Genomic DNA, 144179 nt, shown 5'->3' with positions numbered 1-144179 from the left:
AGTGTCCTTGGCCCTATCATCATCAGCTGCTTCATCAAGACCTTCCTTCCATCATAAGGTCAGAAGTGGGGATGTTCGCTGATGATTGCACATTGTTCAGCACCATTCATGACTCCTCAGATACTGAAGTAATCCATGTCCAAATGCAGCATGACCTGGACTATATCCGGGCTTAGGCAAGTAACATTCGCGCCACACAAATTCCAGGCAATGACCATCTACAACAAGAGAGAATCCAAACCTTCACCCCTTGACATTCAATGGCATTATCATCACTGAATCCCACACTATCAACATCCTGGGGGTTGCCATTGACCAGAAACTGAACTGAACCAGCCATATAAATACTGTGGCTCAAGTGAAGGTCAAAGGGTAGGAATCCTACGGCAAGTAACTCAGCTCCTGACTCCCCAAAGCCTGTCCACCATCTACAAGGCACAAGTCAGGAGTGTGATGGAATACTCCCTATTTCCCTGGATGTGTGCAGCTCCAGCAACACTCAAGAAACTTGACACTGTCCCCTTGATTGACACCCCATCCACAAACATTCACTCCCTCCACCACCAACGCAGAGTGGCAGCAGTGTGTACCATCTACAAGATGCACTGCAGGAATTCACTAAGGCTCCTTAGACAACACCTTCCAAACCCATGATCTCTACCATCTAGAAGGACAAGGGCAGCAGACTCATGGGAACACGACTACCTGGAAGTTCCCCTCCAAGCCTCTCACCATCCTGACTTGGAAATATATCAGCGTTCCTTCATGGTCACTGGGTCACCATCCATGTACTCCCTCCCCAACAGCACTGTGGGTGTACCTACACCACATGGACTGCAGCGGTTCAAGAAGGCAGCTCAGCACCACCTTCTCAGGGACAATAAGGGATGGGCAATAAACAACCAGCAATGCCCACATCCCATAAATGGATAAAATATATATATACGCACAACTATAGAAGCTGTTCCTTCACAGCAATCAGTTGGTCAGGGCGAAGGGGTCTTACCCTTTACTGAGTAAAGAACTACCATCAAGCGCAGAGGTCCATGGGTCTCCAACAACAGCAATGGAACAACAATCCACTTGATTGGCACCCTATCCACAAACATCCACTCCCTCCACCACTGACGCACAATGGCAGCAGTCTGTACCATCTACAAGATGCACTGAAGGAACTCCACCGGGCTCCTTAGACAGCACCTTCCAGTGCCACAGAACGACATTCTCTGGACAAGGAACATCCAACCCAGATGAACAGCCAATGACAAAACATACGCATACCATTAAGAGATTTGTACAATTTAAAGACAATGGGCGGAATTGTCCCAGATTTGCACTAAGTGCGGTAGTCGGCCACAGTGACGGGTTTTCACGCTGTATCATCCCAAACCCACTGCATTAGTTATGCATTCCTGGGAAACACGCCATTTCAATGACGGGCGGGCTCTCATTCGCTGGCTACGCCATCACCGCACCAATTCATCACGCTGGGTACCATATTTAAATTCCAGACATGTGCGTACACATCAGTGCTTCCAGTCCAGGACAACTGCGGAGAAGATGTCCACAAAAGACAAAAAAACTACAGCCCCCAGATTTAGTGGTGCATCACTGGAACGCCGTTTGGACGCCTTGGAGGCCTGCCATGATGCGCTCTACCTCCGTTCTGGCCACAGGATGGGCAGCGATGTGACCAGCCAGGCTTGGGAGGCGGTGGCAGTGGTGATCAGTGCCAATGCTGCACAGATGAGGTTGGCCATCCAATGCGGATAGAGGATGATTGATCTCACCCATGCAGCCAGGGTATGACAACCATCTCATCGCTCTAAACTCACACATTCACAAGCCCATCACACATTCACTGCCATCTCACTCACTGTCAACTCAGTGACATCACCACCCATTCTCACACACATACCCTCACATGTCCATCTGGCCTCATCTCCTCTGGAGACTGCCTCCTCAGCCCTCACCATCTTGAGGAAACTTGTACAGATCAACATGTGGCCCCACACACGCCCTGGGTTACCCTCCTTCACCAGTACAGCCCTCATCCTGCAGCCTCTTCCCTTGCCTGAGACCACTTCCCCCGCTTAGGCAAGCAAGCCCTAGCCCCGCATTCATTGAAAAGCCACCCACACATGGCTGATCTGGTAGGTAGAGACCTGCCGTAAGCCCCCCTAAAAGTGGTATGGTGCTGTCTGCAAAGTCTGATGTTGATGACTGCGAGTGCTGCCCGAAGCAAGGTAGGCAAACAAACCTTGAAGTCTCAAGTGAAGTGCAGCCCACCAGGTGCTCATCGCTTATGTGTTGTTGTGAAATACTTTGGCACGTTTTCCTGCCAACGTGGCCAGACGATCCAGCGGGGGCAGATGGGGGACAATTCCAGCGAGCTGGCCTAATAGTGATATTACAATGAGGTTCTCGATGTCCAATGGCGGAAAACGTGGCCCGCCATCGGTGGGCTGAGCAGATGATCGCAAACTGGTTTCACACCATCGTGAAACCGATTGCACCATATTGTCCACTCACACCATCAAACACGTCCGATGCTGGTGGGCACAAAAAAATTCCAGTCTATGTGTGGAATGCAGAGACTGACTAGTAGAACAAACAATTGTTAATGCATGAGAACAGTGGTTGTATAGTGGTTAACTTGGGTAACTCACAGTAACACATGATCATGCATGCAAGTGTGTCTTCTGCTTGTTAGGAAAAGGGGGATGTTTGGATCTTCTGTTCATTATGAAAAGGGGGATGTTTGGGTTTTGAAATGCAACAGTCTACATGTCTTATCTGGCTTGCTGTAGTCATGTGATCTCTGCCATGAGGGAAGCTCTGTAAGCTGCCATCTTACAATCAGTTCAAAAAAGACTCTCAGTGAGAAAGCAGTACTGTCTTTGAACTCGAAACAAAGACATGGACTGCAGTGGTTTGAGAAGGCAGCTCACCATCACCTTCTCAAGGGCAACTAGGGATGGACTATAAATGCTGGCCCAGCCAGCGAAACCCACATCTCATGAATGAATAAGTAAAACAAACAAAATACTTGTTAATAAGTCTCTGCCCTTTCCTTGTTTCCCATTAATAATTCCCCAGTCACATCCTCTAAGCGGCCAATGGTCACTTCAGCTACTCTCTTCCTTTTTATATACTTGTAGAAGCTCTGAGGTTTACTCTCATATTCTAATCTCTCCCTCTTTATATTTTTTAAGTCATCCTTTGCTGGTTTCTAAAATTCTGGTCTACCACTAATCTTCCCAGTGTTGTATCCCTTTTCATTCAAGATGATACTATCCTTAACCTCCTTAGTTAGCCACAGATGGTGCATCCTTCTAATAGAATCTTTCTTACTCAATGGATGTACCCAAATATTACATAGAATTTACAGCAGAGAAACATGCCAACTTATCCATGCCAGCGTTTATGCTGCATATGAGTTTCCTCTAACCTTTCTAATTCTAACCCTACCAGCATATTATTCTAGATTAATTGAATTCTGGGATTCAATCCTGTAAATTATTTATATGTCAAAAACATAATTCATTCACCTGCCAGGACTCTGGTATCACTTAATTTTGTTTTTACTGTTTCCTAATAGCTGTAACATGACAGAGTTAAACAAGCCAATCACAAATAAAACTTGAATTCTGATTGTTGGCTTTGTGTTAGAGCAGTGTTGCCCAACATCTGACACACAAGCTAAATCAGGCCCACTCAATCATCTCATCTGGCCCTTGATGCTCTTTCCAGTTATTGAGGAAAGCCAGCCCCGAGGCCAAGATACAGATGTAAAGTTCTACCAGATGTGATCCACAGCAAACTGACGTGGCAAGTGCTCACTCTCAGAAAACCGCATAGGTTTCCATGTTTAGGAAGTTACTAGTTGGTGCACGGAATGTTTATCTCCTTCTATTAAACGAAGCACTCAATATAACACCCTGAGGTATGACCGCTTTAGAAGGTAAGTTTCAAAGAATTTGATGGTAAGTCAATTAAAGACAGAAAATTTGACCAATTGCCAATCTACTCTGCTTAGTTACAAGTTTTGGTTGGTCCAGGTTGTTTGAGGTGAACCACCTCAGCTTCCAGGAAAAAAATGAAAAGCAAAAGAAACAAAGTTGGGGAAAATCTGGATATCTCTTCCTACATTGTATAACCTCACTTCATGTAATTCCACTCATCTTCCCCCTCAATGTCTTTCCTATGAACATTTCCACAATGTTTTAACATCCAAACAACATGCAGCAAGATTAAATGGACACATAGCAGCGTGCATTTATATATAGTTGCTTTAACATACTATAATAGTCCAAATTGCATTACAGGAGCATAATCAGAAGCAAACTGACAAAAAGGAGACATTAGAACAGGTGACCAAGAACTTGGACAATAAGGGAGGCTTTGAGGAGCATATTAAATGAGGGTAAAGAGAGATGCAGAGGTGGAGAGGAATTCCAGAGCTTAAGGGCTAGATAGCTGGAGGCACGGCTGTTTATTGAGGTTTGAAGAAAGTAAGGGATTGGCAAGAGACTAGAATCGGAAGAACACAAAGTTCTTGGAGGGCTGTAGGACTGCTTGAGTCTGGTTGTAGCACTGTTACAGAGATAGGGAAGGGTGAGGCTATGGAGGGATGTGAGCACGAGAATGAGAATATTAAAATTGAGGCATGGGTCAGCTGGGTGCTAACGTGACTGAATGAGCACAGCCATGATTGGTAAGCGGGACTTCGTACAAGTTAAGATATGGGTAGCCGAGTTTTAGATTACCTTAAGTTTGTGGAAGATGGGGTGGTTGGCCAGGGGAGTGTTGGAATAGTCAAGCCTGGAGGTATCAAAAGCATGGATGAGGATTTCAGCAGTGGTTGGGCTTAGACAGGGATGAAGATGAGTTGCATTTCAGAAGTTGAATTAGGTAGCGGTGGTGATGGAGAGGATATGGGGTCAGAAACTCAGCTCGGGGTCAAAGAGGAAGCAGAAGTTGTGATCAGTCTGAGAAAGTGGACAGAGGCAGAGATGGAATTGATGGCAAGGAACAGTGTTTATGGCGGGGGCCGAAGACAATGGCTTTGATCTTTTCAACCAGGGGTGTAGTGCTGCCAGAGCGCTGCTCCAGTACCTCCTCTTGACGAGCAAGCGACCGATGATTTGTGAGCCCCGGGCTGAGCTTTGACAGCCAAGTGCCGGCTTGTGCCAAGGAACATATCGGCATTGCCAGGGAATTGCTGCAGCCATCAAAGAACTTGGGTTAGTGGTTTGCTGATCAACTCAAGACATGAAGCCAGGCTCGGAGGCCAGGAACTATATTTCCTGGCAGGCTGCGGCTGCTCTTGGGTCTTTAATGCACGTGCCAGTGAGGCACTGGCCGGCACATGCACAGTTTGCGTTTTATCGTTCTTTGGGCCGGGGAGTGGCCCAGTCCACATGCACAGACGAAAAGGGCTTAAAGAGCCCAAACAGCAAAAAAGTACAGGCCAGGTGACCTGAGCAGGAGGAGATACCCATGGAGCAGGACACAGCAAGGGGGACAAGAGAAAGCTCCCAGAAGTGAAGTTCCAGTTAAGGGACAAAGATAAGGATTAGAGGTAAATTCCATTAAGCCAACATAAATGACAGGAGCAGAGAAAAATGCCCCAAGTTAAAGAAAGAGCTGTGGGGAGCAGACTTAAAGCAAAGTGGGCTTGAAAGAAGCCATGAAGATCCAAGAAGGCAGCCAAAGGTTTGTGACTCCTTACTTGGGCCTTTGGAGCTGCTTGACACTGCCGAAGATCTGAAAATGTGCTTGGAAGGTGAAGCTTGAGTGTACGTGGAGATCGAGAGGAATTGTAGAAAGTGAGATTGAAACCCTGGAGGTGAACAGTGCGCTAAAACTACTTTTCGTTTCCGGCTATATTGCGTGCCAGTCATCGTTTGTTTTGTGTCTACGTGTTTTCTCTTTTTTCCCCGACACCTGGCTCTTGATGTCTTGAAGTTGCAGCTTAACAGCTTATAAAATAAAACAGGCTGAAAGCCACTGGCCTACTCAGTATTCACTGCCAACCTGAAGGGAGAAAGTCGTCACTCGGAATTGCTGACAGCTGCCCACAGGAAACAGGACACTATCTAAAATCTCCAAGCCCAAGAACCTGCTATACGTGTAATTAGGGGAAAAAACAGTCAAACATTTAAAACTGCCTGATAGCGATACAATGACCGCGAAACAAAAGGGCGTAACCTCCTTCTTTTGTAGAGAAAGTGAAAAAAGTAAAGAACATTCAAGTACTGTCACACTGAATGATGATGGGGGGGAGAGCTCCAGTGTTGCAGAGCCAGAGTCAAAAGTAACCACACAGTGTACATCTGAAACTGAGCCTGATACAGTGGCAGGTCTGTACCCCTATGTGGATGCGTGGACAGGAAATGTGGAAGAGGGAAAAAGGGACATATCCTTGGTTAGACTATAAGGATGAAAAACTTGGGTGTAATGTGTGTGCAGATATTAGTAGCTTATCAATTTTCACGTCCAAGGGATTGAGACTTTCAAATGAATCGCATTTGTACCAAGTGATATTCAATGGATCCAGCCCGAATGCACGTTTAAAATCTCTCAGAAAAAGAATTGTAGAAGACAAACTCTTGAAAGCTCACATCACGGTGCAACATGTCGCTGTAAAAGCAAATGAAGACACTCTTGGGAAAATTTGTGACAACCTGGACACATCTCGTCTGATGGCGACTTGTACAGTTTTTCACTCTACATACTACCTGGCTCAAAACAACAGACCTTACTCTGGCCACTTTGGCTTGCTGGAACTTACAAGTGCAAATGGTATTGACATGGGAATTGGGTTGCATTCCCGCTACAGTGCTGCAGAAATTATTGACCACATGGCTACTGAGATGAAGAAGACAATTTGCCAGCATATCAAAGTAATCAAGGGTAAAATTTAAATTCTTATTGATGAATCTACAAGCCTCAGTACCAAAACTGCTCCAGCAGCTTAAACAAAAACAGAAAATGCTGGAGAATGCTGGAAAATGCTTGAAAATGCTCTAGTAGTTTACTTGAATTGTGAGGATGATAAGAAGGATGATCCACACTTCATGTTTTTAAATCTGATTGAATTTCCAGATCAAAAAATTGGTACAATAGTTGAGTATCTTCTTGAATGTCTCACGAAACATGGTTTTGATGACTTCTACCTGAAGCAGCATCTTGTAGCGTTTGCTAGTGATGGAGTGAGTGTTATGCTGGGCACCAAATCAGGTGTAGCTCACAGACTTATGGAGCAATACCCAGATATTATTATTTGGCATTGCCTGAACCATAGACTAGAACTTGCAGTGGGCGATTCGGTGACAGATGTTAGTGGGGTGAATCATTTCCATTCATTTATGGACAAATTATACTCTGTGTATAACAGTTCACCTCTCAGGCAGAGGCAACTGGCAGAATGCGCTGCTGAATTAGAACAACAAATTTCCAAAATAGGCCGCATTTTAAGCACCAGATGGGCAGCAAGTTCATTTCGAAAAATGTCGGCTGTGTGGTGCAACTGTGAAGCATTAGGGTTATTTATTTTGCACTGGCCATGAAAAATGAAACAAGGTCTGCGTCTGACAGAAAAACCTGTGGAGGTTTGTTAAAGAGAGAATTTCTTTGAAACACTTTATCTTAGACTTAGCTCTGATATATGTCATGTCACATGAACTTGGCAGAAATGCAGTACAATGAATGTATATACAGACAATCTGATCCTTTGCAGAATACACGTTTTGCATGACACAAAAACTCTTGAGGCCAAGGCTGCAGTCACACTGGAAAAGTTTGGAACAGTCTTGTTCGGGAACAACAGTAAGATAATCAGCATTAACTATCAGCAGTTTCTTACCAGCCTTGTTAATAAATTAGAAAATTGAATGTTCACAACCATGTCATTGAAAGGCTCTCATTCAACCTCTGCAGCCCAATCCGGTTGTGCATCTCTGATCGACCAATTGCGCATTCTTGACAAAGACCGTTGACCAGCTGAAATGTCACCAGGTTATGGGGAATTGGCAAAAGCTTCTCTCTGCAAGCAGTTTAAATTGTTATCTCCTTCTGTAATCAATACATTCAGAAATTATGTGAAGGAAGCTAGGCAATGCATTCTCCAGGATTTATGACTGTTTACTAAATTGCACACAAGTAATTCCAAGCAGCACTTCAGAATGTGAGCGAGGATTCAATCAAATGAATTTAATTATCACACCAACGCACTCAAGAATTCTCATAAGTCAGGTATCAGGCAACCCTCATGTTTGTCAGACTATACGGACCACCCCCCTCTACATCTGACGCACTAGGTCGAATGCCATATGTCACAACCTGGCTGTGATGTCACCCAACAGCAGACGACTCAAGGACAAGGACCAGCCTCTCCCTCTCGCACAAAGTGTGGAACCAGACCCATTGTGGAAATTATTGTGAAGTGTTGTTGCAGAAATTCAAGAAGCGTCATGGTGTCAGGTCTTGGAAAGTTTGATAAGATTACAGATAAAGCATTTGCAGACCATGGCACCGGCACTGAAAAATCTATTGATGAGTTTGCTAAGCTAATTTCGGATGAAAACTTTTCACCTGAACAAATTTACGATGCTGACGAAACGAGTCTGTTCCGGCATTATGCCCTAGGTTAGAGCTGGGGCAGAAAAGCACATTTGGCCTGGTGTGCTAAGGGAAGAGAGGAATGTTGCAAAGACAGCTGAACAGATGGTTTCAGTCTTAGTGATAAATAAGTCCATGAGCTCTTTGCATTATTATTGGAGGTGTAGTGAACAAGGTAGAGGGGTTAAAGGAGACAGTTTGTTGTGGAGAAAATAAGCAGGGGGGGGTTAGCTTTGCATTCCAAGATAATCTAGGAGTGGTGAACAGTTTTAGCAGAGGAGAGCAGGGCCTGATAGTGCTTAATGTAATGCGTCAGATCTGGCAATGAGCGGCTAAACCAGTCGTGTGCCATAAATATTCAAATCTGCATTCCTTGAATTTAAGGAAGTGAAGATGGTGTTGCACTGAGGAGAATAACCAGGGTGATGGGCAATGAGTAATGGTTTTACCGGGGAATTGTGTATACTTATGTATGGTTCTAGACTACTTGTACATGAAATCTAATCAACTAATGTTATTACAAGTTATAACCATTCATTCTGAATTGGATTTAAATTATCTATCTGCTTTGTATAACTATTTTAAAAGTAAAATCTCAGTTAATAATTGTTAATAGCTTAGAAAATATAGATCAATATAGAACATGACTAACCACTTGAAACCATCGTCACTTGAAAACTATTGGTTGCTCAAGGACGGAGTTCAGGGATTAAGAGAAAATACGAGAGATAATAATCAGTGGTGTATCTAAATTTGGGTTAATCCCTTTTAAGAACACTGAACAGGTGTTTTTATTGTATTCACAGCCACTTTCAACAGTTTCAACACAATACAACAGCAATGCCCAAGAGAATTACAAACTATTAATTTTCCCTTTTCTTTTTCTACAGTGTTTATACTTGTGTGCAAATTGAATGCCTCCATTATGTTACAATGGCCCCTCCACATTGGTCCCTATAGGAGGTGGATTAGGTATGAGAAGTCTCATACCTTGGGTTTGCAAATATCCAAACAAGCAAGTAGTTTAATGATTGAGTAAAACTATCCCTAGTCTTGTTTAACAACACAATGGCTCAGAGTGCAGTGTCCATTAAATTATACTAAAAACATAGGATTATGTAGCACAGTAGATTAACATGAATTTGGTTTGTGAAATAGCCTTTTCTCATTCTCCTGATTATAATGAAGTCCATTCACTCCAGGATCTTGGATTTCAATTCCTTCCCTAACAGCTGTCAAAAGTTCTAAAATAAACGAGGTCAGACAAATCTAATTCAGAGTTGATTAAATGCACATCCACAATACAAAATGGTCCATAATACTGCATTAATTGAACTATTTAATTCAATGAGCCCAAAAAATGCATGGAGAAGATAGAGAGATGATACACTGGAGAGGTAGGGAGATCTTTTCTACAGCAAGGGTCAAGGCACATTTTTAAAGCACTTTAGAGAAGCTCCAAACTCTATACTTCATTAAAAGCACAAAAAAGAACAAGTTGATTCTGATATTGAATTAGAGGGAGAGAAATACTGTATTACATTGATATTCACATCCAGGCTCAGGCATACAGAAATTATCAAAATAGTTTAAGTGGGAATGAAGGGAAAAGAAAGTACAGGTTTTACTGAAAAAGCAAACATTCTTTACTACTGGCTTTTTGATGTTTGTAATTAATTAGAGGTAATTATTTTCTTTTTAAGAGCATTAGTAGATGATTGACAGTCTGCCTTTTAGCCGTCTATGTCTGAGGGGAATCTGTCAATCATTTAAGACCACTGAGCCGTTTGAGCCTTTTATCATTCTGAGCCTCTAGACGGAGTATCTATCTACGGTGGTCTTTTACATAATAATCTCACACCTCCTGGAACTGATCTACTCTGATTGGACTTGGCAGCAGTTGAACTTCATGACCTAAAGCAACATTTTAGTGTCCCAGAGACCAGCTTTGTGTTGGTAAATAACTGCTGCCAGGAAGCAACAGGTTTCAAAAATACAAGAAATAGTTTTTTTTCAGCAAGGACAAATTAGAACAACTACGAGAACCTTCTACACGTTTCCTCATTTTTGAGGGTATCTCTGCACTGATAAAGAATCACATCAAATAGTATAAGTCTAACATTCAACTGTCACACCACATCTACCTGGAGTTCCCAACACTAAAAAAATTCCTTTCATTCTCTGAAAAAAATGTTTTTCCATTATTTAAACCAGAGAGCACAGTAGGCAGACCCCTGTACATAAAATCTCTGCTTTTATTAATTCTCCAGCACCAAATTTCTACTCATGATCGGGAAGAAATTCGACCAGACACTATAAAACTACCTTTTCTGTAGTTACTACACTTCAAAAGAACTTCATCGGCTGTAAAACACTTTGGGAAATCCTAAGGTCATGAAATGCACAATATAAATGCAAGTCATAGAGTCACTTATGGCACAGAGGAAGCCATTGGGTTCATCGAGTCAATGCTGACTCCCGCACACCAATCCTGTCAGTCCCATTCTCCTACTTGATCCCCGTACCCCTGCAAGTCATGCATCCAACCAATTTACTCTCAAAACCATTGATTGTTTCCGCTTCCACCACCCTTGGTGGGCAGCGAGTTCCAGGTCATTACCACTCGCTGCTTAAACATGTTCTTCCTCACATTTTCCCTGCATCTCTTGCCCCAAATCTTAAATCTATGTCCCCTTGACCTTGTACCATCAGCTAATGGGAAGATGTTTTCCATGCCTACCTTACCTAAACCTGTCATATTCTTGTACACCTCTATCCAATCTCCCCTCAATCTCTTTTGCTCCAAGGAAAACAAACCCAGCCTTTCCAACTTAACCTTGAAACTAAGACTCCCCTCATCCCTGGAACCATTCTAATAAGTGGGCGTACCTATATCACATGGACTGTAGTGGTTCAAGAAGGTAGCTCACCACATCTTCTCAAGGGCAATTAGGGACGGACAATAAATGCTAGCCTAGCCAGTGATGCCCACATCCCATGAACGAATAAAAAAAAAGCCACCTCTACATCGTCACGAGGACCTTCAGCTTTTCTAAGGTGTGGCCACAATATTCTAGTTGGGGCCTAACCAAAACGTTAAAGGTTCAGCATAACTTCCCTGTTTTTCCAATCAATGGGCAGAATTTTCCGTTTGTCGGGCGGGCGGGCCTGACCCAATCGCGGACAGGCGCAGAGCCAATCGCCGCCAGCGATTGGGGCCCCACCGCCATTTTACGTGGCCGGGCCAATTAAGGCCTGCCCAGCGTGATGACCACCGGGAAGCGCTATGCGTTCCCTGTGCAGGCGGGGGGGAGCCCCTAAAATCGAGAGTGCACTCTTTCGTGCATATGCACGAAAGAGTGCACTCATCTTCCTGAGACTAAGTGTAGCCTCAGGGATATTGCCTCGACTTTTAAAAATAGAGAAAAGAAAAATCCCTTGCATGTCTTCTCATGTGATGTCACATGAGTTGGGGCATGTTCATAATTTCCATAACAACTTTATTACAATTTTAAAAACCCTACATGAAACCTCATCCTGCCGCTGGATGAGGTTTCATGTTTTTTCTAGTTGCCGCCGGGGCTCCTGGCCGACTCGCCAACCTTAAGGTTGGATGGGCAGGTCCTTTAATTGCTTAATTGATCCTGTCAATGGCCTCAAGTGGCCATTGACAGGTCGGCAGGCCCGCAGCTGATGCTCCGCCCCCGCCTTCCTGAAAATTTAAATGGGGCGGGGTGACGTCGGGGGTACCATCTGATGTCATCTCGCGTCATTTTACACATCGGCGAGCGGGCCCTGTACCCCGCTCGCTGACGGTAAAATTCTGCCCAATGTCTCTATTTATCAAGCCCAAGATCCCATAAGCTTTGCTAACCACTCTCCCAATATGGCCTGTTGATATTTTCCTTGATTATGGATTCTGAAACCTTACCACCATAATGTTAAACGAACTTGGCCTGTAGTTGCTAGGTCTGTCCTTACTCCTTACACCCTTTCTTGAATATGGGTGTCACACTTGCAACTCTCCAATCGTCTGGCACGTCCAATGTATCTAGGGGAGATTGAAAGATTAAGGCAAGCCCTTCCACTATCTCCATCCCAACTTCCTTTAGCAACCTGGGATACAAGCCATCCTGACCAGGTGACTAATCTATCCTAAGAATGGCCAGCCTTTCCAGTACCTCCCTCCCTTTCAATTTTCACATTATCCATTGCCTCACTTTCTCCGCTTGTATTGATATTTTATCAGATTCCTGTTCCTTAGCAAACACCAGTCAAAGAACTCGTTAAATATTCTAGCCTTGCCCTGTGCCTCTAAGGATATATCACCCTCTTTGTCCCTAATAGAACCCACTCTATCTCTTACTACCTGCTTACTATTTACATGCTGGCAGATGATTTTTGGATTCCCTTTTATGTTAACTGCCATTCTACTCTATACTCTTTCTTTGCTAATCTTACTTTCCTCTTCACCTCCTTTCTCAACCTATTGTATTTGATCTGGTTCTCACTTGAAGAGATTGCCTGACACACATCACAGACGCTCCCTATTTGTTTCATCATAATCTAAATCTTTGTCATCCAAGGAACCCTTTTTTTGATTCCCTTACCTTTCGTCCTTGTTGGAATGTACCTGCCTAAACATCTCTTCCTTAAAGATCAACCATTGTTCTGTTATAGTTTTTCCTGTCAGTCTCTGGTTCCATTTTACCCTGGCTAGATCCCTCTCATCCCATATTGGAAACATTAGTTGATCTTATCACCTTTGCATCTTTAAAAATAATGTGGAAAACATTTACAACTTGGGGATCTTACTCATTGGAATTCAGAAGGTCAAAGGTGATCAAATAACATTGTTCAGAATTGGGAAGATATTTAAAAGGATAAACAATAAACGATTGTAATCCTAGTAGTGAGGACACAGGCCAACGATGATTACTGAAAGATAAAGGGGGTATGTTAAAAGAAACATTTTCACCCTATAGCACATGAAATGCTTTATAAAACATGGCTATTGAGGCAGACATTTTACCAACATTCCAAAGGGAATTGACTAAGTGTTGAAAAAGGAAATGTAAAGGGACACAAGGAAAGGGAAGGAAATGAAATTAGAATGAATACCTAAAACCTAGCAATGGTACAAGCACAATAAGCTAAATAGCCTTGTCCTTTTCTGACTTTACTGTATCTTAATACAAGAATACTCACCTAGTGTGAAGAAAATGGCACCAACCACCAATCCACCTGACAATATATATTCAGTTCTGTGCTGCAGGGTTTGTTTGTTGATTACACATAGCTGATCAGTTATTGGATGTGTCCAGATATTAGCTAGAGGTAAGGCTCCAACAAAGACCATGAACTGAACCATATCGTGCATACTTTGGACCTTCCATTTTGGCTGAACATATTGGGCAGAATTTTTCAGCTTGTTGGCATCAGGCGTCAGGGCAGATGTGAGTGGACAATATGGCGGGAAGGCCAAAAATTAGTTTCATACCATCGTTAAACCAGTTTGCTCCACCCGTCAATGGTGAGCTGCGTTTCCCGCCGCCAGATGTCAGGAACTTCATTTTCATACATCTGCATCAGCCCGCCAGAATCCCCATATGCTGGATCATCGGGGCACATTGGCATGCTGTTTCACAACTGTACATAAGCGACGTGCACCTGGCGAGCTGCACTTCACTCAGGACTTCGAGGTTTGCTTGCTTACCTTGCTTCAGGCAGTACTCGCAGTCATCAGAGCCATGAATTGCAAGCAGCACCAAATCACTTTTAAGGGGGGTGCTCGTGGGCAGGTCTTTACCTACCAGGCCAGCCATAAGGCGGAGGAATGGCTTTTCAATGGCTGCAGGGCTAGGGCTTGTTTGAGGAAGGGGAAGAAAAGGCCTCAGGCAAGGGAAGAGGCTGCAGGGCGAGAGCTGTACTGGGGAAGGGGGGTATCCCAGGGTGTATGTGGGGGCACATGTTGATCTGTGCAAGTGGCGGGCTGAGGAGGCAGAATCGAGAGGAGATGGAGATGTGAGGGTATGTGTGTGAGAGAGTGAGTAGCGATGTCCCTTGAGCTGGCATTGAGTGAGCTGCCAGTGAATGCGTGATGGTCTTGGAGTGTGTGAATTTAGAGTGCTGAGATGGTTGCCTTACCCTGGAGGCATGGATGAGATCAGTTATCCTCTTTCTGCACTGGATGGCCAACCTCTTCTGTGCATTGGCACTGATCACCACTGCCACTGCCTACCAAGCTGGAGTGGTAAGATTGCTGAGCCGCCTGTGGGCAGAGCGGGGGTGGAGGACATCACAGTGGGCCTCCAAAAGGTATTCCAGTGACGGGTTACTAAACTATTCTTAGCTTTCAGGGCCATGTCTTCACTGGAACAGTCCTGGGCTGCAAGCATTGAGAACTGTGTGTGCGGCTGCAGTTTAGATATTGCACTTGGAGTGAAGAAACGATGTTGTAACGACATGATGGGTGATTCAGAGGCTGCCCACCAGTGAGATGGAGTGTTTCCTGTGGCTGCATAATTAATGAGGCAGGAAGCAGACGATATTGTGTGTAAAGCTGCCATTGCGGCCAACGGGTAAAATGTCCTTTTTCCCTCTCTGTACCGCACTTAGTGCAAATCTGGGATGATTCAGCCCATAGATTCCACATAGAAGTCCAATATTACACAGATGTCAGTTCCAAATGGCATGACAAGAGAAGACCAGGATTCTATTTCACTCTATTGCACAAAAATAAAATATCTAATAAAGTTACATTTCTTTATTTAAGTTACTATAATAAGTCAGTGTTATAGTAATTTTCACTATAAATTTCAACAGTACAATGCAACATAGAACTCATAGGTTGAATAATCACCACTTAAAATTAGCCCTCATCCAATTTAGAAGTTCTATATTAGATTGTTCCATGCTGTTCTCCACTACTAATCTAAACCTTATGAGAGGATGATAGTTCTTACCTAAATGTTCCCCCACAGACACTTGGCCTTCTTGGCCCACTTCATTTCCCAGCGCCAGATCCAGCAATGCTTCCTTTCTAGTTGGACCGTGAATATACTGATCAAAGTTCTCCTGAACACATTTCAGAAATTCCTCCCTTCCTTACCCTTTACTCTAACAATGTTCCAATCGATATTTGGGTAATTAACATCCCCAGTATCTCCACTCTATAGTTCTTGTACATCTCTGTGATTTCTGTGCAGATTTGTTCATCTATCTCTCTCTCCCTATTTGGAGGCCTATAGGATATCCCAAAGTAGCAAGATCATACTTTTTTTGTTTCTCAACTCTAACCAAATGGATTATGTCCTTGCTCCTTCAAGATATCCCCTCTTTCCAACACTACAATGTCTTTCGTTTTTCCTTCACTCTCTTTTCTGTTTTAAAGTTCTTTCTCAAGCTTTACTCTGGTCATTAAGCTTCTAGTTGCAGCATTCTTTTGTACAATGGCTTGACAGCAGGACATATTTACACATTTAAGTGATAGTTGTGGATACCTTGGATACAGTAATGCTTAGTTCCATTCAGTAGTGCACTTTTGGCACTTTAATGCATATGTTATACACCAAGTCAAAATAACTTTGACTTCAATATTTTGAAATTGCACCACTGATTTTTCTCATCTAAGTTTCTTCAGTAAAATTATTTAACATAACTAAAGTGAGAAAAAGTATGTTCATTTTCCAAATTGGCTAGATATATTACATAGATTTTCAAATCTGAAATTCTTGTCATATTGTATGATATTGAAAATAGGCCAATAGTAAATTAACTCAACGTTATTCCTCAGTAATTCAGAACAAGGGGCTCTTTAAATGTTATTTTCTTTGCTTCCCTTCTGCTTCTGAAGAACACTGATCATCATTAACTTCCACCCCCACCAGTGGCAAAGCCTTTACTGTTCAGAAACAATCTGTGAATAATTCACTGTGGGCTGTTTTACAACCTGCCCCAAATGAAAACAGTTCTGATTTTATAACAGCCCTTGAGCCACTCACAGGAGATTTAATGGAAAATCTGAACTGAGTAAGTCAGTGGGAACATTTTGGGAAAGAGTCAGACACTATTATTTATGTGTTTTTTTATTACAGGTAAAACCCTAACTGTATCAACAAGCATTATACGTATTGAAAATTGCTTTTACAAATTATGGTTTGTTAAAGCAAGGACTAAAGAGTATTTTGCTTGTTTATGATGCCATTTGTTGTAAAAGATGACATTGTTGGCAAAATTTTATATGTGCTCTTGGCAGTGACTTTAATGGAAATTTATGGTTATAGCTGGAATACTCTGCTGTTAAAACCCAGCTTAATTTGACAGTGGTTTGCACAGGCAACTAAATATTTATAGTCTGATTTCACTATCATCTTAGTGTGCTTCTGGAGTGCACCTGATACTGGAGATGGACTGCTGTACTCCGTGCATGAAATGGCTTGACAACTATATCCAAAAATGTTCATACAAACAGATGTCTCATGAATTTGAGCCTGTTGATTGCTGGATGCGCAGGGTAATGTGGTGAAGTGTCCAAGCGATTTTGTATTCTCCTGATCCATGTTGCAGAAATCCTGATTCATCGAGTGGCAGCTAATGGTGCATGTAACCCTTCACAAACTGAACCTTTTCCTATTAACAGTGATCAAAATGGTCAGCCACCCCACCTTCATCCCATACCCCCTCCCCACCAACTGCATTATGCTTTCACGCAGAACAAAAATTGCTTTTAAAGTATACTCGCTGTTGTTATCCAAGTGAAGGTGCCTGCTATTTGAACACAACAAAGTCTCATAAACAGAAAATTAAGTGGTAAACGTTAAAATAAACATTGAAAATTTTTCATAGAAGGCGGTCTTTCAGCCATCCCATTGTGGGCTGGATGTAACGTGCCCATGCCAGGTGTATTTATGGCAGGGCAGCACGTAAAATAGGGCAAAATCCCACACCAGCACCTTCCCGCCCACCCCCAAGCTTATCCCCATCACGGTAAATGGGTGGGTGCCGAAATCGGCAGCCAGCCCACCATACTTGAATAAATAATCAAGGGTCAATTGAGCTTTTTAACAAGCCAACTGACCCCGATAATACACTGGCCGTGCCATAGTACAGGTGGCATGAGCAGTCGGCTGGGAGTGAGCAGACCATTTTTATTAAAAAGTTTTTAAAAGGGCGTGAAGGGGGGTATACTATCTTTGGGAGGTGTTCTTTGCGCATCGGGGTCAGCCCCCTCAGGATAGTGCCCCTTCCCCATCTTCCTACCCGCCTGCTCTCCAAATTTCACCACCTCCACCCCCTTGCCCCCCCCTCCCTAATCTGCCCAATACCCCAGACACCCTCCCCAATACTCCTGGATCCATTGGGACTTTTTTTTTGGTCTGGTTGCTATCCTGGCAGCGCCCAGTGAGATCTTGGCACTGCCAGGACAGCTGGAGCTGCCGGTCATTCTGATTGGCTGGCAGCTCCCAACGTGGGACTTGCTCCCCCGTGAGGTACAGAAGTCCCACTGTCTGGCAATTTAGCCCGCCCGCAGTGCATTATGGCTGTCGGTGGGCTGGCTTGGAGCGAGCTGGCTTCACGCTGACTTTCCTTCCTGGGGAGGGGGTCGCCACCCTGTAATATGCAACCCTGTGTCTGTGCCTACCGACCAAGAGCCATCCAGCTTAATCCCACTCTCCAGCTGCTAATCCATAGACCTGCACCTCATGTACATACCCAAGTATTTTTCAAATGCAATGAGAGTTTCTGAGCCTACCACCCTTTCAGGCAATGAAGTCCAGGCCCCCACCATGAAAAAAATCTTCTCAACTCCCCGCTAATCCTTCTGCCAATTACTTTAAATCTATGCCCTTTGGTTATTGACCTCTCTGCTAAGGGAAATAGATCCTTCCTATCCATTCTGTCTAGACACCTCATAATTTTATACACCTCAATTAAATATTCCCTCAGCTTCCTTTGTTCTAAAGAAAGCAACTACAGCCTATCCAATTCTTCTTATCAGCTAAAAATTCACCATTCTGGCAACATCCTCTTTAATCTCCATTGTATCCTCTCTAGTGCGATCACTTCCTTTGTGTAATGCAGTAACCGGAGTGTAGGCAGTGCTCTAGCTGTGGCCTAACTAATGCTTTGTACAGTTCTATAGTAATCTCTAACTTGCTGGAATTTTTTGAAGAGGTAACAGAGAAAGTTGATGAGGGCAATGCTGTTGATGTGGTGTGCATGGATTCCTGAAAGGCTTTTGATACAGCGCTGCACAACAGACTTATGAGGAAAGTTATAGTTTATGAAATCAAAGGAACAATAGCAACAGGGATACAAAATTGGCTGAGTGACAGGAAACAGGAAGTAGTGGTTAATGGATGTTTTTCAGGCTGGAGGAAGGTTTGTAGTGGAGTTCCCCAAGGACTCTTGCTCTTCCTGATATATATTAATGACCTAGACCTTGGTGTACAGGGCACAATTTCAGAATTGTGGATGATATGAAACTTGGAAGCATTTGTGAACTGTGAGGAGGATAGTATAGAACTTGAAAGGGACATAGGCAAATTTGTGGAAAGGGCGGACTGGTGGCAGATGAAATTCAATGCAGAGAAGTGTGAAGTGATTAATTTTGGTAGGAAGAATGAAAGTGATAATATAAAATAAAAGGTCCAACTCTAAAAGGGGTGCAGGAGCAGCGGGACCTGAGTGTATCTGTGCACAAATCATTGAAGGTAGGGCAGGTTGAGAGCATGGCTAATAAAGCATACAATATCCTATGTTTTATTAATAGGGGCATAAAGTACAAGAGCAAGGAGCTTATGTTAAGCTTGTATAACACATTCAACTGGAGTGTTGCATCCAGTTCTGGGTGCCACCTTTTAGAAAGGATGTGGAGGCATTAGAAAGAGTCCAGAAAAGATTCACTAGAATGGTTTCGGGGATGAAGAACTCCAATTACCTAGATAGATTGAGAAGTTTATCTTTGGACTAGTATTCCAGAGGCCCAGGCTAATGCTTTGGGGGCATGGGTTCAAAGCCCACCACAGCAGCTGGTGGAATTTAAATACAATTAATAAAAATTAATGGGCAACAAATGATGGACTTACCAGTGACATCCACTTCCCATGAATAAAAAATATATATTTCCCATCACTAATCAGTAAATGAACAATTACTCTGTTTCCCTCTTCACAGATGCTGCCTGAATACTGAATATTTTCAGCATTTTCTCTTTTAATTTATGATTAATTAACTGTCCCTGCCTGGAAAATGTTAATATTTGCTTAATGTATATTTTACTTCAGTTGCTCCAGAGGTACATTTCACTGCTACAGGCACCCCAGATTTGCAGTAGCAATTTTTCATATGAACATATGAATTAGGAGCAGGAGTAGGCCATTTGGCCCCTCTGCTATTTGATAAGATCATGGCTGATCTGCTTGTGGCCTCAACTCTACTTACCTGTCTACCCACTATCACCTGTGACTCCTTTGTCAATCAAGAATCTATCTAACTCAGCCTTGAAAATATTCAATGACCCTGCCTCCACTGCTCTCTGGGGAAGAGAATTCCATGGACTAACAACCCCTGGAGAGAGAAAAATTCTCCCCATCTCTAGCTTAAATGGGTGATCCCTTATTTTTAAATTGCGTCCCCTACTTCTAGTCTCTCCCATAAGGGCAAACATCTTCTCAGCCTCCACCCCGTCAAGTTCCCTCAGGGTCTTATATGTTTCAATAAGATCACCTCTCAATCTTTTAAACTCCATTGAATACAGGTCCAATCTGTCCAACCTTTCCTCATAAGATAACCCTTTCATCCCAGGAATCAGTCGTGTGAGCCTTCTCTGAACTGCTTCTAATGCAATTATATCCTTTTCTATTTGCCCTGAGGTGGTGTTCCCTGGGGCAGAGAGGAATTTTGAAATGAAGCTGACTCCAGAAAATGGGATCAGCAGCAGGACATTTGAGTGCATAGAGTCTCCATTGACTTTGCTTCCAGTTTTGGCCAAAGGAGAAATCCCAGTTTCACAATTCATTTAAATAAGTAAATATCAGCACACCAGATTTTCACATAAAAAGATAGACACTTCACATTGAAGGGAGTGTCAGTGAATTCAATTATATGATTAAGGAAATTGGGATATCGGGGCTTGTTTAATTTAGAATTGACTTTCTCTGTATTTGAATTCAAAATAAGCAAGCATCACTGGAAATTTTTTCCTGATTAGAATTTTTCTTCACCATAGCTATTAATATTCAGACTGTGTGCTCATATTATGGCTGACCTTTTCGTGCAAGCAGGAGAATAAGGAATGTTGCTGGATTGGGTCCCACGGCCTCTTGTCATTTTATCTATTTCATTTGAGTGAGCCCATATCAGATCTTGGTCAACCCACTTGATGGAGTTTGGTATAGAATCAAGGTGCTACACCTTGGGTGGAGAAGAGGAAAAAAGATTAACACCCTACACAATATATGACACAATTTTCCATCTGGCATATTTAACTTCTGTTGTGCCTACTCCAAGCAATATACTGGAGAACTTAATTAAAGGGGATAGCCTAAGCATTGCCCTTGGCAATATTCATGGATGAACATATAATGCTTTCTGACATTCTTTTGCATCCTGGTAGGCCACTTAAACAAATGGATTGCAAAATGCCCTGTGAATATGTTAAGTATTAGTCTGCTTATTTTGCCATTACCAATTTCTATGTTCATTTCTATTTAATTCCTCCAACCAAGTTTCTTCTCTTGTCACAGTACCGAAACAGCTCTTAGCAAAGTGCCCATATGACTGTGGCACAGGTAAATATGTTCTTCTCAGCCCATCTGCAGCCCTTGACACGCTTGACCACAGTCTTCCCCCAACCATCATCTAGCTGGATGGGACCACATTCACATGGCTCCACTTTAACCAATCATAGCCAGAGAATCACCTGCAATGGCTTCTCTTCCAGCCCCCATATGGTTACCTCTGGTATCCCCAAGGATCTAGCCTTGGATCCATCCTATTACTCATCTATCTGCTGCCCCTCTGCAACATTATCCAAAAACATGTCAGTTTCCCATGCACGCTGACAATATCCAACTCTACCTTACCACCACCTCTCTCTGCTCCTCCACTGTCTCTAAATTGTCAGACTGCTTGTCCGCTACGCAGTCTGTTATCATCGTTATGGGTCTGAAATGAGGTTGTCCTTAGTCAGGATTAATAGATACTAATGAATGCAAGGTTGTTGGTAAACTTTACCTTTTATTGAATGTTTTACTAATTATGTACAGTACAAGGCTTAGCAAAAGGCTCTACATAGATCTATCTCTCAGCATATTGTCATGTGATCTCATGTCACTGATGATGTAGATCATATATTTACAAATTTAGCATTAAGCTTTTACACTACATCTCTCCTCCAAGTCTCTGACCCTATTAAATACATTATTTACATTATCCTACATCTCCCCTGAAGTCTCTGCCTTTATCCCAGGCTCACAGAGATAAGCATTGTGGTAGTTTCACCAACCTCCCTGATCTTGTTCTTAGTTCTCTCAGAGGATGTATAGGATTCAAGTTCTTCATGTTTTCTCTTGAACTCTGTAGAGTAATATGTGAATCATCAGAGAATATTGGCTCTCTATTCATGTTGTCTTCCTGATTGTCTGGGTAGTTGGTCCATTCCATTGATGGTCTTCTTCTTGAAGATACAAGTGCATTTCTTTTTTTCCTCAATATTCCATTTCCAGTTGCTACAAGATAAGATTACCAATGCAATTATTTTTCCCCAAAACTTGGACTTCGCAATTCTGGTCACAAATCCATACTGATTCGCCTGGCTGGAGTTCTGGTAAATCCTGCACTCGATGGTGTTGGCTGTAGTTTCTGGTTTGATTTACACGATAATCATCCTCCTTCTCCCTTACTCTCTCGATATCTGCTGCTTTGAGAGAGATGTGGCATAAGCATGTGTGGAAGAGCAGGAAGTTGAGTCCGCAGTCATCTTCCCATTAGAAGCTCACATAGGGCCAGATCATGGAGTACTGTGGAGCGGTAGCTCAACAGTATCAAGTGGATATCATCACTTTTTCTCAATAAAGACTTTACCATCACTGCCCATCTTTCAGCCTCTCCATTAGCTTGTGGGTATCTGGGTGAACTAGTCATGTGGACAAACCCTTAGGCTTCTGTGAACAGCTTAAACCATTCATTCGCAAACTGTGGGCAATTGTCTGAAATGACTAGATCTGGAATGTCATATATGGCAAAAAATTTCTTTTAGTAATTTAATGAAAGCATCCAAGGTGGGACCATAAAGGCATTTAACCTCAATCCATGTGGAGTAACAGTCAATAACTATGAGGAATGTCTTCCCCTTGAGTTCAAAAAGATCCATTCTAAGACCATGGTCTGGATGGAAATGAGGATACCACCAGTGGTTCCCTTTGCTACTGGCAATGGATTGCCAGGTGATGCAGCTTGAAATAATTTCTTCTAATGATTTTGAGATCCCCGGCCACCAAACGGAATTTTGCACTCCAGCATGACGCTTTGCCCAGATGTCCCTGGTGTATCCTCACCAATGATCTCGAGTCTGAGGACTCCAGGTATGACCAATCTCTCAGAATAAATTAGAAAGTCATCCCTGATACTGTGATGTCTTCATTGCTCGAAGAATTGCTTCATGAGATTATTTGGAGCATATTCTAGCCAACCTCTGATGCAGTATTCCTGAATTTGAGCACATTCTTCATCTGCTTTTTGTGCCTTTTGAATTTTGTTTAGCTTCTGTGTTGTTGCTGGTAGAAATTTTGTGGTCAAAGAGGTGTAGGGCTCCAAGTCTTTGGCAAAAATTTATGCCCTCCTGTTAAGGCTTTTCAACAGGAATGCGTGACAAAGCATCCATAGTTGTTTGCTGTTTTCCCTGTTCATATTCGGTTGAGGCATCGAATCTCTGAGTCTCAACCAAAATCTCTGGGCTCTTCGTGGCACCTTTGCTAATTCTTTAGCGTTTAGTAAGGTAACCAATGGTTTGTGGTTTGTCTCAATGGTAAACTTTAGGCCTAAGACGTAGTTGGCAAACTTCTCATAGGCCCATAGAGCTGCTAATGCATCTTTTTTGATTGCAGCGTATCTTTGCTGTCACTGACCGAAGTGTATAGTACACTGGTCTGCATTTACTATCTATCTAGGTTTGAAAAGTACTGCTCCTAGTCCAGTCGATGATGCATCTGCAGCAACTATTGTAGGCAGATCTGGATCATAGTGTACCAATATGTCTGGTAAAATGAACATCTCTTTTATCTTTTGGAATGAAATTTGTTGGTTTTTCTTTCCAACACCATGCTCGGTCTTGCCTAAGCAATTATTACAATGGCTCGTTTACATGTGCCAGATTAGGTACGAATATTTGATTGACCATTCCCATGAAGCAGTGAAGCTCTGGGACATTGTGAGGTGGTGGAAAATATTGTTTGCCTTTTAAGGATCTGCCCTGATGCCTGATGCGTGAATGATGTGTCCCAGATATTGAATAGTTGGTTGTGAAATCTCACCTTTATGATGAAGAGTTAGTCCCCCTTCTTGCAAGCATTGTAACACAGCTCTCACTCTTGCATCATGCTCTGGTGTAGTGGACCCGTGGATCAGGGTGTCATCAATGTGGCAGATCACCCCTTCTAATCTTTCTAAAATTCTCTGTCATCACCCTCTGAAAACTCCCTGGTGCTGATGTAATACCAATGTAATACCGATTGAAGCAATATCTCCCAAACAGTGTGATCAGTGTAGTGAGTAGTTTGGATTCCTCGTCCAAATGTAATTGCCAAAAAATACTGGGCCGTAACTTCCAATGGAATGGCAATTGAGTCGGATTGCCACTCTGCTCAAAAGTTCTTACTTGAAAATCCAGCTGGTCCTATCTCGCCCAACCTTCCAACTCAGGCCGGACAACATCTGGCCAGTGCAGAGCATCCCCAGGGCCTAGCGTTAAAGGCTGCAGAGTTTAAGGTAAGTAAACTACGCCCCTTTTTTACAGCACTAGCTTAGTTTAAAGTTAATTAAGTTTAAAGGTCTAGCCAGGTTTAAAACTCTTTGACAAAGTAAGTGTATAAGGTAAGTGGGTGGGATTTGGGGTTGGGGGGGAGTCGGATAGGATTTGTTGGAGGGGGAGTCAGATTGAGCCTTGGTGGGGGTCGGGTCGCGCCAGGCCTTGAGGGGGCGGGAGGTGGTTGGATCGGGTCGGGCCTTGGGGCCGAGGTGGTGGGTCAGGTTGGGCCTTGGGGGTGTTAGGTCAAATCAGGCATTGGAGGGGCAGTGGGGATCCAGCTGGGTCAAGTCAGGCCTTGGTGGTGTGCAGGGTCCGGTCGGGTCAGCTCGGGCCTTGGGGGTTGGGAGGGTGGGCATCCAGTCGTGTCGGGCCAGGCCTTAGGGGCAGTCGGGGGTTTGGGGAAGTCCCGTAGGGATGGGTGGGTGGTGAAGTCCCATGGCGGGGGGTGGGGAGTCCTGTGGAAGGGTGTTGGGGGAGTCCCATGGGGGTGTTGGGGGGGGGGGTGGGGCGGAGTAGTAGTTTGGGGGGGACTCGGGGACACTCTTGGGGGGAAGGTAGCTGGGGGTGTGGGGGGAGACCCCTGGGGGTTTGGGGAGTGTGAGGGGAGACCCATGGTGGGGGTGGTTATACATCTGTACAATAGTTGTCCAAAAGCTAGAAGTGGTTTCAATTCTAACTTTTCCTGGGTAACTCTTGATGTAACACAATTGGAACCATCCAAAATTTGCGATTTAAATCACAATTTTCAGACAGTTCCCAGTGCAGGGCAATTTCCATGAGAAGTTTGAACTTCCCAAGCAATTGCTGTGCAATGTTTACCTGGGAACCTTCGGGGGTTGGGGCAGGTGCGGTGGTTGTTTCTCCAGCACATCTTTGGAGTAACACCCAGATACAACACCCTGGAGCTCGGAAGTTATGGCCCACTGTTTGCATCCAGTTTTGTAAAATTGTGCACTCTGCCAGCTTTGTCAGACTCTCATCCACAGACGGCATTCCACAGCTTTGTTTAACTGTGTGAGGCCAACACAGATTCCCAGTGAGCCATTTGGTTTCAGTACTGGAAACGTAGCTGAACGCCAAGTAGCTTTGTTTACGGATGAGATGACTCTCTGATGCAGCATTGTCTCAATTCCTTGTTTCACTTTCTGTAAAAGTGGATGGGGAGCTTTCCTTGGGGTGAACAAGCGAGTTTGTCATTGGGTCTCAATGTGATGTGATAGACTGGTTTCAGCTTGCCCAGACCTCTAAATAAGTTTGGAAGTTCTGTCCTGAAATCCTTTTGATTTTTCTTGGCTTCGCAATTCAACTACTTTATTGATGAGTTGTAGATCTGTGCAAGCTTTTCGGGCTTAACAGTGAATGTGATATAAAGAGTTAACAGATGGGATATGCTAATGTATCACATAAATGATAATGTATCACTGACATCAGTCAGTCATGTGTTAGACTCGAGAGAGAGAGAGAGAGAGAGGTGTTGGAACACCATGCCTAGGAGTAACATGCCTACTCTGTAACCTGTTTAGATGTATTACTAATAAACAAATATTAAGCAGATGCCAGAGTATGACTACAGTCTGTCTACTAACCAAGTACCATGTCTAGAGTCCACAGACAAGAACATCTCAGAACATGGTGGCAGCAGTGCAGATATCGATGTAAAAAATGCATTGATGTTATCAAGGAACTATAGAGTGAAGAAAAACTTGATAGTAGCTCATACTTAGAACTCAACGGAAGGAGAAGACACACTACAGGAAGATAACAATGATGGTACCTAGTGAGCGGCGCCTACTCCTACCTCAAGGGCCCACAGAGAGACCAGCAGCAGGAGAGTTGTGGAAACACTATTTTCTCCAGTAGCGAGCAGCACCACATTTTCACTCTAAAGAGCAGAAGCGTCTAGCCAGTTCCTTTTTTAATGCGGTAGGTGAGTAGCAGGTGACGTTCTCCTGAGGCAGGGAGTGGAGGAGTCCATCTTGGACTTTGAGACTGTTCTCAAAACCTCTGACACCTATTTTAACCTGAAGTCAGATTTAGTTATTGAATGAGTATGTTTTAACCAGAGGTTTCAATGACCTGGGGAATGGATTGAATTATTTCTAACTGACCTATAACACCTAGCTTTTCCTTGCGGATACTGGGCTCTGAAGGATGAGCTAATCTGCGATTGGATAGTCATGGGCATCCGAGATAAAAAAAAAACTCTGACTTTCTGCAGACCAAAGGAGATCTTACTTTAGATCAAGCAGCCCAGTTTGCGAGGCAGGCCAAACTTAGAGAATTTAACCGGGCTATAATTCAGCGCGATTCCGAGGCTTTACATGACTCCGTTGACTGGGTAGGCCCATGGGCAGTGGTCCCACCCATAAGAAAGCCCACCAAGCCAGACAAAAGGGCAGGAAACTCCCCACTGGCAGCCATTTTGAGATGTTTGCGTTGTGGCACGAAAAACCAACATAGATACCAGGACCACCCAGCAGGGGGCGCAGTATGCTTCCAGTGCAGCAAAACTAGATATTTCAAGTGTTTTGAAAATCCAATAACTCTAATAGAGGTGGGAGATAAGAAAGTACTTATGAAACACACTCCAACCAAGAACTGGGAATCCAAGATAAAGATGAAATTACAGAGTTCCTAGGGGAAGTTAATAGTCTTAGTCCAGGCTACTGTTACAGTGCAAATTAAAGGTTTCAATACCACCTTTAAAATTGATATCTGAGCTACTGTTAATGTGCTGGCAAATGATCTCAACTGGCTTCAGACAATGACCCTTCACCCATCAGACACCAAAGGACAAGGCCCAGGCGGCACAGACCTTCCAATTAAAGGCAGTATTATTGCTCCTCTTCGCTACAAGGGGTGACAGATTCCTGATTCTCCCGATGTTCTTCACAATTGATGCACATCCTTATTGAGTGGCAATGTTGGCATACTTCTAGGAATCCTAGAAAAAACAGATTATGCCCAGCATTTGAACGACTCACTGTCTTTCATGGAACAATCTTCAACCTTTTATTCAGAAGCAGTGGAAATTCAGCCTTCAGCAGTTGAGGAAGATTATGCAATCAGCAGCAAGTTCCTTTCTTTCACAGAGACACCATCCACTAGAAACCAGGTGGAGATTGAAGTCATGAATCTCAGTTTTTCATGAAGTAAGGCCTGAGGTGGCAGATATCGAAAACATTGCATCAGAAAGTGATCATACGCATGAAGACCTGCTGGACCTGAATTGGGTTTTCCTAGAAGAAAGCGATGAGGAAGAAGCCCTTGCAGCAATGAGTGATCTTTTAGAGGTTGAGGTCCTAGAGGATGATTCATCTTGCCAGTTGACAGACGCACCATATGAATCCCTGTTGTCTCTTTTGAGGAGTCAACTGTGTTTCTAGTGGCTGAGCAGCATTCAGATCTTTGTTCCACTGGACCTACCAATGCATTACTTTGTTTGTCTCTCGTTGCCCATGAAGAGTCATCTAGAGAGGACCATACTGCCACAGAGCTGATATGTTCCAGGGTGAAAGTCAATTGACACCCATACTTCAGTCCCAACTGAAAGTCTTCTTCCCTCCAGAGCTGGAGGTCAGCACAGAAGCTGCGGCAGAATCTTTAGGGCTTCTGAAGCCGCAGAATCCTGTACAGCAATCTTGAATCTGAGATATTCATCTCCAGGAAATTTGTCTCATTACCTAAGATGATGCTGTCTTGTCCCCATACCCTCAGTAATTCTTCCCATTGCCCATAGTGGAGCAGCCTCACACAGGGAGAAGTGTGGCTCTCTTATCACTGCCTACCAAAAGTAGACAGTCCTACCAATATATCATTGGGAAATCTCTTCTTCTTTTCCTGAAAGGCTTACAGGAATTTTGGCACTTTTTTTCTTTCATTGTCTAAGTTCATTAAAGTCTCGGATCTTCAATACCTTTACAGTCTTTGATGCAGCAATGAATGATACGGCTGTGACAGTCTTCCCTAGAGTTGAAGATCAGTTGTCTTCTGAAGGTTTTTCGAGGGAGCTTCAAGTTCCTCAGAATGTCCTGAGTTCTTCTCTTCTAGTCCCAGAGAATCCAAAGCTCAATGCTCTTCAATCTTCTCTCTTAGATCAGTCTTTCATTGAAAAGTCCTTGTTGTCCTTGCAGTTCAGTCATCCTGAAACCTACACTCTGCTTCCCAGCTATGCTGATAGCAATGCTGCTAAATTGCTGCCCTATTCTGCAGATGATGATGTCCTACCAGATACAGAGGAAAACCCTCATGTCTCCAAGACGTCTTCCCTAAGGACCGAGAATACTGATGGAGAGTTAATCCCTCAGGACTGTGACTTGGGGAGGGGAAGAGTAGGAGTTGGAGTTGGGCAGAATCTGTACTTGTAAAAAAGGGAGTTACAGAAACGTAATGTAAATAGTTAAAAACATAGTTTCATGTTGTTGAAAATTAGATAGTATACTTGTGGTGGGGGTGCAGTATAAGGTGTTAACAGATGGGATATGCTGATGTATGACATAGATGATGATGTATCACTGACATCAGTCAGCCATGTATTAGCCTCTTGAGAGAGAGATTAGAACACCGTATCTAGGAGCAACATGCCCACTCTGTAACCTGTTTAGATGTAGTAGTAATAAACAAGTATCAAGCAGATACCAGAGTATGACTACAGTCTGCCTTTAACCAAGTACCACGCCTAGAGTCCACAAATAGAAGGACCATCTCAGAACAGTGAACACTCTTGGTTTTGAATCACATATAATGCATTTGTCATTTCTCTTCCTTTGTACTGAAGTTTAGCAGTCAAGGGCAGAATATCGAGCTCGGCGGGCAGGTGCCGGCGTAGTGCCGGGCAGGCGTAAAATGACGCGCGATGACGTCGGGCAAGCGTCCCAACGTCCCAACGTCATCAAGTAGTTCCATGATATTTTGTTCGGCGGGCGCACCGCTGGAGCCAGCAGCTAAAGGTCTACAACCAAACAACTAAAAGGCCTATTAAGGCCATTAAACAGGTAATTAATTTCAAATTTACGCTGCCATTCCAACCTTACGGTTGACAGGCAGGCGAAAACACCAAGCGGCCTTTGCACTTTTGAGGAAACCTCATCCACAGGTGGGAAGAGGTTTCCCAAAGCAAATAAAAATAAAATAAAAATTTCACACTTGAATTAAAAACATGTCCCTGCTCATGTGACAGAGTCACATGAGGGGACATGTTTTATGACATTTTTATTCTCTCCATTGTTTTTTTTAAACAGTGCTTCATCTTCCTGAGGCAGCTCCATGCCTCAGGGAGATTGAAGCGCTCTTTCGCGCACATGCACAAAGTTCACACTAGGCCAACTCGCCCTCCTCCCCCCGCCCGCCCTCCTCCCCCCGCCCGCACAGGCAGTGCTGAGCGCTGCCGCTCACATTCCACGCTAGGCGGGCCTTAATTGGCCCACCCGCGCAAAATCATGGTGCGATGCCGATCGCGGGCGGCGGTCGGCTTCCCAACCGCCTCTGCCTGCCCCCACCAAGCACCCCAGCCAAGGGTAAAATTCTGCCTCGACAGTTCCTTGGCCTTCAGTTGAATACCACCTGAACCATGGAGTCATATGGTTGATGGCTAGAAGAAGCCTTGCTTTAGCCACTCTTCTGTGCCTGAAAGAACTAAAATTCTTGCTCCAGTGTCTAATTTGAAGTTTTTTTTATGTCCATTGACCACAATGCCTGCGCTCCTATAGTTCCCATTAGATCCTGTAATTTCTCTCAAAAATGGTGCTTCATTGTCTTTATCAACTTCCATTTCTTGAATGCTACTTGCTTTAATTGGTTTCTCCTTAAATTTCTGTGTTAGGAGCTATTTGCTTTGGCATACAGCTTTAAAATGTCCTCTCTCTTGCAGAAATGGCCCTCCACATTTTTGGTGGGACACTCTTTGCACCAGTGCAGCGTTTTCCTGCCACAACGAGAACACTGTGTACTGGCGAGTACTGCGCCCTCTTCACTCTTTCCCTGTTTTTGAGTTGGTGCACTGCTACTTCTATGTCCTATAAACTGCACTGTGTCAGTCGTATCTCTCCAGAAAACTCCTTGTCGTCTCGAATAAACATCCAATTTTGATTTCTCACTTCTGGCTGCCTTGTTAACTACACAGCCTTCGACAAGGTTAAATCCTCCCTTAACTGTAGAAAATCTGATAACATCTCCTCTAAGACTCCTACAACAACACAATCCCAAATTAATTCATCTTTCAGAGCTCCATATTTTTAATTCTCAGCCAATCGATATAAATCGTTAATGACGGTATCTGCTCTCTCTCCCAGTCTTTGGGTATATTTATTGAACTTCACCCTATGATGGTATACCTTCTAAAGCTAAAAAATGTATCAAAGGCATTTACAATCTCTTCATACCTCGCCAGCTCTCCATTTATGTTCTGTCTGGCCACTACGTCATCTGCACTACTGCCTATGACGTAGAGAAGTGTACTAATCTGTTCTTTGCTAGGCTTCTCTGCTAGTCCTGAAGCGGTTCTGTACCTGGTAAACCTATGATGCCAGTTCTGCCACATCTTTGCTTGATTTGGTCCTTTTAAGTGATCAAATCACACTGGTAAGGGTGAGATTTTCTCCATGACTTTTCTTCACAGTAGCCTTCCTTTGGGTTCTGTTGGTGTTTTTTTCCTCCACTATCCTTGTCCCATAGTTGTTTCTCTTGCTGCTTTTTCCAGACGCTTGACTCTTTACATGATACTTTTTCCATTGTGTTTTTTTGCTCTCACCATCTGTTATCATCATTCTGGGTCTTGGATGTGGTTGTCCTTAGTCAGGATTGATAGATACTGCTGGAATCAAGGCTGTTAGTAAACTTTATCTTTTATTGGCTTAGCATGAAGCTTCACATAGAACTATCTCTCAGCATGCTCTTGTCATGTGATCTTACGTCACTGATGATGTAGACTGTCTATTTACACATTTAACATTAACCCTTTACACTACGCCCAGTACTGGATGAGCAGAAATATCCTCCAACTAAATATTGAATACTAAGCCATTGTCTTCAGTTCCCACCACAAACCCTGTTCCCTTGCCACCAAATCAATCTGTTTTCCTGGCAACTGCCTGAGGCCAAACAAGACATTTTGCAACCTTGGTGACATATTTAATCCTAAGTGAGTTTGGGTCTACATATCTACACAATCACTAAGAACGCCTAGTAATAATCCTTCTAAATTTTCTTTGTTGTGTGCTGTCTGTTTATTTCGATGTGCATTACCTTTAATTTCTTTTGCACAGCCGTGCATATGCAATACATTAAATGAGACAGATTGTGAGCGGCCTGCATGACACCTTTATAATGACTGCGTGGTTGCTGCATGTGGCTTAGAGAGGATATTGTTGCCTGTGACCACCTCCATAACATTACCCAATTATATGCCTACATCAGCTCACCTCTTACTGAAACCCTCACTCAGGCCTTCGTTACTTCTAGACTTGACTATTCCAATGCATTCCTGGTTGACCTCTCATGTTCTACCCTCTGTAAATTTGAGGTCATCCACAACTCTGCTGCCTGCACCTGAACCCGCAACAATCTCCTTTCACCCACCACCCGTGCTTGCGGACATACATTGGCTCCTGCTTAAGCACCACCTTTGAATTTAAAATTCCCATCCTCATTTTCAACTTCCTTCATTGCCTGGCCCTCCCCTATTTCTGTAACCTCCTCCTGCCTAAGGAACCTGTGCTTCTCTAATTCTGTCCTCTTGAGTATCGCTGATCTTAATCACTCCTTCATTGGTGGCTGTGCCTTCATCTGCCAAGTTCCCAAGTTCTGGAGTTTCTTCCATAAACGTTTCTGCCTCTCCACCTCCCTTTCCTCCTTTAAGATGGTCCTTAAGTTGAGCTTTTAGTCACTTTCTTAATGTTCCCTTATGAGGCTCAGTGTCAAATGTTGTTTGATCATACTCTAGTGGAGCACCTTGGGATATTTTATGATGCTAAAGGTCCATGTGATAAACTCTGTACTTGGCAAAAATCTTGTACTGGTGAGATTTCCCTTTAAATCCAAAGTGAATCTAAGATAGCTCTGAAAAGGAGGGCAATTTAATTTACTGGGTACGACATCACTTTTGAGAGGTTCCTCTGGCTGATGTTTAAATGGGGAGGAAAGCTACAAAAAGGCTAATTAAAGCTAATTTGATGGTATCATGGTTCAGTCTGTTGTGCTGCAGCATGCTTACAGAGCAGAGAATTTATGCGAGGAGAAGCACTCAAAGCTCTCGATGAAAAGGTCAGTTTTCTATTTGGCAGTAAGTAGAAACCACTGCTCCAGAAGCTTTTGTTGAAGCAACAGGTAAGCAAGCTAAAAGGGACTGGATCCTAAAAGTGGTGTAAATAACTTAGGCATGTTAAAGAGCTGAACTCTGGAAAGCTACATCATCAGGATTGTGACCTGAGTGAGAAAGGGTTCACAAATGTGTACTTTGTCTGTGTAAACTGTATCCGGGATCTTCGGATAGAATACGGCTGCCAGTGAAAGTGACTTGAGGGCCAATTCCATTAGATGGGAAAAGTGAGAGATCCCATGAACCAGAGGCCGAGTTGGAAGGACTGTGAGATTGCATGTGGTGCCACATTTGTGTGGGGAGTGATGCGATAACCCTTAATTTTGTGACAGCATTTTTGTGGTATTGGCTATTTAATGTGAAATTCATTTTTTTGAGTGAAATACCATTTGTCTGTTAATGCCTGCTTAATTTTATGTTGATTTTGTGTTTGACTGTTAAAATAAACATTTTAAATGGTGAAATCTTGTCCATTAATCCGTTAACTCTGTTTCTCTCTCCACAGATGCTGTCAGACCTGCTGAGTTTTTCCAGCATTTTCTATTTTTATTTCAGATTTCCAGCACCTGCAGTTTTTTGCTTTTATCTTAGTGTTTAATTCACTGCCACTTCTCTTCCAGGAATGCCTACCTTGAAGAAGCTCTGCTCTTCTCTGACAGGATTTCCATTTGTCTCTTTCGCCCTGTTCACCTTCATTGCTTTCCATTTCTCTCCTGGTGTTTGACAAGGCTTTTACCAAAACCCGCTTTCACAGCCATATTTCCTTCCTCAGTGACTGTCTCCGTCTCTGACTTACCCCACGTGGATTCCAACTGAAGTTCTGTCCCTCATGTTTCGAATCCACCCAAGATTACAGGTATCGCCGGGACATACAACACTCCTCGGACTGCTGTGCTCATCGCATCCTGAGATCCACACTCAGTGCCATGCACCACCATATGAACATACTCCTTCCAGCAGCACCAACTCACCCTATCTCAAAGCTGTCCTTGTCCCTAGTTCTATTTTATTCTTCATCTCCTCCGATGCCTTAACAAGAAACTTTTTCTTTCCTTTCAGGCGTTTAGGAACACAAGATCCAACAACTTATTGATACCAACGCCCACCCAGGACCTTTCACCCTTCCCGTCCCTCTGACCCCATCCCGTCTTCCAATCCCAGCCCTTGCCGTGTATTCACTATACCCCCTGACCTTTGCCTCTCTGATGCTGGATGTTCAGTGCTCAGAAAAGGACTCTGTTTCATACCCTTACGCCCTCACCTCAATGAATTTCGGGCTCAGCATGATACTGAACTCTTCTTCCGCTGCCTTTGTCTCCACGCTCACATCTTTGGGCAAGAGTCCTCCACCCTGTTCAATGGATCTTTTCACCTGCCTCCAGTATTCTGCCTCCACCTGGACCCCTCCCTCTGGCCTCTTACCTGCTCTTGATCTTTTCATGAGAACTGTCGGCGTGACATCGACTGTCTCAATTTCTCTGCTCCTCTCACCCACTCTAACCTGCCTCCCTCTGAACTTGCTGCACTCTGTTCTCTTAGGTCCAACCCTGACTTTGTTATCAAACCTGCTGACAAGGATGGTGCATTTGTTGTGTGGCATACTAACCTCTATCTTGCAGAGGCTGAATGCCAGCTCTCAGACTTCCTCCTACCTCCCGCTGGACCATGACCCCACCACCAAACATCAAGCCATTGTTTCCAGGACTGTCACTGATCTCATCTCCTTTGGAGATCTTCCCTCCACAGCTTCCAACCTCATAGTCTCCCAACCCCACACAGCCCACTTCTACCTCCTACCCAAAATCCATAGTCAGGACTGTCCCGGTAGACCGATCATGTCAGCCTGTTCCTGCCCCACGGGACTTATTTCTTCCTACCTTGACTCCATTCTCTCTCCCCTTGTCCAGTCTCTTCCCACCTACATCCAGGATTCCTCTGACACCCTACATCATATCAACAATTTCCAGTTCCCTGGCCCCAACCACCTCCTCTTCACCATGGACATCCAATCCCTCTACACCTCCATCCCCCACCAGGATGGTCTGAGGGCCCTCAGCTTCTTCCTCGAACAGAGGCCCGAAGAATCCCCATCCACCAGCACTCTCCTCCGTCTGGCTGAACTTGTTCTCTCATTGAACAATTTCTCCTTAAACTTGTCTCACTTTCTCCAATTAAAAGGTGTGGCTATGGGTACCCGCATCGGCCTCAGTTATACCTGTCTCTTTATGGGGTATGTGGAACATTCCTTTTTCCAGTTCTACTCAGGTCCCCTCCGACAACTCTCTTCTCGGTACATCGATGACTGTTTCAGTACCACTTCATGCTCTTGTCTGGACCTGGAAAAACTTATCAATTTTGTTTCCAATTTCCACCCCTCTATCACCTTCACATGGTCCATCTCTGACTCTTCTCTTCCCTTCCTTGACCTCTCTATCGCCATTTCTGGTGATAGACTGTCCACCATTATTCATTACAAGCCCACCGACTCCCACAGCTACCTCGACTACAGCTCCTCACACCCTGCTCCCTGTAAGGACTCCATCCCATTCTCTCAGTTCCTTCGCCTCCGTCGCATCTGTTCCGATGATGCCACTTTCTAAAACAGCACTTCTGACATGTCTTCCTTCTTCCTTATCCGAGGTTTCCCACCCACAGTTGTTGACAGGGTCCTCAGCCGTGTCTGACCCATCTCCCGTGCCTCTGCCCTCACACCCCTTCCCCTCCCTCCCAGAATCATGATAGGGCCCCCTTGTCCTCACTTTTCACCCCACCAGCCTCCTCATTCAAAGGATCATCCTTCACCTTTTCCGCTAACTCCAGCATGATGCCACCACCAAACACATCTTTCCCTCACCACATGCTGTCAGCATTCTGTAGGGACTGTTCCCTCCAGGACACCCTAGTCCAATCCTCTATCACCCCCAACTGCTCATCCCCTTCCCACAGAACCTTCCCATGCAATCGCAGAAGGTGCAACACCTGCCCCTTTACCTCCTCCCTCTTCACTGTCCAAGGGCCCAAACACTCCTTTCAGGTGAAGCAGCATTTCACTTGCACTTCCCTCAATTTAGTCTACTGCATTCGCTGCTCCCAATGCCGTCTCCTCTACATTGGAGAGACCAAACACAGACTGGGTGACCACCTTGCAGAACACCTTCGGTCTGTCCGCAAGCATGACCCAGACCTCCCTGTCGCTTGCCATTTCAACACACCACCCTGCTCTCATGCCCACATGTCCATCTTTGACCTGCTGCAATGTTCCAGTGAAGCTCAACGCAAACTGGAGGAACAGCACCTCATCTTCCAATTAGGCACTTTACAGCCTTCCGGACTTAACATTGAGTTCAACAACTTCAGACCATGAGCTCTATCCTCTATCCTCACCCCTTTTTTAATCCCTTTTTTAAAATTTATTTTTATTTTTAATTTACTTAGTTTTATTTTTATTCAATTATTCATTGTTTATCCCCTTTTTTATCCCCTCTTTTTTATCGCTTTTTCTATCCCTTTTTTCCCCAACCCACCCCCAATAGGGCCATTTATTGCTTGTTCCATGTTATTCTTTCACAGAGTGCTGACGCTTGTTCTGCTATTAACACATTCTGTTTTCTTACCTTTATGCCACTATCAGCACCTTCTTTAGCCCTTATCACTACCATTACCACTCCCATTGTCTTTTTGTCCATGACATCTTTGTCAATCTCTCCTTAGGCCACCTATCGCTGGCCTTTATCCAGCTTCACCTGCTCCACCCCCTCCCTTAAACAGTATAAATTTCATCACATTTCTACTTCTCTTTAGCTCTGAAGAAGGATCATATGGAGTCGAAACATTAACTCTATTTCTCTCTCCATTGATGCTGTCAGACCTGCTGAATCTTTCTAGCATTTCTGTTTCTTTTTTTCAGGTTTCCAGCATCTTGCTTTTGCCATCAATTCCTTTTGTTGGTATTGTTTGGGGATTCCTTTCTTTTCAGGTTATTGGTCTCTATGGGGATTGTAACACGCTATACAGATGCAAGTATTGTAATTACTAAATAGCTCATCAGAATAAATCAAAACAACAAAACAACTTTTAATTGTATAACACCTTTAACATAATAAAACATCTAAGGTCTTCAAAGGAGCATTTTCAAACAATGTATGACACCAAGTCTCATAAGGGGACATTAGGTCAGATGCCCAAAAGCTTAGTCAAGGAAGTAGGTTTTAAAAGTGTTTTGAAGGAGGAAAGCGAGGCAGAGAGATGGAGAGGTGTAGGAAGGGTATTCCAAAGCTTAAGGCCTAGGCAACTGAAGGTGCAGCCACCAATGCTGAAGGAATTAAAACTGTGGATGTTCAAGAGGCCAGAATTAGAGGAGTGTAGATATCTTGGAGGATTGTGAGACTGGAGGAAATTACAGAGATAGGGAGGGGTAAGGCCATGGAGGGATTTGAAAACAAGAATGAGAATTTTAAAATCAAGAAGTTGCTTAACCAGGAGCCAATATAAGTCAGTGAGCACAGGGGTGGTTGGTGAATGAATCTTGTTGGGCAGCAGAGTTTTGAATAAGGTCAAGTTTACAGAGGGTGGAATGTGGAAGACCAGCCAGGAGTATATTGGAATAATCAAGTCTGAGGTAACGAAGGCATGAATGAGGGTTTCTACAGCAGATGAACTGAGACGGGGCAAACTCGAGTGATGTTACAGAGCTGGAAATAAGTGGTCTTAATGCTGGCACATAAATGAGGCCAGAGGCTTGTATCAGGGTCAAATGTGATACCAAGATTGCAAACAGATTGGTTTAATCTGACTGTTGTCAGGAGAGGGATGGAGCCAATAGCTAGGGAAATGATAGCTTCACAAAAATCAGTAAAAGGTAAAGGGCAAAAGGTACACAAATTAGAACAGATATTTTCATTAGCTAATATACTGAATTTTTTTGGTGCATTTTAAATGACTGGAGTGAAAATATTCTTATCCCACTTGAACTGAACCTTTTAACAGTTCATCAATGAACACCATTAATTGCATTTGTGGGGAGGTCACAGGCCCACCCCATACTTCCCATGTTAGAGGAGCTAGCCTGGGGTGAGCAACATGTAGAGAAGAAAGGGAGAACAAAAAGCTTATGGGGGAGAAAACAATTGCTTTTATCTGCCTATTAAATGTACAATGTTCTAACACATCCTTTAATTGGCTGGAATATGATCAAAGATTTTGACTTTTATGGGAGCTGGGTGCTATCTCACACTGAGCTATTTTCAGACAGTCTTCCTGTCCTGCTTTTGTGTCGTCACCTGGATCACCTGTAAATCTGCCAATGTTTTAAACTGGTTTGGGCTTGGAGAGAAAGAGAAACTCTGTCCAAGCTTAACACAACAATAATCAGGGGCTGAATTTTAAGTACACAGCAGGGGCCCTGCCACCAGGGCCAAAAGCTGGGGGGTGAGGGCCCACATTTTGTCATTGGCAGTCTTTTAAATAGCTGCTTCCATGACTGCAATCCCTATCAAGGATGATAGCCATCCCCCAACTCAATTAAAGAGCCACTATAATTCAGCAGCCTCCAGCAACGCCTCTGCTAGAGGTGGCCATTTCTTGATGTGTACTTGCAGGATGAGGGTGCATCAATACACCATGCACATTTTAAGTCATGTAAGTGGGGTCTAGGGGCACTAAGGCCAGTGTCAGGGAGGTGCCGGTACATAAGGGTTGGGGTCACTGAGGGCAGGCGGTGTTGCTGTCGGGGCTGCTATTGCCACCCCTGTGGGCCAACAAGTGCTGAAAAAGGAGGTCTTCTCCCTCCGCAGAGGAGCATGCTGGGAGGCCGTCAGGGTTTACCTGGAGGGCTCCCCACACGGCAGAAGGTCCCACAAGCGCTGGTAAAATGCCAGTGGAGGCGTGAGGAGGCCCTTAACTGACCACTTAAGTTGCTCAATCTGGCTCCTGGGTTGGACGTCTGCCATCTTTCCCACCACTGACAAATGGCAATTGGCATGGTGACAAGGAGACGACGGCCATGCCACCTACAGTCTTCCTGCCTCTCAGCCCGTTCCGAAAGGGTGGTAAATTCAGCCACATTTTACTTTCTAGTTCTAAATCAACCTCCATTTGAAACTCGGTGTTCTTTCTGTCATTCACTTGAGTCATCATTTTAGCCATTGCATGATAACATGTCTCTTTCTAGGCTAGTGGGAGTTATTTTCCTAATGAGGTGCATATACATAGTTCCTCCAACTGAGACAATATTTGGATTGTTCTAAAAGCGAACAAATTAGCACTATTCAAGCTTATTCCAAGCTATCTGATATAGTGTTCATCTACACTAAGATCCTTAAGTCCCTTGTTATGATAGAATAGTGATTGAAACAAGCGGTAACTCAGGGGTAGCAGGCAGAACAGATAAATATCATTTTTCAAATTAACTGCTAACAAATTATGGCAAGTGGTATAAGAGAGTTTGCCATGAGTGTATAGATATGTGATTCATTATGATTTGGATTGTCCCATTAAGAAGCAGGCTTTCACTCTCTGCTATTTTAGCAGAAGTGTTTATTTTGAATTGATTAAGACCTCTGCTAAAACAACAGTGAGGAGACAAGTGCTAGTATTCAATAGTGTAATTTCAAGGTCAAAGTGTTTGTGAGGACAGAAGGATGGTTAATTTAAACAGCCCTGATTTCTCCTCTTGCCACCCGTCCGTAAACAGAAAAGTGTTTTGATTTTGATTTGCTTCCCCCTTTGGAAGCAATAGTGCATTTCCCAAACCCTCAGTTTTAGTGCGATCCAAACTCTATTAATAACCCCACAGAAAACTCGTGATACGATGAACTCAAAGAATTAGTTTATTTGCACATACTCAAGATGCAGGAGGGGGTTCGCCACATAGCCTGTGCACTAGTAAAAGAGGGATAGAGAATAGAAAGATTTACAGGACAAAGACCACAAAAAAAAGAATTATTGTTTCACGTGAGTCCAGAATCCAGAATCAAAGTCCAATGAAGTATTCCTTCACAGAGGTCTGCAATGCTGTATAATTCACTTTTCCAGTAGAGTTGACTTGACACGAGGAGATAGGCATGCAGAGATGAATCAGTCATGTGAGTGATGGTACAGAAGTTCCGGTAGAAACATTATAGATGGGGCCAGGAATTCAATCTGGGCTGAGTCCCTTTTCGGCACTGCTGCTTGTAGATGTTAAAATGGCAGACTGAGTTTGCAGTACAGTAAGGCCTAGTTGGCCTATAATTGGTTCCACCAGCTGGAGGTTCATGTCATATGACTTCCACCTCTTCATAGTGTCTTTGACAAATGGTGTGTATCCCCTATCTGGGTTCCCAAGACGGTTTAATGTTCCAACCATTAAGACTTGAAAGGAAGGTTGCAGAGCCCTTTGTCCTAGCAGACGGATAGGGTCCGGTTGGCCAACCTGGGTTAGGAAATACAGATGGCCTTTGAACTTGGTCTGTGCATGTCTTCAGAGGTAACGAAGTGCAAGTTTCTTTGATACTAACATGGTAACTCCTTTTGATCGAGGGTCATAGTCAGACATAGCTTCAGCCATTTTAAAAGGTCTTTGTCCAGTTTTTAAAATTTTAGAAATTACCCATGAGGATATCTATACATATTTTATAAAATATCTAGGCCAGAATTTTCCAGCGCCTCACACTGGTGGGATCTTCAGTCCCACTGATGTGCACGGAGATTTCAATGCCTTGCCGGCCCCACTACATGGGAACCCGCCACAGAAGTGCTGGAACATTCCGGCCATAGTATATGAGGCCTTAGCCCCCTGACAGCCCTCACGGCCTTGGAGAAAAAAAAATTCTATTTAATTTTTTTATGTGGTCTTATGAAGAAGGAACAGGAAGTAAAGAAGTGTGCATGAATTCTCTCACTCACACTGGCATGTCAGATACACAGCCAGCAACAGCAATGCCAGTCCCTGCTGCATTTTCCTTTGAGGTTTAAATCTGAGTTAGTGCATCAGCAAGGACACTGTTTTATAACTGGGATGTGGAATGTTTAGGTGACTTGGGAAGCTTCAAATCTGCCCTTGTGGAGAAGTCTATTTGGGGCTAGGGTTCTGAATTTCCTCTGCTGGGGATCAGGCATAAGCAAAGCCATTGGTTTCAGAGCTCTGCCTGTTCAACTCCTGATTAAGTGCCCTCTAAAGGTTCTGAGGGTTTTACAGGTTGCTTAGCATTTAGGAGATGAGTGGTGGTCAAGCTGCTCAGGGCTATTTACAAGGGAGTGCTAGGCATCTCACTCTCAGTGCCAGGTCTTTTGATCATAGGGCTGAGCTGATCTTGTCCGACATAGCCCCTACCTGTCCACTGTGGTAACCTGTGGATTCAGCTGTTGAAACCCAGGGACTGTGGTTAGGCTAATTATCAGGAGATTGGAGTGTTTTCGTGGGAATTTGGCCTCTTTAGGGGAGTCCAGTTCAGTGTCCAGCTAGGGCACAAGCACAGCTGGAGTGTTCCGGCTTCTGTTGCTAGGTGCTTTAGGTTGTCACGTCAACAGGTAGGCAGTCTGCTTCTGAACTTGGGCCAGCCTTTCTGGACCCGGAGATAGGAAGATGGCCTTCTGGAAGGCCCCTCTCCCACATCCATACCAGGTAAGGGGCTGTAGCCTGGTGGGTTGTTTCAGATAATTTTAAATACAATGGACAACCCTGTCAGGTTGCCTTGTGATTCTCCATCAAGGTGGGTCAGTATGGGATCCAATCTGGATGGGATCCCTCTGCTGGTCAGTTGGGTAGTAGGCTCTGTGTCTTTTGGGACATTGCTGCCCTCTGGTAGATGGTCAACTCTTGCTGTACCTCCTGGTGGTTCTTCAACTAAGTGAGGCATCATCCTCACTCTTTCAGGGCCAGTTTGGGAACATTCCTGGTCCCCATTTAAATTCGCCATAAAGCTATTGGCTTCAATCATTGGCCTCCCAGCTCGGGCCTTTGGCTCGGGTGTGGGTGCTCTCCTAGCTTGTTCCATGTCCCCTGGAACACCACCACCCTGAAGTGGAGGTGCAGTTCCAGCTGCACTCATTTGTGGCTTTCGACTGGGGGAGGCATCTCATTCTCTATCTGCACATTGGTTTGGGAACTCCCTTTGAGCCTATTTAATGTTGGAAAGAAGGTTTCTGACAGTCATACTTCTGGCAATTCCTAATTTTGTCTTTCCTGGTGTGATAGCTTGCCTTCCTTCGAGCTCTTTGACTACATGGGGCACTCTCCCGCTATTTGTTTCCTTGCTTTAGGACTTCTCTGGTTCCTGTTTAATTTGGGGATATCCTATGCGTCTATTTTAAATTCTATTAGTCCTTCCTGGGCCTCATTTAACTTTACTGGCCTGGCTTCGACCTTGCTACCTTCGAGCAGCCCTCGCTCAATGTTTATGTGTGCTATTTCACCTATTTAAGCCTCTGGACCTTCCCCAGCTTTCTGCTCTCCTGCAGATTTCTGGTTAACACCTTGCTGCAGCCAAATCGTCTCCATGGAGGAAATCGATTCCTGCTACTGGTAGTTCAGGGACAATTCCTGTTGTGACAGGGCCTGAAACAAGGTTGCACTCTAGGTGGACCCTATGGAGGGGTGCAAACACAGGTCCTCCTCCCACTGCACTGATCAGTGCTTTGGTCATCAGGGAGGACTCAGTGGGTAGGTTTAGGTTTCCCTCCAACATCAAGGACTGAGTGACCCCTGTGTCCTGGAGCAGTACAACGGACTTGCTCATATTTTGGGACGGGCAGTGGGATATTGTTCCTGAAAAGAAAAAACTCCAGAAGCTCTCTGGGAGTTTGTCTGGCCCCGACACACATGGTGCCAAGCCCTCCAAGGGGTAAGTTTCTGTAGCAAGAGTCTCTGCCTGCTCTGCTGTACTACCCATTGGGGCGTCCTTTGGGGGACAACTCATACGGAGCCCTGTTGACCTCGCAATCTCCAGCACTTAGGTCTGGAATGGCCGATTTTATTGCAATGAGGACACACTGGTCTCCGGGGGTCCTCTTTTCGGGCTGTGCCAGGAGCATTTCTCGCACCCTCCTTTGGACTTTCTTTTCAGGGTTGGTGGCCTTTCCTGTCTAGATCGCCCTGCTGAAAGGGTGTGCTTGAGTTTCCAGACCTATGGGTGAGACCCTAGCTATCTGTTGTGATAGCTACACCCCTGGCTGTGAGGATTCTCTGCTCCTCCAAGTGTATTCGCAGGTTGGAAGGTAAGCAATTCTTGAATTCCTCCAATAATACCAATTCATTCAGCCCCTGAGATGTGCGTGGGATTCTTATCGGTCGAACATGACTTGCTTCAGCCGTTCAAACTCAATGTAGGTTTGTGTGGGCTTTTTACAGGTGTTCCGGAATTGCTGGCGATATGTCTCCGGGACTAACACATAGGCTCTTAGGAGGGCAGCCTTGGTCTGCTCGTAATTCATGGACACTTCAGGAGTCAGCGTGGAGTGGACCTCTTGGGCTCTCCCTGACAGCTGCCCTTGAATTAAAAATGTCCAGCTATCCAATGGTCATTTTAGCTGTCCTGCTACTTTCTCTCTTTGAATTTGGGGATGAATCTAGCACACTTGAGGGCCTCAGAGAGTGGTTCTGGGTTAGGGAGATAGGGGCTGCTACCAGGTAGAGAGAGGCTTTCCCTCGCAGCTTCCAGCTATTTGGTCTCTCTCTCTCTCTCTCTCTCCCTTTGAGCTGCTAGCACCATTTCCAATGTTCGGAGCAGGAATTCTTCTCTCTCCCTTTCCCTCTCCTCAAATTCTAGCTGTATTCTGAGCTTTTTCAGCTTGAATTTGGATAGGGGAGGGGATTCAGAGTCATGGTTGAGCCCTACATCTAACTGCTGTATTGGAAACGTGAGATCCAATTTACTTGGCAATTTTAATTGTACTTCCCTCGCTTTTAGTTGCTCTGTGTTAAGGGCCACTAATGTTCCACCATTCAAATTGCTTTGCTGGACAAACATCTGGGCATCAAACATTGACATTTCCTTACTGTTAGGGGATAGGAATTTGCTGCGGTAAGTTACTTGGGTTTTAAAATTTGTTCCAGCCACTGGGTTTTCCTGTTAGCTTCCAACTGGCTCTTTTTTTTACCAGTTTTGGCTCATCTCTTAACTTGGACTTTGATCAAATTCAAATGGGTTATCCTGGAGTTGAGCTCTCAATTTCTGTTGCAGATAGGGTGGTGAGAGGGGGGTGGTTGGGGTGGGGGGGGTTCTGAGAGGTGTAATTTAACAGCCCTGATTTCCCCTCTTGCCACCCATCCATAAACAGAAAGGTGTTTTGTTTTGCTTCCCCCTTTATAAGCGGTGGCATGTTTCCCAAACCCTCAGTTTTGGTGTGATCCAATTTCTATTATTAACCCCACAGCAAACTCAAGATAGATTGAACTAAAAGGGTTAGTTTATTTGCACACATTCAAAACGTGGTTGTCATGCAGCCCCCTGCACACTCATACAGCAAAAGGTGGCCAGGTGAACATGCAAGGGAGAGGTCTGATGGATCCATGACTGCCTCCTGGGGAGCGAACTGAGGGTGGGCTTGGTATGAGGGAATGGCGAGAATGACGGAGGGCAGTGTGCCAGTAGGTTGGGAGGGTGAGGGTTCGATGGTAGTGGGGGAAAGGACGGCGAGGGTGGTTGGTGAGCACTCAGAGGCAGACAAGGACCCTGGGGGTGGGAAGGAGGAGGTCAGGGAGGTGAATGTGGATGGGGGTGGGATTTTCGGGAAGGAAGGGAATGTGCACGTTCACCAGGACACCCCCAAATGAAAAGGGTTGTGGCTGGTAGGTCACAGAGGGTAGGTGGAAGGTGATGCCAGGGGGGTCAACTATGATGGGGGAGAGGAAATGGGTGACTGGGGGAGAGGAAAATATGGGGGAGCTGATGAAAAAGCGAATCCAGGCCATGCTGTCCAAATTGAAAGTGAAAAGACACTCGTGATTGGTGGGGATGCAGGTCAGCTCAGATGGACAACTGAATGTAAACCCCAGCAGGCGACATTCAAAATGCTCAGGACATTGAGGTGAGTATGACACATGAAGGATCCACGTACATGGGAGAGAGCTTGCACAAGGCTCTGAAAGGCCCTGCCACACACACACTTCTCCCTCCAGAATCACTCATTGGCCAGCTTCTCCCTCTGCAGTGACAGAGGATGAGGTTGAGGGGGTCACAGGCAAAGGGGACTAGGAGGGAGAGGACAACCTCTGAGATTCCTGACTGGATGACCCAAGAGTGTCTGGCTGCCGCTCCTCCTCCCTTCAAGTGCCTGGTGCCCTCGCTAATGCCTTGAGGGGAGGGAGCACCTGGAGGGACATCGAGGTGCCTCATTTCCCTCTCATGTTGCCACTGCAGAAACTCACCCAAGGCTCCCGTGATGGAGCGCAAGTTTGCACACATCTCCGCGTTCTGTTGGACCAGCGTCTCCATGGCATCTGTCATCCTCCCCATGGAAACCTCCATACACACACATGTGGGCAGCACTTCATGAGAGAGCAGGCATTCGCACTCCTCCCACTCGCGTGCCATTCTGTTGAGGGCTTCCAACAGCCCTGTATGATGCTCCCACAACTTCTACTGACTCTCCAGGATGAGTTGGAAGGCCAAATCTAGAGGCTTGTCATCTGACTCTGACTGATGCCTGATCCCAGCTGTCCTCTGAGTGCCAGGAAACTCGGCCGAACCTGCATCCCGCTGCTGCCCATCCGGCCAGTGACCACCAGATTGTGAACCCGAGCCTGCTCTAGATTGAGGTCCCGCTGAGGTCTGTGTCTCTGCGCTGGTGCAGGGTGTGGGTAAGCACTGTGACGGGTCTTCCAGGCTGCTTATTTCCAGTTCTTCAATGGAGGAGGTGTCTTCTTGGCAGGAGGACCCGAATGGAGCTGAGGGATTGGCTGGCTGAGGGTGTCGGTCCCTTGGCAGAGCTCCCTGTGAACCAAAGTAGAAATAATTAGTGCATGGCAGCAAAGTCAAAAGCAGGAGAGAGAGCACTCACATTTGCTTTGAAAGATGGATGATGTGATGCAGGTCCTTACAAGAATGTTTGCTGCCAACCTCACCGTCACCGCAGGCATGGTCCGTGTCCTCACCAGCCAGTGCGATGGCACACTCCTCAAAGTGAGTGAGGAGCCTAATGTGGGCCACCCCACCCCCACAGGTCTGGGATCTCTCCCTGCTGCTGTGAGCCAGCTTCTCCTGCATGAAAACAGGTGGAGGGTTTGTGAACAGGACACATGGCACTGCGTGGAATGTCTGTGTGGTGAGCGGAGCCATGGACGGGATGAGGATGTACGCTCGAGAGGATATCAGCTCGATGGAGATGTGAGGGTGTGTGTGAGAGTTAGTGGTGTTGTCCCTTGAGATGTGGGATCCCTATGGATGTGTGATGGGTTTGTGAGCGTGAGTTGAGAGCGATGAGAAGAGCGAATTACCTTGGCAGAACAAATGAGACCATTCATCCTCCTGCATCACTGGGTGGTCGTCCTTTTTTGCAGGGCATTGGCGCTGACCACCGTTGCCATCACCTCCCATGCTGGATTGGTGATGCTGCTGCCTGTCCTGTGGCCAGAGCGGGGGTAGAGGACATCACGGCAGGCCCCCAAGCATCAGTAAACCCGGGGGCTGCAGTCTTTTTACCATTTGGGGCCATCCTGTCTTCCGTGCAACAGTTGCGGGCTGGAAGCACTGAGAGGTGTGTGCACGGCTGGATTTTAAATATAGCAGCCAGCGTGATGAAGCAGCGAGGTGATGACTTGACAGACAAATGAAAACCCGCCCGCCATGAAAACAGCATGTTTCCCGGGAATGCATAACTAATGCGGCGGGTTTGGGGTGATATGACGTGAAACGCCGCCATTTTACCTGCCCGCTACTGCACTTAGTGCATATCTGGGATGATTTCGCCCATAGAGTGTAAGCTCCTATTCCACTGGCAGTGTTTGAAATATTACATTCTTATTTAAAATGTTTAAGTTTTAAAATCATAAATGATCAATAGTAATAAATATGCTCCTGATCCTGAGTGACTTGATTTGTACAATATTAGTCTTTACACAGGAGACTCAAAACAGCCAATTACTAGATACAGGATTACAGATCACTCGTGTATTATATGGTCATTGAAGTGAACATAAATTTACTACCAGTTTATGTAACTCTCCCTTGAAGGGCAATGCAAAATCCCACTGCTAATCTTCTTTACCTAATCACCTTCCTGTAGTTCTCATGCATTCAATCCAATATTGTATCGTTGTTGAAATGTCATAGGGAAAATCTATTAATTTATAGCCTGATGAAATAAAATATACCAATTTTTATGGAAACAATCCATATTTGAATGTAACCTGCACTATAACTACTAATTTATTTGGGTTTATTGTTTAAGACCTACACAAATTTCTACTTAGAATCAGTCCCAGTCTTCAGGAACTGGTTTTAGATTCCACTGTTAGCCAATAAGTCTCTGGACTGAATCATCTCCTCAATGTGCTCAAATCTCAACTATCCTCATTGCAAACCACCTTTTGATTATTTAGGAGTAGGAGTTTCCCTCTGTAGATAGTACAATTGGGGTTATAGCACTGGGTTCACAATGTAATAACAGATTTAGCTCAGAGCATACTCTCTCCTATTCCCCACAGCACTGCTACCGCCTCTAACTACAGGATTTAAGTTAGCTCAGAATCAAAGAGACTTACATCATATGGTATAAATAGCTTAATGCAAATCTCCTGCCGTTTCCCACTGCAAAGAAAAGACAAGTAAATGTGTCAAAGGCCAATAGTTTATCAAGCATGATAATTAAATTGAAGTGAAGCCTTATATAAGCACACAGCAAAAGTATATTTAGTACCAATCCTTCTGGTCAGAATACTGAACTAAATGTAATCTGATAATGTAAACAAGGCTTAATAGTTTAAGATTTGGCTGCCTCACCAAATGCCAGGTCCAAGCAGTGATCTCCTGTTCAATATAATTCTCAAATTCTTCTCATAAAAGATTAGGAGGGGAATCTGACCCTGGAAATTGCTATATTTGCACTTATCCAAGGTGTTTTGGAGAATGATCGCTTGCCTGTTAACTGCTGTTACCATTGTGTTTCCATTGTGAGTAGATTGTGGGATGGACAGTGCAACTTCTGCATCTGCTGCAGAGCAACTTTTAAATGGTTTGGCCAGCCAATTAAATCACTGCATTTACACGAGGGGGCACAGCAGGGTTGAGCAAAAATCTTGGAAAATGAAGGCAATTGAAGCACAAAGCATTTGCCATGACAATGTAGCATTAAAGCAGCTGACACAGAAGCGTCAGAAAGGGGGCATTAGCCTCAAAAGCAGTTGGTATTGTCAGGAAATATTTTTTTTGTCCCTGTGTATTTTGTAAGTTAGCACCTGCAGAGATTGTAATACTCAGAGTACAGGATGGTCCAGCACTTGTTACATGTGATCTTGCCTAGTAACAAGGGCAGGGCCCTCTTTGGAGTGTTTTGATAGGTCACCCACATCAGTTCAAGGGGCAGCGAAGAGCAGGTCAAGGATCAGTCAGTTTTAGTTAGCCAGGGAAAGGAGTCCAGAACAGAGGACAGGACATTGGGACAGGGCAAGGTCCCAGAGAGGGAACCTATGAGAGGGGACAGGGAGAGGTTCCACAGAGAGAAAGAGCTGGGGAAGAAGCCACCAGGAAGGGGTGAGCACCAGCAGGAATCACTGGGGAGAAGAGCAAAGAAGGAAGCTCCAAGTAGTAAAAGTGCTGCAATTGGCAGTGTTCAAGTAGTGAGGGCTCAGGGGAAGCCCTGGAGATCTGAGAAGCATAGAAAAATAGAAGCAGGATTGGATCATTCAGTACTTCGAGCCTGCACCGCCATTCAATATGATCATGGCTGATTCTCTATCTCAACGTCGTATTCCCGCTCTCTCCCCATACCCTTTGATGCCTTTGAAGGCGGCAGAAGGTTAGTGATTCTGTTCTGCGGGTCATTGGGACAAAGGTAACATTTTGGAGTAGTGGTGTTCTGCTCAGCGCAGCTGAAGATCTGGAGTTGTGCCTGTGAGTTGATGCTGGAGTGCAGACTCCAGAATCCAGGAGAATTTAGTCTCGGGGGACAAGATCAAATCCCTGGGAGCTGAGCAGTCATTGAGGCAGTCCGTTTGAGCGACTTTGGGAGAGAATTCTGAGGCCAGATCTTCAAAAGGGAAGAGTGAAGACATGCAATCCCTCATAAGGGAGACAGAGATTTAATGAGATTGTGTAACTCACAGAGGGTACTGACATCTGGGTGGGTTGCTGAGAAATCTTTGAGATCTGTCTTGGTCGCATCTGCCATTTATTGTGCAGTGCAATATGTTTAACTATAGTTTGCCTATTAATTCACATGTACCTCATGTTAATTCCGAATGTTAGAGTATAAGATAGATATTGTAAATTGACTTTGTTTTCTGGCTGTATGTAGTAAAGTTTATTTTGTTTGTTCAAATTCCGTGGAATTCTGTGGCTTTATTCTCTTGGTAAATACCTGGGGTCGCCAACCTCGTCTACTTTAAACAAAAAGTTACTGGTCCCCAGCCAGATTGTAACATAAATTTGGGATAAAAACAGAAAACACTGGAAAAACTGAGCAGGCTGGCAGCATCTGTGGAGAGAGAAACAGAGTTAATGTTTCGAGTCCTTCATTCTAAATTAGGGGTCTGGTTCAGGATCATAACAGCATAGAAACTGGTAGCAGGTAGTCGACAAGGACAGTGCTGTCTTTAAGACCCAGCAGACTTGGATACAAGGTAGAGGGAACATGGCTGACCTGAAAGCAACTGTTATAAGGACTAAAGGACAGCTTATTATGCCAAGTACCTGTCCTGAGTACACATGCCAGAAAGTGCATCCTCGTAACTTGTAACTCATTTTTGCTTCTCCACCCCAAGCATTCAGACTTGTATTATCCTGGCAGGACACAGTCAGCCCACTGAATGCTTACTATACATTGCCATTACACAGCATAGCACAAAAAATAATCATAAAACTAAGTCAAAGTGCAAACTGTTTTAAGACAATTTGAAAATTACTAACAAACAACAATTTGCATATTCAATTTGCTATCACACAAGAAGGGTTGTAGGATGGGCAGATGTAAGTAACTGTAAACATTCCCTAAACATGCAAAATCTCAATACTACCTCTCGGCTTGTAGGACAAGATGGTGCACATAGAAGGGAACAGGCCAGAAATGGATGTTGTCCCAGGAATTAGAAACCTTTGACTGCATTTGACATCATTAAACACCAACAAAGTAGAGGAGGATGAGGTGGAGTCCTCCCTTAAGATCAAAACCAATACCATCCTAATCTTATTTTGTTTCATCCCCCTGCTCACTCACACTCAATAAAAAAGTGACATGTAATCTTTAAAGATGCGTACGGGAATCAAAATGTTTTGTAGGTCCAGAAGAACAGAGCACTGCCAGTGCCCCTAAGCTATCCAGAAGCTCTCATCATGCTGCATCTCTCCCACAAACACTGACAAACACCGCGCAGCTGCATACACCCCAAAGGATAGAAATAATGTGCTTAGGAAGAGACATTGGGTGAGTCACAATGCACAGGCCAGGAACAGCAAGTAGTGATAGCAGATGAGCAGACAGATGATGCCTGAAGGTTTTTTCCTTAAACTGCAATTCTGACCTGATAGAATTTGCTTATAAAAAGAGACTGCTGTCTGAACAGAATTAATCCACAGGAATCACTTGTGCCCTTATAAAATACCTTCAGTCTGATTAGGAGATCTTTCCTCGTGACATTTATACATTACCAGATAAATAATTGAACATGTTTAGAATTCAGAAGAATCTGGAGCACAGTGTCTGGCGGCACATATCCTGACCCAGTTGGTCTTTATTGCTTATGAATGCTCATGCTATTGCTGTGGAGGCCTTGGGTTCCAATTAAAAAAGAAAGCCATCCACTTCCAGCATGCTGGCGATCAGGTTGAGGTAGGAATTCACAGGGCTCATTTCTACTTCTATGCAGTTCAGTGGATATTCTTGGAGAGTCACCAGCGGTTGTGGCACAGAAGGTTTTGTGGATTTTAATGCCCATTCGGGATTCCACTAGCAATGTTCAAAGTGACCACAGCTCTGAAGAAGTCATACAGACTTGAAACGTTAACTCTGTTTCTCTCTCCACAGATGTTGCCAGACCTGCTGAGTTTTTCCAGCATTTTCCGTTTTTATTATACACACTGGGAGACTGAGTTTAAGGAACTCATGAGTTTGCTCTGCAGTTGAAGCAATAGTGAGTTTAGAGTGCGGTTTGGGTGTCGCGGGGAGAGAGGGGTGAAAAGCATCAAGTGAATGCTCAGAAATTCACCAGAAGAAAGCTGTTTGCAACTGTGCCTGCCCAAGCAAGAAGCCTTGGTGTCAAGGTAGTGGTAAATCTTTACTGGGTTTTGTGTCCAAGGGGATATCGCTGGGTAAAGGAATATTGGGAAATATCATCTTCCTGTGTTTGTACTGAGATCTTTCTAACCTTTTTGTCTGGTGTTCATTGCTTTTGTAGTTCATTTTTCTTGTTTTAGTAAATATTTTATTCTTTGTGTTAGAAGTTCATCAACAGACTGCTGTGAACTTGTTCAGTAACTTCCCTCCAAATAAAACATTTAAAATAAATGTTAGGATCTATCAAGCCAGGTTTCACTCTGGAATCTGACTTGTCCAGTATTAACATCAGCTGGGATCATAACAAGTGGCAAGGACACATCTTGAACCAGATAGAGGATGAGCTAAATCCTGACCAGCTCCCACTCAAACCCTGCACGCAGCCAGCATATACTCAGGGGAATCGTGTTTTTAAAAAAAATCACCACTCAGGGATTGAACAGTGACTACAATGAAGAAGCACTTTGGTAAAACTCAAAGGTAAGGCTCACAGCTGACACAAAGTAGGGTAATAATTTGGGTGCACTGTACTTGAAATTAGCCCAGAGAGTTTGGGCATGCTTTTCGTTCCCTGAACCCAATTCCACCCTCGGGCTGAAATGCAGGCCGGGAACCCACAGATGCCAGAGGAAGGACCCAGAGAGCGACGTTGGAGGAGGCGATAAAATTAAATGGGTGCTCTGTTTAATTAAGGACAGTGGACGGGCTCCAATGAGTCTGAAGGGCCAATTTGAGGCCGTGTAGCACTGGAAGATTGACAGCCCCACTGTCAGAGGTGGGCACTGCCAGTGAAATTAGGAGAACGAGACAGCGCCTCAGCATGGAAGACTTCTCCATATTTAAAAATAAAATGTGGCTATAAGATGGCTTGTGGTCGCAGCTCTGGCCCTCTGGCAATTGCTGTTGATGGTGGGGTTCAGTGTAATCAAAAAATCTGGCATCACTGTGCCCCCTCCCCACCCTACCTCCACCACCAACCACCAAGGGGCTGCCTCCATCCATTGACCAGGAAGTCATCCTCAGTGGAGGTCTCGTCAGATGAAAATTCCAGACAGTATCATGCCCTTAATAGGCCCTACAATTGGCACCTTTGCAAAAATACATCCTTTTGTTTCTGAGTATGTACAACAAGATAGCAACACAACAAATAATGGCCATTGATGGTAGCACAGGGAATAGAATTGCAAAAGTTGTTTTCACTTTCTTGAATCCTTGCACAATTGAGCTCTTTAAAACAGTACCATAAACACTGAGCTGAATGGATTTTGTAATGAGCATCTGAGTCCTAAACATACTGTTATTTCTAAAGCTATATGCCCCTAGTTGGTATTCTGCTTTAGGCTCAATTCTAAATTGGTCAGCCCCTCAACATTAGGGTTTTTTAATGTATGCAGCAGACAATGATCTTGGAGACCCTGGGGCACCATAACATAATGAAGTATCATTAAAGCCAGGTAGCCCATGAATCCTGTAACTTCAACCCTTGAAACCCAAACAATTCAACTGTATTTGGGCTTTTTAAAATTTGAAATCGGAGGTCTGGTGTTTAGCTCTAGTGTTCCCTCATTTTTTTTATTCATTCATGGGGTGTGGCCATTGCTGGCTAGGCCAGCATTTATTGCCCATCCCTAATTTCCCTTGAGAAGGTGGTGGTGAGCTGCCTTCTTGAACCGCTGCAGTCCATGTGGTGTAGATACATCCACAGTGCTGTTAGGGAAGGAGATCCAGGATTTTGACCCAGCAACAGTGAAGCTACAGTGATATACTTTCAAGTCAGGATGGTGAGTGGCTTGGAGGGAAACTTCCAGGTGGTGGTGCTCCCATGTGTCTGCTGCCCTTGTCCTTCTAGATGGCAGTGGTCGTGGGCTTGGAAGGTGCTGTCTAAGGAGGCTTGGTAAGTTCCTGCAGTGCATCTTGTAGATGGTACACACTGTGCGTCGGTGGTGGAGGGAGTGAATGCTTGTGGATGGCATCAAGCCCAATCAAATAGGCTGGTTTTTCCTGGATGGTGTCAAGCTTCTTGAGTGTTGTGGGAGCTGCACTCATCTAGGCAAGTAGAGAGTATTCCATCACACTCCTGACTTGTGCCTTGTAGATGGTCGTCAGGCTTTGGGGAGTCAGGAGGTGAGTCACTTGCCATGGGATTCTAAGCCTCTGACCTGCTCTGCAGGCACAGTATTTATATGGCTAGTCCAGTTCAGTTTCTGATCAATGGTAACCCCCAGGATGTGGGTGGATTCAGCAATGGTAATGCCATTGAATGTCAAGGGGTGAAGGTTAGATTCTCTCTCACTGGAGCTGGTCATTGTTTGGCATTTGTGTGGCATGAATGTTACTTGCCATTTGTCAGCCCAAGCCTAGATATTGTCCAGATCTTGCTGTATATGGACATGGACTGTTTCATGATCTGAGGAATCACGAATGGTGCTGAACATTGTGCAATCATCGACGAACACATCCACTTCTGACCTTATGATGGAAGGAAGGTTGGTGAAACAGCTGAAGATGGTTGGGCCGAGGACACTACCCTGAGGAACTAATCAGCTTGTAGAAACATTGGGTAGGATATCAACAAATGTAGAGAGTACATGTCACCTCAGGTAATCCTTCCCTGCCTTTACTAAATCATGTGACAACAGAGCAGTGAAAGCAATCTTCAAAGCTGCCTGCCTAGCTATAAAAACTAGCATTTTGGCACTTAGTTTCTCACTATTAGCTTCCAAAAACCAGGCTGAATTTGAGCCTATATTTAATCTCTGCCAAATTAGGACACTATACATGTGATGCATGAAGACATTAATTTTGTGGGCACCCTATAATTTCCCAATATGCATGACAGGTAATGCTAAATAAACTGCCTGCTTAAAAGCACAGCAACAATTTTATGCCGGATGACCAGTGAATGGAAAGTGAATGAGCATTGAAACCTCCAGAGTTCCCAACCAGCATCTTGGCTCGTCAATGGCCCAACACTTTATAATGGTAGAAATGTCTAGATTCCGATCTCTAAATCTTGGTGTAGACGTAATTATCAGTGAAACAATAATGAAGTCACAACCACATAGAACAATTGCACATGTTACAACAATCTGTTCCACATTGAAAGGAAAATTGACTGACCCCATTTAAGTTATTGCCTTCCACCAGACATTTCAGTCTAGACTTTTCAATCAGTGCTTTTGTAGCCCCAGGATTACCACCAGTATTAAAATAACACTAATTGGAAAATCCCGTCTCTATCTGCAGCAAATAAACTGAATTGAGTGTGGTGGTGGTCATGCAAGGACCTGAACTTGATCCCAAGAAGGATTATCACGCAGCAGCTGGCATCAGTTCAATTAGTTTCCACTTGTAACTTACCCTACTCCAGTGGTGCTTCAAACCAGCCTTGAAAGCACGTAGTACGTAGTTTTCTAATTCCCCCCAACAGCCATCCAATGTTCCATTAAAGTCAATACTCACATCCGCTAGGTACTATATTAAACCAGCCCAGTTCAATCCATGCTGATAGCAGCAGGAAAAGGAAACTTTGATCTTATCATTCAAGTCTGGAATCAAACCCAAATGGGTCACTTGAAACTACGCTGCCTGTGGGAAATTGATGGGAGCGGATCAGCCAGCCATTTTGCACCCTCCCTGATTTTATTTTCCGCTGGAGTCAACAGAAAGTAAAATGGGCAGTCGGTCTGATCCCATGGGTGTCTCATTGGGTGGATTAGACTAGAATTTACCCAAGCATCAGAAATTAAAGTACCATATTCATCTCACCATGTTATTAACTTCTTTATCAGCAATAAAGATAAAACCTACAGTTACTTCCTCCAAGAAGATAGACAGTTATATAGCCTTGACAACATAGATATTTTCAGCCACATAGGAGGACAGGAATAGCCCGTAAACAAGTTGCCTTGCAGATAAATTGTAGAAGAAACTGTTGGTGTTATAAATCCACTTATTTAGAACTCTCTCATAACATTAAGCTACCTTTTCGTCTTTACTGATGCTGACTAACCTGCTACGTATTTGCAACATTTTCTATTTTTATCTGCAAAACTTGGCTCATAACCCGCAAATAATATCAAGATACTTCATAACTCTTTCTTAATGAAAGCGCCTTTGGTCATAATTAAGTAAGGGAAATATATCATCCATTTGAATTTGTGCATCATAACAATGTTGAGTGAAGAAACAAGCGTGTGCGGCATTACTTCAAGAGGCCTTTTAAAATTGTACGTACTTTATGAGTTGGTTTAAAAATTTCACTTTTTCCCATCTTCAATTGTCCATATTGCAGCCAACCTCTGCCGAGCCCACGTAAATATACAAATGATCTTGCAGAAAAGGGGCCAGAGTTGAGGCAGATCCTTGTGGCAAGTGGAAGTTCTGTCCCACAAATGATATGGCAGCAGAAAATCCAGGCCATGGTTTCTTTAAACCATGAGATTTTCAAGTGAAACTTTGATGATGTGGTTGTCATTTGTAGGCCTGTACAGGGCTCCTGAACCGTGGTTTGAATGTCCTGGTACAGATGATGTTTATAGGAAAACCAGAATACCGTAGGTTTAGTTATCCATCACTGTAAATACTAAAGTTTTATGTTAATGAGACAAGAAGCGGATATTAACATTTTATTTTAACAAAAGTAGATGCTGCGCACCAAATGTACAAAAAGCACTGTGAAACATACAGTTAAGGACAGTGACATATTTCAGTAGAACTGGATTTTATATGGCTTCCGAAACGATTCATTCAGCATTATTCCGGTCAAGTTCATCACATTTTTGGTCTATTTCAGTTCTAAATATTGCATCAGTTCATTTAAATATGTATGGAACACAGTTAGAAATGAGAATGGCAGTACAGGGATTATGTTATTGGGCTAGTAATCCAGAGGCCTGGACTCATGATCCAGAGACATGAGTTCAAATCCCACCCCAGCAACCGGGGAAGTTAAATTCAGTTAATTAAATAAATCTGGAATAGAAAGCTAGCAGCAGTAATGGTGACCAAGTAACTTCTGGGTTGACATAAAACTTCATTTAGCTCATCAATGCCTTTTATGGAAGACCTTGCCCGGTCTGGCCTATATGTGACTCCAGTGTGCTCGACTCTTAACTACCCTTTGTAATGGGATTAGCAAGTGACTCAGTTGTCAAGAAAATGGCTCACCACCACTTCAAGGGCAATTGAGGATGGGCAATAAATACTGGTCTTGCCAGTAATGCCCACATCCCATGAATTCTGCAAATTCTACTGCAATGTGATTTTACACCCCCTAGTGAAACATATCTCCGAAAATAATAAAATCATTTTACTGTCTCAAAAACAAAAATGTAAAGCCCCAAAAAGCTTTGTTTTGCTTCCATTCGTGAGGTAACGAATTCTAATGTCGTAGTCACAATTCTTACAGCAGGGTTCTTTTAAAATCCCTATAAGGGACTTCTTGGCTTTTGTAAGTAAAATACAAATCTCTGATTTTAATCTCTCCACCATCAGCGGTTGTGCCATCAGCTGCCGAAGCTCTAAGCTGTATAATTCCTTCTCTAAACCTTTCCACCTCTCTGCCCTCCATTAAAACACTCCTAATAACCTATCTCTTTGAGCAAGCTTTTGGTCCTCAGCTTTATTGTTTCCTTACATGGCTTGGTGTCAAATCTTGTTTGCATACGGTTCTGTGAAGCGCCTTGGGCTTGTTTATTATGTTAAAGGTGCTATATAAATACAAATTTTTGTTGCTGTTGTTGAACGGGGCGGGGGGGGGTGTGTGTGTGGTGGTGGTGGCGGCGGGGGGTTGACCTATACACCTATGTGAAGTTAGCAAAACTGTATTTTACAAAGCATTTACTGTATCCTGTGAAACAAAAAAGTTGCTACTCGAAAGAAAAATTACTTGGCTTTATAAAACACCTTATCAAGTCATTAAAACATCTCAAAGCATTTCGCACAATTAATTACTTTAGTGTGCAGTGACTGTTATCTTGGTGGTGAATGATTATGATCAATTTATTAGGTGCAGAACTGAAAATTTAAAAATCAATACATTTCTCTTGGAAAGATATGTTACATTTAAATCTTGCTTATTTTTAGTCCAATTAAATACATTTATTTAGCTTTTTATTTTATTTTATTTATAATCTCTAAATTATCCACTGAAACACATATGTGGGCTCTAACATAAAGCTAGTGCAAATTTATTGTGGATACAAAAGAATTCTATTATAATATTGCTTAACTACTTTAAACCATCATTACTTTTCCATCAATTCAGTCTTCTGCTATTTCTCATTTGTATGAATATGTATTATTAATATTCTTGTATATTAGTACCCTAAGCAGTTGCATGTATAATTCAAGTACAGAAGTAATTTGTAGCAGTCTACAAGACAGTTTTAGGCTTTGTCAGTTCGCATGAAGGGGAGGAGCAAATTATCAACTTAAATGGTTGCAATCTAGCTCGAGGCATTCACGATCTTATAGTATTGTCCATACAGCTTCTCATCTTTACTTAAAAAAGCAAAGCAGTAAATTGTATTAGTTAGGTATAACTATTTCCTATAGTTTGTCCATGATGAAGTGTTTATAAGAAATACAATAAGAATATTGCATATTCTAGATGTGTGTATGACATGGATTATATATGTGACACAATGCATGCACTTCATAACTACACATTATAACCATAAATATTAAGTTATATCATTAAAATGTATAAAGCACACTACAGAGGTGTAGTTTAATAAAAGCAGAGTGATGCATAAATTACAGCAGCGGAAGAAAATTGTGTTACATACTGCATTTTTCTGAAATGATCCCTTATGTTGTCGAGTATAAAAGCAGTCTTCTTGCTGTTGAACACAATTCTAAAAATGTATCCTGAATGATATAATCACAGTTCATGGAAGGATTTCGTATTTAATTGCCCCTAAAAACCCTTAGACATTTAACAGCCGTCAAGCCCAAAGTATCCTAGGTTTGGTCTCAATTTAAATCGAGTTGGCTGGTCTTAGCTGCGGCAACATAACGTCGCTAAAATTAGCCTCAGTACCTCTAGGTTCTGGAGTAGAAAATCAGCCAGGGTTTCCATTTCTGATTGATATCTAACTGAGTAAAACTACAGCTATCGTTTTACAGTACAGCTTAACCATTCAGATTCCCTTTTTAAGCCTACCTCACTTACTTTTCTTCAAATTGACCCCTACCCCCACAACTTGAATATCTAAACCATGTACTGAATCTTATTACCCCTAAATATCAGCACAAAGATTATTTCCTTAGACTCAGCCTCCATTTCACATGTAGTTGATGAAAATGTGATACATTCATGTTGCAATTGTCATTGCACCACTTGATCAATGTTCGGTTAATTGAGAAAGTTAATAAAAAGACAGGACTACTTAACAAATTTATTTAAAATTACAAATTTGTTCCTGTTACCACAGTAACAACAGTTATCTGAGCAATGAATTCTCATGTTTCTTTCCGGCCTCCTCTGTTACTGTTTGAAGATATAATTGAAAAAAGATTTGCGCAATCTGTAAAAGACAAAGTGGTCATTTTTCAGCAATGGAGTGTAACTTAATCCTTTACTATCTTGTGTAAACAGCCATTCCACTTTGTGTGTATAACCCATGCTATGGCCAAATTATTGGACCACTTCTTTTTTACCAGATTAGATGAAAATGAAGCAATTGGTACTTTTAAAAATTAAAATGCTATCCATCAGATTTAGATGCCAAAATGCTGAATTGGTACAAAACTATGGGCGGAATCATCCCAGATTTGTACTAAGTGTGGTAGCAGGCGGAAAAATGACATTTTACCCACTGGCCGCAATAGCGGCTTCTCACGTGTATCGTCTCAATCCAGTGCATTAATTATGCATTCCCGGGAAACATGCCATTTCGATGGAGGGCAGACTCCGATTCGCCCGCCACGCCATCACCTCACCACTTCATCACGCCAGGTGCCACATTTAAAGTGCAGCCACGTGCACACCTCTCAGAGCTTCCAGCCCAGGACTGCTGCAAATAAGACATGGCCCTGAAAGGCCTGCAGCCCCTAGGTTTAGTGATGCATCCCTCGAGCGCCTTTTGGATGCCATGGAGGCCCGCCGTGATGTCTTCTAACCCTGCTCTGGCTGTAGGACAGGCAGCAACAATACCACTCCAGCTTGGTAGGCGATGGCAGTGCTGATCAGTGCCAATGTTGCGCAGAAGAGGTTGGCCATCCAATGCAGATAGAGGACGAATGATCTCATCCGTACCGCCAGGGTAAGGCAACCATCTCATCACTCTTAATCATCGCACTCAAGCCAATCACACATTCACTGGCATCTCACTCTGCCAGCTCAAGGGACATCACCACTCACTCTTTCACACACACTCTCACATCTCCGCCTGGCCTCATCTGCTCTGGAGACTGCCTCCTCAGCCCTCACCTTCCTGAGGCCACTTGCATAGATCAACATGTGCCCCCACATGAACCCTGGGATAACCACTTCCCCAGTACAGCCCTCACCCTGCAGCCTCTTCCCTTGCCTGAGGCCACTTCTCCCCCTTCCCCAAGTAAGCCCTAACCCTGCAGTCATACAAAGACACCCCTGCCTTATGGCTGTTCTGGTAAGTAGAGACCTGCCCATGAGCTCCCCTAAAATTGCTGTGGTGCTGTGCGCAAAGCCTGGCACTGATGACTGCGAGTGCTGCCCGAAGCAAGATAGGCAAACAAACTTCGAAGTCCCGAGCAAAGTGCAACTCGCCAGGTGCACATCATTTATGTGCAGTTGTGAAACACGTCAGCGTGATTGTGGGTGGACGATCCAGTATGGGGGGGGTGATACCGGCGGGCTAGCCTTATAATGATATACAGGTGTATTACAGTGAGGTTCCCGACGTCCGATGGCGGGAAACGCGGCTCACCATCAACAGGCTGAGCGGACGATCGCAAACTGGAACTGACTTTTGGCCTTTTCGCCATATTGTCTGCTCACGCCGCCGAACATGCCCGACACCAGCGGGCATGGAAAATTCCGCCCTATATCATTTGTGGAACCGATTAAGAAATTTCCTTTAATTCTATTCCATTAGTGGCCAACAGAAAAGTATTTCAGACAGGGCTACAGTTTTAGAGTTGGTTGTGGGAAGCTAAGTGAGGTGAAGTAAGTCTAAAAGAAATATTTACATTCATGTAGCATCTTTCCCAACCTCAGAAGCGTTTTACCGCTAGTTGAGTACTTTTGAAGTGTAGTCAATGTTGTAGAAAAATATAGCCTACTAACGTTAAGCTTTGACTCTTACCTATCCAATCACAACCATACCATCTCCACCAATGGCCTTGTCTTTCATCCCTATCCATCTATGTCCCCTCCTCTTCCTAATCTGCACCCCCTTGGCAACAATGTCCCTCTGTTCCTCTACATTTCTAAACACACATTTTCCAAGAGGAATGTAAGCATGAATATGTCAATAAAACAATAATAAAATATTCACATAATATAAAAGCTGGAATTGTTACCCCTTTATAGTTTCCTTCCACTTCTTCTGAGAGACTAATCTGTAGGATTTGTTTCAGTATTATCCACGGATCTAATGGAGAAAGAATTAATCAAAAATGTCAATAAAATAAGTAGCAGCAATGTGCCCATGTTGATTATTCATGCAAAAGCTCCACAATTAACCCAAGTTTGTTCCACAGCATTAGCTGTATTTGCCCCTCTTCGAAAATGAATACTCTGAGGCTTTTGCTTTGAACAACTCAAATCTCTTCTCTTTAAAATTACATTTCATAAGATCTAACTTTTTTTTTTACTGACAATCTCAGGGGTTGGAATTTATGGGCCCTTGCCAAGCATGTTTTCAGTGGAGAGGGGTATGTAAAATATGACGGGTGGCTAGCCCACCAAGTTCCTGCCCACCCTTGACCTAGTCCCCTTAAAACGGTAAGAAAGTGGGCACTGAAATTAGCAGCCTGTATGCCATTTTAAAAAAAATAATTAATGGGCAATTGAGCTTGTTAATGAGCCAATTGACCCGAATATTACATTGCCCACGCCATCGTACAGATGGTGTGGGCAGGCGGGTGGGAGTGGAAAAGCCCTTTTTTAACCCAACTGGTTAAAAGGCAGGAAGGAAGGTGTCCTTCTGGCTGGGGTGGGGGGGGGGGGGGCGGCCCTCTGTGTGCATCAAGGGGCACCTCCCCACCCACTCAAGACGTTATCCCTTCTTTATCACTTCCCATCAAAACCCACCCCTCTCAAACTCCTTCCCTGTCTCCCTGATCCCTCCCCATCCAGAACCCCAGACTGACCCTTGTTCCAGAAGCTATGGCCTCTTCATCCCAGGGCCTACTTGCAGACCCAGCAGTGCCCATTACTGAGTTCTGGTGTTGCTGGCACTGTTAGAGCTGCCAGCCAATCAGAAGTTCCTCCTGCTGAGGTGCGGAAGTCCCATCCACGCCTCCTTAAGCCCACCTGCGTATCACCGTGAGGCGGCCTTGTTTCATGTCGGTTGGTCGGAACCAACATTTCTTTCAGAAGAGCAAGCCGTATACACAACCCTTCCAACCCCACAATAAAATTCAGCCCCAAGAGTTTGCACATCACATAAGATAATACAATTCACCAGAAAGTTATGGTTAGTTCGAAAAGCAACTGGGGAAATCTATTATCAGGATGTTCCTGGTCACAGAAGTTGTCAGGATGAGGGAAGATGTTTGGTTTAAAGAAAATGGTTAAGCTATGAAACTGTAAAATAAGGGAGGACCAGTATAGAAAGCGATTGTAGGAGTAATCACTAATAAAGCATTTTACATGTTATCTGGGTATAAAAGATGCAAGGAGAAATTTAATCTGAAAATGTACGGGGCAAATGGAAATCTAATATCTATAATCAGAGGTTGAGCTGTCTCCATTGGCCTGGAGAAGTTTTTCAAGGTCTCCAGTGTTGGTGGGAATACTGTATTAAGATTAGCTGTATCCATTTAAGGTTAATATATATGAGCACTGATGATTGATTCCCTTAAATTTTATTGAATTTTAGGTTGGTTTTTATTCTGACAGATCGATCCACAACCCACAGTGACCAACCAGTTTGCTAATGTCGATTTGTTGGTGACAAATGGGGAGGAACAGCACTGCCTATAACACCGCCTATATGGAGGCTACATCAGTAAATAGGATGTGGTCTGTACTGCATGGTCTTTTTGAGCTTTACAGTATCCTAACAAGTAAAATGCCAGGAATGACACTCTGAGAAATTTTTACTTCATTATAAACTGGATCTAACCTAGTGTATTGTTAATAAAAATTCCATGCAATGTAGGAACAGGAGTGGGCCATTCAGCCCCTCATGTCTGCTTCAATATTCAATTAGATCTTTGTTGATCTGTACCTCAAATCCATTTACCCACCTTTGCATCATTGATACCATAACCTAACAAAAATCTATTGACCTTAGGCAAGAAAGCTCCAACTGCGTTAGCATCCATACCTTTTCGGTAGAGAGAACGTTAGATTTCTAATACACTTTGTTGTGAGGAATTGCTTTGTGATTCCCCTCTTAAATGGCCTAGCTCTGATTTTATTATCGCTACTTATTCTTGATACCTCCACCTACGTGGAGTTTGATTAAGTTAAGCCAGACTAGTCGAACAAGCTCAAACTAGGGATCACTTAACCCTGAGACACACCACATGATCTAGAGCATCTGATTGTAAAACATTTGAAGATGAACACAGTCTACATGACTTACATCTGATGTTGTCGCACAAACTCTGCAAACTGCCGATCCTTAGTGTATAGATCTATGATCCGTAGTCTGTCTTGAATTTCCTAACATGCCAGCAACCAAGACACAGAGTGACTTAATCAATAAGTTGATACACTGATATGAATGAGCACAAATATTTAAGGAATTTTATATATATATATCTATATATATATAGATATATATATACATATATATGCTTCTGCTGTATTTTACCTTTAATGATTAAATCTAATTCTGTCGGACTAATTGAATGCAAGGGTTCAAGCATTCAAATTTAGACAATGCTCACCGGATAGCCCAACAGGTTATCCTGTAGTCAGGATAAACCAAGAAAAATATTTGGAGTAATGTCCGAAAAATGTAACTCCATTGTAGAAAAATAAAGCTTTACTAGAATTATCTAGCACTTCTACTGTTTTGAATGAAGAACTTAATATTAGAGACCTATTCCTAAATTTTATAATTTGCACAAGGCATACAATTGTAGAATTACAGGTCCTAAAGTGGCTGTATACCAATTTGCAGAATAGATTAAGAATTACATTTAAATCACCTAAATGTGCAAAAACAAACATTCATTAACCTCACATCTTGCTTTACCATTATAAATTCCTTTGGGTTGTGTGCAGCTGCGGATCATAGCAGATTGGATTGGAATTACCCAAAATCATTTTACTGAGGACTGCCAACATCCTTCAATAAGGATATTTTCACCCAATCTGTTGAAACCAGATTCAAATCCAGGTTGTTATGATCTCCGTTGAGACCGATAACTTTTATAAAGAGAATCAAATTTCCAGTTATTCAGTGAGTGACCCTTTACTGCAACAAATGACTTTAAAAAAAAACTATTGACTAAACACTATTTCTTTTCATAGGCAGCTCATACTTTAACTGTAGAAAGTGACATTCCGCTTGTTTACTTATCACCCATTATGCTTGCCATGGAATTTCTTTTAGCAAATTGTCCACAGTTGAAGCCATGGCTAGCAATGGTGGACTGAAATCAGGGATGCTCAAGAGGCCAGAACTGGAGGAGTGCAACTATCTTGGAGAATTTTAGGGCTGGAGGAGATCGCAGAGATTGTGAGGAGTGAAAGCATGGATGGATTTGAAAAGAAGAATGAGCATTTAAAATCAATTGGGAGCCAATGTAGCAGCTCAAAGCCCCGGGACTAAAGTCTGCAATAACTGAAATGTGGAACATGCAACTAATACACAACAGACTTTTCTCATTTTTCTACATTCTACTATGAGTCCTACCTCCTTGCTAAGTTCAGTGTGCTCATAGATGTGTCGGATCTCATCACTACTGAAGTTGGCAGATGCGTCTGCACTGCCTGAGCTGTATGAGGCCTTTTGAGGGTAACGCTTGTTGTAGTGACTATATCCAGTCGTGGCATCGCTTTCATACATAGGATTATATTTTGTTCCAGTCTCCACTGATTCCAGGCCATTACCTTGACTAGGAAAGGAGTGGGACATGCTTTTGTCAATATTCTAACATATTTCGCAGTAATGATGAACAATGTAAATCATACTTAAGGGTACAAATACCCACATACCCTACAAAATGGCCTAGCCAGCAATGCCCACATCTCATGAATGAATGAAAAAAAATACATTTTTTGAAAGTCTTTGAGGAGCAATTGAATAAGGACATTAGAGAGTTATCGTCAATCAAGAGCAAAATTTGAGCATATTATTTAAAGTTGATCTGTACAATTGAATATTTTTCTCAGGAAACAAATGGGATAAACTTAGGTCATTATTGGAGAAAATAACAAAATGTTACTCAGAATCTGAATGATAATTGCATAGATTTAATAGTAGCATGTCAAACCTAAAATACAAAGAAGCCAGAGTTGTAAAATCCTGTTCGAGAGATTGAACAAGCTGGGGCTCCTTTCTCTAGAAGAGAAGACTGAAGGTTGGCCTGATACAGGTCTTTAAGATTATGAAAGGGTTTGCTAGGGTGGAGATAGAGAAGGTGTTTCCACTTGGCGGGGGATAGGGGGAACCAACAATAGGAGTCATAAAATAGGCACTAATAAATAGGGAATTCAGGAGAAAGTTCTTTAACCAAACAGTGATTAGAATGTGGAGCTTGATACCACATGGATAAAGTAATTGATAGAAGAATTAGAAGGGAGATGAGGAAAAATGTTTTCATTCAGAGGGTGGTAGGGGTCTGGAACACTCTGTCTAAAAAGGTAGTAGAGGTAGAAACCCTTAGCTCATTTAAATTGTGTCTATATGTGCACCTGAAGTCCCATCATCTACAGGACTATGGATTGAGTGCTGGAAAATGGGGTTAGTGTCATGGCTCATTTTTCAGCCAGCGTAGACACGATGGGCAGAGTGGCCTCCTTCTGTGCTGTAAATTTTTCTACATTTTCTAAGTTTTCTAAATGTCTGAAAAGGAGGAATGTGAGGAAAGGGGGAGTGGTAGTATGTGAATTGCTCTTTAGGAGAGCCAGCATGGACATGATGGGCTGAATGGCCTTATTCTGTGCTGTAATAATTCTATGGTTCTAAGGAGTGGTTAACATGAGCAGCTCAGATGCATTTAACAGGAAGCTAGAGGAAGAAAGGAATAGAAGGGTTTGCTGATAAAGTTAGATGAAGTAAGGAGAAGGCTTATGTAGAGCATGGATCAGTTAAACAAAGTAACCTGTTTCTGTGTTGTACATTCTATTTCAATTAATGTTTACTGTTACTCTTTCCCAACAGAATAAATTAACCTGTCTTAATTGGGTCCTTGGGTGTAAGGAATGAAAACTGCTCAGGAAGAAGCAATGAAGTGAATTTTCAACTTGCACCTAAATTGGGTCGTCAACAAGTTCTCCACTGGCAGCTCATTGGTGGTGAGAAATGGATGGGACCATGTGCTGGCCGTCTGGTCATGGCCATGATAGGGAGAAAAGATAATCCCAAAAGGATCAAGCATGGGTTATTAGCCAGCCGCAGTAACTTTGAGGAGTAGGGAGGAGCATTCCTTCTGTTTATTTTTAATACACTTCTGTTACTCACTCTGTAGATTCTTGGGGTGTACTTTTGGCATATTGAGCACGAAGAGTTCTGGCTATGAAAAAAATCACAGCAGAAGCTACCAAAAGGAAACCGGCCAATGAGGCGATGGCAATGGCCATGACAAGAGTTTCGGAGACATACTCCTCACAGTGCTCTCCTCTATACCACCAGTTCTCACCCACACGACACCTGTCAGGAAGACAAATATATTTTTACTACCAGATTTAAATATCAGCAATTTATTGTTCAGGCACAATCTATAGCACTCTTGTGAGCTAGGCTAAAAGTTATAGCCCTATCTTAAGAGGGTGCAACAATCAAGGAGGCAGTAGTTGAGATAGGCAGCAATCCATCCTTACTTTAACAGCATGGAAAGTAAAATAATTTAATTGCTGGCCACATTTCCACAGCCTCAGTCAGGTTCCTGCAAAACCAGCAGGTCACTGGACAGAAACGCATTGTCAGGTGGGTGGTAGAAGGCCACTGCTAGGAACAATCTCCAATATTCAAACATATTGAGGAGAGAGAGTTTCCACAGGGCCTCACGAATGGGAAGTCGGGAGTGGGGCAGCGAGGGGGTTGGGGTTAGGGAGAGGGTGGGGCTGTGTGAACCAGAGACAGGTAAAGCCTAAACTTTCCTTGTAAGGCTCAGGGAAAGAATCCTGCTTCTCCTGACCCCAACAAGAAAGTCAAATAGAAAATACTTCATTGGACATCTTCTGGCCCTGACTCCTCTTCTCACTAGGCTGTGTTGACAGAAAAACCACAATGGTTTCCTCACGGGGTCCTTTGGTTAAAATAGCAGTATGGCCCTAGCGACATTGATGGAGCCTGATCCGCATTTTTAAATTTGGCCTTGACCAGCTGCCCTTCTTGCCGGCTCAGAAGAATAGGTTAAAATCAAAGCCTGCAGGATGTCAGCTAGTGAATCCCGCAGAACAATTTAACGACCTGCCAACCTGGAGGACAGAGTTAAAATTGGCTCTTGTGGGTTTTAAAACTGCATTTTGCTACATTTTCTATGGATGGTTAATATTGCAGGAATACCAGGTGTTACATGGATTTGACAGTGATTGGTGTTTAGCTGGGTTTCAGACCACCGCTTTTTGGAAGAAAATTGTTAAAATCTTTCAAGCTGGAAATTTGAAATTAAAATAGAAAGGGCGGAATCATCCCAGATTTGCACCATGTGCAGCAGCGGGCGTGAAGATAGTCATTATACCCTCAATGGCGGGTTTTCGTGCCATATCGTCCCATTCCTGGCGTGTCCCACGTCATTAGTAATGCAGTCACGGGAACGCACCAGATCACTGTCGAACGGGCTCGGATTTGCCACCACGCCATGACCTCAGTGCTTTCTCACTCCGGGCTCCAGATTTAAAGCGTACCAGAGTGCAGCCTACTTCATGTCTTCAGATCAGGACTGCTCCAGACGACAGATGACCTCAAAAGCAAAGAAGCACTCAAATTTAGTGCCGCCTCTCGGGGGCGCCTGCTGGATGTACTGGAAGGCTGCCATGATATCCTCTACCCCCCGCTCTGCCCGCAGGAGGTCTACCAGAGTCACCAATCCGGCCTGGGAAGCGGTGGCAGCGGCGGTCAGCGCCACCGGAGCAGAGAGGAGGTCAGCCATCTACTGCAGGAAGAGGATAAATGCTCTTATCCATTCTGCAGGGTAAGTCAACCATTTCATCACTCCCAACTCACACACTCCCAAACACATCCACAGGGATCACACACCCTCACATCTCCATCAGGCTCACATCCCCTGGAACTTGTGTCCTCATCCTATCCATGGCTCCACTCACCACACAGATATTCCATGCCGTGCCATGTGTCCTGCTCACATTCTCTCCATCTGTTTTCATGCAGGAGAAGCTGGCTCACATCAGCAGAGAGAGGTCCCAGATCGGAGGTGGAGTGGCCCACATTAGGCCCCTCACTCACTTTGAATAGCTTGCCATCACGCTGACTGGTGAGGACGTGGACCGTGCCTGTGACGCTAGTAAGGTCGGTGGCGAACACCCACGTGAAGATCCTGCGCCATATCATCCCTCCCTCAATGCAACTGTGAGTGCTCTCTCTCCTGCTTTTGACTCTGTTGCCAAGCACTAATTATCTCTACTTTGGTTCAGAGGGAGCTCTGCCAAGCGACCAATGCCCTCAGCCAGCCAGTCCCTCCGCCAGCACAGAGACAGACACCTCGTGAGACCTAGATCTAGAGGAGGCTTGGGTTCATAATCTGGTGATCACTGCATGGTCACATGTCCGCAGCAGGAGAAGGTAGCTTCAGCCGAGCTCCCCGGTACTCGGAGCACTGCTGGGGAAGAGGCATCTGCGAGGTCCAAGTCAGATGACGAGCCTCTGGATTCAGCTTTCCAACTCATCGTGGAGACTCATCAGAAGGCAAGGGAACATCATGCAGAGCTGTTGGAAGCCCTCAACAGAGTGGCACACAAGTCAGCATCCACCTGCTCTCTGATCAAGTGGTACCCACATGGGCGTGCACGGGAGTCTCCATGGGAAGGATGGTGGATGCCATGGAGACCCTGGCCCAGCTGAACGCAGACCTGCACTCCATCGTGGTAGCCATTAGTGAGTTCCTGCAGTGACAAGTCGAGGGGGAAATGGGGCACTTTGACATCCCTCCAGGCGCTCCTTCCCCTCAAGGAGTCAGGCCAGGCTCCTCAGGCACCCGAAAGGCCAAGGAGCAGCAGCTAGACACCCCTGGATCATCCACTCAGGAATCTCGGAGGCTGTCCACCCCCTCCGTCCCCCTTGCTTGTGACCCCCTCAAACTCATCCTCTGTCACTGGAGAGGGAGCAGCTGGCCCGTAGGAGGATAGCCAAAGCAAGCCGAGGTCCTCAAGGCCTTGGCTCTCCAGAGAACGCACGCCAAAATCATCAGAGGCTATAGGGCCAACCATTGCACAGGCTGTCTCCACCTCTGCTACGGATGTCAGGGTAGCACCGAGAAGTTAAAAAATTCTGATCACAAGTGGTTGCACGAGTGAACACATTTTGTCACTTTATAATCTGAAAATATATTCACTTTCAGTGAGTAATGTGTAATGTTGTCTTCAGCTTCATTTACAGGCTTCGCGAGTCCTCCCCCTGCATCTCCCCCACTTGTGGCATGAGGGTGCAGAGTCCTTCCCTGCTCCAAACTCCCTCCCCCTTCTGAACTCCTTTCCTCCTCCCAACTCCCTCCCTTACACCTTCCTCCCCCATACACCTACCTCCCCACCCTGCATTCTCCCCCATTATACTCTCCTCCCCTATGCTCCCTCCTCCCCCTCTGAACCTCACTCCCCCAACACCTTCGCCCCCCACAACCTCATCCGCCCAAAACCTCCGTCCAACCCCCCATCCTTAACCCCCCGACACTTTTGTTCGCCCCGAAACATTTTCCCCCCTGATACCTTTGCTCCCTCTATCCCAACCTCACCCACCAGACACCCGCCACCCACCCCCCCAACCCCCCTCCACCATCACCCCCCAGTACAACTTCCTCTCCCAGTCAGACTTAGATCTTCCTTTCCCACTCCGCCCAGTACACCTTCCTCTCCAAGTCCCCAAGTAGACTTTCCGCTGACCCCTCTCGCCAATCATCCATAGCAGCCCATGGCCAAGACTGTGATGTTCCAAAGCAGACCCAAAGCATCAACAGAGACCTCCCACCTTCCGTGAGCTGCTTCGCGGTGGAGCCATGTCCATGAGAATCCATCCAGCATGTGATGCATGTGTTCCTCTAGGGTCCAGTAGCTGTAGAGCTCCGGCATCTTCTTATCTTCGGATATCCGTGATCTGAGCAAGGTCCAAATGGTAAGTCCTGGCTTCTGCATGTCACAGTTGTCCAGACATCTTCTAGGCCGGTGTGTTTTTCTGCCAGTGCAAAGGTAAATCGGGCATGGGGGGATTCCAGTCGAGCCTTACTTTGCATCCCATTACCAAGATGCAAATCGTGTTCCCGCCGGCCTCCAGCAGGATTCACGCTCCACCATGGCGGACACCATTGGATGATCCCGCTGTGCTGAGTTAGGATGTGGGCAGCTGTTTTGGATGACCTCAAATTTATGGATGTTAGAACATAGGAGGCCATCCAGGAATCCCTTGGAATAGTCAAGTCTAGAACTAATAAAGGCATGGATGACTGTTTCAGCAGCACATGAGCTGAAGCGGAGGCAAAGCTGGGCAATATTATGGAAGCAGAAATAAGCAGCCTTAGTGATGGGGGGTATATATGTAGTAAAAATTCATTTTGGGGGTCAAATATGACACCAAGGTTGCAAACTAAAATTGCACTGCCGGAGCTTAACAAGGTTCCTTCAACAGCACCTTCCAAACCTACAACCTCTACCACCTAGAAGGACCTCGGACAAGCCACACACCATCGTGACTTGGAACTATATCACCGTTCCTTCATTGTCACTGGGTCAAAATCCTGGAACTTCCTTCCTAACAGCACTGTGGGTGTACCTACACCACATGGACTTGCAGCAGTTCAAGAAGGCAGCACACCACCACATTCTCAAGGGCAACTAGGGATGGGCAAAAAATGATGGGCCTGGCCAGCGACGCTCACATCCTAAGAACAAATTTAAAAAAGAACATTAATGAAAAATCAGAATACCGCAGATGTTGGAAATCTGAAATAAAAATGGAAGTTGCTGGAAACACTCAGCAGGTCAGAGTTAATGGGCCAGGTTTTTGCAGAGTCATGAGGACTTCCCAGGTATTTAAAAATGGTGGGCAGGACCCGATTCTGGAATTCCTGCCCCATTCCCAGTGCCACCAATTTTCTGTGACAGGGAATAAGGGTGCAGGTACTGAGCCCACACCTGGCACTCCTGACCTGACAGGCTCCATTGTGAGGTTCAGCATCTCCTCGACCCCTGCAATTTTCGTGGACCAACTTCCGGAAAGCTTGTAGTTCACAGCCCCTCAGCAGAGTCAGAAACCATAGGCTGGATTCAGGAATCTTTGGAAGGTAAGGGCAAAAGGCCTTATCCATGCCCCCCCATGTCAACACATGCCCAACCATGCCCCAACCAACTCAAGCCAACTCATACATCCCTCCCACCTTCCATGGCCCCTCGCATTTGCTGTGCCATCTCATGCCCCCCTAAGTGCCATGGCCCCTCATACCTTCCATGCCAACTTATGCCCCCCACCCACCCCCAATGGCCCCTCATACCCTCCATGCTAACTCATGGCACTTCCATGCTTATTCATCTAGTATACATTCGGTACTGAATCATTGAACCCTTTAGTAACAATGATATGTGTGGCGCTGCTTTAAGAAAACACTTATTTATAATTTTATTTTAAAAAACTGCTGTTGCTATAATTTTATAAAAGTGTCAATCAACCAGACCTATGAAGTATCAATAACAGAAGATAACAGAAGCTATAAGCAATTGACACATCATTATATCATGCAAATAAACATTGACAAAAGAGATCATAGCAAAAAACAGCTTATTATAACATCGTAAAGCTATCAATCAGGCAAAGTTTTGCCTTTTTCCCAGTTGAGTCAACAATGTAAAACCTTTTATGGGAGTTTGGGCTCTCAGCCAAGCATGTAGAATGTGGCACTTTCTACTGAGGTGGGTCTGCCTGGGTAGCAAAAATCCAGCCCAACATTTCAGGTCATTAGAGCTGGAAAAAGTTAGAGATGTAATAGGTTTTGAGCAAAGGGTGGGTGAGATAAAGACAAAAGGAAGGTCTGTGATGGGGTGGAAGATAGGAGAGATTGAAAGACAGAAGAGTTAGGGCTGAATTTTCAGAACGGTAGGGGCTCTCCATATAACGCTCTAACGAGCGTTGATTGGGATAAGGCAGGACTTCCGCCCTTCATTCAGGAGGAAGTTCCGCCTTGGAGAGCTACCTGCCAATCTGATTGGTCGGTAGCTCCCCAGGCACAGTGCTGCAGTGGCCGGAAGAGGCACTGCAGGGAAGTGCCTGGCACTAAGTTCTGGGAACCGTAGGACAGGTAAGTGGCAGGGGTTCTAGGCGGGGTAAAAGCCTGGGAGGTCACGGGGGCGGGGGGTTGGCGATTAGGGTCTTGGGAGATAGGCCGGGGTGGGAGGGAGGTTGGAGGTCACCTGGCCTTAAGAGGAGGAGGCCCCCAGTCAGAAGGGGGCTTCTGATGGAGGCACCACCTCCACCCCTGCCCCCCCCCCTCCCCTTCCCGCCTGAGATTAAACTTATTTATTTTCATGTTTCCCTCCTGAGTCTGCCTGCCAGTCTAAAAATTGAGGCTGGGCGGAAAAGGCCTTTAAGTGGCCATTTAAGGGCCTTAATTAGGCCAAGGCAGGTGCTTCCCGTCAGAGGCCCTGCCCACTTCAGCATAAAATTGCTACCAGGTCAGGACGGGCAGGAATCCGGAGCGAATCCCATCCCTACAATTTCACCCCCCCACCCCACCACCCCCCCACCTCAGAACCTGCTGGGGGTAGGGGGGAGTCATGTAAAATTCTGGCCTTAGTCTTGTGATCGGACAAGAAAGAAACCAAAAAAACAAAAGCTGTGCCTAGATCAGTTGTGTTGATGTTTGAAAGCAAAAATAAGAGGAAATAAAGAGAAAAACTGAAACAAAAGGAAAGGAAACAAAATGGGGTTATGGTCTGAAATTGTTAATATGAAAGGCAAAGATCGGGTGCTGTTCCTCAAGAAAATGTTTCGATTAATAATCTTTCAATTAAGCACAAAAATGTGTTTTTTTTTAATCCTTAAGCAGAAAAATGGAGCAAAACAGTGAAAAATAGGCCCGATGACATTTTAAAAGTTATTAATGCTGAATTTATGCAGCATTCCTGCAGAGGCAAATTGAAAACAGAGTATTTCACTGAAGGTTAGATCTGGAATTAGTGAACACAGCAAAGATGACCTCAAAGTATAACTGCAGCAGTGAGGAGACTCAGGCTCTCTGTGGTGGGTTGTGACTGAGGTCAACAAAGAGAGAACCAACCATGCGCACTTCACCACTCGTGGGAGTGATGGTTTCCAATACCCCCAACTTTTATGGCACAGGGATCCTCCAGTACATGCAGGGACATCTCAGGGCGCAATGTGTGTTTGGGTTTTGCACAGCCAATACATTATTTTCTGTGCAATGGAAGGATTAAAAAAAAACTACATGACAATGGTAGAAGTAAAACACATTTCTTAAATTTTGTAGCATTACTGTTGTGTGCATTATGTTGCCATCATTGCACCTTTTGTGTCATGAACTTTCCTGTGTTGATGGTGGGAATGCCATACCACACTTCTAAATGCTTCCTTAGTTAAGGTGGATGGCTGCAAACCCAACTGTCAAATGGCATGGAAGTGAAGGCTTATATCTGGAACTAACTGTGATGGACCCTCTTGCTGTAGTGACTGGGAACTTGGAGCTTTCAGAATAACCCCCATTGCCCCTTATGCAGGGCTATATGGTGGCAGAGTGCCAACCAAAAGCTGTTACATGGAGACCGCTGCTCAGTCTGAATGCAGAACAGTGGGCTTTTATGGAACCACAGAATCCTTCCATTATGATTATCTGTAGTAATTTCTTGAAGCCAACCAAAACAACAGTGGATGCATTCAGGCAAAATACCTCCTATTCTGCCTGGGGCTTGTATGGGTGAAGACTTATTTGGTTGTCCATGACACAACTCATAAGGCAGCTGGATGTGCATACAACTGTTAAACTCTTTCAAACTACCTAACCACTGTACAATATAATGTGTAATAAGACAGTGCTTAATGTTGCTGCACTATAAGTTCTGTATTCCCATACAATTCAAGAAAGTGACTTCTACTTCTTCCTCACCAGCACTAATTTGCTCAGTGCCTCATCTGGTGATTCCTTAGCAACATCATTATGCATCACCCATTAATGTATCTATACTGATTGTTGATGCCATCTCCTATCAAAAAAACGTTTGATTATTGTTCAGCTCACCAGCACTTACAGGATTTTGTTAACTAATTTTTTTTCCATGTTGAAGTTTTCTACAAGCATTGCACTATTGTACTTGATTATTGATACTTTGACTATTTATACAGGTTAAGTTGCCTGTTAACTACTTCAGCTGTGTTAAAAGACCATGATTAATGCAAGCCCATCATGATTGACTATTATTTTCTCATTGCAGTCAACAGAATCATATTCTCACAAATTGCATTTTTGGAATACAATTTCAGTAGCAGTTTACTGATTAGGAGATGAACATGCTTTACTCCTATTTTGAATAAGAAGTTGAGCTTTGGGTCTTAAATCTTTAGCAATACATTTACTGGGTTACCAGGAATAACTTAAATTATTTTTCTGTGTTCATCTTTTAAGTAGAGATTAGAAAAACGTACAAGATGCAGGAATTAGATATACTTTTGATTGGGTTAAAAAAAAACAATTTTCTTCCTAGATATGGTTAGTAAGTCAATAACGATGGGCGTTGGAACCGGAAATTTCCACCCAACATCAACGGACATTTGGCCGCCCTCCAAATTTTTTGGTCCTGCCCGTGACAATACCCGCCACAGGTGGGACCAGAAAATCCTGGACAATTTATTCAGACGACTGAAAATTTGAATAGCTGAATAGGGAATAGTCTAAAGTAACTTTTCTAGAAAATGGAAAGAGAGAATAGCTGTCAGAGAGTGTGCCCATGAGATCCTATATCACAAGACATGAGACACTATTATATAGAAGAAGGTTAAGTACAATGCTGGTTCAGGTTACCTAAATATGACAAAATATTAATAGTTTACTGTACACTGAGTAAATCATACCTGCAGATTGCCCCTTGGCCAGGAATGACATCACATTTGCCATCATTAAGGCAGAACTCTGTGTCTATATCACAAATGCTTTGACAGGGCAGGTCATCCACACTCATATACCCAGTATTACAGACACAGTCGGACTCTCCTGTCCAATGGTTCACCAAGCACTCAGAGTATTCATTGCAGGCTTGAAACTTGCAAGGGTCAGCACCATCACCTGAAATCACAAGGCACAGCTTTGCTTTAGTTACTGCCCCTGTTAAAGATAGGCAGTTCACAAATAAACAATGTGGTCAACTGAATATACAATGGAGGACAGTACAATATACAACATGTATTTCATCCAATAATAGATGAGAAATAGTAATAGGTGGAAATTTTCTCCAATTAAATATTGGGAACACTGAAGCCATTGCTTCCAGTCCACACTCCAAATTCCATTTTCAAGCTACCAACTCCATCCTTTTCCTTGACAATATTCTGAGGCTAAAGCAGTTTGATTGCAACCTTGCTGTCATATTTGACTCCAAGATGAGCTCTCGGCTACATATTCATTCCATCACTAAGACCACCTTTTTTAAAAATTCATTCACGGGATGTGGGCTTTGCTGGCTGGGCCAGCATTTATTGCCCATCCTTATTTGCCCTTGAGAAGGTGGTGGTGAGCTGCCTCACCACCACTTCCACTAATACAAAAGCAAAATACTGCAGATGCTGGAAATCTGAAATAAAAACAAAAATGCTGGAAATACACAGCAGGACAGGCAGCATATTTGTGGAGAGAAACAGGATTAACATTTCAGGTTGAGATTTCATTAGTTCAGATGAACGGCTATCTCGAGCTGAAATGTTAACTGTTTCTCTCCTATTTCCACCTCTGCAACGCCACCCAGCTTCACCCCATCTCAGCTCAGCTGCTGCTTAAACCCTCATTCATACGTTTGCTCCCTCAAGATTTGACCATCCCAACACAGTCGTGGCTGGTCTCCCACATTTACCCTCCATAAGGTGAGGACATCCAAAACTTTGCTGCCCATGCCTTAAGTAGCATCAGGTCCTGTTCACAATTCACCCTGTGCTTACTGACCTATTTTAGCTGCTCGTCAAACAGCATCTTAATTTTAAAATTCTCATCCTTGTTTTCAAGTAGCTCCATGGCCTCACCCCAACCTATCTCTGTAATCTCCTCCAACCCACAACCCTCAGAGACGTCTACATTCCTCTAATTCCGGTCTCTTCAGCATCCCCAATTTTAATTGCTCCACCATTGGTGACTGTGCTTCCAGCTGTTCAGGCTCTTACTTCTGGAATTCCCTCCCTACACATCTCTGCTTCTGCACATTGCTTTTTTCCTTTAAGACACTGCTTAAAAGCTGCCTCTTTGACCAAGCTTTTGTTCATCTGACCTCATACCCCCTTAGTGTCATACTTTGTTTTATAATGCTCCAGTGAAATGCCTTTGAAAGTTTCATTTCGTTTAAGGTGCTATATAAATATAAGCTGTTGTGGTTCTTAATTTTGTTGGATAATCATCTTTTAATATTTTCACACCATCAAAATTAAGCTGAAGCGCTAGTCGTTGCTGAGTGTAACCTTCTCCATTTTTTAAAAAAGGGATGCAACATTTGCAATCCTCCAATCCTCTGGCACCACCTCATATCCAAGAAGAATTGGAAGATTGTGGTCTTAATCTCAAAAATTTCCACCCTTACTTCCTTCAGTAACCTCTGCGACCTGAGTGATGTTTCTACTTTGAAGAATGTCAACCAATTGCCTTCAACCAGAAGTGCCGAGTGGATGATCTATCTTGGCCACCTCTGGAGGTCCCCAGCATCACAGATGCCAGTCTTCAGCCAATTCAATTCATTCCATGTGATATCAAGAAATGACTGAAGGCACTGCATACTGCAAAGGCTATGGGCCTGACAATATTCCGGCAATAGTACTGAAGACTTGTGCTCCAGGACTAGCTGCACTCCTAGCCAAGCTGTTCCGGACAGCTACAACACTAGCATCTACCTAACAATGTGGAAAATTGCCCAGGACAAATCCAATTCAGCCAATTACCGCCCCATCAGTCTACACTCGATCATCAGCAAAGTGATAGTGTCATCAATAGTGCCATCAAGCAGCACTTACTCAGCAATAAACTGCTCAATTTGGGTTACAGCAGGACCACTTGGCTCCTGACCTCATTAAAACCTTGGTTCAAACATGGGCAAAAGAAATGAACTCGAGAGGAGGTGAGAGTGACTGCCCTTGACATCAAGACAGCAATTGACCAAGTGTGGCTTCAAGGAGCCCTGGCAAAATTGAAGTCAATGGGAAGGGGGAAAACTCTCCACTGGTTAGAGTCATACCCAGCACAAAGGAAGATGATTGTGGCTGTTGGAGGTCAATCATCTCAGCCCAGGACATCACTGCAGGGGTTTCTCAAGGCAACCTAGGCCCAACTATCTTCAGTTGCTTCATCAATGACCTTCCATCCATCATAAGGCCAGAAGGGGGATAATTGCTGATGATTGCACAGTTCAGTAACATTCACAACTCCTCAGATGCTGATGCAGTCTATGTCCATATACAGTAAAACCTGAACAACATTCAGGCTTGGGCTAACAAAGTGCCAAGTAACATTCATGTCACACAAGTGCCAGACAATGACCATTTCCAACAAGAGACAATCTAACCATCTCCCCTTGATATTCAATGGCATTACTATTATTGAATTCCTCCAATAACATCCTCATGCAGTGTCTCTAAGTGCTGTATTTTTATGTTTAGTAAATTCACAAAGAATATGCTGTAAGAAAGCCGATTTAGCCAATTCTGAAACCTGACTTCAATTTTATCTCTACATGATCCTGTGAACTCTATAGAACCTTGGTTAATCACTCTAATGTTTCTATAACTATTACGAGTACTGATGCCAAGGATAAACATTAAAAGAATTTAGATTACTTAAATCCTATTAATGATATAGTAGGGTAGGCAGACACGCACATCCAAACTATATGCCTCCTAAACAGTTTACACTAAAGCAGCTGTGTTCTGTAAGGTTGATGGACCTTGTGATCCAGCTCCTATAGTATTTAGCATAAACACAGTCCTTCTCTTCAAATGCTAGGTACCTTGTGGCACAGTCAGTTAGTACAGGAAGAGAGTGTGTTTCTCAGCAATGGAAACATTTTACATCTCAAAATCCTCACTAAATTATCCAACAGTTTGCTGGTGACCTCCCTGTAGTCACAGAATGACCAATATGACCCTTGTGCGCGTGTTCTCATTGAAAGCACAGAAGGAGAAAGAGAAAATATGAATCCAAAATCATTCAATGTGATATCAATTAAGACATATCTGAAGTATTAAGTTTGGATGAAATTTTACTCCCACATCAATTTTGTTACTTCTTTCTAATCTATACATTGGACTGGATTTTATGTTATTCAGTGGGGCGAGGGAGGCAGAATGAAAAGTGCGTGGTCCACGTACCCACAACAGCCACCACCCCACCCCCCACCCACCCCCACCCCCACCGCCACCATCTCAGCTTATCAAATCAAATGGACGGCGACGTTGGGCAGGAAGGCAGCAGGGGGGGGTTCTATGCCCAATCGGAAGTCAAGGCCGGCACATCACGTGGCAGAGGGGTTATGCTGCCAACAGAAAATCGGTCACAGCTACAATTTAAAGTCCCCCTGCATCAAAAAAGTCAAAAATGAACTCAAATACAGATGCTGCCACCTTCACCAGCAGAATCTGCTGCTACGTGCAGCCATGGTCCCTGCGGTAGGCCTTTTCTTCCATTCTTATACTTCCTATAGTTGCAGTAAAACAAGGGAGAACAGCCCGCCTAATTTGCGGTCACAAAATCCAGCCCATTATATATTCATTTCTATGGGGAGAATTTTTGCTATGACGGGCAGGCTCAGCGGGAGCGGCCGGGGGCGGGCACAGAGCCAATCACTTGGCTGGCTGAGTTGTATAAAACTCAGCCAAGCAACTTAACAAAGCACTGCACAGAAGCAAGATGGATGAAAACATTAATATTATCACCCATGTCCCCAGCTTCTGCTTACTGGTCATGCTTTAGAATTGGTCATGGTTGCAACAAAATCATGACCGAGACCATTCCCATGTATCCAAATGCAGACACAAAAGTAAACCTAAAGGGAACAAACGTAAAACAGTAGAAACAGTTTACCTGACTCGACATCCAGAGAAAATCTATCAATGGCAAGGTTCATAGTTTGATACGCTGTGTTGCAGAAATCATCCAGGATCAGGTAAACTGCATTGGTAACATCCTGTGGAGCAGGCTTTGCAAACTTCATTCGGCTGTTCACAATGATGCTACCGTTTCTGAAGTTTAGGATTTCAAGGTGCTTAAAATCAGTCAAGTTAGACTGCAGATAGGGAACAAGCTAGAAAAGAAGCAAGCAAAACTCACTTTATAAAGATGCATTACACGTTAGACTTACACTTACTATGCTTCTTGCTTACTGCCACATTTTCTTTCCCCAAAGTCTCACATTTTTCCTGAAAGGGAGAATATGTTTGATAAACCTTATAGAAACACTTGTGAAGGTAGTAGACACGATGGATGTGGATTCAGTATCTACGGACCTTAAGAAAGCCTTTGGCAAGGAGATTATTAGAAAATATTAAGGGGTTCAGAAGGGGGTGGTGGGCAAACAGAATTAAAAATTGGTTAAAAGAGAGAAAACAGAGATTAGGAATTATGGGTAGAATTTCAAATTGATTGGAGGAAGGTAATTGAAGCTAAATGATTTGGGTACAGGTTTAGACTGAGTATTGTCAAAATGTTCAATGATACCAAAATTGGCAGGATAGTTTATTTCTTAGAAGATCAAAGCCTTATGGATATTAATAAAATGGGGGTATGGGCAAAAAAGTGGTAGATGGTGTTTGACGTCAATAATTGTGACATGCTGGAGAAGGACAGAATTAATTATATTCCGAATGGAAGTAGGTTTAATGCAATGGAGAGAAAAGGAATTTTAACAGCTATATTCTGTTGGTATTATGTTTCTGGTATCATTGGGATTTTTATGATTCAAGATGATTGGTGTAAACTGAGTTTTTTTTGATGGATTCAGTCAGTTGCATCTCTGAGATGGCTGTGTGATGAACACATTGCTCTGTGGTAAAGCTGGTATATAGTTAACAATATGCATAACTGCCTGCACACAATCAGATCCAATCATTGTATTCAATGAGAAACAACTGTCTTAAATTTTCTTCACTGTCTCAAGACATGTTAATCTACGAGGCCCTGTGGGAAAAACTGTCAAGGAAAGATCTCCAAAAAATATAGTAATTCCAATATTTTTCTGCCTCACGTTACAAAATGTTTTAAACTATCAGTTACTGTGCTTTCTTGAATAACTAGTAAATGAAAGAAGCATCTTGAAATAAATCACAGCATTCGCTGCAAAGTTTCAGTTCTGGAAGAGCTTAGACTAATCAGGTGAACTGGAATTTTTCTCATCTACATACAATATCTAATTCCGAAGGCCTATCTAGTGACAAATCTGACTATTTCATTCAAAAGATCTGTTGCTAGTTCAATTCTTAAGGATCTCCATTCTAAAAATTGAATCTGGACTGATTCTAATTTTGTAGGTTTTTTTAAGTAATGTTGTGACTTTTGCATTTCGATGCATTATTTAACCTACAAAAAAAATCTTGTGGCTTATGCTCCTAAGTGTGTTATTTTCCATCTTCTTAAGAGACAAAGGATACATGAGAACTGCACATATTCTCCAGTATGCAATTAGAAACTCGGGCCAGGATTTTGCCCTTGACGGGCGGGGGGGCAGCCGATTGCCGCCGCCGAAACGGGCCGCGCCACTATTTTCCGCAGGCAGGTCAATTAAGGCCCGCCCAGTGGGCTAGCGACTCCCGTGGAGAACGGGAAAATAGTCGCGGGGGCAGGCGTGCTCAGACCGCCGGTTCCAATGGGGAAGCGACAGTCTGTATAAAGGGTGGCCAGGCAGCCTGCTCGAGGCAGTGCATCACTCGGGGAGAGAGAGGCAGCTGTCACAGGACAGGAGCAGGAGCAGGAGGAGGGGGGCAGGCTGCAGGAGAGGCCAGCAGGGGGCCAGTGTGCCCCTCGCTTCTCTGATGCCTGCCTTGCTGTCCTCCTCCAAGAGGTGTCCAGCCATCGGGATATATTGTATCCGGAGCATGGGAGGAGGAGGACCCCCCATGTCACCAGGCAGGAGTGGGAGGAGGTTAGTGACGCGGTAAGCGCCCATGATGATGTGCGGCACACAGGCATCCAGTGCCGCAAGAGATTCAATGATTTGCTGCCCTCTGGAAGGGTGAGTACCATGTCGGCTTTGGCCATTTGACCCAGAAGGCAGCCTTAGCCTTTGAGGCCCCCCCACCACGTCTTGCTGTCGTTACTGCATTAGGCATTTGGCGCACACTGGGTGGGCAAACAGGTACTGACCATGCTTACATCAGCCTTAGTGGTTGAGGAGAAAATGGGTTCTCCCTGCAGCATATGTTGGTGTTTGTCGCGTTTGAGTAATCTGGGGGCAACCTTCAGGGGAGGCAGCTAGACACATACTCAGAACTCCAACACATGTCTTATTGATGGTGATGAGATGGTGGAAGGGGAGCCTCAAGGTGTCGTGGCCAAGAGCCATCTGCTGGCCTCGGCGCTGCACCTAGTTGCGCCTCCTTGCCATGGGCGCTAAGAGCCGCGTGTTATTCAAAGTGATGGACGCCGAATGTGTCCAAGGTGTCCGTTGGGGGAGGGGGTTGGGACCAGCCGTACTATCTTCTGGGGACTGATCACCAGTAGTGTGGACAGGAGCCTCTGGAGGCCTCAGATGGGCCACTGTGGTTGGGGTCCAGTGTGCGCGTGCAGAGTACATGAGCAATCAGCCCCATTAAATCCTCTTCCCTGTTCTGCAGGAAAAAACTGAGCACAATCAGCGGGAGCAGCAGAGGACTGGAGGTGGGCACGCCCTGCTCCAGCGCCTCACCACCTTCGAGGAGCAGGCCATGGAGCTGGGGAGGAGGCAGGCGGCCAGGGCGGCAGGAGTCGGCAAGGCTGGGGTCCAGCAGCCAGGTATTTGAGGTCCATAGTCCCATCCACTCTGTCTCCCCACCATCCAAAGCACTGATGGTTGCTGCAATCGTTAATGTAGCAACAATGCTCATTCACAGACTGATACAGTCAGACGTGTGGGTCATACACAAAGGTCCCTCGGTCCCTTGAGGAATCGCATCTCCACCACCTTCCAAAGTCGGCTTATCCCATTTGTGACCACTATCCCCATGGCCTAACATGCCATGGCATTGCTGCTGCACAGCCAAAGACTTATTGCATCTTAGGGCGTTGGAACCTCCACCACCCTTTCAGCCAGTGCGCCCCACATTACTCTATCCAAAAGGTCCTCAGCACCTCAGCTGTGAACCTCAGGGCACTCAACTTAAATAAATGCCACCACGTTACTCATCCCTTCGCCAAGGGGAAATGTTGCCTTCTGCCCACCCGTTCTATGCCCCTCCTAATGGTATGAAGGCCAATAATGTGGCCTGTCAATCTCCTGTGATCCACGGCAAATGTCGCAAGTGTTTGTGATGTTTCCTCAGCACCGCAACTATCCAGGTCACAATGCATCCAGGTCAGGTACCTCTGCACTCTCCCCACTCCAATGGCACATAACATGCCATGTGATATTCCTGAGGCCATCTGACCAGCCTGTGCTGATGCGCATCTAATGTTTGGGCCTCCTCTTGACTCTTTTCCACCCCACCAATGTTCGTCTCCTTAGGGTCTTGAAGGGTGAGCGACTTATGAGGCTGGGGGGGAAAGGGATGAAAGGTTTAACTGACTGTACACTAACTGATGCACTGTCCTTGTTGTTAGTTTCAGCATCACCACCACATGGCCGTGCCCAGAGACACCGCAGCCCCCCTCCACACCTGAGGCCCAAGATGTGCAACTTGCGGCACATCATTTCAGCCAGCCAGGCACCAGTGCAGCGACAAACACTTCGGTGGGGAATTTAACGTCAGCTAGTGTCCCGGGTCACAGTGGAGAGGGCACTTCACAATCGCTGGAGGAGATGGTAGGGACAGAGAGTGCCGATGGCGCCAGCAGCCGGAGGGCTGCAGGGGACCAGGCACATGCTGAGTCCGGCACTGATGATGTGCCTCTGGAGTTGTCACCAATGCAGCAGCTGCAGGTCAAGCGGCAGGAATCGTGTATGTATCTGGCAGGGTTGCATGAGGGTATGCTTCAGTTGGTCTCTGCGATGGAGGAGTCCAGGCAGAGTGCACGTGAAGGCATGAACCTCAGGGCAGAGCTTCACGCTTCCTCCACTGAGAGATTGGTGACTCTCCTGGAGAGGGGGTTCGATCGGATGGAGAATCTTCTGATTGGGTTATGCTCTGACCTGCAAGCCCTCACAGTGGTACTGGCCACGGGTGGTCATTCCCAATGTGGGAGATGTTCTGGGCACCAAGAATTGGCGCTCGGTGCCCATGCATCTGCGCTGAGCAGGGAGGTCGAAAGGGACCTCACGTCAGCGCAGCAGCTGTCTGTCGTCGCTGCGAACTCCTCTCAGGGCGCTCCGGATGAGGGCAGCAGCTCCTCTGCCCCTCTGCCAGTCAACGTTGCTTCCGTTAAGGCTGCAACAACTGGGGAGGTGCCAGTTCTGGAACTGGCCACTCCCTCCCAGGCGGAGCCATCACAGGCTCCACGGGCAGGAGGTCGCCCGGCAAGGTCATTGAGGCCAACAGGACAGCAGAGTCAGCGGGCTGTCTCTCAAGCCACTCCGAGCGATGGGGCGGCACCTAGACGTAGCACCCGCAAACGTAAGCATAAGGCACATTAGGCACTCAATGGGTTTGTCACTGGTGATTCTGTGTTGGCCTTAGAATAGGGAACAAAATTCTTCTTATTGCAATGGAGAAGTCTGTGTAATTTTTTTGGACGTAATAAAGTGCACTTTTCTGACCATGGCTGGGGGTGTTTCCTTTGTGCTGCATTTGTCTTTTTCACAGACATATCATGAGGGTTTGAGTGGACATTGGTGTTTCTGTACTGAGCCATTATTTGCAGCTGATGAGATGGAAGATGTAGCACCTAAGTGCCACGTGTGAGAAGCACCAGGCAATGCTAATCCTGCTGATCCATGTGTGTGGAGCTAGCTGAAGGTTCGTTGGATTAAAGTGTCCCGGGTGTCCCTGCCTCCTTGGTGTAAATGTGGGTTGTCGTTGTGCCCCTCATCATTGCCCTGTGCTTCCTCATCCTCCGAGACACTGCTGGATTCATCATGTGCAGCCTCATCCAGGGTGTCAAGGTCTTCATCGTCAACTGCATCCCCCCTTTCCAGCGCAAGATTGTGCAGAGCACAGCAGACTACCACTATCAGAGAGGCGCAATCTGGTGGGTACTGGAGTGCGCCACCTGAGCGGTCCAGGCAACGGAAGTGCATCTTGAGAAGACCGATGGCTCTCTCCACCACAGCCCTTGTGGTGCCCTGGCTCCTATTGTACCGATGCTCAGCCTCTGTTCTTGGATGGCGGAGAGGCATCATGAGCCACCTTCGCAGGGGATAGCCCTTGTCACCCAGCAGCCAACCATCCAGCCGAGCCGGAGCACTGAAGAGTCCCGGCACCTGGGAGTGTCTGAGGGTGTAGGCGTCGTGGGAGCTGCCTGGGAACCTTGCACAGACTTGTAGAATCAGCATCCTGTGGTCACACACTATCTGCACGTTCATGGAGTGGAAGCCCTTCCTGTTGATGAAGGCACCAGGCTCACCTGCTGACGCCTTGATGGGCACATGTGTACAGTCTATAGCACCTTGGACACAGGGGAAGCCAGCAATGGCCGCGAAGCCTCTGGCTCGCTGTGCCTGACTTGCCTGGTCGCAGCGGAATTGGATGAAGGTCAATACCCGTCTGAACAGAGCGTCTGTAATCTGCTTGACACAAGTGTGGACAGCTGATTGGGAGACACCGCAAAGATCACCCACTGAGCCTTGGCAGGAGCCAGAGGCATTGAAGTAGAGGGCAACTGTGAGCTTCAGAGCCGCTGGCATGGGGTGTCCACCCACACAGTTAGGAGATATCTCAGGGCCAATCATCTGACAGATATAGTGGACTGTCTCCCTTGAGAGTCGGACCCTCCTTCGGCAGTGCACCTCAGTCATATTGAGGTAGCTGCTTCGCCGCCTGTATACCCTGGCAGCAGGATAGTGGCATCTTCTGTGGCCCTTTCCACCTTGGACAACCTCTTGGCCCTGCGCCCCTTGTGCCTGCGCCTGGCCTCCCAAAGGTGGCTCCCCTGGAGGCTGATTGTCCACTCCTGGCCTCCTCCTTATTCTATCCCTCCCTTCCTCCTCAGAGAAGCTGCCTCCAGTGGAGATGTCAGAATCCATATCCCCAGGCTAAATGGAGGCCTCCGGAAAGCTGCAGGCCCGAGAAAGATTACTGTCCGCAGACTGGTTTCAAAGTACACAAAAAGCTCTTGGAAATTGATGTGAACTGCTAACAATCACACAGGCAACTTTAAAACACTTTCTGCAATTAAAGCTTCGTGGAAAACATGAACAACCCCTCTGAGTCCACATATCCCGACATTGCATGAGTTTTAATAAAATATCTCCTACCCGCCTGCCCATTGGGCCCGTGCGCCGACCCGAAGTTCGCACGGGCCCTTCAAAATCCTTGGTAATTGGCAAGTTAAGGTCCTTAACGAGGCCTTTAATTAATGGCGGGCGAGCGTCCCGCTGCTGTGCGTGCCCACCGACTGAAATATCGCGATGTCAGCGCGCGACATTTTAAGCGCTGACGTGCGGGCCCCGCCACCCACATGCCAGCCGGAAGATTCTGCCCTAGAAGTGTAGACTAATCCCCACTGTTAATTAGAGTATAAACTGATGGAGAGAGAGCGGCAGTGCTTTGCGGGGAGTGCTGTGGCAAGCTTTTCAGAGAAGAGACATCACAGGAAGCAATCCTTATCTTGGTCAAAACAATCAGATAATCCAATGTTGTACAGCGTGGTGTTTACTAACTCAGAATTTGCTGCAATGTTTCACGAGGGACGCTCTTGCTTTTGGAGGTAAACAAGATGTCCCTACACCCCTCCCCTCCATCCTCATTTGCTCCGAAAAGATCTCCACAGCAGCATCTGAAAATCCTGATGCCCTTGCCTGTGCCATACCAGACCTCCAGTTTCACCTCCCGATGTGCAAAAATAAACTCCCTCCATCATTTCGCTTTAACGTTGCAACTCACTTTGAAAGATGGGCCCTTTCTTTACATCGAGACTGGGTGAACCTGAAATCCTATCTCCTCTTGGTGAGTTGCTCATTTACACTGTCAAACTTGTGGGAAATTTGCCTGCCATTGGCTAATAAAATCCAACATCAAAATGGGTTAGTCTCTTCGACATCTCATTGGGTGTTCAGCCATAAATATCCTTTCAATTCAGCATCAGAAGTGAAAATCCCCACAAATTAGTGTTAGCTAAAGGGCAATGACTATCTGTCACAAACCAAACAGATTGTTTACGTGTTAATTTAAATCAATTATCAGAAGGAAATAGTAGTTAGCATGAGTGCGAGATCAGAAAAATGTAAATAAAGTGCTAGAATTGGTTTATCTGACTGTGGACGGTCATCAAAAGTTAAATGAAGCAAAACCGCCTAGGGGGCATTAGATAACAAAATCAGCATCATAACAGTAACCACATTTTATCTTGGGAGAAACAGCTTAATTCCATTCCAAAAACAAACTATCAGTGGCAGGATCCCCACAATTTTCAAATTTGCCGATGACACCAAACTGGGTAGGAACATAAGTTGTGAGGAGGATGCAAGGAGGCTCCAAGAGGACTGGACAGGCTAAGTGAATGGGACAGAACATGGCAGATGGAATAAATGTGAATAAGTGTGAAGTTATTCACTCTGGTAGAGAAAACAGAAAAGCAGAATACTTCTTAAATGGTGAGGGGTTGGGAAGTGCGGGTGTCCAACGGGACCTGGATATCCTTGTTCAGTGAGTCACTAAAAGCTAGCATGCAGGTGCAGCAAGCAATATGGAAGGCACATGGTATGTTGGCCTTCATCGCGAGGGGATTTGAGTACAGGAGTAAAGATGTCTTGCTGCAGCTGTATAGAGCCTTGGTGAGACCTCACCTGGGGTATTTTGTACAGTTTTCGTCCCCTTATCGAAGGAGGGATATACTTGCTATGGAGGGAGTGCAACAGAGGTTTACCAGATTAATCCCTGGGATGGTGGGATTGCTTTATGAGGTGAGATTGAGGATACTGGGCCTGTATTCCCTGGAGTTTCGAAGAATGAGGGGTGACCTCATTGAAACTGACAAAATTTTTATAGCACGTGACAGGCTGGATCTAGATGTTCCCCTGGCTGGTGAGTCTAAAACCAGGGGCATAATCTCAGGATAAGGAGTAGGTCATTTAAGACTGGGATGAGGAGGAATTTCATCACTCAGAGGATGGTGAATCTGTGGAATTCTCCACCCCAGAGGGCTGTGGAAGCTCAATCATTGAGCACGTTCAAGACAGAAATTGACAGATTTCTGGAGACTAATGACATCAAGGGATATGGAGATAGTGCAGGAAAGTGGCATTAAGGTAGATGATCAGCCATGATCTAACTGAATGCAGGCTCGATGGGCTGAATGGCCTACTCCAGTTCTTATGTTCCTAATTATTACTGAGTCAAACATGCCTTATAAGTGTTCAAGTGCTTTATAAGGCTTATCCATTTAGGAAGGAAAGAGAACTAAATAGCACTATTTATCCTCAGGACACCTCAGAATACTTTACATACAACAGAATACTGCTAAGTGCAATCATTGCTATTAATTATCATGAACAAACTATAATTAGTGGATTTGAAGTCATTTTTGAAATGATGAACTTACTAATTCCAAGAATCGCTGTTCTAGCGCTTTGTACTCATGGGAGCTTTTGTTGAACAGGTCATCTGAAAAGATCATATTTGTCACACGCAGGCTGAAAAAGACTATCAGTGCCTGCCGAGATATGTGACTATCACTTGTGTTTGCTCTCATTGTTGGAACAGCAACTGCAAATTCTGTGTAGGCACTAGGCATTTCTTCATTATCTGATTCTTCATGAAGCTGGATTATATCTGAATGATCCAACTCACTTGAGATATCTTGAACCTCAGACCATGCTGCTTCATCCTGGGATGTATCTTGAGGAGGTTGGATTTCATTGTGCTCTATAATAGTTAAATCATGGTGGCCTATAGGGAAATATTCTGCCATTATATCCACTGCAGCAGATGCTTTACTGGCAGGTTGCACTGCTGGAGATGTTGTCACGGGATGGATTCCCCTGATCGATTCATCATCAGAATAAACACCATTATCATATTCACTGAATGCTTGAAGAGTAGTGGATGATTTGCTAACATTGTGCTCTGAAATAGTCACACCAATAAAGCCCTGCACTGCTATATTTGATTGAGTAGCAGGTCCCATCAAAGTGGAAGTACCAGTGTTATGTAGGACAGAGTTGTTCAATTCAGTAACAATAACATTGGAGAATTCGGTTTCTATTGTGGTGAAAGGTTGCAAATCATTAGATAACTCTGTGTTTGGTTGGATTGCATCTGAAGAATCGGATTTTGATTGGCCTATGGACACTGTATCTACGAAGGGGTGCATCACTATGGTCGATTCTGTGGTTGCCTGCAGTGACAGAGAGAAATCAGTCATGGTGGATGATTCTGTTATCAGTTGCTCCATGTTGGAAGATGCTGTGATAAATTGTTTTATGGAAGGTGAGTCTGGGATCAGCTGACCCATTGTGGATGGCTCTATTACCACATCTTCTGTGGAAAGAGATTTGATTACAGCATGTTCCATGGTGGCTGATTCTAACATTCCTTGTTGTGCACTGTCCAATTCAGTTAATATATGTTCTTTGGTGATTGATCCTGTTGTGAACTGTTCATTAATGAAAGAAGTAGTAGCTGGATTTCCCCTGATAGATGACTCTGTTCCTAGATGCTCTGTGACAAGGGGTTCTGTTATTGCTTGACCTTTGGTAGATAATTCAGTGACTGGCAGCACTGCAACAAAGGACTTTTCAGTTGGTTCCAGTGTTGTGGAATGTTCTGTAGAGGGTTGAGCCCTTAAGGTTGAGTCACTGGAATAGTAATTAAAGACTTCTATTGGTTCAGATGTTTGTATTGTTAGTTCTAACAGATTATCTTGCATCCATTCAGCAGGGGCTTTTTTAGTTATCACCTCTGCAATATGAGATTTGATTTCAATACCAACATCGTTGTCTGAAGCTGTTTCAATTAACAAAGGTACATCTATTTCATTTGAGATAACAGTATCTGCATCTGTTTCAGGAGTCTGATCAATCAAATCCCCTGTATTTACACTGGGTAGATTTGTCAGATAATCCACAGTAACTTCATCATAAATTTGCATATGTGTGAATTGAACTGAATTGCTGTCCTGTGACCCATTTTCTGGCTTGTCATAGGCAACTGGCTGGAGGATAGCCGTAGTCCAGGACCACAAAACGTCTTGCTCAGTCCCTGATCCAGACTCATAGTCAAAAATAGCAGGTGTGTCAAAACTAGGCTGCTTTTTTGCACCATCAGATGTGTTTGATATAGTGCCCTGCACTGTGGACAAATCAGAGGTCTCTTTTAAGTTTTCACTATCAATCACCGAGGTCAGATCTGTGGCAGATGATGCAAATATTGCAAACGTTGTGCTAGCTGGCATTAGTACCTTCGCTTCAGAAATATTTTGCTGTTCCAAAGATGTAATATAGTCAGTTAATGCAATAGGAGTGTTTGCTGCTTCTGACATTCTTTCCTCAGTTGTTTGATCAGATAGCAAATCAATAACTGTTGAATGTGACTGTAATAGAACTTCAGCACCCAATAGGGAATCTTCTGACTCATCCTCTTTGTTTGCAAGTACTGAAAGTCAAAAGCATATATTATTTTGCTTGTAAATTTATTGCGGACAAAAAGTACGTATCAGTAATCATCGCAGTGCTATTATGGCCTCGCTATTCTGTACCTCAGAGATAGGATATGGATTGTACTCCATACGTAAGTAAAGCACATACTTTGAACAGATGAAGTTTATGAAGGGCAGAATTTTTCCCTTGGCATGCGAGATCGGCGGGGGCGGTCAGGAAGCTGACCACTGCCCGCAATCGACAGCGCACCACGATTTCATGCGGGCGGGCCAATTAAGGCCCGCCCAGCATGATAAGCAAGCGGCAGCGCTAGGCGCTGCCTGTGCAGGCAGGCGGAGGAGGGCGAACAGGCCTAGCATAAACTTTGTGCATGCACGCGAGAGAGCACTGAATAATCTCCCTGAGGCATGGAGCTACTTCAGGGAGATGAATATATTGAGAAAAATTATCAAACATCAGAAAAATTTAATAAAACATGTCCCCTCGTGTGACTCTGTCACATGAGCAAGGACATGTTTTTAATTAAAAATTGAGGTTTTTATTTCATTTGTATTTGATGTTGGATGAGGTTTCCATTGGCCTTTTCGCCTGCCTGCCAACCGTTACGTTGAATGGGCAGTGAAAAATTAACGACAATTGATAACTTAATGGCCTTAATAGGCCTTTTAATTGTTGGCGGGCGTGCTGCTGGCTCTAGCACGCGTCCACCGACCAAACTGTCGTGGGACTGCGCGTTGACATCGGCACACTCGGCCGACGTCATCGTACGTCATTTCACACTTGGTCGGGTCGGGCGCGCGCCCACCCACCGAGCTAAAAATTCTGGCCAAAGTTTTGTATCCATATTAGAAACTGTTTCAAATTGATATCATAAGTGGTTGTGGCAAGAGGGCTTGATTGAGATTTAATTAGTCCATGTGTTGCAGATCATACTGGTGTTCATGAAATGTTACGTCTTCTTGTTTTTGTCTTTTTATGCTAGACATGAAGCTTATTAAAAAAAAATCAGTCCCTTCTTTCACACAGACCATATTGGCAGACGATAGGAGAAATGTAAATCACTCTGCAGGATTAATGAATCTTCTTTTGAGATTGGGCACCATGCTAAGTTAGTGTCAAGAGAATTCAGGATTCCATCTATTCTGTACTAACCTATGCCAGGAATACTTAATGTTGTCAGTGTAGAATTATTTCTATTCTGTCATTCTACATTTTTAAGGGGGAAAAGGAGCACAAAAAAATTGAAAAAGGAGATACCTGTTGCTCGATTTTCCGGGTCAAAGTTGATGCCTCCAAGTGTAAGACTTGTTGAATGTTCTTAAGGAAAACACAATTAAATTAATTCTTTTTTTGTCCATTCATAATTTGAGCTCCAACACATTTCTCAGTTCTGAAGCTTATTCATTACAATTGACATATTTTACCATTCATAAACTGAAGAGTCTCTGGATTAAAAGTCAGCGATGCATTTCCGATAAGATTTTCCTTATGCAAGGCCTCAACTACGAGATTCCTGAAATCGATTATCGTGTATGCAGCTGTAAGCTGATTTTCCATTTCAAAGGAAAGGTCATCTTCTACTTTATTGGAGTTCACATCGATGAAATTAATTGTTTCGTTTGGTAATGCTTGAGAATTCCCATCAAATGTCACAGTGTAGTGAACTGCCACATTATTACTGCTGCACAGGAAATAAGATGTGTTAACAGAACATAAAACCACTGCAATCAGTGGTTAACAAGATTTGGATACTGATGGAGAAAAATATTTTCTAAGTTGCCCTGAGTTAATGCAGATCTCAAAGCTAAAGTTTTAAATGTAGTTTGGAAATTAGTGTTAATTCAGTAAGTCCGGAAGCAAAGCAGCTGATTTTTCTGAACTTTACACAACCTCATGGTTGCTGACATTCAAACCCGTACACAATATTCAGAGGTTTAACAGGGCTGAGAGGAGTGTGTGAAATTGGCACAATACATCTGCCCCATGGGCATGGCAAGGTGCTGACATTAAAGCCATGAAGAAAAATGTTCTTCACTCACTTGCCTTGCTTGTGCTAAAGAATGACAGGTTGGGATGAAGGTCCACACAACAAAAACCCCACAAGACCGAACAAAAATAAAGAAAGATTGGGCCGCCATTAAAAATAACCTCAAAGAAATGAAATTACAGATTAAAGAACTACTTACCCCTAGCTATTTTGGGCTATCATCTAAGTAGGCAATTTTTCTGAACAGTCACGTTTCTGATTCCAGAAGCTTTTTGAAGACCACTCAAATTTTTGGAACATTCAGATGACTCTAGTTACTTATTATAAAAGCATTAATGTAAATGTAACCCTATACAGTAAAGTTCCCTTTTTGGAAAGAATCCTATCTACAATTTTGGTTGGAATATTAGAACATACCAAGCCCTAGTCGCCGGAGGCATGACACTGTCAACTACACTAGGCAGCAAATCCTAGTGTGAGAATTTAACTAATAACAATTGCAGTTGCAAGAGATAACAGGAATAAAAGCGAATGTATAGCCTAATGTTTGGTAACCCACATGTTTAGAAACATAGGAAATCAATAATTATTTTTTGAACATATAAAAAAGTACCAGAATCTTTTAATTCCACTCATAATACATTTTCACTATAGGATAAACCATGTGTATATTTATTATAAGCCTTGATAAAGTGAAGTCTTAAAATGGTTCTGTTTAGATTATATTACCTGTCTGGATTTGGATGTTCCCTGAAATAGAAAGCAAGAGGATTTATATTCGATTTCAATATATTGAAATGTATAAAAGCAGAAAACCAGATATAATTTACCCATATTGTTTTAAAGTTGAAAGCATATTTTCATTTTGGTGTGGATGGGAGGGGAGGTAGCATACTTTCACTTGTTTGCTTCCCAGATAATAAGTACATATATATTATAAAATTAAACAAACATGAAATTGGCCCATTATAAGACTCTGAAATGCTACGTTCTCTGCTGTAATGACCCGTAGTTTGCTATCAGGGCAAAGCACTGGTGTTCTCAGCTGGCCTCAAAGAAAGCCTTGCTGAGAGATCTAGAGATCTCTGTGGTGAGAACATCAACTCTCTTGACATACAATGAATTGCAGCATTCTTTAATGGAGATTCCCATCATTGAGCTACATTGACGTCGTCAAGCTGTCCAGGCAACCAATGACATTAAAGAATTCTCACAGGCAGCCAACCAGGAAATGAAAAGTACTAAAATCAAATCACTTTTCAAAAAAATTTACAGAGAGATAAGTAATGATTGGGACATATACAAGGGGCTGAAGGTAGAAGCTGAAATGTTCTGGGGGAAAAAAAAATTTTTTTTAAAGTATTCAAAAGCCTTAGTTTAAAAGAATTGAGTAATGAATCATTATGGAGACATTTAACAACACCCTGCAATTATAAAATTATTTTTTCAGCTCAAATCTGTTGTTCAGCAATAATTATTACTCAGATCAAGGTTGAAAACCCAGTTACACCTGATTGAACAAGGTGTAACCTTTTATGGGGTTTATAGCAGAAAAGGGGAATTCTCACCACATCAATCATTTCAATGATTCTTAGCTCTGGGGGCAAGGGTTGTGATATTCACAGTGCAGCCAGTGTCAGAGCACTGGGTGACATTCTTCAGCTACAGGATTTAGCGCATGGACAGATTAACATGCAAATCCTGAAATAGCGGTCATTTCCAGTAATGACTGCGAACGCTGACAGTTCACTGCTCAACACCTCCCCAACCCCCAACCAAGACTTTCCCACCACCCCACCTCCACAAAATCCGGCCAGAACGTTTATCCATCTAGCTCCATCACTTACAAAAAGAATCCCAATTAAACACCCCTTCTAAAACATGCTTATTTGTAGGTGTTAGAAAATTAGCATTACAGGGCATCTAATATACAACAAATTAAATTATAAGTGTTAAACTCCCAAACCTGAACTCCAAGATATTAATTGTCTGATATCCTGGAAGTTTTCCAAAGACATTCTCCATCTGAAATTAGGTTAAAAAATGGAAACAATCATAACTTTAGAATATTAATCATTAAGTTATGAAAAGAACAATTTAAAAGTTAAAGCGAATAATTACTTCATAACCGTATTACAGCTGAAACAGACCAACGGCCTTAATCAGTGATAAATTTACTATAAATTGTTATTATTTTAAAGGTAAAGGTAAATATAGCACTTTGTATTTGAAGTACCTCCTTTTATTCTTAAAAACGCACTGAGAAGAATTTTCTTTGACTGTCTCAGTAAGGCATATAGTTAAGGAAAATTAGCATTAGGTTAGCATTAGGCTTCTGCAGAAACCTGTCTTTGTATGCAGCTGCACATAGACCACGGGCTGGATTTCATGTTTTTCATTGGGGTGGGGGAGGCAAAATGGAAGTTTAGTGGCCCACTCGCTCCCGCCCCCGCAGCACGTTCAATCGAGTGTCGGATAGCCATAGTCATCATCGTCATCCCGTGGGAAGGCGGCCAATTAGAGGTGCAAGGGCGGGGCTCTGCGCCCAATCAGGAGTCTGGGCCGCGGGAAGGCGGCCAATTAGAGGTGCAAGGTCGGGGCTCTGCGCCCAATCAGGAGTCTATTCAGGGCTGCGGCATCATGCATCAGAGAGGTTAGGCCGCAAACAGGAAGTGGGTCACGGCTACAAATATAAAGGCCTGCTGCTCTCTGAATCTGACTTCATTTTTTGTTGAAAGCTCAAAAAGGCTAAAAAGAAGAGTTTATAAAAAAACATATAGATGCTGTCACCTTCACCAGCAGAACCTGCTGCTACATTCAGCCGTGGCCCCTGTGGCAGGCCTTTTGTTCCGCCCTTGTGCTGCCCGGCTGCTGTAAAACACTCCCAAACGTTTTCACAGCCGATGACTAGAAAATGCAGCGGGCAACCAAAAATTGTAGGCAATTAGGTCTTTAACAAGCTCAATAGCTTGTTAACGAGTAATTTCAAAATGGCGGGCGGGCTGCCGATTTCCACACCCTCTTGCCTTCCGTAATTTCAGAGATTGGTGTGAGCTCGTCGTATTGTTGACCCAACGTTCTCATTGCCCATTTTACATTCACGCAGCAGGGCGGCATGCCCAATCTGTGCCTGTAAAAGCCAGCCCTATTTCTATGCAAACACCACGGCCGGAATTTTCCACTCACGTTGCCGGTGGGCGTCATGGCAGGCAGGGCAGGAGAACTTGGCGGGAGGGGCAGAAATCGGTTTCACGCTAGCCGTGAAATCACAGTGGGGTCATCCAATGATGTCTGCCATGGCGGATCGCCAATCCTGCTGGAGGCCAGCATGGAAACGATTTGCATCCCGCTAATGGGATGCAAAGTAAGGCCCGACTGGAATCATCCCCTCATGCCCGGTTTACCATCTGCGTGAAAACATGCCAGCCCAGAACATCTCTGGATAAGCGTGACATGCAAAAATTGGGACATACTGTTAGGGCCTTGATCAGATTGCGGACATCTGAGGAGAAGAAGATGCTGGAGCCCTACAGCTACCAGACCCTGGAGGCACACGTCCTTCGCATGCTGGGTGGATTCTCATGCACATTTCTCCGCAGCAAAGCAGCTCAGGGAAGGTGGGAAGTCTCCAAGAGGTGGCATTGCTGACTTTGCTGAGGCTTCAGAACTTCACGGACTTTGCCCTGGGCTCACACCATCTTCCATGGTCTCCATTCTTGCTTCGGGCCTGCTTCGGAACTTTAGAGACTTTGCCATGGGCTAGTATGGATGATCGGCGAAGGGTGGGATCAGGAAGGTCTAGAAGGTGAGTGGGAGAGGAATGTGTACCGGGGGCGGGGGGGTATATGGCGGTGGGGTATGAGGTTCCAAAGAAGGTGTCGGGGGGGGCGGTGAGTTTGGGGAGGGGAAAAGGTATCAGGGTGTGAGATTGGGAGGGGGAGGGAGGATGATCTGGGGGAGCGGGGGATATGAGGGAATAGAGAGTATGGGGGAGGAGGGTGTAATGGGGAAGAATGCTGCAAGTGGGGAGGTAGGTGTAAGGTGGGAGGAAGGTGTAAGGGAGGGAGTTTGATGGGGGGATGGTGTCCTGGGGAAGGAGGGAGTTCAGAGGAAGAAAGGTGTCCAGAAGGAGGGGGGATTCAGAGGGTGGGGGGGGGGCGGTGTCTAGGGGGATGAGGAACTTCAGATGGGGGAAAGTGTCTGGTGGAGTAAGGACTTTGGAGGGGGAAGGTGTCCGGGGGAGGAGGGAGTTCTGAAGCAGAGGGAGTACGTGGGGAGGAAGGAGTAAGGGGGGAGGGATGACTAAGGGGGGTAAAATGTCCAGGCGAACGTGCAAGGGTGGGGTCTGTGGAGTCAATGACTGCTTCCTGGGGAGTGAACTGAGGGTGGGCATGGTTGGAGGGAATAGTGAGTGTGAGAGGCGGCAGAGGGAGCCAGTAAGGTTCCCTCTGGAGAGGGTGAGGGTGCGTCGGTAGCAGCAGAAGAGGCGGCGAGGGTGGGTGGTGGGGACTGGGAGGCAGACACAGACCCTGGGGGTGGGAAGGAGGAGGTTGGGGATGGGGGTGGGATTTTTAGGAAGGTAAGGAACATGCACGTACACCTGGACATTCGTAAAGGAGAAGGGTTCGGACTGTAGGGTGTTCCGACAGTGATGGGAGAAAGGACATGGGTGGCTGGGGGAGGGGAGCTTACAAAAAACTTGACTATGACCATGTATTTCAAATGGAAAGTGAGCGGTGCCTTGTATTGGACGGGCACAGGTGCTGTATGGGAGAGCAGTCAGTGGGTGGGCGGAGATGCAGGTCAGCTCAGATGGACAACTGAAAGAGAACCCAGCAGGCAGCACTGAAAATGCTCGGGACAGTGAGATGAGTGTGATGGATGAAGGCTCCGTGTGTGTGGGAGAGAGCTTGCACGAGGCTCCGAAAGGCCATGCCACACACACACTTCTCCCTCCTGGTCCAGCTGCGTGCAGCTGCGCTGCTAGTGGCAGGGGGAAGGGGGGATGCAGTGGGAGGACACACAAAGCCTGTAAATGAAGCTGAAAAACAACATTACACATTGTTCAATGAAAATTAATATATTTTCAGATTATAAAGTGACAAAACGTGGTTCACCCGTGTAACCACTTGTGATCAGAATTTCTTAACTTTTTTAGTTCTACCGCTTCTTCTATCTGCTGTTCTGATGCTCACAGCAGGCGTGGGAGACAGCCTGGGCAATGGTTGGCCCTGTAGCCCCTGATGACTTTGGCGTGTCTCCTCTGGAGAGCTGAGGCCACTTTCATTGTCCTCCTGTGGACCAGCTGCTTTCTCTCTGCAGTGACAGGGGACAAGGTTGAGGGGGTCACAAGCAAAGGGGACTTGGGGGGAGCGGACAGCCTCTGAGATTTGCAAGTGGATGAACCAGGGGTGTCCAGCTGCCACTCCTCCTCTCTTCGGGTGCCCAAGGGCCTCGGTCTGACTCCTTGAGGGGAAGGAGCACCTGGAGGGATGTTGAGGTGCCCCTTTCCCCCTCACGTTGCCACTGCAGGAACTCACCCATGGCTACCATGATGGAGTGCAGGTGTGCGCACATCTCCTTCATCAGAGAGGAGGTGGATGCACTCCTCCGAGTCGGGTGCCACTTTGTTGAGGGCTTCCAACAGCTCTGCATGATGTTCCCTGCCTTCTGCTGACTCTCCAGGATGAGTTGGAAGGCCTAATCTAGAGGCTCATGATCTGACTCAGACCTCACAGATGCCTCTTCCCCAGCAGTGCTCCAAGTGTCGGGGAGCTCGGCTGAACCTTCCTTCTCCTGCTGCGGACACATGTCCGTGTGGTGACCATCAGATTGTGATGCCTGACCCTGCTCTAGATCTAGGTCCCACCAAGGTGTGTGTCTCTGCGCTAGTGGAAGGTGTGAGTAAGCACTGTGACAGGTCTTCCAGGCTGCTTATTTCCAGCTGTTCAATGGAGGAGGTGTCCTCTTCGCTGGAGTTGAGGACATGGATGGAGCTGATGGACTGGCTGGCTGAGGGTGTCAGTCCCTTTGCAGAGCTCTCTGTGAACCAAAGTAGAGATAATTAGTGCATGGCAGCACAGTGAAAAGCAGGAGAGAGAGAGAGCACTGTTGCGTTGAGAGAAGGATGATGTGGTGCAGGATCCTCGCCTGGGGATTCGCTGCCAACCTCACCATCGCTGCAGGAAGGTCCACGTCCTCACCAGTCAGTGCGATGGCACGGTCCTCAGAGTGAGTGAGGGGCCTAATGTGGGTCATTCCAACCCCGATCTGGGACCTTTCCCTGTTGTTGTGAGTCAGCTTCTGCTGCATGAAAACAGATGGAGGGAGTGTGAGCAGGTCACATGGCACTGCATGGAATGTTTGTGTGGTGAGCAGAACCATGGATGGGATGAGGACTCGAGCTCAATAGGGTATGAGCCTGATGGAGCTGTGAGGGTGTGCGTGAGACCTAGTGGTGTTGTCCCTTGAGGTGTGAGATTCCTGTGGATGTGTGATGGGTTTGTGGGTGTGTGAGTTGAGAATGATGAGGTGGTTGACTTACCTGGCGGAACAGATGAGAGCATTCAACCTCTTCCTGCACTGGATGGCTGACCTCCTCTGTGCTCTGGTGGCACTGACCATCACTGCCACCACCTCCCAGGCTGTACTGGTGACTCTGGTAGACCGCCTGCGGCCAGACCAGGGGTAGAGGAGTTCTTGGCGACCTTACACTGCATCCAGCAGGTGTCCCCAGAGAGAGAACTGCCGTCACCTTTGCTTTCGGGGCCATCTGTGGCCTGGAGCAGTCTTGGTCTGTAGACATGAAGTAGGCTGCGCTCTGGTGCGCTTTAAATATGGCGCCTGGAATAAGAAACGCTGAGGACATGGCATGGCAGGAAAATCTGAGCTCGTCCACCAGCAATCTGGAGTGTTTCTCGTGAATGCATTCTTAATGGGACGCACCAGGCAAGGGATGATACGGTGCGAGAATCCACAATTGCAGTCGGTGGGTTAAACGTCATTTTTCATGCCCGCTACTACACTTAGTGCAACTCTGGGATTATTCTGCCCTGTGTCACCATGTGCTGAGGTTGTATCTGTCCCTGGTGTTGTAAAGGATAGGTCTGCCCACATTGCCACCAAATGTTCCATTCAGTCAAATCGTGCTATACCAACTGTCCCTTGTAGAAATGTTTGTGCAGAAAAATACCTTTGATCAAAAGTCAGGCTGCGGTCTGCACGTAATGTCCTCAAGGCCCTGTGGAAAAAGGAGATGGTGGATCCTGTCAGGTGGTTCCCTGAACAGACTGTCAAAGTCACTTGGCAGAATGTCTCATCATCAGAACTTCCCAGAAAGCCCCAGTCTCCTTCTGGAATGTGCATTTGCAAGGAACGTCTGATCTTTGCCTCAGTTCGCCCCAGGTAGCTCAGTAACACAGAGCTACAGACTTTTCCCAGGGCAGACACTGAAGCAAACATCACGTGTCACCGGAAGGCCATCAAACTGGTGAAAGATCCTCTTTGGTCTGCCTCATTGTATTATTCATCCAGCGCAAAGACCTATTGGTGATTGAGTGTTGCAGACTGTTACATTCCAAGGTTCAGGACTATGCTGAGGTATGTACTGAAGCTTAGGGCAGCTGCCGCAAAGGCTTATTGGAGAACAGCCACCATTTAGGGCTCTTTTGCTGTTGTGCACTGAGAGCCTGGAACCCTTTGGGTTGTATATATCGGAAGTGTTTAATGTAATGTAAATGTAGATGCAATCTGCATTGAGGCACCCGAGAGTGTCATGTACTGTACTTAACCAAATGGACTTATATTTCACTAGAAGCTGCGGCATTTGAATTATATCGTAATGTATCTTTACAAGAGTCATGAATAAAGTATATTTTTTGAAAAAAAAAACCTGCTGCAGAATTCAGGCCTCTGGTAACAAACACTATAAAGTAAATTTTAGTCTGTGGCTGGATAATTGAAACTGAATATGTTTTTTAAAGAAGTTATTTATAATACCATCAGCACAGATTTAATTACTGTACGAGAATGAGGCCAACTGTGTAAAAGCACAGATTTGTCATTTGTGCCATTATTCCAGAATCCTATGTACGCCAGCCTGGCTCCACATCAGATTTAAAGCATTCACACCACTGTTACATTACACATGTCACTATTTACTGTCAGCAATTACAAATCTTATTGTGGTAACAGGGAGCTGCTGTTATATTTATACCAGCACAGCGCTGGTGCTAACAGTACAATATAGTAACAGATAAAGGCTAACAGCGTCAACCGAGGATGAAATCTGATGAAGCCACATTCCAGTTAAAATCAAATTTGTAAAAGGTTTCTTAAAATTACATTTTTAAAGTATATGCATTTATATGACGGGACCTTTAGTTTTAACTGCCACTGGTAACTGTTCAATCCCATCTCCTCAGAGTAGACCCAGTGACTCCATCTCACACACATGTACACATATGCACACAGACACAGACACAACACATACACACTGACATACCCACATCCCCATGCAGAGCAAAGTTTAGAACGGTTCAAACAACTTGCTGTAAGCTTTTCAATGTTCACCTTACACCAGTTCCAATACTGCAGTAGCTAATATAAAGCTAACCACTGTGGGCTGAATCTTACCAGGCCTTTGGAGATAGGCTGAGAGGCAGGAAGGCTGCAAAATAGTGCAGGAAGGTGTCAGGGGTGCCCAATGTCCTCCCACCACCATGCCATTTTGCCAGCGGCAGGAAAGTTGGCAGACGGGCGGCCACTGGGAGCCCAACTGAGCTACTGAGGTGACCAATGAAGGTTCACTTCCCGCCTCCATGGGCATTTGGCCATGTGGGGCCTTCTGCCGCATGGTAAACCCTGGCGGCCTCCCAGCGGGCTCCAGGGTGAGCCCTCCTTTCTGGGTGCTCCATCGCCCACAGAGGGTCCCCGGGGTGGCAACAGCTGCCCCCGCGGCAATGGTGGCGCTTGCCCTCAGTGACCCGTACCCAGCTAACCAAGGCCTGCCTGGCTTGACCCCAGCACTCCCAGACCCCACTTACCTGACTTTTGAGGGCGCACAGCCATCGATGCCCCTTCATCCTGCAGGTGTAGCCCCAGCAATGGCTACCACTAGCTACCCTCTCTTTGGGCTGGCAACTCTTAGGGGCAGGCTGCCATCCTCTGGCAGCCACTTAATTGGCTACTGCTGGCAAAATGCGGCTTGGGTCCTGCCACTCTCCAAAGTGGGGCCAACTCTCTCCTGCCAATTTTGGCCCCAGCAGCAGGACCCCTGCCGCCTCCGAAAATTCTAGCTTGTGTTCCTAAATTTGATTCTGTCGTTTTCAAACCATTTTTAATAAATACTAAATAGGGAATATACTTATCCAATCATTTTACACCCTGCATTGTTTCAAATGTTTATCTGTGCCAAAGGTCAAGCTAATTAGTTTGCAATCTGGATAAAGAAAACACAGCTGATTAAATTTCTCTTTCCTGAGCAGGCACTCTAGTCACAAATATATTTATGTTGGCTGACAGCTGAAATGGAAAAAAAAGGAGTTGAAAGCAGTCATATGAGTCAACACTCAGCAAGTTTACTGTACTGTTCCATATTCTGTGAAGCCTACTCAGGGTAAACAATATTCTTCATTGCTAATAAATCTCCTTAGTCTTTGAATAGTCAGATAAAAGATCAATCCTTCCACTGTGTCCTTAACTAATCCATCTAAAATTAGAAATCAACGTAACTGAAAGAATTAGCAATGAACCGGAGTGATCAGAGGAAGGAAGGCTGTCCAAGTGTCAAAGCGGTTATAAATGGTTGGTTTGCCTCTCTAAATAAAATTCAAAATCGAAGGGCGCTGGGTCCAATTTGTATGAAGTGAGGTCTGAAGATCAAAAATGTGCTGATTCCCATTCAGCGAAAGAAATTACGAAACAGGTTCACCATTGTTTTGATATAATTTACATTGATAAATGTGTTTGAGGTAATATGCAATCCTTGAGACCTCTATTTAGGGAGCATCCTACAATAACAACAGTTTGCATTTATTGTAGCTAAATGTAGAGCTAAACATTCCAAGGCGTTCATCAAGAATGAAACCAATAAAAACATTTTGACACCAAGCTTCCAGAAGGAACTATCAGGGGCAGGATTTTCATTTTGATGTGTGAGTAGGGACAGAGGGGAGTAGGTTAATTTTACAGTCAACCTCTGGGCCCACTGCACAGGATGTCTGGAGGCAGCCTCCCAGCAGACTGGAATGGAAGCACTCCAAGATGCCTTTAAGTTCCCTCCCCAACTGCATGGCCACAGCTAAGGCCAGACGCCCTTCCACAATGGTGTCCAGCAGCTGTGGTCATTTTTAATTCAAAATTTTGTAAAGCTGCTGTGAGGGCATCTCTCTCCTTTACCTGCAAAGGCAGGTGCAGTACCTTCAGGACTGAGGCCCTCCAGCTTCAAGAGCCTGCCTGCCGTCCTTAGACAGCAAGTGGCCAGCTGCTCCATGTTTGGCGACTGTTCCCAGCACAGTGCAGGGTCGGGACCTGCATTTGACCCCTGACCCAAAACACAAAATCCTGTCCCAGGACAGATACCCAAAAGCTTGATCAAAGAATTAGGTTTTCTAGCATGTCTTAAAGGAGGAGAGAGAGATAGAGAGGGGCAAGGGTTTAGGGGGGGAATTTCTGAGTTTAGGGCAAGGCAGCTGAAAGCACAGCCAGCAATCATGGAGCAACTAAATTATGGGATTCTCAAGAAGCCAGAATTAGAGGATTGCGGAGACTCTTCTTTAATTCATTCACAGAATGTGGACTTTGCTGGATGGGCCAGCATTTATTGCCCATCCCTAGTTGCCCTTGAGAAGGTGGTAGTGGGCTGTCTTCTTGAACCACTGCAGTCCATGTGGTGCAGGTACACCCACAGTGCTGACAGGGAGGTAGTTCCAGGATTTTGACCGCAAGGCTTGTAAGGCTGGAGGAAGTTACTGAGATTGGAAGGGTTGAGGCCATGGAGGAACTTGAAAGCAAGGGTCAGGATTTTAAAAGACATCATTGAATCAGAAGCCAATGTAGATCAGCAATCAAAGGGGTGATGGGTGAATGAGATTTGGAGCGAACTAAAATATGAGAGGCAGAGCACAACATTACAGAGAATGAAGATAGACAGCCTGCTAGGGGAGTATTGGGATAGTCAAGTCCAGAGGTAAAGAAAGAAAGAAAAACATGCATTTATATAGTGCCTTTCACAACCACCAGACAAGCCAAAGTGATTTACAACCAATTAAATGCTTTTGAAGTGTAGTCATTGTTGTACTTTAAGATATGTGGCCACCAATTGTGCATATCAAGCTCCCACAAACAACAACGTTAAGATGGCCAGATAATACGTTTCTTGTGAAGTTCATTGAGGGATAAATATTGGCCAGGACATTGGAGATAACTCTCCTGTTCTTCTTCAAAATAGTGCCTTGGGATCTTTTACATCCACCTCAGAGGGCAGATGGGACTTGGTTTAACATCATATCCAAAAGACAGCACCTCCAACAGCACACCCTCTGAACTGCACTGGGGTGTCAGCCTTGATTTTTGTGCTCAAGTTCTAGAGTGGGACTTGAACCCACAAACTTCTGACTCAGAGGCAAGAATGCTACCAACTGAGCTACAGCTAACACATTAGCAAAGAAATGGATAAGGGTTTCAGGAGCAGATGAGCTCAGGCAGGGTCAGAGTCTGGCGATATTATCGATATAGAAGTAGTGAATTCTTAGTGATCGAGTGAATATGTGGGCAGAAGTTAATCTTGGGTCAAATACAACACCAAGGTTGCAAATGGTCTTGTTCAGCTTTAGAGAGTTGCCAGGGATGGAAATGGTGGCCAGTGAATGGCTTTTGTGGTGGGGACCAAAGACAATGACTTCAGTTTTCCCAATATTTAATTAGAGGAAGCTTCTGTTCATCTAATATTGAATGTCAAACAAACAGAGTGACAATGGAGGGTCCAGAGAGATAATGGTGAAATAGAGTTGAGTGCCATTAGTATAAATGTGGAACTTGATTTTGGATGGTAATGCCAAGAGGTAGTGTGTTTTTGAGAAGTAGAAGGGGACAAAGGATAGAGGTAATGATGCAGGAGTGGAAAGGGAAGCCCCTGCACTGACTCTCTGGTTATGATTTGGTAGATAAGAATGGAGCCATGCAAGGACAGTTCCATTCAGCTGGACAACAGAGGAGAGGCTTCAGAAAAGGGGGCTGTGGTCAATTGTGTCAAAAGCTGCATTTGCATCAAGGAGGATGAGGAGGAATATTTTACCACAGAGGTAGTTACAAAAAATGTCATTTTTGACTTTGATGAGAGCCATTTCAATCCTGTGGTGAGGCCAGGAGCTTGATTGGAGGGATTCAAACATGGAATTATGGGAAAGATGAGCATGAATTTGGGAGACAACAAGATGCTTAAGTTCTTAGGATAGGAAAGGAAGGTAGGAGATGGAGAAGTAGTTTGCAAGGAGAGAAGGGTCAAGGGTGCATTTTTTGAGGAGAGGATTGGTGATAGCAAATTTGAAGTGGGAGGGAGTTGGGAAACAGTATCTGAGATGAGGGAACTGTTAATAATGTCAGCTAACATGGGGTCCAGGAAGGGTAAGTTGAGAAAGATCAAGGGAGCAGGAGATGAGCCCAATGGGCAAGGTGAGCTTGGATAGAGCAAGGCAAGGATAGAAACGAGAGAAAGATATAAGTTCAGGGCTAGGGTTTCAGGGAACATAAGGGGAACTAAATCAAACTTCCTTGTGGTGTTTCTCCTATGATTAAATATTCTCTACTATTCACCACTTTAATGTTTGCCATGAGTTATTACTGTCTAATAATATGTCCAAGATCGTCATAGTATGGCTGAATCTCTGCCTGTAATGTGGACCAAAAAATAGACAAGGGCTCCATTTGAATGTTATAGAAACATAGAAACATAGAAAATAGGAGCAGGAGTAAGCCATTCAGCCTTTCAAGCCTGCTCCGCCATTCATCATGATCATGATCCAACTCAATAGCCTGATCCCGCTTTCGCCCCATATCCTTTGATCCCTTTTGCCCCAAGAGCTATATCTAACTCCTTCCCGAAAACATACAATGTTTTGGCCTCAACTACTTTCTATGGTAGCGAATTCCATAGGCTCACCACTCTCTGGGTGAAAAAATTTCTCCTCATCTCAGTACTAATTGGTCTACCCCGTATCCTCAGACTGTGACCCCTGGTTCTGGACTCCCCCACCTTCAGGAACATCCTTTCTGCACCTACGCTGTCTAGTCCTGTTAGAATTTTAAAGGTTTTTATGAGATCCCCCCTCATTCTTCTGAACTCCAGCGAATATAACCCTAACCGACTCAATCTCTCCTCATATGTCAGTCCTGCCAACCCAGGAATCAGTCTGATAAACCTTTGCTGCACTCCATCTATAGCAAGAACATCCTTCCTCAGATAAGGAGACCAAAATTGCACACAATATTCTAGGTGTGGTCCCACCAAGGCCCTGTATAATTGCAGCAAGACATCCCTGCTCCTGTACTCAAGTCCTCTCGCTATGAAGGCCAACATACCATTTGCCTTCTTTACCACCTGCTGCACCTGCATGCTTACCTTCAGCATAATTATAATTAATATTAAATGAACTAAAATTAAGCACAAACAATTTTGAGTGTGTACCACTTCAACTATGATGTACTTTCATCACAGTAATATAGCATTCAGCTCTAGGTTCGTTCCTGCAATCAATGAAGATTTAAAACAATATGATATTTTTGCTAACATAGCTTTTGTGCATGCAACTCAAATCTATTCTTTGGTTGTGGGAGTTGCTTTTTTGAACACCTTTGTTAGTTTATTTTTTTTGTGCCAATGGTTTTGGTGGTGGCATTTTTCAGTGCCATTTAAACAGACAGCAGAGTTTTCCAAATGGTAGTCCTTATGTGTGCATGTTATTTTAAGGATAAAAGAGAAAGTACAAAGGAGGGGTGCCAGCAAATGAAGTTGTGTAATATCAATCGAACTGAACCCACCATTACCTCCCAACTCACATCTATTGACAGAAGCACACTTACTTGGAATTGGCAGAGAACTTTGTCTCCATAGCCTGCACTTCACAAGACAGGCAGTGAAAAAATTGTGCTGTGTGTTGCAACTGACCTCCAGCCAAACTCTGCTCCAGACACAGGACTACCAGCGGCTGTCAAGATCACTGTTAGATGGGAGAGTCCAAATTGTTCCCACCAAGACAAAAGCACCTTGGTCAATGTTACCTCCAGCCATATTGTTGTTGATGGGTGGTACCTCATTGTGTCTTTTAATCTGCATGAGAGCAGCCCAATGGCACTAATGAGATCTGTATGGGCTGAACTAATGTGATCACTAAGTAAACAAATGTTCCATATTGGAGCCGAATAGCAGCAATCTAAGCATCATGGCTGGCTTCATGGAGCTCTGCCAGTGAAGGGTGCACTGCAGATGCCCATACACTTGGCAAATACTCTTTGCTAATACTACTGACCTAACTGCACACAGTGAAATGTGAAGTGCTCAGCACTGGCTTTCTACTCTTCCAGAAACCACAAAACATTCTGGCTCAGAAACCATTTCTTTTAAAAGCAGAGCTTGAGAGGTTTACATCCCTGGGTGCTCCAACCAAGGATGGATGTAAACTGACTTTTCAGACAGTAGATTCCTGAGTCATTTCCTGTGCATTTCTTGGTGCCACTCCTCCACTTTACTAATTCCCTGGGGAAGATTATCTGAGCTGGTGCTTGTACTGTAGTGATACAAAACTTCTACAGCCAGACTGGAAAATGCACCTAACTATGTCCAGGAAATACCGACTGCAACTTTTGCTTCTTTGATGTAAACTTGTCCCTAAATTCTTCTTTATGTTAATTCTGAGCCAAAGGGGCTCAACTGCCATCAACAAATGGAACAAAACATATGTGGCAAAAATTGGATAAAATAGCTTAATTTAGTGTGGATCCATAAAGATTTTCAGCTTGAAAGCACAGCTCACATCTAAACAGTTCACTTATTCCCAGTTACAAGGAATCCCACTTCTCATTTCATGTAAAGCCTATATTAAACATAAGAAAGAACGCAATAACTTCTAATTCAACAGGAACTTTTCTCACCAATGGAAGATATCTTTGAAATTTTTTCAGCAGTCACACTTATAAAAGCTAAACACAAAATAAAGAGAGCAAGTCTGACCTCTAGCTGTCCTAAGGATCTGTAAAGGAACCATTAGTTTAATTGAACCAGAGGAGCACAAGAGGCCCACGTGAAGTTAAACACAGCATTTGTGTACTAACTATAACATTCCTATTCTTTGAAAACACTTTTCCCCTGCATACCATGAGCAGTGTCATAGAAGATGACGCTGGTCATGGTAGGCAGGGGAAATGGCTTTAAACTAAACAAGAGGGGTGAGGGATCAAGCTTGGGTAGAGGTAGCAATTCAAGCCATGACAGGAGAGCAAAATAGTAATATGAGAAATAAGGGTCAGAGAATGGCAGGAAGGGACAGAGAAAAACCTAAGAATACATCAACAGTCAAGACTAGATGTTACAAAGATAACAAAAACACAAAACTGAAGGCTCTCTATCTGAATGCACGTAGCATTCATAACAAAGTAAATAAATTGATGGCCCACATTGAAGTAAATAAATATGATCTGATAGCAATTATGGAGACGTGGCTGCAGGACCACAAAGATTGGGTCCTTAATATTGAAGGGTACATGACATTCAAGAAGAATAGGAAGCTAGGTAAAGGTGGAGGGGTAACACTGTTAATCAAAAGAGGGCATTGGTGCAATAGATAGAGATGACCTTGGTTCAGGAGATCAGGATGTAGAATCGGTTAGGGTGGAGATGTATAATAGTAGCGGGAAAAAGTCATTAGTGGGAGTGATCTATAGGTCCCCTAACAGTAGCCACAGTGTAGGATGAAGTATTCGAGAGAAAATATTGTGTACTTGTGATAAAGGGATGGAAATAATCATGGGTGATTTTAATCTACACATAAACTGGAAAAATTAGATTGGCAGTAGTAGCCTGGATGAGGAGTTCTTAGAATGCTTATGAGATAGTTTCTTAGACCAAGCTGTTTTGGAACCTACCAGAGAGCAGGTTACATTAGACTTGGTATTGTGTAACGTGACAGGATTAATGGATGACCTGACAGTAAAGGCCCCCTAGGTGGCAGCGACCACAATATGATTGAATTTTACATCCAGTTTGAAAGGGAGAAGAGTGGGTCTAAGACTAGTATCTTAAATTTAAATAAGGACAACTATGTGGGGATGAAAGCTGACCTAGCTGAAGTGAACTGGGAAACTAGGCTAGAGGATAGATCAATAGAGAAGCAGTGGCAAACATTTAAGGGGATATTTCAGAGTATTCAGAGTAAATACATTCCTATTATAAAGAAAAATTGTAAGGGGAGGACCCATCATCCGTGGTTAACTAAAGAAGTTAAGGAAAGCATCAAACTTAAGGAAAAAGCACACAACTCCACATAAATGAGTAGCAGGACAGATGATTGGACAGAATATAAAGAATGGCAGAGAATGTCTAAAAGGTTAATCAGGAGAAGGAATTTAGAGTATGAGAGGAAGATAAGCTAGAAATGTAAAAACAGATAGCAAGAGTTTCTACAGGTATTTAAAAAGGAAAAGAGTAAGTAAAGTGAGTGTTGGCCCTCTAGAGGGTGACAGTGGGGAGTTAGTAGTAGACAATAAGGAAATGGCAGAAGAAATTAACAAGTATTTTACTTCTGTGTTCACTATAGAGGACACAAAAAACATTCCAGTAATAGCTGCAAATCAGGAGGTGAAAGGGAGAGAGGAACTTGGTGAAATTGAAATCACTAGGGAAACAGTACTGAGTAAATTGATGGAGTTGCGGGCTGGCAAGTCTCCGGGTTCTGATAGATTGCAAGCTAGGGTCTTAAAAGAGGTAGCTAATGAGGTAGTCAGTGCGCTGGTGTTAACTTTCCAAAATTCACTAGGTTCCGGAAATGTTCCATCAGACTGGAAAGTAGCAAATATAACCCCCTCTATTCAAGAAGGGAGGGAGGCAGAAAGCAGGAAACTATAGGCCAATTAGCTTGACGTTTGTCGTGGGCAAGATGTTAGAACTGATCACTTAGGAGGTTATAGCTGGGCGCTTAGAAGAGCTCAAGGCAATCGGAAAGAGTCAGCACGGTTTTGTGAAAAGAAAATCATGTTTAACCAATTTATTGGAGTTTTTGAAGGAGTAACATGCGCAGTGGATAAAGGGGAGCCTGTAGACATACTGTAGTTGGATTTCCAGAAGGGACTTGATAAGGTGCCACATCAAAGGTTATTACGTAATATAAAAGTGCATGGTGTAGGGGGTAACATATCAGCATGGATAGAAGATTGGCTGGCTGGCAGAAAACAGAGAGTATGCATAAATGGGTCTTTTTCGGATTGGCAGGATATGATGAATGGAGTTCCAAATGGGTCTGTGTTGGGGCCTCAACTTTTTACGATTTACATCAATGACTTAGATGAGGGAAGTGAAGACATCATAGCTAAATTTGCAGATGACACAAAGATAGGTAGGAAAGTATGTTGTGAAGAGGACATGAGGAGGTTGCAGATGGATATAGGCAGGTTGAGTGAGTGGGCAAAGATCTGGAATTTAATGTGGGAAAATGTGAAGTTGTTCACTTTGGTAGGAAGAACAAAAAAGCAGAGTATTACTTAAATGGATAACAGCTGCATAATTCTGAGGTGCAGAGGGATCTAGGTGTTCTAGTACATGAGTCACAAAAAGTTAGTATGCAGGAACAGCAAGTAATTAAGAAGGCTAATGGAATGCTATCCTTTATTATGTGAAGGATTTAATGTAAAAGTAAGGATGTTATGCTTCAGTTATACAGGGCATTGGTGAGACCGCACCTCGAATACTATGTGCAGTTTTGGTCTCCTTATTTAAGGAAGGATGTAAATGCATTGGAGGCAGTTCAAAGGAGGTTTTCTAGATTGATACCTGGAATGACTGGGTTGTCTTATGAGGAAAGGTTGGACAGACTGGGCTTGTTTCCACTGGAGTTTAGAAGAGTGAGGGGTGATTTGAGTGAGGTATACAAGATCCTGAAAGACCTTGATAAGATGGATGTTGAAAGGATGTTTCCTCTTGTGGGTGAGTCCAGAACTAGGGGGCACTGTTTTAAAATTAGGGGTCGCCCTTTTAGGACAGAGATGAGGAGAATTTTTTTCTCTCAGAGGGTTGTGCGACTTTGGAACTCTTTGCCTCAGAAGGTGATGGAAGCAGGGTCATTGAATATTTTTAAGGGGGAGATAGATAGATTCTTGTTCGGCAAGGGAATCAAAGGTTATCGGGGTTAGATGGCAATGTGGAAATCTAAACACAAGAAGATCCACCATGATCTTATTGAATGGCAGAGCAGGCTCGAGGGGCTGAATGGTCTACTCCTGTCCCCATTCCTTATGTTCTTAAGATCTGAAAATTTTAACAGTTGTTTCTGTATAACACGTATTTATTCTCATCTCAGATAGATATGTAATTAATTAGCATATCTTCTCTTGGATCATATCTAACTGCAGCTCATAAATTTTAATACCTGTATTTACTTGCACATGACTCATATTTTTCAAAGTTCTCCTAACCTGGTCACAAAATGACTCTTTTTTAACATCTTCTATGAAGCCTTGATCTTACCTTGGCATTGACATAATCAGCTAGTTCCTGATAATCCATTGTAGCTGGGTCAGAGAGGTTCTCAGTGTAGTTCTTCCCAGCAATCTGGATGATGAATTCCAACATTTGATTTGATAGCTTCTTTGTAACTTGTTCAATGTCACTGGGGGTCTGTGAAGAATCAGGAATAAATTACTAAAATGCTCGGAAACAATTCATTTTGACCTGGCCCAATTGGGCTCAACTCATTCTATTTGTCATTTAATTTCTGATATTAATAATGTCACAAAGGGGGCATTGTAAATGGAGGAAAATGGGATCTAAACATTTCTATGGTGGGGGAAGCCTGATGACATTCAAGACCCTGGGGGGAACTGGGCAACGGAGACAGTTAATGTACTGTATTTTGTTCTCTGGAACCTGGAGTTAGTCCAAGACAAGATTAAGGAATGAAAGTCCTCTCTTTCTGGTGGCTTTTTGGGTACCAATGTGAAATAGCTTTGGAGCAAACTTATTCAATTCCCAGTGAGTATAGGCCCCACAGCAAAATGTGACTTTTAAGCTGATATTAGTACTAAGAGACAGTGTCAAGGTCAATGGAAAGTAAATATTCTTGATCTTGCCAATATATAACAATATAGCTAATGACGATTCAAATGGAATATTTAATTATTGTTTTGAACAGTTTTGCACACTGTGTTAGGAACATAGGAAATAGGAGCAGGAGTAGGCCATTCGCCCCATCGGGCCTGCTCTGCCATTCAAACAAATTATGGCTGATCATCTACCTCTATGCCATTTTTTCCCCCTATCCCCATATCCCTTTATGTCATTAGTCTCCAGAAATCTATCGATTTCTATCTTGAACATACTTACTGATTGAGCTTCCACAACCCTCTGGGGTAGAGAATTCCAAAGGTTCACCAACCTCTGAATGAAGAAATTCCTCCTCATCTCAGTACTAAATGGCCTGCCCCTTATTCTGAGACTATGACCCCTGGTTTTATAATCACCAGCCAGGGGAAACATCCTAGCCACATCTACACTGTCACACTCTGTAAGAATTTTGTAAGTTTCAATGAGATCACCTCTCGCTCTTTGAAACTCCAGAAAATACAGGCCCAGTTTCCTCAATCTCTCGTCATAAGACAATCTCGCCATCCTAGCGATTAGTCTGGTGAACCTCTGTTGCACTCCCTCTATGGCAAGTGCATCTTCCTTAGATAAGGAGACAAAAGCTGTACACAATACTCTACATGCAGTCTTACCGGGGCTCCATACAATTACAGCAAGACATCTTTACTCCTGTACTCAAATCCCTCTGCAATAAAGGCCAACACATCATTTGCCTTCCTAATTGCTTGCTGCACCTGCACGCTAGCTTTTAGTGACTCATGAACAAAGACACTTTTGGACATTAACACTTCCCAACCCCTCACCATTTAAGAAATACTCCACCTTTCTGTTTTTTCTACCACAGTGGATAATTTCACACTTATTTACATTATATTCCATCTGTCGTGTTCTTACCCATTCACTTAGCCTGTCCAAATCCTCTTGATCATCCTCCTCACAACTGACACTCCCACCTAGTTTTGTGTTAGCAGTAAATTTGGAAATATTACATTTGGTTCCCACATTCAAATAATTTATATTGATTGTGAACAGCTATGGCCTAAGTACTGATCTTTGGGGTAGCCCACTAGTCATAGCCTGCCAACCTGAGATTGATGCATTTATTCCTATTCTACTTTTCCGGTTTGTTAGCCAATTCTCAATCCATAGCAGTATTTTACCCCCAATCCCATGTGCTCTAATTTTGTTTACTGGCCTCCTGTGTGGGACCTACAGAAACGTTTCCAGAATCTATAGAATTTTGAAAGATAACCACTATCTCTATAGCCACCTCCTTCAATTTCTGGCATGTTAATCATCTGGTCCAGGGGATTTTTTAACCTTCAATTCAATTAACTTTTAAGTACTACCTCTTTATTAATACTAATTTCTTTCAGTGCCTCATTTTCACAACTCCCTTGGGTTCCCTCCTATTTCTGAGAGATTTTCTGTATCTTCCTTCATGAAGACAGACACAGAGGGCGGAAGCATCCCCGATTTGCACTAAGTGCGGTAGCAGACGGGTAAAATGACTTTTTACCCGCCAGCCGGAATGGCGGCTTTTCACGCCGTTGTCCCAAACTTGCCAAATTAATTATGCATTCCTGGGATACATGTTGATTCAATGATGGGCAGGCTCAATTCACTTGCCATGCCGTCACCTCGCCACTTCATCATGCCAGGCACCACATTTAAAGTACAGTCGTGCTCAGTGCTTCCGGCCCAGGACTGCAGCAAAGAAGACATGGCCCCGAAAGGCAAGAAGACTGCAGCCCTTGAGTGCCATGGAGGCCAGCTGTGACATCCTCTACCCCGGCTCTGGCCACAGGAGGGGCAGCTACATTACCACTCCGGCATGGTAGGCAATGGCAGTGGTGATCAGTGCCAGTGTTGCACAGAAGAGATTGGCCATCCAATGCAGATAGAGGATGAATGATCTCATTCGTGCAGCTAGGGTATGGCATCTCATCACTCTAAACTCACACACTCAAGCTGATCACACATTCACTGGGATCTCACACACTGTCAGCTCAAGAGACATCACCGCCCATTCTCGCACACATACCCTCACATATCCATCTGGCCTCATCTCCTCTGGAGACTGCCTCTTCAGTCATCAACATCCTGAGGCCACTTGCACAGATCAACATGTGCTCTCACACACACCCTGGGATACCCTCCTTCCCCAGTACAGCCCTTGCCCTGCAGCTTCTTCCCTTGCCTGAGGCCACTTCTCCCCCTTCCCCCAGCAAGACCTTGCCCTGCAGCCTTTGAAAAGCCACCCACGTATGGCTGAACTGGTAGGTAGAGACCTACCCATGAACCCCCCTAAAAGTGATGTGATGCTGCCTGTGAAGCCTGACGCTGATTACTAAGAGTGCTGCCCGAAGCAAGGTAGGCAAACAAACCTTGAAGTCCCGAGTGAAGTGCAGCCTGCCAAGTGCAAGCCTTATATGTGCTGTTGAGAAACACATTGGCGTGTTTTCCTGCCGACGTGGGCAGACGATCCTGCAGGGGAGGATGGGTCCGGCGGGCTGGCCTTATCATGATATGCTGATAATATTACAATGAGATTACCAAGGTCCAATGGTGGGGAATGTGGCCTGCCATTAGTGGGTGCAGCAGACAATCGAAAACTGGTTTCACAACATCATGAAACCGAATTTTGGCCTTTTCGCCATATTGTCCGCACACGCCACCAAACACGTAAGATGCGGGCATGGAAAATCACGGTCAAAGTCATTGTTTAGTTTTTCTGCCATTTCTCTATTCTCCAACATGAGTTCTCCTGCTGCTGCCTGTAATGTAACCATATTTGTCCTTGCCAATCTTTTCCTTTTCACATACCTAAAGAAGCTTTTACGGTCTGTCATTACGTGCTAGATGGCATTTATATTCTCTTTTCCCTTTCTCTATCAGTTTCTTAGTCATCCTTTGCCAAATTCTAAATTGCTCCTAATCCTTGGGTTTACCACTTTTTCTGATAACCTTATAAGCCATTTCCTTTGATCTATTGTAATATTTAACTTCCTATGTTAGCCACGGTTGATTCGCCTTTCCTGCTGGGTTTTTGTGTCTTATTATTTGTTGTAGGCCATATAATACTTCTTTAAATACTAGCTATTGCCTATCATCAAATCTTTTAATGTATTTTCCCAATCCACCACATCCAATTGCCCCTCATACCTTCATAATTTCCTTTGTTCAGGTTTAGGACCTTACTTTCAGGATGAACTATGTCACTTTCAAACTTACTATAAAACTCCATCATATTGTGATCACTATTTCCATTGGCTCCTTTACAGCAAGGTTATTAATTAGGACTTTCTCATTGCAAAATACTAAATCTAAAATAGCCTGATCCCAGTCAACGTACTGCTCCAGGAACCCATCTCGTACAAACTCCAGGAATTCATCTTCCACAGCATTAGTGTTAATTAGGTTTACCCAGTCTACATGTAAATTGAAGTCGTCCATTATTACTGTATTACCCATGTTACATTCAGCTCTAATTATACTGTGATTTATACCATGCCCAACATTACCACTACTGTTTGGTGGCCTGTAAACAACTCCTATCAATGTTTGCTGCCCCTTACTGTTCCTTAGCTTCACCCAAACTGATTCTACATCGTGATCCTTCGATCTAAGATCCTCTCTTAGTAATGTACTGTTCAACTGTTGAAGGCATTTCATTTGCAACTTAATCTCAGACTTATTCCACACCAGGAGCTTTTTGAAAAAAAAAACTCCATATAAGCTTCCAAATTAACATTATTTTAAACACTTTAAAAGCAGCCTACAACCTCCATCCCACTGAAACTCAGCTGATGGTAAAAGTTGGAATTTACAAAATCAAAGGTCAGGGATAGGTTAGCCTTCTATTTTGCTCCACCTGCCTCTCCCCACTTTTTTCAACAGTATAAAACCCATCACATTTCTACCTCCCTCCAGTTCCGAAGAAGTCATATTCGACTCGAAACGTTGACTCTGTTTCTCTCTCCACAGTTGCTGCCAGACCTGAGTTTTTCCAGCATTTTCTGTTTTTATTTCAGATTCCCAGCATCCGCAGTATTTTGCTTTAATTGTAGTTACTCAATGCCCTTGACTAGCATTAGTTCCCTGAAATTACCAGTTTACTCTCCCAGCCATTCAAATTTCATAGGTATAAATAAGCAATAATACTTGTGGTGGTGGTGTGTTACAGTTCACTCAGGGAGTCCGCCTTGCTGTGGCAATATGTACTTTTACATGTGTGTTCTAGGCTGGAGCTATGAATAGTGATGGTAGAGGCTCCAACTTCTTCTCCATCACATGGCTGACCAGGAATCTCTCCCACTCTTAACATCTGCCATTGGCGTGTGTTGGAAGGAATTGCAGCTTGATACTCAACCTGTTTGGCCACTTCACAGATGCACCTTTCTTGACCATCAAGTTCGGAGGTTGGTCTCGAACCCAGAAGCTTCTGGCTTAGAGAAAGGCATGTTACCCACTGCATCGCAAAATCTCCATATTAATGCTTGCACATGTGTATCTTTCCACTCAACTGCAGATAAGCTGCACTGAAAAACAAGAGGAATTCTGGGGCCCTTATAAAATCCTTTGCTCTACGTGTGCTGTCTCATTTCAGCTGATTTTTGAAACCCTTATTTAAATAATGAATCTTATTGATATAGCATTTTCAGTGTCTGACAATGTCAGAAAGCTTCACAAACACTGACAGTTAACTTTGAATTTAAATGGCACCAGTGGCTGTGGTGGGATTTGAACCCATGTGCCCCAGAGCATGAGTCTTTAGATTACCAGTCCAGTGACATTACCATTACACCACTTGACCAGTAACCAGTCATGAGTACAGTTAACTTTGACCCTGCCATCCTCCCACAATATGTTAATGGCTAATTACTGATGTGAATTCAACTCCCTCACCCCACCATGTCTCCCATACTCCATCAATCTTTGTCATGACTACTCGGAATTAAATGAAGATATTCAAAAATTTGAAAAAAGAATGGACTGAGCTAGATGAAAGGGTGCTTATGATGTCTTTGTAACTACATATCTGAAACATATTCAAACATTATGCTGGTCATTGCTATGAAGAAAAAACTTTAAATAGTGGCTCGGGATCTTTTGCTGCACAGCACTGTTATTAAATACTGAGAAACGAGGTCCAGCTGCAGCTGACCTTTCTGCTTTGGAAGGCCCATTACAGGAAAGCTTGTTCCCTGGCCAGGCTCTGATGATGATGCATCTCAAACTAGGGGAGGCTCCATCTCTACGATTACAGTCAGACTGTATCCTTAATCCTTAATCGAAGAGGAGAGGTTAATGAGGATGTGAGATGTGGATTTTTAAAATGTTAACGGGGAAGAGATTGCATTTTTCCCATCAGAATGGTTAGTTAAAAAGGACATGTAAAAATCAGTGCTCAAGCAGCCCATCATAAATCCTTTGTCCAAAATGTAACTACCTCCAAATCCAATTAAAACTTCATCCAATGACTCACATAATTCTTAATTATAGTAATTATGGTTTTATTTAGTGTGCAATGTACCTTTAAGAATAATATGTAAGGAAGGTCACAAGATCCGTAGTAACCAATAGGAGAATAGTGCGGGCTACCTCAGCAGTCAGTGTAGAGATAGTTCTGCTGAAGGGTCATGAGGACTCGAAACGTCGACTCTTTTCTTCTCCGCCGATGCTGCCAGACCTGCTGAGTTTTTCCAGGTAATTCTGTTTTTGTTTTGGATTTCCAGCATCCGCAGTAGTTTTTTGTTTTTATTAGTGTAGAGATAGAGTTGCAGTTGAAAGCACATGTGTAGTTGCTGCTGATTGTGTTGTAAATAAACTTAATGTTTCCACCCAAGAAGTGTCTGCAGATCAACTCTATCATTAACAGCACAACTCGGCCACCCTACAACATTAATGCATGCCACAGAATCTTAAAAACAACAAAACAGAAAATAAGGAATGTGAACTCATTTTGATCAAAACTCTTTGGAAAAGAAGATTGACCAGGAATCCTGAATACAGAATTGTAAGCAAGTTATTAGCACAGGAAAAATTAACATTTAATTATTAATATTTGGAAATTTAAAAAAAGAGCAAAAACATATTGAATCTTGAGTTGATAATCTCAAAGATTGTTGTTCAATAATTACATTTTGTTGGACAAGGATAATGTAAGAAAACAGCCAAATACCACAGAAGTTTAAATTAAAACTATTATTTTTGATCCTTGCTATTTACAGATTTTCATTATTATTCTATTAGCTAACACTATAAACCAGAATAGTTTCAAGGCTTTTAATCAGCTCCTTTCTCCATGTTACAGGGGGTTGCTACAATGCTGGTTGATCAACCTTCACATCAGCTATCATTTTTGGATTTGGTACACATTTTCTTATTATCAATACCCTTCCTGCTGCTAATGCCCCTGGTATATTTGAGTTGGGAACAAGCACTGATATTTGCAGGCTTGCCTCCACCAGTGGCTGGGTTCTTCTGTGGTCAACAAGTCTTGGAGTGGGACTTGAACCTAAGGCCTTCTAGCTTAAAGGGACAAGCACTACCAACTGCACCACTAAACTTTTGGATGAACACTGGGGTAAAATTGAATCACACCTGAAAACAGGCCTGGGAATCATGATATTCAATTAACCTGTAGCTTTTCATTCCAATCAATGATTTACATGATTGTGGTGTGCAGCCAATGCTAAACACGCACTTGAGTGGCTGCATGCATGAGCAGGGGGAGCAAATAGGCTAGCACAAGTTCAAACCAGCATTTTGACCAGAGCTGGAAATCATTTTAAGAGTGAGTTTGACCTGTCAAATGCACATTAATGGCACAATGTGGCAGACAGCAAGCTGGAAAGTTCTCTGACACTGTACAGAAGGCCATGTTCACGAGGTGGACAGGAGGAGGGAGATCCATTTACCACAGGGGATCAGCAGGCCACCCAGACAGTGATGGTGAAGGCAATGAGAGCGGATAGCCATTGTAGTCAAAGCCAGCAGTGTAGCCCTGAAGACCTGGATGCAAGATGACCTCACACGAGTGATCAAGGTCAGTGAGTGCATCTTCAAATAACATATCCTTGTTAATTGTATATTATTTATGTTTAATTGAATGCAAGTGGTGCACATTAACTGGTGATTCACTTGAATCCCTACAAATGGACAGAGGCAGAGCGTGTAGTTGTTGGGTTCCGAGGTATATGTTTGCAATAAGTAACTCTGTAAATAAATATAAAAGTGTGCAAAGATTGGCTCAAGTTCTTTACTTCACCAACTGTGTTGCCCTGCCATGACCTCAGCAGATCACCTTCAGGCGTCATGTTTAAACCGCACCTGTGTACAGCCTTCTCAATGTGTTCATCCTAGGACTGCTCCAGAAGAGAGATAGCCCCAAAGGCAAGAAACATTCTGCCCCCAAGTTCAGTGAAGCCTCACTGAGCCGCCTTCTCGATGCCATGGAGAACCGCCAGGAGGTGCTCTACACCTGTGATGGCTGAACGAGGTCCACAAACCTCTCAACTGCAGCTTGGGATGTGGTGGCCTCGGTGGTGACCACCAACACTGCACAAAAGAGGTCAGCCATCCAGTGCAGAAAGCGCATGAATGAACTCATCCGTTCCACCATAATAAGTCAAACCAGGTCATCAGTCTCAACTCACACAATCACAAGCCCATCAGATATTTGCAGGGTGACACTCCACATGGATCTCTCACTCACTGCCAGCTCAAGGGACATCACCACTCACTCTCTCACGCACAGCTTCACGTCTCCATCTGGGCTCATGTCCTGCATAGCTCATGTCCTCATCCCATGAATGGCTCCATTCACCACCCACACAAGGCAGACATCCTTATCCTCTGCCTTGGCATGTGTCCTGCTCACACTCTCTCCATCTGTCTGTATGCAGGACAAGCTCGTCCACAATAGGAGGGAGAGGTCCCAGACCAGTGGTGGCATGGCCGAGATAAATCCCTCACTCCCTTTGAGAAGCAGGCTATTGAGCTAGCCCCTCATCTCAAACCCTGAGGACACCTTGGATGAGGATGTTGAACAGACTCGTGGAGAAGACCTGTCACAATGCTCACCCTCACCATCCACCAGCACAGATAAACACACCTCGGTGGGACTTAGTTCTAGAGCAGGCTCGCGGTCACAAATTGGTGAGCACAGCACAGAATCTGGTCCACAGCAGGCGGAGGCAGTGTAAGGCATTTTGATATTTTGTGTATTTCTGTCATTGCTGTAAGGCCTTTTTTTGTTTCTTATTACTCTGTATTCTTTATGCTTGTGTTAAAACGTAACCAGTTGTGAGGTAGACCCACGCCCTGTGTTCAAAACCAGGTGGTAGGGACATGGAGTGCAGAGGACATCGGACAAAGGGAGAAGATTTCTGAATGAAGACATCAACTCTGAGGCTTATATGGATGAACGCACACACACAGACGCAGACATGTCAGGTCATGCCACTGGGGCGGTGACTAACCAGCAGACACCCCGATTACAGAGACTGACCTAGACGATGGCCTCTCGGGTAAAGCCTTTCTTCCTGCTTACCAAGATACAGAAATCACATCCATTGCTGACAGGTACCTGGAGACAGCCTCTGCTAAGAACAGGAAATGACCACGTGCAGGTTGTCCTTGCATAGCCAGTTTGCGATTGATAATCCAGTCTCGGTTTAAGACATTACCAGACGTGCCGAGAGACCACGGTCAGAAAGAGGTATAAAGCCACGGCTCCCAAAGACATTGCAGCTACAGCCAAGAAGTGAGACTAGGTCAGTTATGGGAAGATGTGTGGAAGAATTTGTTCAGTGGTCCGACCACCTGGGAACGAGCTCCTGCATGCGGGTCTTACCAAGCAACTGGTTCTGTAAGTATATAGTATTGCTTAGTGAGTTAATAAATTTTTTCTACATAAAGTGGAGATTGTATCCATAGTTTGTTTCGTGTCATCGATACCAAAGTATGCGCTGAGGACCTTAGAGGGTAGTGACATCTCCTGTTTAAGAGTCTTGCAGCAGGGACATCCAAGTTCAACGGCACTCAGGAGGACTGCTGGAGGCCAGGATTCTGCTGAGTCCTAGTCAGATGATGAGCCTTGGACTCGGTCCCAACTCAGTTGGTGGAGCTGCAGCGACAGTCAGGGGAATATCAGGAAGGGTTGTCAGCTGCATTCCATAGATTGCAACATACGATGGAGGAGTCCGTCCACATTCAGTATGAAGTTATAGCTCTGGCATTCCAGTGCACCGAAGTCAACACTGATAGTATGGGGGCTGCCATGGAGAGACCATAGCACCTCTGCTGCTTCAGGAGTTGCACTTCTTCACTGTGGGCTTTGGTGGCATCTAACAGTGGCTACATGAGAGGGCGCCCAGGGCACCTCAACCTCATCCAATGGCCCATTCTTCCCTCGGGCACCCATTGGGATGAGGACCAGCAGCTGGACCCCCTGGGACCATCCGCCCAGGTGACTCTGGGAGTGTCCAGCCGATTCCACTTCCCACTTTCTGTGGCGCCATCACCAGCTAAACAGGCCGAGGAGGGTGCACCTGCCCCACAGCAGGAGACCCAAAGTAGGCCAGGCCCTGCAGGTCTCAGCCCTCCAGAGGATAATAGGGTGTAGCAGTCAGCAGGCTGCCTCCACCTCCACTGTGGATGTCAGGGATGCTCCAAGACATAGCAGTAGGGTTAGGAAGAGACGGAAATATTAGGAATACAAAGGTGGCATGGGTGTTCACCACATGTAGATACTTCTCACCGCTGTAAATAGAAAGGTACCCATTTCACATCTCCTCTTGTGTATGCCTCCACTTAATGCTGAGCCGTGTTGTAGTCAATCAGGTGTAACACTTAGGTTCCTCCCTCCACTTATCGCAGATGTTGATATCATTTGCCTCTGTTCGATGTCGTGTGCGTCCATCTCACCACAAAGTGTGTCTGTTCTCAGCTCATTTCTGACATCATTGATGCCTCATCCTCATTGTAAAGTGTTCTTGTGGTAGGCACCTTGTTCACATGTTTTGCTGGGTCATGTCATCTTCATTCTTGGCTATGTAAGATTGAGGTTGAGGTGTTCACCTGACTCCTCTGCATTCCTGAAAGGTGAAGGTGTAGTGTAGATGGATAGATATCGAATCACCTGAAGAAGGGGAATAGTTCCTGGAGCTCCATGTACTCTCTGTCATCTGGCAGGGTTTTCATCCTATGAGTCCATTCTCAGAGCTCATGTGTGCTCCTTTCCGCCTTGCACGTTACCAACTCTCCTAGTGTACATCTGCTAAGCTCACCATTAAGTTTGAGCACCTTCCCACTTTAATAGGCTGAAGATCTGCCCATCATAGCCACATTATTGTCCTAGCGCTCGAAGCTACAACATTGAGTGTTTCCCAACTCGTATTGCACCCACCAGGCTCTCGTCACAATGCAGGGATACAGCGCTGGGCCATACATTCTGCATAGCGTCCCCTCACCTAAATGCCTGCTGAGGTCAGCGATGATAAATCCAAATGATAATGTGTTGCGGTCAATGGAGCCTTTGAGCATGCTCTCGCTGCGCATATGTTAGCTTGATGGGAAGACCATGGTGAGGGCAGCAATGGACAAGGAGTGAGGATGTAATGAAGCTGATGTGTGCTTTTTATTATCATTGAAGCATCACCTTGAGGGCTCCATGGTGTATTTGCATTTTTGAGTTTGGAGGCTGGCCATTAGGGGAGGCTGTTTGTGTTCAAGAGGAGGCATTTTGATGTTTGGCAGGCATGTGTGTGAACATGGTCACCCTGAGATGCTCCACGTCCATCAAAACGTCTGGCTAAATGCAGGCCCATATCGCTAACTGAGAGTGCCGGAAATCAATGTGATGGAGATAAAGACGACACAGAGGACTGAGTGATCTCAAAATGGAGTAACAGCTGCGTAATGTCCTTAGCTGCCTTGACACAAGAGTCACCATTCAGTATCAACATCCAGAGAACACAAAATATCTTGTTCTGTTGCTGGATATAGATCTCATAGAGGAGCTTTGCCAGACTGAAGTCATTTGCTACGAGCCCACTGATTATTGTAGAACAGCTCCTGCCTCTGGTAGGCTACTGTAGAGACTGGGATCCTGGAGAGACTCTTGAAGAGGCAGCACCTTCTGATGTCTGATGCCAGGAGGCCCTCCTCCATTTAGCACCTCAACTCAGCAAGGATATTCATCATCCTTCAAAGGATCAGGACATTGGCGAGCCTAATGTGTAACTGTTCACGCTCAGATTGATGTGGAAGGCTGAAAGGAGAGGGATGGCAACACTGGTGTTCATGCTGGCCCATGGTGGAAGGAACTTGACCAAGGGGAAACTCAGGACTACTCATCATCCTCCTTGTGGAATCTGGTGGCTATGAAGGCCTCACATGCACGCCTGCTTCATCTGGCCCATGCTATGGCCTCTTCCTCTGCAGCCTCATCTTCACCCTCATCCCTTTCGATGTCCTCCTCATCGGAGGAGACGTGCAGCTCCTCCATGTTGGCATCTGGTAAGTCCTCTCCCCTTTGCAGAGCCAGGTTGTGCAGGGTGCAGCAAGCTACGATGCTCCATGAGACCCTCTGGGGAGTGTACTGGAGTACTCAGCCAGATCTGTCAAGGCATCGGAGTCACAGCTTCAAGATGCCAATGCTCTGCTCTACCAATGTTCGGGCAGCAGTTTGAGCACCTTCTGTCAGCTGAATTTTTGTGGCCGCTGACGGGTGTCATCAGCCATGTCCTTTGCGGGTACCCTTTGTCACCGATGGGCCAACCCTGGATCCTGTGTGGTCCCTTGAAGATGTCCAGGATCTGCGATCTACTCAAGATGTAGGAGTCATGGTAGTTTCCTGGGTATCTGGCGCAAACCTGGATGATTTAGTTTCTAATGGTGCAGACCAGCTGCACATTCAGCGAGTGGAATCCTTTCCTGTTGATATATTGGGATGCCTGTTGCCAGGGAGCTTTTATAGCCACATGAATGCAGTCGATGGCACCCTGCACCTGTGGGAATCTGGAAACAGCAGCAAAGGCCTGGCGTCCTGGCTAGCTTGATCTCTAGCGAAGTGTACGTAATTGCAGGCTTTCACAAAAAGGGCATCTCTTAGCTCCTGTATGCACTTGTGCATGGAAGGTTGGGAAATGCCACAGAGCTCCCCGGTGGAGTCCTGGAAAGAGCCGCTCGTGTAGAAGTTAAGAGCAGCAGTGACTCTCAGAGCCACTGGCATTGGATGTCCTCCCAGTCCCCGTGGCCTCAACGTCTGGAGAATATGGCAGATGTGAGCCACCTGATCCCTGGACATGCAGAGGCTTCGGCAACACTGTCTCTCACTCATCTGCAGAAAAGACATGCGTGCTCTGTAGACTCTCAGTGTTGGGAGCCGCCTACGCGCAACGTTTCTGTGAGCCTCATCCTCTGTGTCCAGAGGGGGCCCAGCTCTGCCTTGCTCATCAGGGTGAAGCTCCTCCCTTTGGCAAGCCTGGTGCCACCATTGCAATCTTCTCTGCCTTCCCCCACTGCCTGTGTGTGATTATGCAGACTGCACTAAATCCAGCCTCCGTCTCCCTGAAGGTCTCCTCTTTGCTGGGTCAATGGAAAGAAGACATGAGTGAGCATCAGCCTCCAAAGGTCCTATTTCTGTCAATGACTAGTGAGTGACTGTGAGCTCAAGGGCTTGGTACCAGTGTTGGCACCTATTCGCCACTGAAATCCTGGCCAGCACAATGTATATTTCAATGACCACACTATGTTTTCCCCCTTCCCCAGCAGCCCCCACTTCACATGACTGCCTGCAATGAGATTGCTTTGGCCAGGTGCTTGCATGTGCTGCTTGTAAGTTAAACTCTTTGGAATACAGATAAGGGCAAATATTTAGCGAGGGAGTGAGATTATTTCAGGGGGTGCTGAATATGTGAACCTGCAAGTGCCAAGATTCTGACTTCCTGCTTTTAGTGGACAACTGCAGCTTGTCCAGTTGCCCACTTGCCTTTGACTTCATTATCACGCTGGGCAATTTTCACGCTTAGAACAAGGGGTATATGCATGGAGATCAATTAATGGCAGGATTCTGGATTAATCTCACATGAACGCACTTCATTGCTTCATTCTCCTGATTCCCTGCATTGTCATTGAAAGGCTCCTATCATTTCTCAACTGGGCATCTCTTCTCATTTGGTAATACACAGTTCAGTTGGGTGTCCCTTTAATCAGCCCCTCCTAGGCAATGCAGCACACCTCCTCAAGACCCTCCAGAGCCTTGTCCACCAGAGTTATGTATTAGTTTTGTTTTCTACTATGCCATCACTTCAGGTTTCTAGATGGTGGTGCTGAGGGTTTTACTGCCAGACCAACTTGGACCCTCCCTGCGTGTCTGTGGAAACCCCTCCCATCGTCCTGGAGGAGTATAATGTTCAGGTTTGCTTCCCTCTAATAAATCTCAGTCCTCCCCCTGTAATCCTTAATCCCACTGTGATGGTGGTGGATACCCCTGTATGACCCCCTAAATCATCTAAGGTGGATGTTCCTATGGGCCACATTCCTATGGGCCACGTGCCTCCCTATTGTGAGATCTATTACACAGTGACATATAGAGAAACCCCCCATGAAACCTATGAGTGTCCCTACACTACCTTTTCCCTATCCGAAGGCTGCAGATGCCTCCCCTGACTGTGAGTGTGCCATGTGTAGCCCTGTATTATGTCAGGGACCTGTCCTCCCCACCACTCCCTCCAGACTGACGTGCGTGATGTTATGACTATGCCCTGCACACAATATGCTGGGTACAATTGGCACTGGACTGACATACCCTCCCTCCTCCCTGGTCTGGGACAAGGACAGTCTTTGCAAGCTCAGCAATGTAATATTGAAGCACTTCTTCACTCCGTGCTCCTCAAATTCTGGCTACAACTCACTTATGTCCTTCTGTAACAGACTCTCCCCTCGTTGTGGCCCAGAGACACAACCCCGCCACCACCCCCCACCCCCCTCCACCCCCCCCACCCCACCCCCCAACCCCGTCATGTGTCTGAGTGCAGCTTTCCCAAGTCTCCCACCGCCCAGTCGACCCCTTGCCCTGCAGCACCTTCCCTTGCCTCTGTCTTGTCTTCCCCCACCTTCCCCGCTGTTGAGCCCTCGCCCTGCAGCATATTACAACCCACCCCCGGCTTGCTGCTGGTCTGGTATGTAGAGCCTTGCCTCTGAAAGCACCCCCTAGGCCATATGGTACTGCCTGTGAAGCATGGCACTGAGTCAAGGTAAGCGAACAAACCTTGAAGTCACGAGCAAAGTGCAGGTTGCCAGGTGCACATTGCTTATATGCAGGTATGAAACACACCAGTCTAATTACACACTAGCATGGCCTACTAATCCAGCATGGGGGGGTTGATTACAGCGAGCATCTTTGATAATGAGCATTCATGAGATTCAAATGTATTTAAATAGCGAAGCAGGAAACGTGTGCCACCATTGACGTCTGGAGTAAACAATCACAACCTGCTTTTACACTGATGGGAAACTGGTTTTTTCGCTCCTGCGGTATCTTCTGCTCCCGCCTGCCATGATACCTGCCACGGGTGGGAGTGGAAAATCCTGCCCAACATTTCAAGTCCCATATGACTTTTCTTTGGAACAGTGTTGGGCACAATATTAGACTTGAAATGTTAACTCTGTTTTTCTCTCCACGGATGCTGCCAGACCTGCTGAGATTTTCCAGCACTCTCTGAGTTAATAAGGACCTCATGATAAAAGTAGAAACTGTACTTGCATTACTCAATCTAGTTTACTATAATGCTTAGCGCAATGTTTCAAGAATTGTTCTTTGGTGAAAGAATGCCCTGAAGGTTCAGATGCTCTAACATTTGACCTCTAAAGAAGCAATAGGTCAATGGCTTCCTACTATTCAAAATCTCAGAACATATTTACATAGAACGTACAACGTAGAAACAGGCCATTTGGCCCAACTTGTATCTGTTGGTTGATGGGAATCTAGACAATTTTCAGCCAAGCCTCCTAAGAGAGCACCAGGCGAAAGCTACATTGTAAGGAAAAGGGGAAAATGCACACTCAGTAATTCATTCTTCCTGAATCACACCTTCACCAGATCAGTTGTTGAGTATCAGTGATATAATAATACTATACCTGCAGTCTGAAAAACTGCACTGACACTAATCTTTAAATTTTTTTCTTAATTTCTCCAGTATTTTAAATCTGCAAGCCATAATCTAACAAGTTCTTTCAGAAGTAGGAAGAGAAAACAATACCGTACCAAAATGGAAGTTAGTCACCCCCAACTCTCATCTATCAATTATGTCTCCTTAAGTGTAATCAAAAGCAACATATTGATTTATAACATAAAATGTAAACAAAAGTCTATAGCAATGGACTTACAGTGTTCTCATTTTCTTCAGCTGTGATGTTCGTGCTATCAACAGAAACTCCATTAGCATCTGACAATGAAATACAATGTTATTAAATACTTGGTGACTTCACGGTCTTTATTTAGACTTTCCCCTGGCTCCCCGTCTCAGTTTCCTTTACTAGTTCAGCCCCAGATCACCAAATGTTCGAGGGTAATTAGGGACAGGCAATAAATGCTGGTCTTTGATGCTTGCATCCCATGAACTAATTAAGAGAAAAGATATTCCGCATGGCCACTATCAGACAGCTCTATAATTGATTTAGGAATAAATACAGAGTTAAAGAAAACCAAGGTCAATTTTTCTCTGAGATGAGCTGTGTTGAAATATGGAGGCCTTACATTAACCCTACAATAGATCATTGAATCATAAAATGATCAGCCAATCATGCCTGTGCTATCCAACTAGTCCCACTCCCCTGTTCTTTCCCCATAACCCTGTAAACATTTTCCTTCAAGCAGTTGTCCATTTTACCATTGAAAGTTACCACCCAATCTGCTTCCTTCATTTTTCAGATGGTGCATCGCAGAGCACCACAGCACACTAGATAAAACAAACTGGCCACAAGTCACTTCTGGTTCTTTTGACAATTGTCTTAAATCTGTGTCCTCTAGTTACCGACCCTGCTGCCACTGGATACAGTTTTCTTAATTTACTCAGTCAAAACGCTTAATGATTTTTAACACCAATATCAAATCTCTTAACCTCCTTTGTTTTAAGGAGAACAACCCAGCTTCTCCAATTTGTCCAAATAACTGAAGTTCTCCATTCCTTGTAATACTTCTTAATAAATCGCTTCTTCACTCTCTCCAATGAGCTTCTATAATTCCAAAATCAGGGTGGGGCTCGATTTATTTTGGTTGTTCCTGCATCTTCAGCACTTAGAGAATCCTGGATAGACCAGGTTATTATTTTGGCTGCTGATAGAAGTGGAGCTCATTTAAGAGTCCGGAATCCAGGGAAAAACAATTTTCTTAAGAATATAACACAGACTATAAGGCTCCTTGAACCTGCTCCGCCTTTCAATAGGATCATGGCTGATCTTCTGCCTCAACTTTACTTTCCCACCATTTCTTATTCCCCTTGATTCCCTGAGAGACAAAACAATCTATCTCAGCCTTAAATATACTCGATGATGGAGAATCCACAACCCTTTGCGATAGACAATTCCAAAGATTCACACTCTCCGAGTGAAGAACTTTCTCCTCACCTCAGTCTTAAATGATCAACCTCTTACCCTGAGACTGTGCCTCGGTGTTCTAGATTCCTCAGCTAGGGGAAAACAACCTTTCAGTGTCTACCTTGTCAAACCCTTCAGAATCTTATTTATTTCAATGAGATCATCTCTTATTCTTCTCAACTCCAGAGAGGGGCCCAATTTACTCAGCCTCTCATCATAGGACATTCCTTTCATCCCAGGAACCCAATCTAGCGAATCTTTACTCTACCACCTCCAAGGCAAGTATGTCCTTCCTTAAATATGGAGACCAAAACTAGCAAAGCACTCCAGATGTGGGTCTCACCAAAGCACTAAGTTTCATGCCTTGTAAAAGATATTCTGCTTTTCTGTTGTTACTATCAAAATGAATCACCTCATGCTTCCCCACTCATTTAACTTTCCTATATCTTTTTGCGTCCTCTTTGTGTCCTTTTCACAGCTTACATCCCAACTAGTTTTGTATCATACAAACTTGGAAACATTACTTTTGGTCCCTTTGTCTGAGTCATTAATAACGATGGTAAATGTAGCTTCTGTACAAAGGAAGCACTGTAAAATTCTTTCTGAGGGGACCGTAACAAGCCACCACTTCTGAAAATGCAAGGGGGGACTTCAACTTCTCTCACTTTGCAGTTTCCCTAGATGTAGCACAAGGGTCTATCATTCTCACTTAAATCAAGAAATCTCTTCCTATCTCCACAAACTTTTATGAGGACAGTGGCAAATGTTCTGGGTTAGTGAATCTTGGCAGATATGCTCATAAGGACTCATCTGTGGCTCACTTGAAGTTAAGGATGGTATTAGATTAAAAGAAGAGGTATCACAATGTTGCAAAAAACAGTAGCAACACTGAGGATTGGGAATGTTTTAGGAACCAGCAAAGGGCCACCAAAATGTTGATTAAAAAGGGAAAAATAGAATACGAGAGTAAACTAGCCAGACATATAAAAACAGATCATTAGAGTTTTTATGTGTATATAAAAAGGAAGAGAGTAGCTAAAGTAAGCGTTGGTCCCTTAGAAGCAGAGACAGGAGAAATTATCATGGGGAACGAGGAAGTGGCAGAGGCATTGAACAAATGTTTTGTGTATGTCTTCACAGTAGAAGACACAAGTTCCATACCAAAAATAGAGGATAACCTAAGGGCTAAAAATTAAGGTAAGTAATATCAACAGAGATAAAGTATTAGAGAAACCTAAGGGACTAAAATCTGACAAATCCCCAAGGCCTGATGGCCTACACCCTAGGGTTCTAAAAGAGATAGCTGCAGAGATAGTGGATGATCTAGCTATGATTTTCCAAAGTTCCTTAGATTCAGGAATGGTCCCACTAGATTGGAAGTTTGCAAATGTTACACCACTTTTCAAGAAAGGAGGGAGAGAGAAAGCAGTGAACTACAGACCAGTTAGCGTAAAATCAGTTGCTGGGAAAATGCTGGAATCTATTATTAAGAAAGTCTTAATAATGCACTTAAAAAAGCGGAATATGATTAGAACAAGTCAACATGGCTTTACTAAAGGGAAATCCTGTTTGACAAATTTATTAGAGTTCTTTTTGAGGATGCAATTAGTAGGTAGATAATGGGGATAGATGTAGTATACCTGGATTTCCAAAAGACATTTAAAAAGGTGCTGCACAAATGGTTAATAGGCAAAAAAAAAGGAATTCATGGAATTCGGGGGTAATATATTAACATGGATAGGGGACTGGTTAATGGATAGGAAACAGAGAGTGGGCATAAATGGGGCTTTTTAAAGTCGGCAGACAGTGAATAGTGGAGTGCCGCAATGACCAGTGCTGGGGCCTCAGCTATTTACAATCTATATTAATGACTTAGATGAAGAAGCAAAGGGTAATGTATCCAAGTTTGCTGATGATACAAAACTAGGTGGAAAGGTAAGCTGTGGGGAGGACACAGAGAGGCTGCAAAGAGATATAGACAGGTTAGGTGAATGGGCAACAAGATGGCAGATGGAGTAGAATATAGGGGACTGTGAAGTTATTCACTTTGGTCACAAGAATAAAAAAGCAGAATATTTTTTAAAAAGTGAGAAACTTGTAAGTGTTAATGTTCAAAGAGACTTGAGTGCGCTCATACAAAGAACACAGAAAGTTAGCATGCAGGCGCAGCAAGCAATTATGAAGGCAAATGGCATTTGACCTTTATTGCAAGGAGATTGGAGTACAAGAATAAAGAAGTCTTGCTACAGTTGTACAGGGTTTTGGTGTGATCACATCTGGAGCACTGTGTGCTGTTTGGTCTCTGTATTTAAGAAAGGATATATCTGCTTTGGAGGCATCACAGCGAAGTTTCACCAAGTTGGTTCCTGGGATGAGGAGGTTGAGACTGAGTAAATTGGGGCTATATTTTCTGGAGTTTAGAAGAATCAGAGGTAATGGAGAGGCAGTGGCATAGGTAGTATTCTAGATACCCAGAGTAATGCTGTGTGGACCTGGGTTCGAATCCCACCATGGCAGATAGTAAAATTTGAATTCAATAAAAAATCTGGAATTAAAAGTCTAATGATGACCATGAAACCATTGTCAATTGTTGTAAAAACCCATCTGGTTCACTAATGTCCTTTAGGGAAGGAAGTCTGTCGTCCTTCCCCACAGCAATGTGGTTGACTCTTAAATGGCTTAGCAAGCCAATCAGTTCTCAAGGGAAATTAGGGATGGGCAACAAATGATGGCCCAGGCAGCAACGTCCACATCCCATGAATGAATAAAAAAAACTAACTGAAACCTACAATATTCTGAAGGGGCTTGATGGGGTGGATGCTGAAAGATTGTTTCCATTGGTCGGGGAATCTAAAACACGGGGGCACAACCTCAGGATAAGGGGCCGCTCATTTAGGACTGAGATAAGGAGAAATTTCTTCATTCAAAGGGCTGTGAATCTTTGGAATTCTCTATCCCAGAAGGTGGTGGATGCTCCATCATTGAATACATTTAAGGCTGGGAAAGACAGATTTTTGGTCTCTCAGGGTATTAAGGGATATTGGAGCAGGCAAAAATCGAGTTGAAGCCCAAGATCAGCCATGATCATATTGAATGGCAGAGCAGGCTCGATGGGCCGTGTGGTCTACTCCTGCTCCTATTTCTTATGTTCGTATACACCTCATCCCACGAATTTCAGCCCCATTGTCATTTATTTTGACTGTAATCGGTCTCAGTGCTTAAGCAAATAAAAAGTAATTTCATAATAAGTGTACAGACCTTTTAGCGTGGAGCTGTTTTCAGTTGAAGTTACACCCGTGATTGTGGTTGATTCTAGACTAGAAAGAAAGAATTATATCTTGTTTGACAGTTTACACAAACACTCAGGGGTAAATCATGGTGTGTAATATATTTTGGCAAAGGCAACAACCAATTTCACTTTACATGAGTTAGTGCCTGTGTTGAAATATTGGGGTGAAGAATTTCAAGTACATTTATTACCAAATACTGCACAGTGCAATTTTATCATAGTGAAATACAGGTTTAAAATTTGAAATACATAATTAAGAAAAATGCTTAATTTCTACAAAGCATTTCTGCATGTTCTAAGTTCCAGTGTGAAATATGAACTTACCTGCACAAGTCTTCATTACTTGAACTTGCAAAAAAAATAAATAATATTAATTTTCCTGTGACAATTGATCACAAATTTGAATACTGCAATTTAATTACTCCTAACTACGGAAAATGGATTTTATAGAAATCTACTTACCTACTCACAGTTTCTGTCTGTAGGGATAATTTCTGGGGAGGAAATAAAGTTCTGCTTTGAATGAGTCCAAAAACAATACAAACCATAAATGACTGAACCATTCAATAAGTGCTATTGTGTTTCACAAATGGAATTTTAATGTAAACCTAATTTTGCGATGAAAAATTTAAATGAACTAATGACACTCTATATCACACAGCTACAATACATAAACGTCATTTTACATTCTTTAGAAAGGTAGATGGGTGGAGCAAAGTTGCAGTGCATGTGAGAGAGGGTGGGTAAGGTTACAAAGGTAGAACTAAGCAGTTATGATGAAGATAGGCTGTGGGTTTTGAAGTTGGTGGTCTTACTTTATATAATTCCAGTAATACACTATTGTATAACATTAAGTAATTCCCCCAGATGTTCCCCCACATGAAGGTCTGACACTGCATTAGGGTCATGACTAAAACCTAAATCAGGTTTAGGTTTACCCTGAGTTTTCCTCCTCTCCTTTCCTAATATAATAATAATGCTGTCTTGCAATTCCACTACCTCACCAAAGTGGCCATTCTGCACACAAACCTTGTCAATGACTTGGAGGAGGCTATTTTATCCTGGGAGGCATCACAGACCACCCTGACCCAGTGCTCAACTAATGTCCACATATGTACACCTTCCAGTAGAAGTCAATAAAAGGCAATGGGAACCTTGGCTTATTCCCCTCTCTAGTTGTGCTGAGGGCAATTATAACATTACTATTGTCCTGACTGAGATTAACTAAAAGGTAATTCATGGTCTTGGCTCTGGTATAAGACTTCCAAACAGTGAAAGGCCGTTTGCTTCATCAATCTCATCTTCCATTCAGATGTTTGGCTTGAATTTACTGCCATTCTTCATACCTCCTCCATAATTCCTCTAGTAAGGAATCAAAAGATTGAGCACTTGATTTAGGTTTTAGTGGTGACCCTAATGCAGTGTCGGACCTTCATGTGGGGGAGCATCTGACCAGTAGTGATCATGATACTACTAGATTCAACTTGATCAGGTTTGCTGAAAATTTAATGTTGGTTCCAGATTTCAAAATGAGAAGATAAGCAACGATGGCTGAAGATTTAAATTGGTTCAATAGAAAAAATCTACTAGGCAGGGGAATTACCAAATGGAATAAAAATAGAATACCTTTAAAACTATTCTAATGCAAAAGGAAGCTAAGTTATGCCCAAAGTTAAAATAAGAGCACATGGTAAGATAAAGCCAAAGTATGACACAAGTCATGTACAAGGACACGCCAGCAAAAATACTTCAACAGACTTAAAGAAAATATCGCAGAAAAGAGAGACATGCTGCCAAAACTTCTCATCTTGCACTCATCAGGACAAACTCAATAATGCCAAATTTCAAATGATAACAACAATTTATACTACAGGAGAAAAAACTGCTCGTTGATTAGCAATTCAACTCTGATTGGCCAAAGCATTGCCATGGTGAAAGCAACAGGCACTATTGGCTCCCCAAGCCTCCAGGTAATTCAAGATAGGTGAAAGGCTTGAACATGTTCCTTTTGTTTACAGAGGACAGGCTCCTGTGTATGAAAGTGTGTTGCTTCTAGCAAGAGTAAATGAGCCACATTGCAAACTCGACTAATTATCCTAAATTGGTTGTTAGTGTAGTTATTAGTGTAGTCAGGATTGTTCAGCAAGTGCTACCAAATCATGGAATTAGATCTAATGGTAGACATTTTATTTTGGGTTTTGCAAGCATGGGCTGGTTGAGTACGGTCTATAATCTGCCTATTCCGAACAACTGAAAGAACATGTTTGATTCAATCAGCCAACTGTTGAGGCGTACAGTCTACGTATCTGGCATTGCACCGGCACTGAAATTCATACGCAATGTTGCTCATTGTGTGGTAGGCAGAACATCTTTTTGGACTGGTGGCAGCATCCTGTTAGTGGAAAATACCACTTGTGTAGCCACTGCATTGTTGCAGTGTGAAACAGCTTGTTTAACGTGTTGTTCAAATTTTTGAGATACTTTGCCTTTCCAGGGTAGTTTGAGGCAAACTGGGCATTTTTCAGGTCCAAAAGTGATGGCCTTTGGCCCATGTGCGAGTTTGCATGATACATAGTGAACAATGATCTGATTAGGATAGCCAGTGACCCGCAGGAAAGCTTATCAGTGATCTTGTTAATAGGGCCCTAGCCATTTGCTCACCTTGCAAGTTTTTTGCAAAAGTAGAGTGCGTCAATGTTATCTTGTGGGACAATGGCAATCCAAATCAGATCATTGTTTGCTGTGTATCATGCAAATTTGCAAATGGGCCAAAGTCAACCACTTTTGGACCTGAAAAGTGCCTGGTCTACCTCAAATTACCCTGGAAAGACAAAGTAGCTCAAACATTTGAACAACGAGTTCAGCAAGCTATTTCACACTGCTACAGTGCAGAGGCTATGCGAGTGGTATTTTCCACCAACAGGATGCTGCTATCAAAGATGTTTTGCCTACCAGACAATTGAGCAACATTTGTGTATGAATTTCAGTGTCAGTGCGATGCCAGGTACATTGGCCATAAATCCCAACAATTGGCTGATTGAATCAAACAACATGTTCCTTCAGTTGTTCGGAATAGGCAGGGTACAGACCGTATTCAACCAGCCTGTGTTTGCAAAACCCAAAGCAAAAAGTCTACTGTTAGATGTGATTCCGTGATTGGGCAGCACTTGCTGAACAATCCTGACTGCACTAATAGCTGCACTAACAGCCAATTGAAGATGAACAGTGGAGCTCGTAATGTGGCTCATTTATTCTTGCCAGAAGCAACATACATTCATACACGGAGCAGCTCATTGCAAACAAAAGGAAAATGTTCAAGCCTTGCACCTTTTTTGATTTACCCTGGGGGCTTAGAGAGCCTATAATTCCCCGTTGCTTTCTTCATGGCCACGCTTTGTCCAATCGGAGTCGAATCGCCAACTAATCAGTACCTTTTTCTCCTAGCTGTAGTATAAATCATTATGTTCATTTGAAATTTGGCATTCTAGCATTTGTCCTGATGAGTGCAAGATAAAAAGCTTTGCAACATGTCTCTCTTTTCAGCAATATTCAAGTTCTGTACTACCAAGTGGCTGTTTAAAGAAAATAGTTCTCAAGTGAAGTAGGATAGGTATTGAGCTCAGCTATGGAAACACAAGTTGCTATCAGAGCACCAAAATAACACTGGAGAAGATAGTGGATAACTAAAATAGCAATAGTAAAATATTTTTTAAGCTACGTTAGAAGTAAGAGGACTATCGAGAACTGGATAGGGCCATTGAGGAATACCTTGAGCAGATTCAAGGTGTTGCAGAGGATATTACAGAGGTTTTAAATGGCTACTTTGCACCAATATTCACTATAGAAGACAATATTCAGTTGCCAATAATGCAGTGTAGCATTGACTTTGAAGATATAAAGATCAGCATGAATGCAGACACATTGCTGGATAGAATTTCTTTTGTCATATCTTCACACAAATATTTTTTTCCCTTTGGGGAATAGTGAGGTGGCCATGGAAGGATTCCCAAGCTGATGATCAGCCCATTGAACCACATCATGAACAGTCCTTCCTTGGCCAACAAGTCCTGGCGTGGAACTTGAACCTGGAGCTTCTAGTCCATAATTAGGGACGTTACCACCGCGCCACAAGCTGGATAGAATAAGGAACAGGGATATTTTTTCCATAAAGTAATTTTAATGAAATTTATTACAAGGACACAGAGCCTTTAATTTAATTGTCCCCATAATCATGTGAAATGCTGAATACTTGTCTCTGGAAATGTCTGACTGCTTTTAAAAAGACTATTAGCACGGAAGAGGCATTAAATTCAGGGGTTATTGAGGGTCAAAAACTTCTACTTTTATGACTCATAAGGTTACTATGAATATGCAGCTCAGTGGCTCCATACAAGGCAAATACTTCACTATGTTGCCAAAATCACTGTTTGCCCATTTAGAAATAGAATGCTCTTGATATCCAAAATTCCATAAAGCAAGCATACCACAAGGATGGTGTAACATCTTTTTAGCAGAATTATAAAAACATCTGTCGTGCAAAGCCTATTTAAGAATACTGGCATTGAAATAATTCATTTTGATGGTGCTTAACGGGAGAGTAACCATTGTACAGTGGAGGCTGCTTAGATTGTACTTTTGAAATTTTCATCACTTTCCTACAGCCTTCATAGTCGGTCTAGACAGGGAACCTAATTGCAAAATTGCCCTGAACTGACCAGTTCCTCCATTATATTGAAGAAAAACTTTGGTTTTGGCAGTATTAGTCATAATCCGAGCAGGTGCAGAGAGAGAGAAAGAAACAGAATCAGACAAACATTTGTCATATTAAAAGTCCCTTCCAGGTATTTAGGGATCAATGATAAATCCTTTCTAACCCATTCACATGACATTCCACTAGTGCCATTTTACTTGTAGTTCTTTTGCTTGTACTCTGTATACCTATAAGAAGGCAGCGATCTGACATCTGAAGACCATGAACTAAAGGGGACATCATGCCAGCTGGCCTCTTCTACAAATGGGTCAAACATTCCTATAAAATTCAGACTCTCTTGAGAATCATATAACTAAGTTTTTATACAGATTAAGACAGGATGTTGTGTATAAATGTATTCTGTCACATTTAAATTACAGTTTATAGATTAACAGATGAGTACAATTCTGAGCTCTAACATCCAGGAAAATGTTGTGTTGGATTCCTGTCTTTGTTGAGTTACATGATCTGTGATGGAGTAGTGGTAAGGGCATTACAATTTATATTAGTGTCTTTTAGCTAGACAGGAGAAAAGCCAGCCAAGCTACCTACCACTGATTGTCTTCCAGTGTCCCCTGCTGGAAGCATGTGCGTGCAAATGTCAAATGAGAACACAGCCAACTAATAGCACCCCCACAATCACTGGCCAGGTCCATACTTGAGGAATAACCAATTGGACAAAGAAATAGTAGCTGACTGATGCCAGTAGAACTACATCTTAGAATGAATCACTGTCTCAAAAATAAAGGAAAAATTAAAGGGGAAAAACTGGAGGAAAATTGAAGGAGGAATTGTAAGTGAGAGAAAGCAGAGTTATATGACAGGGCAATAATCCAATGAACCATGTTTAAAAAGAGAGGCATAATAATGTTACATTTCAATTATAGTATGAGAATTACCTCCTTAATCAGGGTTTGATGTTCCTCTGATTGGCTGAAGTTTACACCAATGTCAAAAATATTTATGATTCCTTGATCACACACATTCATCCAGGCTTGATGTTCATGTCGCGCAGGTAGCCTATCCCAGAAGGTTTTGAATGCTTCCCATACTGCCTCCTGGCACACTAAGAAACATAGGCATCGCATAAGACATCTGGTGACTCACACAAACCTTTCCATAAATAGTCTTTTAAAAAGTGCCCATATTCTGAGTAAGTATATGGGAAACAAATTCAATTTTAATAGTGAAATGCATTAGTGATTGGAGAGTTCTTTTAGGTTGGCTAGGTATCGAACACATAGAAACTTCTCAGCATGCTTAAGAGTCTGCAAACTAAACCGCTGAGAAATAAATGAACTATTTGCTCACTAATGAATACATATATTCTCCCTAAACCCAGAATACTTGAGTGCAAGTTGGCAACAACTAGGGCTAACCAACCCCTCAATGTGCATTTAATATTGCAAGAGTTTAACCTGCAAAACCAAAATAGGTAAGGGCCCCACTGCTTGGATCATCTAACATATGGCTCAATTTACCACTTCTGCCATGGAGGGTTTCCTCCATTCTAATCTTCTATTTGCACTGTAGCATCCTGAGGCAAACTCGATCACAGAGAGACCCCACCCCCTCCCAAAAAGATTATTACTAGATGTCCATTAGACAACTGACAAATGCAAGTTTGAATCCTTCGTAGTTGGTCAGTAGATTCTTCATGAGTAATAAAATGCATCATTGCATAACTACCTGGCCACAGCATGGATACACAGCCTGCACAATTAAGCAGTATTTTAACTAGTTGGCAGTGTGCCTGTGTGCCAAATGTTCCCTGAAAAATTTTGGTGTGCATGTTTTTACGATATGTAGTACCTTGGGAGTTACCATGGCTGGACAAAGTATAGAGAAGCTGGTGTGCAGCTGTGCACACACATAGCTTAGCAGGAATATTGCTCTGTTCCCTTTTTTCTATAAATCCAACTCCGTAAGAGGGATGACTTTCTGACTCCTTCCCAAGGAGTCATCATTGATTCCTTGATCACACACATTCATCCAGGCTTGATGTTCATGTCATGCAGGTAGCCTATCCCAGAAGGTTTTGAATGCTTCCCATAATGCCTCCTGGCACACTAAGAAACATAGGCATCGAGTAAGCCATCTGGTGACTCACACAAACCTTTCCATAAATTGTCTTTTAAGAAGTGCCCATATCCTGAGTAACTATATGGGAAACAAATTCAATTTGTTTCATTAGACCTGTCAATTAATCCAGCTACCCCCTTCCCTTCTAAGGGTGCAAGTATAAAGAATGGTGAGAGGGTTGTCCTATGAGGAGAGATTGAGTAGAATGAACTATCTCCTCTGGAGTTTAGAAGGATGAGAGGTCATCTCGTTGAAATGTATAAAATTCTGAGAGGGCTTGATGGGGTTGATGCTGTGAGGCTGTTTCCCCTGGCTGGAGAGCCCAGAATGAGGGGGCATTGTCTCATAAGTGGTCGTCCACTTGGGACTGGAAGAAGATGGTTGTGAATTTTGGGATAAAAACGGTGTTGGAAAACTCAGCTGGTCTGGCAGCATCAGTGAAGAGAGAAACAAAGTTAACATTTCGAGTCCAATATGATTCTTCTTTGAAACTCTTGGTGAAGTTTGGTATTCCCTAACCCAGAGAGCTATGGGTGCTCAGTTAATGAGTTTATTCAAAACATAAATTGATAGCATTTTTGATGCCAAGGGAATCAAGGGGTATGAGGATAGGGCAGGAAAGTGGAGTCAATATCGAAGTTCAGCCATGATCTTATTGAAAGGTGAAGCAGACTCAAAGGGCAGTGTGGCCTATTCCTGCTGCTATTCCTTTTGTTTTTAAAGCATCTCTTGCTATTATTAGAATGAATAAGCGATATCCAGGCTTAGTGAGGTTTGGGGTTGAGATAATTGAACCTAATCGAATCAATGTGAAAGAGACTGAGTTGCTGCGTTTCACAAACTAGCTCATCTGGCTTTAATATATACTGTCAGTGCCTGCAGACATTTTTTTTAGAAATCTGTGAAGATGCATTTTGTTTTAAAATATAAGACTAAAGCATCGATCATTCCTAAATCATTCCTGTGAAGAAATAAATTTCTAAAACTCCCAAAATGTGACAGGCACACACAGATGGGCAGAGATGTTACAGAATAGTGATATGTCACTGACTAGGGCTTGGAAAAATTTAAATAAGAAACAGGAATTTTCTTACCTCTCAGCTTGTAATATTTAAGGTAGTTGCCAATGGCCTGTGAGATAGTTTCCTCTGGACATAGCTTAACACCATTCGGAAATAAAAAGGATCGCTTTTGTCTGTAAATCAAATCTTTTATTTGCATGTCGCTCACGGTCACTGGAGATTGAATGTTGCCATGAGAAAGACTTCCGGAGCCTTGGTGCAGTCTACTCTCATCTGAAACTGTCCTTAATACAACTGAAACAGACACATTTTAATGTTCATTACTGTTGAGCTGATTTTGACAGCATTATACTTTACACAGCAGCATCTTCACACTGTATATGTATTTTCCAATTCCTGAACACAATACAACCAAGGTTACTGATTCACAGAAAATAAAATGGAATATGAGAATATCAGCTCTGAAAACCATTAAGAATTCGTATAACTGCATGAAATAAAAGTGGATCTAGCTATAAGTGGATAGAATCAGAAATTGCAAACCCCCTCAAAAGATCTGTATAAAAAATACAGAATTCCATGTGATTAAAGGCAGAATGTGGCTTAATTTGTAACTGTAGCACACTATCCCTCAATATGACCCAATTGTAATGAGTGTTAATCAGAATGCCTCAATCTCTGAGCACTGGTCACATTGCGGTAAAAGTACTTCAAATGATGCCATCATTGACAACAAAATGCCCATTTTAGATTTCATAACTTATTCAATAGCTTAGAAATATAAATGCCATGAACCTAATGTTTAAAACATTTAGCAAGTGCTGGGCAACACACGTTAATGAATCACATTTCTTGCACAGGCAATAAATGTGGATTTGTGAAATTAACTTAAAAAAAACAGATTTAAGGAAGTTCCACAATGTACTTGATACTTGCATTAAAAGTTATTTAAAAATCCTCTCGAGGCATATATTTAATTTATATTAAGTTGAAAAATACACAGCCAAGTTTTAAACAGTAATCATAGAATTATGATAATTCTCAAGTCCTGTAACCTGCAATAAAGTAATTCAAGATTCCTTCACTTTTTACTTTTAGATTTTAAACGTCCATTTATTTACTTCAGTAAACTGATAGATGTCCATCAGCAGCATAATGATGATTACTTTGCATCGAATTAAAGCAAACAGAATGTATGAATTGGTAGCATGTTAGATAACATGAGAAACTAACTAGTTAGATTATCCTGAATCTTGTCTTATTCAGAACCCAACATGTAGAGTCACTTAATTACCAAATAATCTCAGTTTATTTCAATATTTTTAAAAATGCTCTAATTTGAAGTGTCCAGTATTTGTTAACCTTTCTGCTACAGCCCTCTTCAATAGAAAGTGCACTTTATTTTGCTTTCATTTCCATGTTTCGGCTGACTGAAACGAGAATCCTTAGCAAGTTTTTGTGGTCAGTATTAGAGACATATAGTGTATAAAAGTCAAATGTTCCTTCCCTGGTCTGTACTTAGCTGCCTGTTCACAGATAGGGTGGTAACAGTGATTTTCTTTCTTATTCATTCATGGGATGTGGGCATTGCTGGCTGGGCCAGCATTTATTGCCCATCCCTAGTTGCCCTTGAGAAGGTGATGGTAAGCTGCCTTCTTGAACCGCTGCAGTCCATGTGGTGTAGGTACACCCACAGTGCTGTTAGGGAGGGAGTTCCAGGGTTTTAACCAATATTACTATCTCAATCTTCCTGTGTATGAGAGAAGAAAAATGGCCAGGTTTCCACTCTGATTAGTGTTTAGCATCACCCAGCAGAAACCCCAGTATGTGGATATTGGGTGGAAACAACATAGAGTTTGGTTGTGATATTACCCATAAAAGGATATGCTGTGAATGCTCACTGTCAAGGCTCAGAAATGAATCATAGTCAGTTGTCCGAGGTACAGTTGAGGAAAAGGATGAGAGGAAATTGATCCAGAAAACTAAGAAAGTATTTTTTTAAAATTGCATCAGCATAATTTACATTCTAGGTTATTCTTGGGTTAAAAAAAAGGCTGACTTGTATTGACATTATGCCTTTCATGATCATAGGATTTCCAGACAATTAATTACTTTTGAAGTCCAACTGTAACAGCCACTTTGTCCCCACAAACTGCCATGTGATAATGATCAGAGATAATCTTTCTTCGTGATGTTGATTGAGGGATAAACATTGGCCAGGACACCAGGAATAACTCCCTGCTCTTCTGGGCAATAGTGCAATGGAATCTTTTACGTCAACCTGAGAGGGCAGACCAGCCTCAGTTTAAGGTCTCAGCCAAAAGGCGGTACCTCTGACAGTGCAGCACTGCCTCAGCACTCAGCCGTTGATTGTTGTGCTCAAATCCTGGAGTGGGACTTGGTATTGACCTCAATGCAGGCTTGGATAACCATTACAAATTTTCTGTTGCATTGACAGTGCCAAATTTAAATGTAAACTATTTTATGATGATGCATTATATTTTATTTTCACATATGAAATGATTTGAAAACCGCTTTACCTGCATCCGCCAGTAAAACGTAATTGGCTAAAAGGACACACAGGATCACTGCAGACATTTTCCACCAATAACGAAACATACTTCTGCCTCAATACAACCTAAAAGAATAAGGAGAGAATCAAAAAAACGCAACACGGTGGGGGAGGGGAGGGACAGGTGAAGGTCTCCTGTCTAAATCCTACAAACGCCTAATTGAGGTGAATATTTCGTTCCTTAACGGTGAGGATTTGAGATAACCTCGTAAACATTTAATCGATACTGGTAACTCACCTTCTCAAGATTTGTCTATGATTTTAGTGAAAGTGAAAGAAGGCTCCAAGGAGACTTGGTCCTGAAGAGTGTTGTTCTTTCTGCTGGTTGCAAACTCAGTGACAATGCTGTCCCTCTAATCGGCTTTCCTAAGCTGTTCCCATTATAGAGAAAGCGCGTCACATGCAGGAGTTAGCAGGTTCGACGATGAATGAGCGCGCATACATCTGCAAATTACTGTAATATATTCTTTACAAAATCATAATGGCCAAACTTATAACATTAGTATTGCAACGCTACCCGACATTGTATTATCCAGTGAGCATATATGGAGGTTAGTATTTCATATTGTAATAACCTTACATAGCAATATTGTAAGTTTCCTTTTCTGTAGAGTTCTTTATAAAAAGCAAAAATAAACTTGGAGGTTGAGAGTAAGTTGTTATATTTTCCACATAGGAGTCCAATTACAGATCTAACAAACTATTGCAATTATTTGGGTCCTCTCATTTTTCAATTGGAGTTTATTTCCATATAATTGCAGCATTGACTTTATGCATAGTCTGCGTGAACTGCTAATACTACACGTAGTTGGCTGGAACCATATTCTACCGAGTTTTCCGACAAAGAATCAAATAATGGTTACAGCATTGGAGGAGACCTTTGTGTCCACGCCAGTTCTCTGAAAGTGCATTCCTGATCCTAACCATTCCCTTCATAGAAGAAGTTTTTACTCATGTTGCAACCATTTCTTCTTTTTTAAATCACTTTAAATCGGTGTCCTCTGGATCTCGACCATTCTGTCTATGGGAACAATTTCTCCCTGCATACCCTCCTGATTTTGAACACCTCCAGCGAATTTCCTCCCAACCTTCTCTTCACAAAGAACAACCTCAGCTTCTCCTATCTATTTCTGTAACTAAAGTCTCTTGTCTTTGTAGCCATTCTTGTAAGCCTTTTCTGCAGACTTCTCATCCTTTCTAAAGTGTGGTGCTCAGAAATGGAAACAATACTCCAATTGAGGCCAAACCAGTTTTTCATAAAGGTCTACCATAACTTCCTTGTTTTTGTACTCCAGGCCTCTATCAAGCCTTCACATTGAGGATACCCTCCATTGTATTGTGTGGCACTACCACTGTGCTAAATGGGATAGATTTCGAACAGATCTAGCAACTCAAAACTGGGAATCCATGAGGCGCTGTGGGCCATCAGCAGCAGAATTGTACTCAAACACAATCTGTAATCTCTTGGCCAGCATATCCCCCACTCCACCATAACCATCAAGCCAGGCGATCAACCCTGGTTCAATGAAGAGTACAGGAGAAATGCCAGGAGCAGCACCAGGCATACCTAAAAATGAGGTGTCAACCTGGTGAAGCTATAACACAGGACTACTTGTGTACCAAACAGCATAAGCAGCAAGTAATGGACAGAGCTAAACGATCCCACAACCAATGGATTAGATCTCAGATCTGCAGTCCTGCCACATCCAGTAGTGAATGGTGGTGGACAATTAAACAACTCACTGGAGGAGGAGGCTCCACAAATATCTCCATCCTCAATGATGGGGAAGCCCAGCACAGCAGTGCAAAAGATAAGGCTGAAGCATTTGGTACAATCTTCAGCCAGAAGTGCCAAGTGGATGATCCATCTCGGCCTCCTCCGGAGGTCCCCAGCATCACAGATGCCAGTCTTCAGCCAATTCGAATCACTCCACGTTATATCAAGAAACAGCTGAAGGGACTGGGTACTGCAAAGGCTATGGGCCCTGACAATATTCTGGCAATAATAGTGAAGAATCGTGCTAAAATACTTGCCGCCCCGCTAGCCAAGCTGTTCCAGTACAGCTACAACACTGGAATCTAACCAGCTACCTGGAAAATTGCCCAGGTATGTCTTGTACACAAACAGCAGGACAAATCCAACCTGGCCAATTACTGCCCCATCAGTATACTCTTCATCATCAATAAAGTAATAGACGGGGTCATCAACAATGCTATCAAACAGCACTTGCTTAGCAATAACCTGCTCACTGACACCCAGTTTGGGTTCCGCCAGGGCCACTCAGCTCCTCACCTCATTACAGCCTTGGCTCAAACATGGACAAAAGAGCTGAACTCCCGAGGTGAGGTGAGAGTGACTGCCCTTGACATCAAGGCCATGTGTGTGTGTCATCAAGGAGCCCTAGAAAAACTGGGGTCAATGGGAATCGGGGGTTGGGGGGGAAACTCCCTGCTGGCTGGAGTCATACCTAGCATAAAGGAAGATGGCTGTGATTGTAGGATGTCATTCATTTCAGCTCCAGGTCATCACTGCAGGAGTTCCTCAGGGTAGTGTCCTAGGCCCAACTGTCTTCAGCTAATTCAT

General features: G+C 43.9%; 1 protein-coding gene across 1 annotated transcript; it reads right to left on the bottom strand.

Moving 5' to 3' along the window:
• Window positions 1-57159: 57159 nt before the first annotated feature.
• LOC144691888 (interphotoreceptor matrix proteoglycan 2-like) lies at window positions 57160-141644 on the bottom strand. The gene is made up of 18 exons (XM_078560463.1): window positions 141564-141644; window positions 139096-139317; window positions 136819-136985; window positions 131632-131663; window positions 131139-131197; window positions 126672-126730; window positions 110658-110807; window positions 93894-93952; window positions 91365-91621; window positions 91198-91257; window positions 87885-89935; window positions 79146-79365; window positions 74951-75161; window positions 66170-66358; window positions 64400-64601; window positions 63119-63198; window positions 60885-60955; window positions 57160-58906 (listed from the first exon to the last, which is right to left on the bottom strand). The coding sequence occupies exons 1-17, from the start codon at window positions 141640-141642 to the stop codon at window positions 60919-60921; spliced, it is 4134 nt and encodes a 1377-aa protein (XP_078416589.1). The 5' UTR covers window positions 141643-141644; the 3' UTR covers window positions 57160-58906; window positions 60885-60918.
• Between the last annotated feature and the right edge of the window lie 2535 nt (window positions 141645-144179).

Source organism: Cetorhinus maximus, chromosome 16 (assembly GCF_964194155.1).
Source record: "Cetorhinus maximus chromosome 16, sCetMax3.hap1.1, whole genome shotgun sequence".
Taxonomy (NCBI): Eukaryota; Metazoa; Chordata; class Chondrichthyes; order Lamniformes; family Cetorhinidae; genus Cetorhinus; species Cetorhinus maximus.
The sequence above is the reverse complement of the archived record's forward strand: the minus strand, read 5'-3'. Positions and strand labels throughout refer to the sequence as shown.

Excerpts from the sequence above, each read along its gene's own strand:
- LOC144691888 (XM_078560463.1), bottom strand. The coding sequence starts at position 141,642 with ATGTTTCGTTATTGGTGGAAAATGTCTGCAGTGATCCTGTGTGTCCTT. Across the intron at positions 139,318-141,563 it reads CGTTTTACTGGCGGATGCAG|TTGTATTAAGGACAGTTTCA; the intron begins GTAAAGCGGTTT and ends TGTCTGTTTCAG. Across the intron at positions 136,986-139,095 it reads TAAATATTACAAGCTGAGAG|TGTGCCAGGAGGCAGTATGG; the intron begins GTAAGAAAATTC and ends TATGTTTCTTAG.